This window comes from Aquila chrysaetos, chromosome 4, assembly GCF_900496995.4.
Source record: "Aquila chrysaetos chrysaetos chromosome 4, bAquChr1.4, whole genome shotgun sequence".
NCBI lineage: Eukaryota > Metazoa > Chordata > Aves > Accipitriformes > Accipitridae > Aquila > Aquila chrysaetos.
This window is the reverse complement of record NC_044007.1, coordinates 30,031,777-30,169,480: the sequence shown is the minus strand read 5'-3', so window position 1 is coordinate 30,169,480 and position 137,704 is coordinate 30,031,777. Positions and strand designations below refer to the sequence as shown.

General features: G+C 40.0%; 5 protein-coding genes and 1 long non-coding RNA gene across 12 annotated transcripts; 3 read left to right on the top strand and 3 right to left on the bottom strand.

Annotated features, from left to right (window-relative positions):
* Nucleotides 1–10,968: 10,968 nt before the first annotated feature.
* On the bottom strand, nt 10,969–17,641 carry SLC7A13 (solute carrier family 7 member 13). The gene is made up of 4 exons (XM_030012563.2): nt 16,815–17,641; nt 14,113–14,244; nt 12,046–12,410; nt 10,969–11,297 (listed from the first exon to the last, which is right to left on the bottom strand). Exons 1-4 carry the CDS (start codon nt 17,536–17,538, stop codon nt 11,052–11,054), a joined length of 1,467 nt encoding a protein of 488 aa, XP_029868423.1. The 5' UTR covers nt 17,539–17,641; the 3' UTR covers nt 10,969–11,051.
* A 5,502-nt stretch (nt 17,642–23,143) lies between these two features.
* On the top strand, nt 23,144–43,832 carry LRRCC1 (leucine rich repeat and coiled-coil centrosomal protein 1). Of its 2 annotated transcripts, none has more exons than XM_030011088.2 (19): nt 23,144–23,301; nt 23,467–23,672; nt 24,008–24,073; nt 24,857–25,024; nt 26,606–26,775; nt 26,873–27,082; nt 27,861–28,024; nt 28,829–29,015; nt 29,344–29,492; nt 30,675–30,879; nt 33,996–34,135; nt 35,423–35,624; nt 36,656–36,841; nt 38,084–38,258; nt 39,016–39,179; nt 40,053–40,261; nt 40,455–40,592; nt 42,438–42,573; nt 43,191–43,832. In XM_030011088.2, the coding sequence occupies exons 1-19, from the start codon at nt 23,243–23,245 to the stop codon at nt 43,311–43,313; spliced, it is 3,057 nt and encodes a 1,018-aa protein (XP_029866948.1). In that variant the 5' UTR covers nt 23,144–23,242; the 3' UTR covers nt 43,314–43,832. The 2 variants fall into 2 exon arrangements, with proteins under 2 accessions (XP_029866948.1, XP_029866947.1); XM_030011087.2 differs by having other exon boundaries at nt 27,861–28,063.
* Nucleotides 43,833–44,585: 753 nt separating this feature from the next.
* E2F5 (E2F transcription factor 5) lies at nt 44,586–63,117 on the top strand. Of its 4 annotated transcripts, XM_030011091.2 has the most exons (10): nt 46,634–46,719; nt 49,420–49,557; nt 52,683–52,792; nt 53,453–53,614; nt 54,869–54,912; nt 57,689–57,753; nt 59,422–59,689; nt 60,397–60,600; nt 60,998–61,042; nt 62,379–63,117. In XM_030011091.2, the coding sequence occupies exons 2-10, from the start codon at nt 49,543–49,545 to the stop codon at nt 62,486–62,488; spliced, it is 1,023 nt and encodes a 340-aa protein (XP_029866951.1). In that variant the 5' UTR covers nt 46,634–46,719; nt 49,420–49,542; the 3' UTR covers nt 62,489–63,117. The 4 variants fall into 4 exon arrangements, with proteins under 4 accessions (XP_029866952.1, XP_029866950.1, XP_029866951.1 ...); XM_030011092.2 differs by lacking the exons at nt 46,634–46,719; nt 49,420–49,557 and adding an exon at nt 44,586–44,794; XM_030011090.2 differs by lacking the exon at nt 49,420–49,557 and having other exon boundaries at nt 46,485–46,719.
* Nucleotides 63,079–69,570, bottom strand: RBIS (ribosomal biogenesis factor). The gene is made up of 3 exons (XM_030011093.2): nt 69,409–69,570; nt 64,598–64,714; nt 63,079–63,241 (listed from the first exon to the last, which is right to left on the bottom strand). The coding sequence occupies exons 1-3, from the start codon at nt 69,526–69,528 to the stop codon at nt 63,173–63,175; spliced, it is 306 nt and encodes a 101-aa protein (XP_029866953.1). The 5' UTR covers nt 69,529–69,570; the 3' UTR covers nt 63,079–63,172.
* On the bottom strand, nt 66,006–69,393 carry LOC121233234. The gene is made up of 3 exons (XR_005932165.1): nt 68,922–69,393; nt 68,098–68,419; nt 66,006–66,044 (listed from the first exon to the last, which is right to left on the bottom strand). It is a non-coding gene; the product is annotated as an uncharacterized LOC121233234 (long non-coding RNA).
* Nucleotides 69,571–70,352: 782 nt separating the features above from the next.
* On the top strand, nt 70,353–91,015 carry CA13 (carbonic anhydrase 13). 3 transcript variants are annotated; one of them, XM_030010996.2, is made up of 9 exons: nt 70,358–70,515; nt 76,629–76,826; nt 77,187–77,235; nt 77,948–77,973; nt 80,715–80,833; nt 84,078–84,173; nt 85,328–85,390; nt 86,305–86,460; nt 88,797–91,015. In XM_030010996.2, exons 1-9 carry the CDS (start codon nt 70,485–70,487, stop codon nt 88,908–88,910), a joined length of 852 nt encoding a protein of 283 aa, XP_029866856.1. In that variant the 5' UTR covers nt 70,358–70,484; the 3' UTR covers nt 88,911–91,015. The 3 variants fall into 3 exon arrangements, with proteins under 3 accessions (XP_040978856.1, XP_029866856.1, XP_029866853.1); XM_041122922.1 differs by lacking the exons at nt 77,187–77,235; nt 77,948–77,973 and having other exon boundaries at nt 70,353–70,413; nt 70,444–70,515; XM_030010993.2 differs by lacking the exon at nt 70,358–70,515 and adding an exon at nt 78,520–78,584 and having other exon boundaries at nt 77,187–77,973.
* Nucleotides 91,016–137,704: the final 46,689 nt, after the last annotated feature.

Sequence of the window (137,704 nt, the reverse complement as noted above, 5' to 3'; positions counted from 1 at the left end):
GGTCCTTTCTCCACCTCCTCCATCCCTTAAAAAAACTCATTCTCTTCAGAGGCATCAGTTACCACTGACACAAATCAAGCCTGGCCCCTTTTACAGGACAGGATCATGTCTTCAAGGGTGACACTGATGATGGAGATGGGGACAAAGGCTAGGAAAGCCTTGGCAAATGTGTTGCAAGTGTTTCTGGAACAGCAATTGCAGAACAGAAAAGCGGGTGCAGGCTGGAGGCCGAGGGACCGTAAACGGAGAGCGCCGGTGTCAGGCACGCCCAGGGCAGCAGCCTTGGGACCGACCTAGGAGCGTGTATCAGAGCCACGCCAAAGCTTTCAGCTCCGTTCTCTCCTCCAAAATACCCTGTACACAGAGACAGGGAGTGGATGATGCAAAACTAGTGAAGCTGTTTTTTTTCACCAGAGGCTCCCCATATGTCAGTAGAAGTGGCAGCCCCCTTAGCAGCAGAGTTCCAGCAATGAAGCGGTGCGATGCACCCGCAATGGACGCTTAAGGGACTAAAGGGACAACACCACATTCTGGGAGAAAGGAAAGCTCAGTTAAAGCTGCTGCTCCAACTCCAACTCCGGCTGCTGAAACAGTAAGAAAGGCCCTAGGAAAAAAAGGTTCATTCTTACTTTTTAGTTGTGTCGATCAGTGTGTTCGTGTCACTGGCTTTCAGTTTGTCCTTCTGAGAATCCTACACTGTCATGCAGTCCCCTTGTTTTGGGAACACATGCAGAATGTTTGAAAACTCCCATTATTTATCCAGAAGAGCAGATTACAGTAGCTATTGATTGCATGAGGATATGCAAGAACAGTGATGGAGTACTAAATACTGCGGCAGTTACTGCGGGTCTTCAGAGCATAAAGGGACAGGAAAGAAGAGGTGTTACATGCAAGTACATTAAGAGGAAAAAAGTTGAAAAGTCTCAGAAAAATACACTACGGAAAAATTTCAAAAGACAAATTCTGGTGTCAAAAGAGACTACTGCAGTAGATTAATTTTAAACAATGTAATTTGGATTACTACAGTACGAAGGGACAAATGCTCCCTCTTAATATGTGAAAATGTTCCAAGAGATGCATTTTAATAAAATTAACGAGAATGTTTTAGAAACTTAAGAAAAACACCCTCAAAGGATCTTCAAGGAGTTAAAATGTAGGCAGGGTGTTCTTAAATGCATTAACATTTATGTGGAATGAAAGTTCAAACAAGACCCTTCCAATCCTATATATGATTCAAGCCAATAAAGAAATAAAACCCTGCTGTGTTAATGGGAGCCTATCCATTGGTTTCACTGGGATCTCACTCCAGCAAGCCTCAGATATAGTGCTACTTTAATTTAAAGTTGGATTTGCAAACTCAAATCAGTACTTTTTATTTGAGGAAGATTTCTTAAGCTGTATTGAAACCCAGCAGACAAAAAGAAATGCTGCTTTCCTGCCCATCTCCCAGTTTCTTGCTTTTTACATGCTTCAGATCAGCTCAGAGACAGCTGCTCACTGAACAGCATCACTGCGCTTACCTGCAGGTTTATTTCTGCCTGTTCCTCTGCCAGATCACTGATCTGTTTTGTAGTGTTAGCTTACACTAAATTCGCCTTACCCCATCTTGGGTCTGGAGCAGAAAAGCCTTCTGGCTCTGAGGGAGTTAACCTTTCATTTGTCAACCTTTTTGACCACCTCAGCTGATGTGAGATCAGGACCAGGGAAATTACACTTCTTATAATAAATGCACAGAGGATGGGGTCAGACACTGCGGCTGTGGTGGTTTACCTAGGGCTGCTGGCTCCTGACACCTCCACCGATGCCAGGAAACCTCCTCTTGGAGGGCTTCACTGCCATGTCAGTGCAGATGAAGGCTGCCTGGCCCTCACACAAAGTCCCAGACAAGGAAGATGCAAGTACCAATACCCACCTGGCCTGCAGCTGAAGTGGTTGTAAAGGTATGGGGACATTGGAGAAGTAGTAAGTTTGTCCTTTACACCTATATTAAGTAAATTCATTGGCTTTAAGGATTTTTTTTTTTTTTCTAGATTACCATCCAGAGCACTTGGAAAGCACAGCTAAAGGCTGCAAGACAAATACAGAAATCAGTGAGCTTTCCAACCAGTCAAGTAAAAGGGATCAGAGAGGGAGAGAGGCTTCTCTGTCTGCAGTGCTGCTTAAAAGGAAGAGTGACTTTCTTTTCCACCCTCACCTTGCTGTTGATGGATTTCACTGATGAAAGACCTTCAGCATTTAATTGAAGACTGTTACATTAACCATGGGTGAAGGGAGATGCTTCCACTAGATCAGACACAAAAGGAGCTCTGATCTGAGACATACCCTTGTCTCTGAGGGTTGCTGCTGACACCCCCTACCTGAAGGTGCTCATTTATGCAGCTCTCAGTTGAAGGTGGCTAAGTTGCACCATTGACCATGCAGAAATCATGGTGGCAGGTCATTTGAAACTTTTTCAGACATCTCTACGTGATGCTGAAATCTCAACATACCTTTCTGAAAACCTACTCCCAAGTCTGCATTACTTGATCAAGATTTTCAGAAGAAATATTGTGACATGATCAAGGATGAGATGCACTTCAGTTAGTTCCGAGTTAAGGTTATGAACCTGATACCAGCTTTATAGTCGCTCTGCCACTTACTTGAGCATAGGAATAATTTTGTATAACTTAGTGAGATATCTGGCCAGTATTGTTATGCATGCAAGTTCTGAAAAAAAAGAGCAAAACCAAAATGAGTCCTTAATTTAGACCTCAAATTACATGTCTGATTTTGAATAGTTGAGTAAGAATGACATGTTGCCAAGCATTTTAGGAAATGAGGATTTCTGAGACTAAAAAATCAATTAAAAAGCTGATCTTTAGGTTCTTTTTTATTCCTTAAGGAAAAGCCTTGTCTCTAGGGGTTAATGTTGATATTGATTATATATAAAATCCCAAAGATTAATTATGCTCATAGTGATGATGCCCTAAATATTGATTCTTCCAATTGTGCAGATTTTTAAATGGCTGTAAGGTTAAAGTCAGTAAGGATGAAGTTAGTACTAAGCAGGGAATCTGTCAGTGGGCTTCAGCTCCAGAGAATATTTAGTGTTTCTTCCAACTAAAACATAGGCATTATCTTGATTACAGGAAAAAGGCCAAAAAAAAAGCCCATATCAAAATTTCTGGATGACACTAAGAGAATCAAGAAGCAGCAGAGTTTTTCTCTGATATATATCAAGTCAAATTATTGCAAGCATGATCAGCTACCACAAATGCAATGTACTCTTTTATTGCAATGGGAAAGTGATTATGAACTATGTATGGGATCCCCCAAGTTAAATATAATAATGACAATGCAATAAGGTTATAATTTTTTAAGGTATTTGGCTTAGCCTTACTTTATATTTAAATTCCAAAACTGGGAGTTACACAAAACTACCACACCATATGCTAAATGGATTAAAAGCCAGTAAATCACTAAATGTAATTGTGAACAAGAATGCATCCTCCAACAGATGTATTCCTAGTTGAGTCCCTCATGTATGACCTTTTGGCCTCAGGTTCCTTAAAACATTTTATCTAACCTGGAGAAAAAAAACCAAAGCTATCCCTGACAAACTTTGGGTCTGACAAAGCTGAGGGAAATCACAGGTAATGAAATGGCAAGCTGCTGCTACAAGGCATGCCGAATAATTGGACAGAGACACTGAAATACGAATTTCTGTATCACCGATCCAACACAAGAAATACAAGTCACGTTTCCAGGACGTGGGAGCCTCTCCTGGGAATCGCTGCTTTGGAGCAGGTGTTAGAAGCCTTGGCAAATAACTAGCTAAGAATAACTCCTTAGAGTGACACTGTGGCCAGACTTGGAATGTAATTTATGCAGTCCAAGTAAAAATTCCTCTGTTTCACCCCACAAGAACTCTACATTACATCATTTGTGTGACTGCTTTTCGGATACTAAGCCCAGTTTTAGTGTCCTCAGAGGATGCTGACTGAGCTTACTTAAGAAAAAATTAAGAAAGAATCACTTAATCAATCTATCTCATTAAATAAACTGAAAAAACCCCACCTAATTTTAGTGAATATTTCCCACTGTGAACAGAGAAAGTTCTGTAATGACTCAGTCAGTCTAACAAAATCTATACAATGAACAGAAATTCACTAACAACAAACAAAGAAAGAGCTAAAACCAAACCCGAAAGTCAAAGGAGACAAATTCAGAAGGGAAATACTTTTAGCAATGCATTTTTTACACATCAGGACAATTACTCAGGCTTGAGTATTAATGTAAACAAAAACTTACTCAACCAGCAAGTGTAAGGTAACAGGCAGTAAACTTGCATGGGAATGAACACAGAGAGGAGATGCCATTTCTGACAGCAAATTTAAAAACTTCTTATGCTGGAGACAAAACTGAAGACCACAATCCAGTGCCCTGCATGTTTTCACGTTTGGGTTACTTTTTGAGTATTTCACATGCACTGGCCGCAGCAGTGCTGCCAAGCTAGTCCAACCACTGTCTGCAACGAGGATAAACTGCAGATCAGAAAGGCATCTTTTACAAAGACTGAAATACATTATGATCAAACTCAACTGACACATTTTGGCAGATGTCGTGTTTATCCTCAGCAGCTTTTGAAAGTAAATTCAAAATGATGCCATAACCTTTTTGGCTTAGAATGAGCTCAAGACCACAAAGTGAAATGATTAGACAATTTTGGAAAAAAAATAGAGCTGTCAAAATGTGCTGCATAAGAGAAACTTTTAAACATTCCTAGGAATGGCTTTGACAGAGTTTTCTGCTGGAAAGTATGTCAAAGGCTGCAACTTACTTGTTGCAAAAAGGGATTAAGAAACAATGAGAGAACTAAAAGTTATTCTCATGTTTCCTGATTATATTCTTATTTTTAACAAGTTCTGAATGAACATATTGAGCCTAGCAAAATAATTTATATGTGTACTTCAGATTTAGTCTGAATTGCTTCAACATTCAGGTCCAGGATCTTGCTGTATCTTTATCTGGTAAATTAAAAAGACGATTAGTAATATTTTGCTCTGCATCAAGTCAAACAACTTCCATTTGGCTAAGCTAAAATATCCAAGTTACAGCTATCATTCATGGTTGATTTTGCATCATTAACTCTGCTGTTAGAAAGGATTCAGGGAGAAATCACAGCCACTTCTCCCATTGTGGAGAGAGAACTGAAACCAGGTCTTCAGAGGAGGCCTAAGCATCACTGCCAATGCGCCACAGAGAAGCAGGACCTCACTGAAGCTCAGTTCAGTTGACCTTTCATGACAACTGTGGACCACTTCTCATAGTCACCGGCAACAAAACTGATCTAATAGTGTGCTACCACCAGAAAGGGGGCAGTGGTTTTGGCTATTACACATATGACCATAACTTTTGCAGAGCACATAGTTTGCTTCTGCCCAGCTGATCACAGAATCCTGATATTTTCAGGCTCTGTGCTCTGTCATCTTAATTTTGTTTTGCCATTTTCCATTTTAGTCATGTATAAATTTTTTCAGCAATAGCTCCATTTTTACAGACCATTGACAGGCACATGAAAGAGGGTAGAATCAAGGTCTGATCTCTGTGGGGCTGCTTTGGAGACTCCTTTTCACAGGTTAAACTGAGATCTCATTTGCCAGTTTCTAAAGCATTTAATGTGTGTCATGTTGATTTTGTCATCTTAAGGATATTTCATAAGACTTTTCTCATCTCGTTTCAAGTAAAGAAGTTTGAGTATTATTATGCATCAACATTATTATCCTTTAATCAACCAAAATTACAGAAAATATAATGTGAAGCTGGTTTGATAGGATTATTTTCCATAAACACAAATGAACTGGAATTAATTATGCTACTCTCTTTTAACTCTTTATTAATTCAGTTTTGTATTAGCTGTTCCATTATTTTTCCAAGGATTTATGTCACACTGACAAGCCTACAATTATTCGGGTCACCTCTTTTATTCTCTTTAAATATTGGCATGTTAACTTTCTTTTGCTCTTCCCAAACTTCCCCTGTGCTGCAAGAGTTATTGAAAATCAACATTCATTGTCAAGCTCCTCAACGGTGCCTTTAAACCTGTCAGATACAGCTTATCCAAAACTGCTAATTGAAAAATGTTTAATTTCCTGTTCCAAACCAGAATAGAAACAGCTTCAAAGTTCCTGAAGCACATACAGCTCTTCCCCCTCCAAATCAAGCCAGTAAGAACTGGGAATGCTCAGGGTCCCCCATCACTTGGAATAAGTCATAGAAGGCAATGACAAGAATAATTTCTGACTGCAATCCAGAAGAGAAGGTGACAAGCGAATACTCTTTGACCCGTAAGTTGTTAAAACACAATTGTTTCTGTTTTAGCAGATGTGGAAACTGAGATGTGGGGAACCTTACCAATGCCCACAGTGCACATATCAAACCTAAGATGAGAAGTCAGAACGTCTGAGTTCCTCCATGCCTAACAGCTATAGGCAGCTCCTCACATATCCTCCCCTGTGTAAACCAGAGGTTCCAACCAAAAATCACCACACTGAAGCACAAACAAAAATGTACAACTGTTTATTATTAGTCAATTATCTTTTTATTGGAATCACAGTTAACAATAAGTATGAAAAAAGAAGTAAATCAATTAATTGCTGATTTTTTAATTTCTTCTGTACAATTGCTGGTTTTTGCCGAGTGAGAAAATTTCACTTTTGCAGAGTGAAATTTGTTTGTAAAGCAGTTAGCACACATGGAGTTACCATGATGTATAACTACAAGTAATTTTTAAAATAAGACTGATTATCATTTTTTTCATGTTGTATTTTTATGGAGATAATGGCAAAAAAATAAAGTAATGCAGACATACATACAAATATTGTGTTAGGAACCCAGAAAAACAGCTAGGGACTTTACATGCCAAACTGCGCCAGTACAGTATCAAAAAACAAATATCCACATTTTAAGTTTATTTGTTGTAAGGTTGAACTTCTGCAATATGCAAGTATGCATGAGCTTAAAAGAACTATGAAGTCAAAGGTAAAAACATAAATTAAGAATTTAAATAAATGTCTGATATAGTCTAGTACTAAAACAGTCACACTTCTATATAGCATCTTCTGAGATATGTTCAAGTAGGAAAGCAGCTGAGACCAACTAGTGTCACTGAAAACAAGCTATAATGTTAAAATATGGAATTGCTCTTGGCCAGAGTAGCTAATACGAATTATAAATTTGAATTCTGTTCCTTTATGCTTAGTGCTGGGAAATGTGGAATGATCCAGCAACAATAAGAAATCTATATAAATTGAATACTGTATTTGCTTCTTTGTGATTTAGCATTCTAAAACACTCAGGCAAAAGAAAGGCTGCATTAAGAGAACATCAAGTGACTCATATTCAGAAGATAGGCAATACCATATCTGAGATTGCTTTTATAATGTTAATTTAGCTCAGCTGTGTGAGTCCCTTTCCAAACAGTGGGTCATTTAATGAGAGCATTCTTTCTCAGAAGACCTCTATCTCACTCAGATGTGGGAATACGTCAACAGCTTGTGTTGAAGAAGACGCTAAATGTGAGGTAGCCAATCCCTCATTTGCTGTAGAAATGGAATTTGATGTAGTGAATGAGGTGGCACTTGCAGAACGGTTGCTAGATTAAGGAATTTGAATATTGCCCAGAAGAATTCAAACTTCTCTTTCCCTATAAAATTCCAAGGTCATACTGGAATCATTTAAACCAACATTTTTTAAAATTTTCATTAATTCTCTTTTCCTCATTATCTAAATCCCATCTTAAATCCTCATGGCTTGATTTGGTGGAATTTTAAACTCTCATAGTTGTAATTTAACATTTCATAGACTATAGGTCTTAAAGGAATTGCAGCTACCCACAGTTAGTCAGAAGTTGAGTTACAGGATACCTGCTATTCATGTAAACCAAAATGACTGTGGTGATTTGTACTTCTTTGGTTTTTACTATTCTTGGAACTTAATTCCAGGAGACTATAGGCACTCTGAACTTATTAATTACTATGAAAAATCAGGTCCAAGGTAACTCAGCTTAGGCATCCAAACTTAGTGAACAATTTTGGGCATACTTCTTTTGTTTCCATCTAAGAGATGCGGAAGAACTGAAATCTGTATATAGTGGCTGCATATCCATACAAGGTGTATGTTCACCAGTTCTCCAGCTCTTTGCCCTGCTTCCTAAGTTAAAGAAGCATCCATAGTTGGACCTGAATCTCCATCAATGGTTCTCCATTGAGGTGCTTGATCTGAATTGAAGGATCTCAGGGAACATCACAAAATACATTTGTTGTGCAACCTACACATCAGCGTAATTCACTTTCCAGAAAGCAAAGATGATACCACTGATTCAGCTCATGAGAGTAAAGACAAATTAATGGTTGTTTGTGAAGTGCTCAGATGCTGACATGAGGAACACCATAGAAAAGTCTGTAAGAAATTAATAATGTCTATCAAAAACAGCATCTGAGCAGAGAGTGATAAAAAAAGTGCAAGGCCACACGCTGAAACTGGAAGAAAATAGTGAATTATCTGGGCACCATCCATTCTATCCAATAAATGAGGTAAGGGTATATTGAAAGAATAGTTTATGATCTGATAATCAAAGGCCATTGTAAGGTGCCTTCACAAAGGGAGCAGGTTAAGTTTGCATGGGCAGTTTTAATTCTGACCTCTTCTAACTGTTCTTGTCTTTGCTGATCCTTTGGCAATAACCATTGAAACTGTGGGGTATCTGCGTGCGTTTATGTGCCACTTCCTAGATTTTTGTTAAAAGAAAAACTATCTACTTCATATTACAAAAAGATACACAGATGCAATTTATTTCATATTACATTTCATTGGGACTTTTGAGTTCCCTAATTTGTTGAAACTGCTAAACCTCTAAATTCAAAGTTTGTATGATTAACAGATATATGCTCCAATTACCCAAACATACCCTGATGTATGTCTTCACTAGGTACCCAACTCCTTATGGAATTCAAGTGTATAAACAAGCTCAAGTAGATCTACTAACAAGAAATTACATAGGAATTACACATCCAGTTGAGCAACATCCCCCGATGTCTGCTTTTTCTAACCATGTGGTCTACAACACAGTATTATTGTCCCATATGCTTTTTTTTTCTTATGACTTCCATTTTTATTTACATATTAAAACATGGGTTTAAATAACTGACTCAAGGTCAGTTGAAAATCTGTGGCACTGCCAGGCACCATACCTGCATTTACAAATCCCTGGTTGGTGCTTTAGTCTCAGTAAAATCCTTCCTTCCTTTTAATACTCACTCGAATTCAGTTCTTAAAATATTACTCCTATAACATTTTGTTGAGTCTTGTGATTTTTTAAATTTATATAGCGAGAGAAATGTTTTTGCGATGGCACTATTGAGTGAAATTAAACATTGATTCCTGCCTTGCTTTCAGCAGGATCCAGTCTCCAGCTCAGCTGTATTCACTTCACTCCTCGCCTGCATGGACAGCATTTTAAGAGGTCTAATTTTTACTTCAAATTTTCATTCCGTGTACATCACCAGCTGTCAGAAAAGCCACTTTCTTTATGTACTTGCTTTCATTTGAGGGCTTGTTCCAGTGCAAAGTCAAATCCTCCTAAACCTTCAATTGGTTCCCAGCACTGTCGGTGGGTACCCTATACTTTGGGTAGCTATGTATAAAGTATCTATCATTCTGACCTCTAAATTTTTGATACGTCAGAGAATTGAATCTTCTAGCAAGAATTTTTTTCATTCTACTGTACGTGTTATAATACAATGCTCTGTAAAACTATTTCTCTCCCCAATACAACATCCAGCAACCCAGAATATCACGGTGTAAGAGAGATGTTAGTCTGGAGCCATCTACTGGTTGTGTTGCCAAGCTTTAACAGATTTGAAAAACCACTTTACACATGTAATTTGACTGTAATTGTAAAAATAACACCATATATTAATAGATTAATCATTTAAGTATGTGATGTTTCTTGTGTACTGGTTCATTGTTTTTAAGTTTAAATACTCAGTGAACTTAATATGGCCCAATTAGCAAAATAAAAAAGAATTTATTTATCTTGCTTTCACAAACAAAATAAAAATGGAGGAGAGGGGGCCTAAAAAAGCCCTTATTTCTCAATAACACGGAAAAGAAACCAGGGAATAAGGTAATATTAATGCTAAGATGTCAACAATTGAGTAAGATAATCCACACATCTTTAGTTTTATTGCTGTGACAAAGAGGACAAACAATTCTTATTGCCTTATTTGATGTTTTGTAAGATTTCACCCTCAATTGGTATGTGTTGTTCTAAAGTAGCTAAGATGCACCATGTACAGTTCTCTTGGGATTAAGAAAGGTCTCAGTCAATTTTATGATGTTCTTCAAAGGTTTTTATTAAAAATAAATTCAGACAAAAAAGGTAGCAGATGAACAGAAGTATATAGCCTTTAAAACCAGAAGTTCTAATAAAACAGCTACTATGAACTAAAAATAATCCAGACAATTTAGTTTGGAGACCAAAAGTATACTTACATAATAATGCTATTAAGTATGTATTTACTCATTTATTATATTATAATATTGATAATTATTTGTGCTGTAATTTAGTCTTATTTCTATTATTGCAAAAATATATGCAACTTTTAACTGTCTTCAGGAGCAAGAGAGAGTGTTTTACAGATTCTACCAGATTAAGAGAGATTCTTTGCGCCTATTAAAAAAGTATACATATACATCTACGTATATGTACGTATACACACAGACACACAAACATACATACATATTAACTCATTATGCTAATGTCTATAGATACATATGCATATATGTATCTATACATGCATGTATATATATAAATGCATATGTGTATATACATGTATATATGTATTCAATACATGTATATTCATCTATATATGTATATACATACACACACATGCACGCACATGCATACACACCTATATATCACACCTAACATCTAAATTGTATCTTCTACAATCTTGGTTAAACAAAATCCTCTGTTGGCTGTTAGTTGTACTGGGATTAAACATTTGCCATTATTCACATTTGCCCTCAGCAGATCCATCAGCAGGACAGACTTCCAGCAGGAGCTGTAAGTGGCAAGTAATTTTATCAAGAAATGCAAAATGCAATTTAAAATGTATAAAAGGCAGATAAACAATAAGACTTCCCAGCATAAACAGGAAAGCATAAACATACTGCAAGTTTGGAGACCAGACTATGGGAGCTAAAACTAAGAAGAAAGACACTGCCACCATCACAAACGGAACTGGTAGAAACACCTGCAAGAGAAAGAAAAAAACTGGTTTAGGAAATAAATTGACAACTGTGATTTTATGCCTCATTCGTAACAGTAATAATGTGTTCTTTGCCACACTAGAGTACCATTTCTCATGCTGCTGCAATCTCACCCAGGACGAGATTCATCTGACCTCAAATTGCCTACAAGATAGGCATCTTTTCTAAAATACTTGTTCAGGCTAGCATCAAGGGGGAGAGATAGGCAGTAACTGAAAAGCATTTGTCCACATATGATATTATGGGCTCCTATAAGAAACTCAGGGTTGGGTGCCTAGAAGAAGCCCTCACAGTAAGCATATGCTTCTAACCCAGCTTTCTGACAGCTAGATTGAGAGGAAATTAAACCTATCCTTAATGTGTGTGGTTGTGTCAGGAAAGATGACAGTAGATCAAGGTTTAATTAACTGTGAATCGCCAGCCCGGATCCCACACTGTTGTGGTTACTGCTCCACACTAGTATGGTTTCACATGGTTTGCACATCTCCCCCATTCTGCATATATCCACCTCTTGTTTTCAAGTGCAAGCTCTCTGGGGCAGAGACCATCTGTTTGTTTCTTTTCCTTCTACAGTGAAGCAAAGTTTTTGAATAAGGCTCTAAACATGGTGATTATTATTTGTATTTTTGTGCTGACTATCCACTTTTGACTTGCACTTTTTCTGTAACTTTTGCATGCTACCCACAACTCAAAAAAAACTGGAAAAATATTTTGTAACTTATTTCCATTTACTTTGTATGGTCGATGTAGTTGAGGTTCCCGGTATCGAAGTACAATCAGGCTTGCACAAGTCAATCCAATCATAAGCCAGGCAGAAAATCCAAAGTAATTTGTTAACGTAATAAGGTCAGAGGGGATGATAAAAATGGATGCAATGGTGGTTGAAAAAATCATGGCTGGTGCTGGAGTACAGGAGTGGACGTTAAGCATGGATATTAAAACAGGTAAATGTCCTGACTGACTTCCAGCATAGCTTAATCGACCTAGTGTGAACATGCTGCTGTTGAGGGCACCAAATATTGAGACAGCAACAGAGAGAGGAATGATCCAGGCAACAGAGGGGATCACTCGATCAGCCCAAGTGACTGCCACAGCAACTGCAAGAAAGCAAAGCATTAGTGTAGTGTAGGTACCATGTCCTGAATTACTGACAGACTCAACAGAAATGAAACTTAAAATACAAGAAACACCTATTATTTACCAGCAATGCCTGGTTTTTTGTTACAGTAGTCAAACATGACTAATCTAATCTTAAGGGTATTTAATTCAGGAGCTAAAAATTTCCGGGGGGGGTGGGGGATGACAGCAAGAAGGAGTGCTGCCTGCCACAGCAAGCCGGGTAAACCTGCTGGGGCCAATACCACGGTAATGGACTGCCCAGCGGGAGCAAGCTGCATCTCACCGCCATGAATCACAAACATACACGCATGGGCAAGGCCATGCGGGGAAAGAAAATGAACGCATTGGTCCCCGGCGTGACCACAGTAGTGACATGATCTACTGTTATGAGGAAACTGCCAACATGAGTGCATGTACATGCGGAGACGGGTCAGCGAGCGTGTTATTAATGAGGTTTTGCTTTGGGTGGAACTGGGAAATGTGAAAGATTATTTCTGAACAAGAGATATTCAACACTGCTTGGAAATTATCTATATCCCATATTGTATCGAGGACTAATATTTAGTGGGTCTATAACCAACTGCCATGAGGAATATAGGTCTTGCAGTGACCTGCACAGCATAGGAAGTTATTAGAGATGGGGAAAACATCCCCCCCCCCCCCCAAAAAAAAAAAAGTAATGAAAGAACAAGAACTGCAGCAATGCAATGTTTGAAACAAGAGCTGTAATTTTAAGGCTATCTCCTCAGCTGACATAGATAAGCACAGCTTCCCTGGTACGTTTGGAGCTGGTCATGCCAGCTGGCCAGCTGCTATTCACGAATACTCTGGTATTCTCTGCCTTTCATTGTAGGATGGGTCTGCAAATGTATGTATGCATCTCTCCCAGCAGATAGCCTGACAATGGCTGAGCGCTAATATAAGGTGCTGAGTGATAGCTACACTGCTCCCATTTATGTTATTGAGCTGTTTTCACAGGAAAAAAAATAATTGATCTATCCAAATGAGGTATGTTTTTTGCCACTCCTGGAGTCAAGGTCTGACAGCTCAGTCTCATTACAGTGGTATTTAAAAGGTGCTGTTTGGACAATCAGGGAGAAATACAGCTCCTCTTGGACCTTTTCATGGATAGCTTATTGGTACAGGATTTGAGAGAAGCTTCACATACTTTGGACTTTTGTATAGGCTCTTCTAAGGAATCACCATATTTATCATGAATAACCCATACAAACGGGCTACATTTTTGTGTCCATGGTCTTTTCTATATTACTTATCACAGTAGACTTGTCCACCTCCTAAACAGTAATGGCTTTAGCCTGAGACACCATGAGGTAGGTAAGGAAGGAGGAGAGAGGATTAAAACTACAGGAAAACAAAGTCCTTCTCTATACTCAAGAGAGACCTGATCTTCACCTGATTTTCCAGGTTTTAATACACTTCTGATTTCTTTTTAGACAGTGCAGGTGTAAGCCAACATTTTCAACACCTAGTAACATCTGTCTGCATTCACTCCAACTCGTGCCATCCAGTAATATTAAACAAGAATTCTCTGTTAAAACTTAGAATGAAACCCAAACTTCCTGACTGTGAAGTTAGATGAGCAGAAGTAATCCAGTAAATTGACATCAGATGGGTATGATAATGGACCACACCTTTTTATTAAAAAATTCAAATCCATACCTGAAGAGACAATTTCCTTAGGTGTGAGGACAGTCAGATATGAGATGTTCACCAGTAAATAAAAAACAATTACTGCAGGAACAGCAGTCATCACAGTTAAGGGGATATTTCTGCTAGGGTTTTTCATCTCTTCTGAAAAATACAATTTAAAAAGACTAATAAAGCAAGCAGTGTAGCTTCTGCAAGTGTGTTTCAGTAGTGAATCTGCACAGAGCTTGACAAGACTGATACCGAAGTCCTGCCCCAACCCCTAATCATGGCTGCTAAGCTACGCTGGTTGTGAGGTCCTACAGTGGTTCTCAAACAGTTTATTATCAAAGAAGCCTAATCAATTTTTGTTTTTTCTTTTTTTTTTTTTAATCCCTGTTTAGAATCTATTTTTTTAACTATCTTGGAAGTAGGGATGGATGGAGGTCTGATAGACTGATAAAAAAATGACAAAAGGACTGCTAACTTTCATTTGATTAAACACAGGTTTGACTTACATTAGAAAATTGATTTGGTAAGAAATATTCAAGTAGCCATACTTTCAAATCACTAGCTTAAACATGAGACTCTAAAGTCAGATTAGTTATTCTTACATCACCTCATGAGTCCTGGCCTGAAACTTTCTGAGTGTATTTTCCTATTCCTGCACAAAACCTTTCTCTTTGCCGTTATATCGGGAAATACAGAAAAAGTAACAGGAGAGACTGAAGGTATTGTCAGAAGAGCAGTAATCCAGTGGCTTTAAAAGGGGGGCATTCTCAGCTGGATTCTGCTGTTGATTATCTTTTCGAGGGCAAAGCTGGTGGAGGAAAACTGTTTAGTGCTAAGCCTGCCATCTTAGCTTAAACCTACTCTTATCAAATAAGAAAAAACTCCAAATTTTGCAGCTGAACAGCTGAGGTACTGGCACACATTCTTGACCATGTGTCCCAGCAAAAGATGGGGCTGGCTTCCAGAACCCTAATAATTCATCCTCATCTCAGTCAAAAAGGGTCTTTTTTGTCTCTTTCACTCCTTCATCCCTTCCCTCTCGCTCCCTCTCCGCTCCTCGCTTCCCTTCAGCATTTACAGAAGCCTTCCTGAGTATTGCCAACCAATAACTCACAAGGGGGAAGAAGTGAAAAGTCAAATGTGCAGCTTACTTAAGCTCTTTTTAGGAGACAGAAATCCCTTTCCTCCCTCAAATATAATTTCTGTCTGCTGCCCAGAACTTCAGCTTTGAGCTTGCCCCTGCGCCGGCTGTAGTGCACAGAGCCAGAGGGACTGAATGAGCACAACAGCAGAATTCAGATACGGATTATCAGAGAATGTGGGATTTATTTCAAATGTAAGAAATACACTTGGTAATTTTGAGCCCAGAAGAGGACAATCACCAAAACTGCCAATTTAAATTTATCTTTCCACTTGTTTTGTTGTTCGTTACAGTCCTGCTGTCCAGCTGGCACCTGATGCTTTAGCTGAAGCTCACAGGAATTAAGTTATTGCTGAAGAATAGGAAATTCAGTTCAGAAGGGGACTATTGCATAGGTTGCATCTGTCTAAACAGCTGTGCTGCGCAGTGTATGGTATTTATTACTACTGCTAACTGATCAGAAAATAAATTAATATTTTACCAATAATTTTGTATTTTCTCAGGTTTACAAAGCTAAATGCTTGCCTCTAAGGAAATCCTAAGATTTCAAAATTATACTTTGCTGATCTATATCACCTTTTTTATTGCAGCATATTGTTAACACTGGAATAGCTGGATTGAAATAATAACAGTCATTTTTTTAAACATTAACCCAATTTTCACACTGTTCTCACCATTGAACTTTGTGTTATGCATTTCACACATTCAGTTTATTTAATGTTTTACATGTGATAGAGGTCAGTGGATAAATAGGGTTAAAGATATAAAAGCAACATCCACTTGCTTACAACTTAATTCTATAAATCTGATGATACTATAAAACACTATTAATTTAACTTGTGACATGCATGACTAACATTATGAACGTTATCTCTGCAGCTTTCATGAAAAACTGCTCTACTTATTACTGCCACGTGTGTCATCAGATACAGAATAGGATAAGTAAATGGATATTCAAAAAGGTTTTGAATGTTTAAAATTGAGCACAAGTTATATGAAAGGATTTATACCACTTTCTTTAGATTCTTCCTCACCTTCTGTGCAAAACTATTTTTCCAGGGAAGTGACTAGTGATCATCCTGTATATCCCATAAAATTACTGTATTTTAACACAATTCGAAATGAATTTGTCCATGTACAAACCAGCCACATAACCTCAGAGAAGGTACAGATATTTAAGTACAAATTAATCAATTATCTTTTTTATTTGGTCCTTACTGTGCACATAGTTTGGCACAGATATCCAAATCCTTTCCTAAAAATGCACTGACACTGACATTGAGAAAGACAAAATGCAACTTTTTAAGGTATGAAAAAATTCGTTTATGCATGAGATTTTAAATTAACTATTTTGATTTCTCTTGTACTCCCCTGGAAATGTCAGCCTCATTCTGGAGATTGCACAAGAAGCAAGAAACTTCCCTGGGGAGGAACAACACCTCTTCTGCCAGCTCCAACAAACACAGTACTCACATAAAACGTGAGAGACCCTATGGTCTTGAAGGAGAGACAAGTTCTACCAAGATGAGCTGACACACATAAGAACGGTGACTGCAGAACAAAATCTAAAGGAGTGACATACCTGCCATATAATTGAGGGACCACCAGCCACCGTACGCGTACAGTCCTTGGAAGAAGGCTTCAGCAACCTGTGACACGTTGGGAATCTCTGAGCTGAATGCGTCCTCAAACCTCGCCAGACTCTCCTTTCTCTTGCCAACGAGGAGAACTATGCCACCGATGGCGATTACAGACAAGGCCATCATCTTCAGCAGAGTGAAAACTGTCTGCACCCACGCAGCCATTTTGACGCTGCGGCCATTCAAAATCCCCAGGGACCAGAGAACGGCCAAGGCCAAGCATTTCTTCAGCACTTCTGGTGCAGGGCAAATGCCGTAGAAGGGCTGGGTGGCGTATTCGGCAAACAGCAAGGCTCGAGCAGCATTTGATGCTGGCTTGGTAAACGTTGACGTCCAGATAAACACAAAGGCAGGTAGGGATCCAAGACCTCTTTTAATATGGCTGTATTCTCCTCCGGAGAAGGGCAGAGCGGTTCCCAGCTCCGCATAGCACAGGGAACCCATCAGAGAAACCAGCCCAGACGCAGTCCAGATAATTAGTGCAACGCCGATGTTGAGTAAGGAATGCTTTAACACCCCTGTGGGAGACACAAAGATCCCTGCCCCAACAATTGATCCTATAATAAAACTTACCCCATCAAAATAACCTATATTTCTTTTGAGTTGCATCTTGGCCTTTTCTTTTCTTTTTACATCTTTGGGATCATCGCTTTTTCCTTTTCCCATTTTTATCTGTTTTTTTCACAGCAGATTATATGACTTCGGAGGCTGGATTACATGTATTTCCCTTTCACTTTGTTGTTAGCAGACTGTCACTTGCTAGTGAAATGTTATGGGAAGCCTGGCTTAATCATTCAGAAAAGAGAGCATACTTTGGGTTTTGATGTCTTCTGTGTGAAGATGATTAACCAAATACTTCAAGAAACACTGGCAAATCATGTACATGTGGGTTTAATATGTACTTCAGAAATTATTTAGGTCTGGAGGCATTTTTAAAGAAAATGACATAACAAATAATGCACAGTAAATGCTCATTTCTCGGCTGATTTTCATCAACAGATTTCAATTTTTTTTATGTATGTCTTCAGGGACAGCTGCGAGAGGTGGGTAAATGTGACCTCTGCATCAGACCTAGGGAAAGGGGAAGCGTATGGCAGCATGAAGAAAGAAATCAGCCCTCCTTATGTTATTGAGAGTGGCATGGGCATTAGTTGAACAGCCTGGTACTATTCTTCCACCGTCAATACATGAAATGGACAGTGATAAGCAGCAATCACCAGTATGTTTTGCCAAATCCTCATCAGTCACCAGGTATACTGGAGTTTGTTTATACTTCACTCATTAAACACTGCCCTAGAAAGAAAATTACCAGTTTATTCCCAGTTTTTCTTGAGCACTCATCATTATAGTAGTACCTAAGCACTTCCTTAGCAGGTATTAATCTTCAGACACTGCTGTGAGGGGAAGGGGCTGTATCATCATTTCCATTGTCTGTCTGGGGGCTGTGGAACAGAAAGATGAAGGCTGAAAGTTCCCACCAGTTTGATGTGTGCCCTTTAAGGTGCAGCCACTGATTTTTCTACGTATTTAACAATCTGTGGTATATTTTATGTTCAAAATATGGAAAAGGAGCTTCTCCTCAATCACATGTGGATATACCATTGCCATAGACTTTTGCCCCAAGAAAAATGTATTTATTCTTTTTAAGGGATGTAGAGAAAAATGGGCAGAAAGCTGGAAACTAACTAAAAAAGAAGCTCAGTATATACCTTAGGGGTTGTTAAGCACCCAAACTAGTAGCTGTAAAGTTCTTACTTTTTGGCAGTCAAATTGAGGACTCAGTTCTGTCCCAAAGGTCAAAGCTCAGTAACACAGCAAACAAAACTCACTGCTTTTACAGGGCCCAACTTGGAAGACACAGTGGTTCAGATCAGTGCTGAACAGCAGGATTTTCACTCAAGTACAAAAAAAATTTGTCTGAAAAATTTGGTTTATGTAATACGCTATCATGTAAAAGAGCTTTAGTTAAAATACGCATGTGCACAGACTGTTAGGTTTTAATTTTTTCAATGACTCGGTTAAAGTGGGTTTCCATCACCACACAGAAACTATGCAGCATGGTCAGTGACAGAACAGAGTTCTGCTCCAGAGCAGCTTTTAACCATAAGACAATTCTTCCATCTTCTGCAAATCACTGCAGCGCTCACTATATACATAAAACACCAAGTCCTACGACTACAAAAATTTTAGTTCTACACCAAACACACCTCTATTTATAAAAATTAGCATGCATTTTAAATTGCATTTATTCACTTTATAAATTGCAATATGTATTTAAGTTCAAGTATGCATTTGCCATGTATTATGAATGATTCATAATAATTCAAATATTTATTCACCACTATTCGTGAATTGGAAATTAAGTGTTTTAAATTGTTTTAAATGTTTTAAATTGTTAAAATATGTAGTTTCCTGTTTTATTTCAGTGCCTTTTCTGAGTCTCCTTCTCTGTGAAAGAGTTTTTTGATATCCAGCAATCATCCAACTCTTTATTTTGGCTGTTCAACCATGTACAGCTGGATTTGGATTATTATTTTAAAACAAATCAATATTACACTAAATGGTGGCTTAAAGTACAGATGCAATTGATTTTGTTTCACTGTTCACTCTAAAGTACGTTAATTTCCAGTATAACAAAGGCACTTCCAAAATCTCCCAAGCAGCAGATTAATAAGGATTTTTTACTTCTGACAAAGCTGCCTGATTTCAGAAAACTGCACTGAGATTATTACTTTCTTGTGTGTGCTTTCTGCCTACCTCAGATAAATGTGTCTAGACTTTCAGTGAAATGCTTTGGAGATTTATGTAAAGTATGCTTTTCATTTTGGTGTGTTGTTGCCAGAGTAGGAGGAGGCAAGAGCAGAGATAATGACAACATTCCTACAAATCAAACAAAACCTGACATTCTGGAAACAGTACACTAACATGAGCATTACCGGGGCAGAACTCAGTAAAACACAGCTAGTTACACAACAACAGGTAGTTTTCAGCCAGACTGCTTTCTTTTTCAATAGGTAAGTGCGGAGGCACAGGACAGCACACACAGACCAATGTGATCAGGTGAAGTCCACTTTACTAGAGCATCAGACATCATTTTATACATTAGTTACATCTGTACATGCGTTTAGCTATTTTACTATTGGTTGCACACATTATTCACGCACTGTCCACGCGCCCAGTTACACTTAATGATTGGTTATATCAACACTGTACACGCGCATAAACATAAAACATAATTGGTTATACTAACTAAAACATACAAGACTTGTCTCAGTCTAATTGGTCAAGATAAACTGCCGAAGTGAGGTTGTTTGTGCCAAGTTCTCTTTATCGTGGAATGCGCACCTGTGTTTTTCTAATTGGTATCTTTCTTATTTTTGTCTTCTGTTTATTCTGTTCAAGGCCTTCTAAAGGCGTCTGGAATGCTCTTGTGATCATTAGCTAAAAATGTTCCACAACAGGTAAGGACAGAGTCTTCTGAAGCACATCATAAATATTCACTTCCCAGGTTTTCTGTAAGATGTCCAACTTCTCCCTCTGGCTGAGAGGATAAATTGCCACAGTCTATATGATTATCTCAAGGTCTCATATGTCAATGTCTCCTGCCTCACACCCAACTACATACTGAATACCTGGTCACATTCACTTTGATGACATTATCCATAGACTCAATCGCTGAATACAGGGCAAAGATAAATGATTAAAATAACCTAGACACGTTTGTAAGACAAGCCTAAGATTCCCCTGATACGTGGAGTAGACAGAAAGGTTATATCATCATCAAAATAAAATGCCAAAGTACTGTAATTTTTATAGTTAACAGGGAATTACGACATTTCTTTTGAGTGCCAACTACTGAGTTCTCTTTGACAGTAAAATGAGGTCAAGAGAGTGCTATATAACAGCTATATAACAGAGTTGAAAGCTGAAACTTCAGCTGATCATTTCTAGTTCTCCTACCGTTTAGGATTTTCCCTTTTAACTTCCTTTCAAAATTCTTTTACCCTTCAATGTCAAGTTTTTCATTATCAGCTATCTAATGCTTATCATGACTGATACTTTCAGTCACTGTAGCTTCTCTAGATTTAAGAGAGAAACCAATACAGAAAAGTAATAGAAGAATATTTTTGTGGCCTAAAATGTATATGTATTATCTTCTAATTGTAATTAACTGAATCTCAATGTACTTGGATAAGGAGTCTCGATTTCAGTCTTGTCAAGTTCTTACTGTACTCACTAGGTCTTTCCTATGATCCACTCATTGATTAGGTGGACTAGAAAGCAGCCCATATGTCTAAACAAAGTCAGATTTTAAAACATTTATTTAGTTCCTTTTCAGTTAACTACATAGTGTTTCAAGCATGGTATTGACTTCTCTCGGCATCATCCCAAATCCTTTAAGGGGAGAAGATGTAGCAAAAATTAGAACCTAATCTGACTTGCAAAGTTTCAATAAATACTTCTCTGTGTTGTCTCTGAAGAAGCTACCTACTGCTGACATTCACCAAGGATAAAAAAGCAGAGGAACAAAGTAAAAACCTGAAGAGACCTTCCAGGAAAAAAACAGTCACAGTTAATCTTCCATGGCATATGTCAAGGGACATACTGTATTTAATATGACTGACAAATTTTATTTATAATCCTCCTTTTTTATCTCCTCTTCTTTAGCTCACCTTTTGTTGGGAATATGACATTTCAAAGTACTTTTCTTTGTCTTGCCTTCTGAAAGGAGCTCAACAGCTATTCAAGGATTTCCATAAGTCCCATTAGATAGAAGTCAGTTTACCATCTGCCACACCGGACCCCACGATGTATTCACAAACTTTTATTTAGCAAATGAGTCTGCACATAGAGGCACATGACAATCTACTGCCTTGGCAATGTTCTTTTTTTCCTGGTACCCTGCCAAACTTATTATCCATCTGCCTTTTACTAAAAGTCTTACAGATCTATTTGTTTCCTTGGCAGATACATCATTCTACTTTTGCTATTGATCAAGAAACAGAGCCCACATAGTAGTCAGCTAATGGCAAACCAAAAAACATGGGGAAAGTCACTGTTTTGTGACATGCTATGATGTTTGCACTTGCATCCTATACAGCTGTTCATATTAGCCATAGAGTTCACTTCTCCTAAGTATTTCTCTTTGATAAAATATCAATGTAAGTGTATTTGCATGAGCTGCTGTATACATTCTTTGTTGGATTGTAATGTGTAAAGTCTGATTGATTTTTTGCAGTAACAGATATTAATAATCAGTGGCTGGTGAGCACGTCCAACAATAGCACCCATCTGTGTAAATGCAGACATTTAAAAGCTAAGTGTCTGGACTTTGTTAGGCTTCCCCTGTAGTAAATAGCAAAAGACAGGCTGAGACTCATCCAATCCCAGCAATAGCTGTATGAACTGCCCACTGGAAATGATTCCGCTTCTACTTTTAGATGGTTAGATGAATCTACCCCTCCTCATATCGGGACAGGCTTGCATTTTCCACACCAAATGCTCAGTGTTGCACTCTAGGGTTATACAGTGCTGCTGTAGTGCCCTGGAAAATAAAGCCGTTCATGAAGAAATTGTCAATATGGTACTATTAAAGGGGTACTACAATAGCACTGATATTAAATAGCATGTAGAGTGCCCAGTCCAAGGAAGAAGTCTATTAGGACATAGAGTCCAGCCTCACTGAAACTGTTTAACCAAAATTCACCTTTAGCTACATCTCTCTTCCAAATCCTAGTTGTATTGTAACAGCCAGTGCCTTGTCACTAGTTATAGTCACTTGGAGGCCCTCCCTGGCTGTGCAAGCAGGCCATGCTGAGCAAGATCCCCCAGTCGTGGCCAGCAGAAACCCCCCAGTAGCTCAACACAGACCTGGGATCTCCCTGCTCTTCAAAATCCGGTGGGAGCCCCAGATTTCACCAAACAGACCCTGAGCTGGCAGGCCCATGGGCAAGTACTGAACGAATGCTCGAAGCGCTGCCAGGGCTTCCGTGCGTTAGATAATCCCTCTTCTACACAGTGACTCCGTGGCCCCTGCCGAGGCGAGGCAAGGCAAGGCCAGGCCAGGCCAGGCCAGGCCTACCTGAGCCCGTGGCAAGCTCTGAGCCGCGACTGCATCGGCCCTAAAAGCAGTCCAGGGCCCCCAAACATCTCCCTGAGGAGAAAGCAACGCCGCCTCGCGCGCCCTCTTCTGCGCGTGCGCCAGGCGAGGGAGCGGGGGGGCGGGAATCAAAGCCGGGAGGCGCCGCTTTGCGGCGGGGTTGTCGTGAGGGCTTTGTGCCGCAGCCGTAAAGCGCGGCGCGCCGCCCCGCCGTTGGGAAGCGAGGGAAGTTTGAAGTGAAGTGGCGGCCCGTGTGGGTGAGGCGGCGGTATGGCGGGGGACCGTGCCATCCCCGGCGAGCTCAGCCTCATGGATAAGGGCGTTAAGAGGTGAGGAGCTTGCCGGAGGGGCAGGTGCCCCACTGCAGCCGGCGCGGGGGGCTGGGCCCTCGGGGTGAGGGGAAGCCGCGGCTGTGGCGGGGTGCGGGGCGGGGGCGGGTAGAGCGGCCCGGGAATGAAGCTGCCCGGCTTATGGCAGGTGCCTTTCCTTCGCAGCTTGCTGGAGGTCTCGCTGAGCTCGGACCTGCACACGCTCAACGTGCACTGTAACCGTATCGCCAGAATCGAAGGGCTCGGCCACCTCTGGAATCTGCAGCATTTAGATCTGTCGTCAAACCAAATCCGCCGGATCGAGGGGCTGAGTTCCCTGGCTAATCTGCACACCCTAAGCTTATCCTGTAACCTGATAACAAAAGTGGAGGGTCTGCAATCTTTGTTTCTGTCCGTTTAGCGACTCATGAAGCTTTTCTAAGAGTTGTGTTAGAGCTTGCTTATAATTAAGGTTATATGAAGTTAGTATGAGCTACTGAGAGTATTATTATTTAAATTTTTGAAAGAGTATATAGTCTCTGTAAGCTTTATCATAGCAAAATGCCTTCATTTAGAAGGAAAACCTGATTTTTATATTATGATTATAGTTTATTGTCATAATTTGTAGTTATAATTTTTAAAGGCTTATTCTGCAAGTTTTGATTTGATGAAAGTAGAGCATTCTTCTGCAAATCTTACTGTTTCTTTTTTTCCTCATTTTGTTCAGGACTGGAAAAACTCTTCAATTTAACTGTACTGAATTTGTCATATAATCGCATACATGATCTCTCTGGTAAGTGACTTTGGCATGTGCGGTGGAATAAAAAGCATTTGCCTCACTTTTAATTTTGAAAAACTTGACCAAGTGTATTTTTAGAAGTTTCTAGTAGTTCACCCAATTGACTGAGTAATGCTAGTAAAGGTGGTAATTGCTGCTACTCTCAGCTTTCAAGTTTCTAACATCAAGGGTTGTTCTGAACTGGAATTTATTCTCCTGTATTTGACAAGGCCAACCTTGTTCACAAAGTAGCATAGTAAACATTTCAAACTTATTTCCAAAGTGAAAAATGCAATAGTCTCAGAAGATATTTCCAAAAGATTCATATCTTTCCGTTTTATAGGACAAAAATGCAAATTTTGATGTGGTATGGAAGTTCTCTTCTAAATCAGTGTGTTGAAATGGTCAGTTGTTGCTTCTGACTAAGATTTTAAGCTACAGAATCAAGGGAGTTTGTGGCAGAATATTAAAAAGAACATTGGTAACAATTTTGTTAATGAACTAAGTTTTAAAAAGGAACTCCAAGCAAAATGTTTATTTTTACGTGCTTGTTAACAGTGAGAAAATAATCTCTTTCTTTGAAGTTAGCTCTCATAACTAGCTTAAGTGTTGTGCTGTGCAGTAGTGTACCATAGCTAATTAACATACGTAGACAACGATATCGAGCAAAAGTTGTTGCATCAGTTCCAGTTATGATGTATTATTTACTGAATATTTTTCAACAAGATGCCACTTGTTCTAAACCCTACAGTCTAGGATTGTAGCAGAAATCATTCTTTTGTTTTCTTAAATTTTCAGGATTTCAGTCCCTTCATGGAACCAGTCATAAGATTAGCCATATTGACCTTCACAGCAACTGTGTAAACAATATTAATCACTTACTCCAGTGCACAAAGGGGCTGCGCTGTTTGACGAGTCTGACACTGGAAAAAAATGGAAAAGCCAATCCAGTTTGTCACACAGCAGGTATGGCTCTCATGTTGGGTAGATACTTTGTGCTCATTAAGTCAGTGACTTCCCTTAAGCTGTGAGCCAGGTTCTGAAACTTGCAAATTCATTCATAAACTGGCCAGCCTGCAGAAATCTAAATTCTGTCAAAATTAATTTGTTTTCCATAATTTTTTTTTTTCCCCCCTCTGGGAATATTCTCAAAACGTAACTTCTCCTATGCTTTGATAAGGCTCAACTTTTCACATATTTTAGGTTAAGGTGGGAGATAGACAAAGAGTCATGGGAGGAGAAAGTATTGCAGAAATAGGAGGGAAGGCATATTAATATTATAAAGTGGGTGGAGAATTTGAAGAATGTACATAGAGATATTGACTATATAGAAAGAGGGCATGCTTGGGAAGTAGATGGTTTTGTATTGATAGAGACTACAAGAGGAAGATCAGTAGTGAGCACTATTAGCCTTTCCTCCTTTTCCCACAGCCTCTGTAAGCAGTGACAGACTCTAAGATGCTCTGCAGTAATTAGCATTTTCATCAAAAAGTAGGCAGGGGTTTCACTAGACAGCATGGAGACAAATTAGAGGAATGCATGTGAATACATCACTTTCAGTTGCGTTGCCTAGAGCTTCTGATTTGGGGGTAGGTTTCTTGTGCTGTTTAAATGTTACACCCTGTGTTCAAACAAGTTAAATTGTAGCATCCTGGTTTGGTGCAGGTTTTGTTTGTTTTCTTTGTTTGTGTATAAGAGGGGAAAATCACCTACAGGAAGGTAGAAGTGGAGGATTGATACTTTTGGGACAGCTCAAAGATAATTTCATTACAAGGAGTAGAACAGTTGGAATTACGATAATACAAAATAACAGCCATATCATGAGCATATAACTGATACGGGTGTAATATGTGTACAGTTCTTACAAAAAAACTCAGAGATAACTGAGGGAAGCCAAATAAGGTCTTGGGTAGTGTTTTCAAAAGCACCCATGAACAAGTTCTACAAATGCATTCAGGTACAACGGAAGCAGTAACAGGACTATTAAAGTTATCTGGATAACTTTGAAAATTCCACTAGTTTTCTTCTGTAAGTGTTTACATGCCTCTTCCTATCTACCTCTTTGGTGGCGTTTACTTTTGAAACTGCAATGTTCATGAAGCCCAAATTCTATTAAAGACATTTAACTTCAATGAGTTAGAGTTTCATAATGCCTTATTTAATTCACTGAAAAAGGATGAAGTTCTCTAAGACTGTTCAGAACCTGCCTTTCCATTATGTTTGTGTATCCTTGCACTTGATACAACTGTTTTGGTGCAGTACACTGATACTAAAACATTGTCTGTGCAACTGCAGTGTGCTGATGGTGGTGGGGAAATCTCCGTGTAGACAAGGACTAGGCAGGCAGCTTCCCAGTTAATTTGTTTTGTAATGTTGTCTGTTGAAAGCCTTACATGCGGGGAAAGGCGAGACGCTTGTAGATATCTCGCTACTTATTTTTCTTCTATTAAAAATGCAACAAATAATTTAAGATGACAGGGTACCTAAAATATACTACACACCTCCTTCGGAGATTAAATTCAATTTACATGTGGTCTTTTCTGCAAGGTTATAGAGAAACTGTTCTTCAGACATTGCCCCAGCTAACAGCTCTAGATGGAAGAGATATTTCTGGTGATCCAGTGGACCCAGCAGAAGAAAACTGTTCAGATTTCCAGTGTTTAGAAGATATTTTGGGCTGTTTGGTTTCATCTGGGTGCCCCTCATCCAAAGATCAGGTGCTGTAGTTTGTGTGTACTGATTTTAAAATTGATACATTTTATTTTTATATTGCATACAACTCAATGTTACAAGGATTGTCTTTCCTTTTGATAGAACTATGTAACCTTACCAGTGGTGACACCACATATCGACCAGGCGTTAGCTCATTTTCATCAACGTACAAGAATACCAGTACAAAGTGCCATCAGCTCCTCTACAGAGATTGTCTCGTCTTCAGAACCAGAGAAGGCCGAACTTGATAAAATATACAGTGAGATAAGGATTAAAAAAATAGAAGATCAAATTTCACAGATACTGCAAAAGGTGAATTTTTTTCTGTGATTGCACAGAAAGTTTTGTTTGTAAAAGGGGGTGTACCTTTTGATAATGCAAAAGTTTGCTGGGATAGACTGGAGCATTTCTACTTCTATGTATGTGCTGACTTCATGCTAATATGTTCTTAATAATTTTGAGAAACTGGGAATAATATAAAGACAAGTCTTTAAAACTGAAGATTGCACTCCGAATCACAAAAACTTTCATACTGAATAAAAATCATAGTGTACAGGACTAGGAGAACTATCTGATCATATTATATTAGAAAATTATTTTCTGTTTTTTTACCCTGAAGCTATCAATATAGTAACTGAACCAGAGTAAAATATGAAATGCAGCAAAATATCTGATTATAGAGTTGGTAAAAATTAATTTTGCTAATAGCTGGTCTGATGTGTTTGTCGGGTATGTTTTTGTAACAGTTTGTGGTGTACCTTGCATGTTTGCAAGGCTTTTTTGGTTTTAAGAGCTGTATTTGTTTTACATTTTGCACCAAGTGTCTGCACCTAAGGATTTTGCCAAACTTCAGGTATTTCAGGAAGATACAACTATACATTCTCAAGCATGCTGTTCTGCTGGGTTTATTTTATCTTTAAAACAACAAAATGTTTTAGCAAGGAGGGAAGGGGTTGTTTGGAAGCAGTTATTTACTTTTCTAACAAAATTATTTTGTGTGAACTTTTTAAAAATAGCACCCAAATAAGTGTTAGAAATTAGTCAATTAGAAATTGTAAAATGTATAGATAAAACTTCGATCTGTTCTTAGGTATCTGATGCCTCAAGAAGGGAAGCTCCTCCAAATGTTCTCAAAGCTAAGAGAGACACAGATCCAACTTCTGAGAGTGAAAATGAGAGTGGGAAAGAGAACAACAGAAAGATTGTGAAAAGAAGCAAGATACCTACTTACCGTAAAACTACCTTATCTACTAGGTATCATGCAAATCATCTTAAGAACAAAGTAACTGACAGGTATCCCAGTGTTTGCCACATAAAGCCAAAATGAATTAAGCTGAATATTGTCAGAGTGAATGTAGTTTGACTTGAAACATTTTGCTGAAAGTGGTTGGGTAAACTAGCTCTGTTAATGCTCTAAAAATTATTAGCTACTGAAGCTTCACTCAGTCATTTCCCTATATGAGCATTTTCTGTCTTTAGGGGAAAAGGAAATTGAACTGAAGATTCCAAAACAAACACTTTCAGAATTCTAACAGCTTATATTTTCATCTTTGTTTTAAATTGTGGTGACAGAATTATTCTCTACAGACAGAAGAATTGAGTCATTAAGAAGTAAAAATTTCATGGTGTCAGAACGATGGTCAAGAATATAACTGTCCATATTTTGTGATGAAACTGAGGATGCCATAGTAATTTGTTTGATTTATATAGTAAATATCAGAAGTGATGAATAGAAGATTATATAAATTGGAATATATTAGTTTAGTCAGCCACTACAGCTGCTGTGCTTCTCTAACATTGTTTCATATCTATGTGATCATAAGATGTTTTTAAGGTAGCATCTACTAGTACTACATTATTTTTTACAGCTGAAGATTTGAATTCACTTGTTTGTTTTATGATCTGATTGCAAATTATTTTCTACGTGGTTTTGAACTCTCTACAACTCAGCTTCTACACAGAACTGTAAAACTTTGTCCCTTAAAAGGTGTCTGAATCCCCTGTTATTGTTTAAACTCTGCATATTCATAAATACACCTTGATGTCCTGCTATTATAGGGAAGAGAAGAAGAGTTCCTCGACATGTCCACGCTCCAGTCAGAGAGACTGTCATCTCAATTCATCATCAGATACTCGAGACTTGGAAATAGTGGGAAGAAAAGCTGAAATATTAACTGGAAGACAGAGCAATATAGAAAAAGTAGAAGAAATTAATTCAAATGCCACAGAAGAATCTACATACCGAGTATGTTTTGCATCATTTCAAGTTAAATATGTCTTCACCTGAAGCCAAGCATATGTCTCCTGGTGAAACTTTAAAATTGGAGGTGACAAAAATAACTGCATGTAGATAGTATCAAAAAATAGTGGAGTTCTTGTAGTGTCAGCTGGAAGAGAATTTATTTTCACTTTTATGGGGGTTTTTGACCTGGTTGCTTGCACTTTCCTCTGTCATCCATGAATTCTAGAAAGACAAAAAAAAATCTTGTTCTACAATTATGAATATTGTTTGTCATTTTTGGCTACATTTGAATGTTTCCTAGTAAGTTGATGCTTACCGTGTTCTTGCTAAGGCGCTGATTCAGGAACTGGATCAGGAGAAAGAAAGGAGATGGAAAGCAGAGCAAGCAGAGAAGAAATTAATAGAGCATGTCAGAGAGCTACAGAAACATGCAAAAGAAGAAAAGAATATTCAAAGTATGGCTGTATACACTACAAACAGGTAGGGAGAATGCTGTAGTATAAGAGTTTGTTTTGTTTTTTTAATTTAAGAGAATTCAACTTACAGGCTTAAGAAATGAGAACAGCTTTAAACAATGTACTTGGAAAATAACACATCAAGCAGTAGTGCTAGAATTTCTTTCACTATTACCTAAAATTCCTTTCTGCAGCTCTATAGCTTTCTTCCTGTTCTTTTCTCAGAACAGTATCAGTGTCGCTTACCTTCATTTCTAGCCATTACTTTCCAAGCAATCTGTGTAATTGTACTTTCTCTTTCAGCTCAAGCTCTAGTAGCTGTCTGTTATCATACTTTCAGCTTCCAATTCCCAATCTCCCTTTCCACCTATACACACAGCGTTCTTTTTTTTCCTGCACGGTGCACTTGAACAAAGATGTTTCTGGCAGACCAGAGTTAGCCAATAAGCAATATGTTGTGTAGGTCAGGCCTAGCATGCCTTCCTATAGACTGCTATTGCCATCCTTGTAAGTTCTGAGCAGCATCCTTCCCCTGCCCGCCCCCCCCAAAAAAAAGTTCTCCCTTCTAACAAAGCATTGTTTATTGTCAGCTATGATTGGAGATGTCTGCTTTATTTGTCTCTCTTAACTGCATTGTATTTATCAAAGACACACTTCCTTTCTCATAAGGAAGAAACAAGACAAGTGCTTCCTGAGTTACTATCCATGACTGACTGTGATTATTTCCCCTTTTTTTTTTCTTTTTGTTCTAGGTTTACTTCCCACCTTTATTTGCTACCACCTTGGATAAGAGGCTTATTATGTTTCTTTTCTTTTGAGATAGATGTTATATCAAAAATTATTAGAATATTTATGGATATTTCAAAGTTTTCTGAAGAAAATTATTAAATTCCAAATTTATGAATTGTTCAACTTCTATGTAAAGCAAAATGATTCTGGAATGTCATTTCCTTAAAGACCTACCTATCAGGTTGTCTCCAGCTTAGTTGCTCTTAAAATGAAGCTCCATATAGTAATGCTACACATGACTTCAGTAGTATTTTATGTATTTTTAAACAGTTTTACATGACAGTGCTGTAAATAGTAAGACCCAGCGAAGAACAAGATACTGTGCTACAATGCTTACTAATGTCTTTTTCTCAAGGTGTTTGGCATCAAACTAAATACTAAAATGTTTGTAATACAACTTTATTTTATTTATTCTCAGGTTAAAGGAATTGATATTGAAAGAGAGAGATGTTAAAACAAGACTGCAAGCAGATGTCCAACAGTTGAAGGGTGAAACTGAAAGACTTACTAATGAGTTAAATCAGTCAAGAAATAAAGAAGCAGAACATCAGAAGGCCATCCAAGCTTTAGAAGAAACACTATCCAAGATGGAGACACAGAGATTGCAACAACGAACAATAGAGGTAACTATCTTTCATGAGTAAATCCTACAATGGCAACAGGATGACTACTATAGTCCTAGATATTAAGAAACACTAGATTTTACAAGCCTTAAGCCTGAGTTTTCCACAATAAAAGCTGGGGCTTTTTTTCTACATAGTAGTAGTTAATAACAAGTATCCTTTTTAATTGTCTATGAATGTCTTTTATAAATAGAAGTATGTAATGCGATTTGGCATTAAGATAAAGGAGAACAAGTCCTATGTACTTAACACTGAGAGTTGATATTTTCTGAAAATGTACAGTAACAAAGACAATTTTTCTGAAATGTTGCTGAAATCAAGGATTTTACTAGCGAGATGGAAATCTGCTGTTTCTGTTTGTTTTGCTGATCTGAAGAATTAGATGCTTTTAATTGCAACGAGAACAAAACAGTAATTGCTGAGAACTTATTTTAAAGATTCTGGTTGGTTGTGGGTTGTTTGCTTGGGATTTTTTTGGTTTTGTTTTTACAGCTGGAGAAGATGATGCTTTTGTTGTCAGAGGCACTTTGTTCTGTATACAAATACATAATATCAAGATGCTGGACCAGATACTGCCACTGTTTCTGACAATAATTGGTGAATTTTCAGTGGCCAACTGCTGCATCCTCCAATATCTATTCCTATTGTTTGATTATATTCCTATCAGCCCATTTCTGTGTCACTGAACACATCCACTTACAGAAACTGAATCCAAATATATGCATCCTGAAAAGTCTGAACTGCTAGTATGGTGCTTTAGGGTATGTCGTCACTCGGATACTCTAAAAGGAAACACAGTTGGGGAGTGTACTGACAGCCTAACTGCAAGTGCCATTTAAGTTATGGATTAACCACCCTCCACTTTAGGCTCCTATTGAGGCACCTGAGTGGCTCTTCCATTTTTTTTCCTTACCTCTAAATACCCTGGAGCTATTATGGATCCAGAAGTGACCTTCAGTTTACATCGTGTGTCTGCTTGTCACCTTGAAAAGCACTAAATTTAGTGATTTACAGAAGTGGTTGGGTTTTTTGTTTTTTTCTTTTCCTATAAGAAAGGAAATACTTATTGGTGTATGAGGTTTTTATTTTTCCTTTAATGAGTTTATAGAAATAAGTAATCTCTCTTGATAGTAGTAGCATCATTTTTATCCACTGCAAAACTTAAGGGAGGGTCTTTGCTCCTGACTTTAAGATCCTGTAGCAAATACTCTTTAATAATTATGTTTCAAAGAATAATCATCATGCTGTAGAAACTAAATGCTCTTTTTGAATGTTCAGATTTAATATACCTTTGGCCTATTATCAACTCAAAGATTAACAAATTCTAGCATATTTTATAGAGCTTTCTCATAGTACATATTGGCAATTACCTTCAGTGGTAAATTATGGCTACTCTAGGTAGTAACTTTAAGGATTTCAGTCAACATTACTAGATTACTTTAAGGGATTCAAGATAAGTTACTATGCAAATAAGTTAAGTTACTATGCATCTAAATGTGTACCCTATTTTCTGGCAGTCTTTACATTTGCATGTGTTCTCACTTGAAATTTTTGGGTTTAAGTGCTTCAATTTAGGAGAGAATTGCTTCACTTCATCCACAAAACAACAGGAATACAGTGAGGTGCATCCAAATGTTACTCATGAAGAGGCTTAACATGTAGAACATAAGAACTTAGCTTCATACTCAAGCCTCACAACTATTTTCATACAACTGAAGTTACTGTATGAACTACTGTATGGCATACTCAAGCTGGAACTCGTAACATGCAGCAGCACTTATGTATCTTAAGTGACACTGCAGGAGATGATAAACATTGGAATGTTTTATTTCTCAGTGCATGACATTCCATACAGCTGTTTCTTAACTTTTTATTTTTTGTTTTGATTGATTGTTCAAAAATCAAGTTGAGGGGATAGTTGTGATGGAATTCTGAAATAAAACAGGCTTGGGAAATTTTTTTTTGGTCTTTTGTTTTGTGGGGTTTGGGGGTTTTTTGTTTGTTTTCTTGTGAGAGTTAGAAAGTAAACTGGTTTGTCTCTGTGTTCTAGCTCTGCCATTAGATAACTGACACTTAGAGTAATCTTGAGTACTCCATTAACCATTCACAGATTTGATACTCTGGAAAGCAAAGAGATTAGAATTGTGTTAGTACAGAATGTGGAGACCCTTTCCTTTGCTTAGGAGGACAGATTGACAAGATAAGTTGTTGCTGCTCACTGATTGAGCACAAAAGGCAATCCTTGATGAATGCTACAAATAATGATTAGGAGTAAGAATATCTCCATTAACATTGCCTCTGCTATTTCTATTGCATGTTCTAACCTGCACCCTTCTGAAGTGTCTTGATTCTGAATTACCATTTCATGAGTAATTAAAACCTTTTTTCATATAATTTTTTTCCTACTTGTTGAGTCAGAAAAGACAGCTTTGTTTGTAAAAGGCTTAAGATTATAAAATGGAATTACGCATAAAAGCTTGCATCGAGTATGCCACCTGGTGTTTATATTGATTCTCCATTTTTTGTAAAATCATTAGAAAGCAGCTCTGTTCAGCAACTTTAAACTGTAAAACTCTGAAAGATACATTTTTTTGTAACTGGAGTGTTGAAACAAGAAAGTTATATTGAATACCTCTAAAAATGTTTTGCTTGAAACTAATACAAGTATTACAATACAAGAGTTTGTAATTGAGAAAATCGTTCTGCCAATATATTTTTTTGACTTCTGCAGGACTCTTTCAAGTTCTTTATAGATTAAGTAAATGTCCTTGGTTCTTCATGAAAGTTGCTTTGTGTTGTAAGTTAAGCTAAAACTTAATTTTAAACATCTTGTCTTAAATTTCTGCAAGTGTAACAAAATATATTAAGTTTAAAAAAAAAAATAAATAAAAACACCAAAAAAACCTTCCTTTGTCTTGGGCTAGGTAACATAATAAAATTCCATAAAATTTTGTGAAAAATACTGAGAATTGTGGAGCTTGCTGTAAACATAATGGCCCACATGGACATGTATAAAACTGTATTAAAGCACCTGTTCCTTTGTATTCTAGTGTAAGACATGAAGAATAAGTTACAGTTTCAAGAAAATCTTATTCCTCTTTATGAATTCTACACAGATGAAACAGGTGCAAGAAGCAGAGCTTAGAGCATCAGCAAATGAAAGAGAAGTACAGTTACTTCGAATATCCTTCCGACAACAGAAGGAGAAGGTAAAACAACTACATGAACTTCTTATATTAAGAGAGCAAGAGCAAAGGTATGGGGTTTTCTATTTTCTTTTCACAAGTTAATAGAGATGCTAGTGTTGCAAACATTTTTTTGTTTAAATGTGTTCTGCAAAGCGTGTGTGTGTTTGTTTTTAATGGGAGAGATGGTCTTTGTAAAAATGTAGACATCTTCTCACCCATTTTCTTGCTCATTTAAGAATATCTTCGTATCTTGTGGATTCCTGACTCATCAGTTCATGAAGGCAACTGTGTTCTTCTGGCCTTTCATTTGATAGGTTCTTGTCTTATTATATGGCTGAACTCTTTATTTTAAATACTTGATCTTTAATCCAGGAAATAATCACATAGAAATAAAATTGCATTCAAATTATTGCCTGAAGATCTGTATATACTACGATAACACAAAGTGTTCCAAAAAAAGTCAGCTTCTACAGTATCTTTCTTCAGGGTGTGTGGGTGGCTTGCCTGCATGTTTTCCTCTTTTTGGAGAATACTTGAACATAAGTTCTATACTGTTTAGCTAATAAAATCAAATGTGTGTATAAACTAAAGCAACAAGTGGTGTGTGGCATACTAGTATGTGAGGGAGGTTATTAATAAAATAAACTGATTACATTTGCTAAATTTTACAAGGATAAATGTATTGAGATACTGAGATAACTGCAGGTTTAGATGGGAAGAATCTGATAGCTGTGTCTTGAGAACTTCCAATTATTATCTCATAAATTTCCAACAGATGTAATGAAAGACAGGTGATACATTTTGTGTTTGTGTTTTAAAGAAGATGAACAGAGTAGTCTTAAAGTACAGGGTGCTTTTGCTTCAACATTCTCCTATAGAGATGCTTCCAGACAGGAAGGAGGCTTAGCCTGGAACCCTGTAGGTCTCCATTGCTGCTGCTTTTCAGGTTTTGGGTCTGAGTGAGAAGTAACAGGTGTTCAGTGAGGGTGAAGAGAATTACTGCCAAAGAGGGTATCTGGCTATACAGTGCTTTTCCCCAACTCCAATGTCCTTTCCAGATCTTTAGTAGCAAAGCAAATAAATGCTAATTAACGGCAAAAAAGCAATTGAATAATTTCTACAAAAGTTTGAATTAAAAAGTAAGGTTGATCCTTTGGGTGTTTTAACAGTAGTCGACACACTCTTCCTCATCCCAGAGCCATTGTCATAGAAGACTGCAATCTGTCTGTGAAACTAAGGAATTTATCCCATTTATTATGTAATTTATCCTTTTTAAGAAATACTAAGGAAATGAATTGAAACAGTTTTGAGAGATACTTCAGTTCTTGTCTCAAGTATATGTTTGGTAACTTCAGGAAAGAACTTGAAACCCGAGTTGCTTTAAATGGACCTGAATTTCAAGATGCTTTGTCAAAAGAAGTGGCTAAAGAGGAACAAAGGCATGAACAGCGTGTTAAAGAATTTCAGGAGAAAATTAATATGTTAAACCAGAAGTACAAAGAGTTAGAAGATGAATTTCGTTTAGCTTTAACTATTGAAGCAAAAAGATTTAAAGAGGTAAGACTAAGAGAACATTTCATCTCAAAGTAGGTGGAGTTGTAGTTCTCTTAAACCAAACCCCAAACCAACACATTTTTTTGTTTGTTTGTTTTGTGGGTTTTTTGATCCTTAAGGTCTGTGGTCCAAGGAGTCATCTAAAAATTCTGGTAGTAAGCTTTGAAATATCAATGATGAGAACATAGACACCAAATGCCAAGTCAGCACTCAAAAAACGCAGCATTTTTGTTCATAAGTAAAAGTTAATCAAAAGAAATTAGAAAAACTTCTACCTGGTGGTATTAATATCTTCTAAAAGATGTTGAGTTCCATTAGAATATATTCAATTATTGTAAAAACTCTTTGTGGTGCTTTGATAAGGTTATGGTTACATGTATACCAGTGTATTTAATAATAAAGTTCCCTATTGTTTAGCTTTTCAAAACTAAATTTTGGATATGCATTTTAAAATTCAAATTCAAAACTTGATTACTAAATTCCTTAGATAACTTATTTCTATGGCTAGTGTTCACATTATTTCATATGTTAAATGAAATAAGATTTTAAATGCTTCACCTTCACTTAAACTTGGTTTTCTTCATTTTAAATCAGTTGGATATATGGAAGAAGGGAAAGAAAAGACTGGTTTTTTCACCCTTCAAATCTTTCCCTTGCAAGGAAAAAAAATAGAATTAATTTTAAGTTATTCTTTCCAGATTTTAATGTTAATCTTAACAATGAGATTAAACCAAGACATTGTTTTCATTTCCCAAGCTATGGTTTTTCTGCTCTGCTTCCCATCTACCCATGAATTTTTTTTTTTTATTTATTTTTTTTTTTTACAAATCCGTATGTGAGCAGAACCAGTTTTTTGAGTTGAATTATCACCAACAAACTGGTAGAAAACCAATTTCAGGTATTCACTAATTTCACATCCTGTTGATGAACTTCTATTTCTTCCTTTATTTGAAATTCAAATGTCATTTGCGTGTATGTATACACACTTCTTCGAAATGTTAGCATTTTTCAAGTCTTATCTTATAAAACTTCAGGTAAAACAGGGTTTTGAAAATGTTGCTGCTGATCTAGTTGAACATAAACGAGCCCTGTCTGAGTTTGAACAAAAGGAAAAAGAGATGGCAAGTCTGATCCAAGACCTGACAAGTATAGTGAAAGAACAGAAAGCAAAGATTGCAGAATTAACAAAATCAAATGAAGAAGCTACAGCAAACCTAAAGGTATTTGTTTCAAAACATTTAAACATGTATATATGGGGTTTTGGTAATATTTTATCTATAAAAGTAATAATTTCATACAAGTTAGATTGTTTCAGAGCAGCGGGAAACGCGTGTCTTTCAGTCAGAGTATTCCACATCAGCCTTTATTCTTGAATCTTGCACTTCTATTTCTCACTAACACTGCTCCCCATATAGCAAAATCTAGACCATTCATGTCTTCAGAAGTGCACTTCTTGCCTTGTGAGCTCTAGCAGTTTGTATATTGTCAAGTGGTCACTCTAAACTGAGATTTAAAAACCTACATTAATAGCCCTCACCCTTTGTAAATTCAAAGTAATTGGAATATGGTTCTGCAGTGGTCCCTGTATGTGAAGTAAAAATGAAATTGAACAAATAATCAAGTGTAGTTATTAGCAGCTTATTATCTGAGGGTTGCATAAAATTAGCAGTTTTAGTCATTATCTACTAATTGTCTAATTTTAATGTTAAATACCGTGGGCTCAGTTGCTTTGCCTTACACTGCTGATCACTGTACGGTAACATATTATAGTACTACATTGTCTGTAAATAATTCTTTAAAATCTTAGGAACGTAACTTTCAAACTGTTGTGTGATCCAGTCCATGTATGTATCCAGTCCATCTTTATGTTAAAACTTCTGTGCAGTACAACCCCTACACAGCTGTTTCTGATCTCCTCTGCACATGTTGCTGTTGGGGTGTCCAAACATTGTGCTGCGATATAGAATAGGATTCTGCAAGTCAGTGATGCTGCTAAAAACAAAATTTAAAAATAGCTATGCTAAACAGCTGTAATCTGTAAAACAAAGTAGCCCGCATAACTGAAGATAAAACTTTATCATGGGAAATGGAAGTTCATCCCAGCTTCTGTCTGTTTTCTTTTGATTTGGTTTTTAAGATCTTAACTTGACTTTGTTTCTCTTTTTTTGACTTGTGCATTTATAATTCTAAACAGGTGTTTATAATGGCATTGATAAGGTGGCTATTTAGAAATCAGCCTTACAGTTTTCTGGGATTGAAGTATGTCTATTTGAAGCAAACATTTGTGTTTCATTATTGGGAAGAGATGCAGATAGAACACTGTATGCAAGCAGAATATTCCTCAGTTAACTTAATTTGCTGTGTATAACTATTACTTTCCTAGCCGCTTAGTATTGATTTGGAATTCTGAGTACTTGTTTTAAAGGATCTTAATTGTCTTTTTTCAATGTTCATTCATACAGTGTCGAACAGAAGAACTTGAAACTCTGATTGAGGAGAACAAACAGAAGGCTGTTCAAGTTGAACTTCTGAAAAAGGAAAATGGAAAACTTATTTCTCAAATGACAGCCCAGGAGTCTGTGATTGATGGGTTAAAAATGGAAAGAAAAATATGGGGGCAGGAGTTGGCACAACAGGGTAAAATAACTTTTTTTTTTTTTTTTTCATTTTGCAGAAAAAATGGTGGCGTTCAATGTCATACCTTTCAAATAAACACTCCAATATAGTTGTAATCATGACAGGGTCTCTGGATGCCTTGTTGATCTTATCCAGTCATAAAGATGATGTGCAAAAACAGATCTTTTGTAGTACACAGGCCATTATAGGAACTATAACAGCAGTTGGGGTACTTGGTTGCAAATATAGTTTATGTATTTCCCCAAAATGTCAAAACACCATAATGTTATACAAAGAACTTTTAAATATGAAACTAGGAAAACAAGGATTTGTAGATAGTGTTATGTGATGTTACTTGTCTATCAGATAAGTTTAATGTGAAAATTTCAGTATATATCTTAAAAAAAAAAAAAAAAATTTGTTAAATACTGGGTGAAAAAAAGCTTGGGCTTTTTTCATTTTTCCCTTATTCGTGTGACTCAGCACCACCTTGTGGGTTCTTTGAGACTGACTGGGTCTGTAAGAATTACTGTTGACTTTTATCAGAGAAGTTTTCAAAGGGTAAAATACAGACCTTCAGTTCTGCATTTCATGTTAAGTGTTACCTACCTACAGATTAAAGCCCTACAGTGTTTCCAGTGGGTAAAATGGTCAGTCATGTTAGGTTTTTAAGGTGGTTCTTACCTTCACCTCCCCCCCCACCCCCACCCTGGACATTATACATCTTGAAGTCATCTGTAAAATGGGTGCTGTAGTGTGACTATCCTGTTTTATCTAGGAGCTCATCTTGCTCAAGATCGGGGAAAACTGGAGGCAAAAATTGAAGTTTTAACGAATGAGATTGAGATGTTAAAAAAGCAAAAGGAACAGGACAGTGATACTATAAGAATTAAAAACAAAATAGTGGATGATCAGACAGAAACAATTAGGAGATTAAAAGAAGTAAGTGCCATGTCTGACAAGTTGTGTGCTTAGCTAAAATTAAGACTTGCAGTGAAAGTTATTGTAAAGGCTGTAATGAAATTTGGCTCTGCTCTCCTAGTTTACTAACTCAGAAAGCACAGTCAGGTTGCCAGTGGCAACTGATTTCACTGAGAGCGGAAGAGGGCCTTGCATTAACTTGATGTACAGAGATGCTACTTCAGATCTCTCATTGAACCATATTTATGTAAAGACCTTTTTCTTTGCCTTGCTTCAAGTTATTCTTGATAATGACTTTGAGAGAGGAAAACCGAGGACAGCATAATTCTTCCTGTTTGTTTAAAAGAAAAGGAAAAAAAATATATTAAAGTTTGTTTTAGGTTTATTTTACAATGTAAGTATTTTTTTGCTTGTAAATCTTGTAAATCAGTATTTTAACAGCAGAGCTACTATGTTTTATTCTATTAATTCCATTCATCTCATCTAGAGACTTAAGACTTTAGCTTATTCGTCAGACCAAAGTTTTATAGCATGCTATGTCAGTTAAGGTTAGACGTGTTACTCATGAAACTATATAGCCACATAACAATGTGAGCTCAGTGATTTGTATATGTAGAATAAGTTGTTGTATTAGAGTTCTAAACTTTTTCTTGCTTTCAATTTCAGATTCATGTTTTCATGATTTATTTTTTTTAATTCTGACTTCTTGTAGATGATGATTATTTAACTGGCTGTTGCTTTACTAAGTGTTTTTCATATAGTATGTTTGGAAGAATAAACCTTCACATGTCCCTCTCTGCTTTATTCCAGCATAGACTAAACAGATACTCTTAAAGGGTAACAATAAAGTTAAAATGAAGGGAGTTTGTGTTCTAAAATATTTCTCTTCTAAAGGGCTTACAAGAAAAAGATAAACAAATCAGAAAACTGCAGGAAGAAAATCTGGAAGCTCAGAAATTTTTTCAAGTACAACTGGATGAAAAAGCTGCTGAATTTGAAGAACTAATGGAAAAATTAGAAAGGCAAAATGAAAGAAAAGAGGAATTAAAGCAACTGCTAGAAGAAAAAGAAGTAGAACTCGATGACATTAAGAATGCACACAGGTGATACAAGTGGCAATAATTCTTTGGGATCATAATAATATGCAACACTGCTCTGAAGTTACTCTATGTTCAGAGAGTACTTCCTTGCTGTTAAAACCCACAAAAATGTGGAAAAATGGAAGCATGGAAAACTTTCTGCTCTCCTAAGAAGTGGTATCTACATTCATTGTAAATATGTGCATTTTATTTTCAGCACACTGAAAAAGAAGTGGCAAGGTAAAGGAGAGCTATTAAGCCAGCTGGAGGTGCAGGTTAAACAAATGAAGGAAAGCTTTGATGTCAAAGAGAAGAAGCTGATTGAAGAGAGAAATAAAAGTCTTCAAACTCAGAGGTGAACACCTTAATAGCTTATTTTGTGACTGCTTGTATAGAGTTTCGCTGTTAATATATATACAAAAATGTCTGATTATATGGTGAAAGAATGCATAATACTTTTAAGTACTTGGTGAGCCCAGTTGCTGCAAACTCTTGTGTGCATAGAAGTAATTCTTGCTATACAGGTGACTGACTTTGTGGAACTAGCATTCAGTTATAGCATTCGTCCTTGAAACGTCTTAGCTATATTCCCGTTTTCTTTGAAAATAATGGGAGCCTACACTCATTCCTCCCTAGTATGCCCATTCCACCACAATGCTTTTGGTTTACCTCTGTGAGGAAATGCCATGTCATGCTTACATGATAGGGACTCTTCTACAGTCATCACACATGCTGGCTGGAGTCATGCAGTAAAGATGCTTGTGCATGTGAGGCACAGTCTCACAGTCTGCAGCAGGGTTTCTTTGAGCATGAGCCTGTCAACCTTCTAGCTTGTGACCAGGGTGCGTGGGACAAACTGACCGCAAATCACAGGTCAAGCCAAGCAACTGTGGCTGGCATTTGGGCTTATGAGGAGAGGCCACAGTGCTTCACAAACATCTGTGTAGGATGATGAAAATACCTTGTGCACCGTGTAGGAAATTGAGGACAGATCCTCAATACTTATCACAACAATACTAATAAGTATGTCAGTCTGTGACAGACTGTTTAGAAGTTACCTCTCATTTTCTTCCCATACAAGTAGCAACAGGTTTTTAATTTCTTTTGTTTTTCCTCTTGTACTGTCAATATTTGAGCAGTTAATAGTAAATATGAGATGATACTGAAACATAGTCATAACCCAGAAAATAGTCAGGGACTTAGGTGATGCTTAGTTATTTCATATGCTTCTGGCATTATGGAGAAGTATGGTAGACTGCTGCCTGTCATGAGCTTAGATTGTTAGTGTGATTTTTACCTTATTCTTTGGCCCCTTTGTCTTATTTTTCTTCCTTCCTCCCAATTATTCTTAAGAAAAGATTAGCTAGTTAATAAGACTGCATATTTATCTAGCAGTGATAACCACACTGTTACTGAAGGAATAAGCTAGTATGACTAAAGTATTTGGCTTTACACTTTTAAATTAAACACTTTGATTAATTATACTTTTGCTGTTATTTTAAGGAAGGTCATCTGATTAATAAATGAAAGAAAATATCTTGATGGTCAAGTTTGATTCAAACAAACCCCAAACAACAAGCAAAAAAACAAAAATCAACCACCTCAAGTAGTCAGTAGTACTAGGTTTTGGAATTGTTGGAAGATCAGTGGTGAAACTGAAATTTTGTACCAAATAATTCTGTTTTCTCTCAAAATCGGTGTAAATTAATTGTATAGTGGAATAATTTGCCTTGCTTTCTGTTGCTAGATAGTTTAGAATTATCCCCTAAAAGGAGAATTTGCTTGAAGGAAATGCTTCACTACTGTGAAGCAGATGCTTTTCTATTTCTGTGAGACAGAGGCTTACAGGCTGTTTACAGAATCACGTAGTTCAGTTATTGACTTCTCAGGAAGCAAAAAGCATAATAAGTAGATGTTTGAAAACAGGTGGAGTTCTTATCCACATTGACAGTAACAAGCCCGAATCTTCATATTCTTTGCTAGTGATTAAATGCTTCTGCTAAGAGGAATGCCAGAAACCCTAAACATGGTGCATAAAACTAGAACACGTACTTGAGAAAACAGGACATCTTCTGATGCTAGATATTGAAATAATTGTCTTCATGTCTGTTATTAAAACCTTATCGAAGGCAGAACTGGGCAAAGCGAAATACTTCAGTTGTTTGCAGGAGTGTGATTTATTGTTTTTATCACTTTTTAGGATTGCTGTGGAAAAGCTTCATGAAATGGATGATGCTTTTAGAAAACAACTGGAGTCAATGTTGGCAGCTCATCAGGAAGAACTATTGCAGCTGGCAAACGAAAAGGAAAAACAAATTGAAGCAGCAAATGAAAAAGTAATGTTAATACTAAATTTATGTTTACTGTATTTGCATTTTTCTTCTATAGCTGCTACAACAGTGGCGCTTGGAAGTCACGTGTCTGTTATCTATCTGGCTAATCTCTGGACGAGAACAGCCCTGTTTTAGTACTCAATCTTTGCGCAGCAAGAAAATCTCTAGCGCTGTACCATCATGAGGTTCTGTATTCAAGCAAAGTAAAGTTGCATGCTATGTAGCTGTTATGAGTCGATAGCTAAACATTTCCTTATCTGTACAGGCAAGAATAATGATGATTGTGCCAGATAATCCATTTAACTCACCTATGCCAGTGTTAACAGTTACTCTTCCTGTCATATACTGCATTCTTCCTTAGTGTGACAACTGGTGCTTTTTCTGCGTAGCAGGTATTTTGGTTTTTGATACATTACTCACTATTTCCTAGCAAATTAATACTTCTTTTTTAAAGCAAAATTCTGCTACTGCATCCAATGTCCAAAGTAGTGCATTGGTTATTTACCATAAGTGTATAACTCCTGCATTGCTTCTCGGTGTTAAGAATTGCCAAGATTATATAGTTTTAGGTATATTAGAGATCAAATAGAATTCTTATTTTTCCTTATGTGCTCTTTCAGGTTTACTATGTTGAAGAAGAAATGCGGCAGCTTCTGCAGGAAACGGCAAACAATAAAAAAGCCATGGAAAATAAAATAAGACGACTTACACATGCACTGAATGATATTCAACAAGATCTTTGAAGATTATTAATATCTACACTAAGAATGTGTATTACACAAACTTAAGCAAATTCATACACTACAATGCACTTTTCCTTGTTTTCTAGAGAATAAATTCTTTGTGATATATTTTGATGGTTCAGGAATCAGACAGATATTTTTACGTTACTTATATAACAGTTATTTTTAACCTTTGGTTATTTTTAACTTTTGTCAAAATGGGTCAAAACACATATATAGATGAAAAGCATCATCTGAAGTTAGGAATTAGTATGTTTAATAAGAGAAAAGAAGGTTGGGCCTTTGCTGCTAAGACAAGAGCTTGAAACTCTGCTTCACTGGGGTAAAGATTCTTGTAATGAGATCCAAGAATTTACCTGAAACTATGTTTAATCTGCCACTCCTGATGAAGAATGCATGACTGCTGCAACTTAGAGTGGCTTTTTTGGCAGTGTGTTTTGGTTCTCTGAAGGAATAGGCTTCCTACTAGGCTTTTGAAAAATAGGAGATAATAAACTAACAGCTTCTTATGGAAGCTAATCATAAGCCTTATGTTAATATAATTTTTATACTTCTTTCATGATGGAGACTTTACCATCTCCACATAATCGGGCATTTATTTCATTTGCTTGTTCTCAGATGATTCTAAAATGTTATTGTACTATACCATGCTCTGAAGTGTTTAATGCTGTAGTAGTAAGTAAAATAGTAAGTAGTAAAATCAGTTATGTGGTACACCAGGTGGAGCTATTTCTTCCCACCTCATGGGAGCTAAAGCATAGTCCTGTTGCTCCAATGAGATAGAAGCCGCTAAGCCGACTTTACCATCAGCTTGTTCGGAAGAACCCAGGCATAAGCGCACTGATACAGCATAACTGTATATGCATTTTTGTGCCCAGCAGCCCAGTAAAAGCGCTAGTGCCAGCAAAAGGCCCTGGCCTTTGGCTAACTGTGCAAGGGCTGTTGGGCTTGTTATCAACTTGTTATGAGAACTTGCTGTGTGAACCAGAGCTTCATACCAGCTGCCTCTTGTTATGAAGAGCAGCTTAAGTGTGGGATGTAACAAAGGCCTTGAAAACATGGGCACAAGTTGAAAGCAGAGGCCACGGCAGCAAAAACAACTCACTGATGGTCAGTGGCTGGTCCTTGAGAAAGCACAACCTTGAGAGCTGGGAACAGATTGCTTTTGCTTTAAGAAAGGAAGCAGCAGCAAAGCAAAATTTAAAAAAAAAACAGCCAACAACTGAATAAGGCACCTGCAGTGGCTGGGAAAACAACAGCCCCGCCCCACTTGGCACAGTAACATTGCCTTGAGATTGCACGGTCCTATAAAGTGGCAAGCTCCCAAATTTGTGGGAGGAGACAGAAAGCAGACACCCGCTTCAGTGCTGGCTCCCTGCATCCAGAGTTCCTGCACCTGGCCCCTGAGACCAGCAAGGACTGGAGTTGTCAGCGCTAATGAGGAGGCATCTGCTCTGTGCCACTGTACACCCCCAGCTAAGGTAGGATATAGCTGTTAAGGACTGACTGCTTTGAATGTGTGCTAAGAGTTGATAATATGCAAAAATTCATGGTAATGGTTAGCAAGGTGTAAGAACCAACTCAGCACAATGGGGTTAATGAATGCCAGTCTAGTAAGTTTTGCTGTGAAGTTTAAAATTAGCCTAATCAATTGGTCTGCTGCCATCCCTCTTGATTCCCTGATACAAATATATCACTGTTACCTAAATGCAGAAGAAAATGACTTTTCATTCTCACCTTGTGTTCTACATGCTCCTGCTTCTTCAGAAGCCATGTTATGTGAGGAAATGCTCACCTGGAAAGCTGTTCTGTAGTATTTAAATGGATATTACTGGTGCAAAAAGGCTGCACCACTTCAGAGTGCTTTTCTGTTATGTTGATCAAGTGTTTCCTTGGGCACTTCTTTTTTCTTGGCTTATTATTTGACCAAGCTACACTTTGGGTGAAGTAATTGAATACCTGGAAAGCACCAGGAAGGTCAAAGAACTTACTCTTAACCCTGATTCCATTTATTAATATTGGCTCAGAGCTTTTCCTCCAAAGTTTTCATTCTGAAACTATTTTCTGATTTCAATAGATATTTAAGTGATTTCTATCTTCAAAATTATAAAATAATACGGTGTAGGTCAAAGCTGTGCCAAATTTACCTATTCACAGGGATAAATTTCAGCCTGACATTACTGAAAGGTATAAAATAAATAATTAAAAAAAATGAAATGTGAACTCTGAGCTTGTCAAATGCAAGGCACGTTCTCCTGCATTAATGGCAATTTAAAACCGATTCCGTTATTAGATTGTTTTGTTTTCATTTCCGGACAAGGTAATGGATCTGTTTAAATCAATACTGAATGTATAATCAGTCATGAAGTTCCTGCGTTACCCGAGACCAGGAGGGATGGAATTCAAGGACCTGTTTGCTCCTATGCATACATGTGTTACCCTGAACGTGCTGTTGGCTATGAAGGCGTACAGCTCCTGAGTGACACAGCACATTCTGTGTAATGTCCTGTCATAACATGCTCCACTGCCTCGTGTGATGGGGTACCCGAGGGTATTTTCCCCACAGCATTTCTTTCTTGAAGTGCATCTCTTGAACACTTATGCTGTGTGGACTTAAAAGCTTCTCTACTTCTGTCTGGTGGTAACTGAGGGAAAGAGGCGTACCTGAACGCGTACATTTGGACACCAGTGCAAGGGACCAGGAAAGCATCCTAAACCCCCGGTGACTCTCGCCAGACCAGCAGCGTGTCCCGCGTCCCCCTCGGGCCCTGTGAGAACACCGTTTATAATTAATCTAAGTGGGTTTTTATATCGAGTGCAAACGGTAAATCGAGCGACGAGGTGCTACCGTATTGCGGGGCGCATCAGGCGCTCGGGCCTGCGCCGCCCGCCCCGGGGCAGCCCCACCGAAAGCCGGGCCCGGCCCGCCGCAGCCACGCGTAATTCCTCTCCGTGCCGCGGGCTCGCCCCTCCCGCCCCGGCTCTGCCGGCCGGCGGCCTCCGCGGGGGGACGGGCCCTGGGCCGACCCCGTCACCCGCCCCGCGGCCGCAGCCGCAGCCCCGAGGGGCGGGCACGGCCCGTTCCCCGCGGGCAGCCCCCTCGCCCCCCGCGGCCGAAACATGCCGGTGTCCAGGCAACGGCGGCGGCGTCACTTCCTGCGGCGCCGCCCCTCCCGCCGCAGGCCTCGGGCCGGGGCTCCGTTCCGGGCTCGGGCCGTTGCAGCGGTCGCGACACGTGGCGCGGCGGGGCGGCCCCGCTGGCGGCATGGCCGCGGCGGCCGAGGCGGCGGCGGCGGGCGGCGGGGGCGGCAGCAGCAGCCGCCACGAGAAGAGCCTGGGGCTGCTGACCACCAAGTTCGTGTCGCTGCTGCAGGAGGCCAAGGACGGCGTGCTGGACCTCAAAGCGGTGCGAGGGCGGGGCGGGGCGGGGCGGCGGCGCCATGGCGGCGGCCTGGGGGCGGGGGGGGGGGTGGCACGGCGCCCGCGGCACCGCCGGGCACCGCCGGGCCTCGCCGGGCCTCGCCGGCGCGCACGGCCCCGCCGCGCTGCCGGGAGGGCGGTGCAGCGCGGGGGCCGGCCCGGGCCGCCCGCCTGCTCCCTCCCTCCCTCCCCGGGCGGCGGGGGGTGCCCCGGCCGCTGACGGGCTGCGGCTGCCCGGTGATGGCTGACAGCCGCCGCGGCCGGCTGAAGTACGCGCTCCGGCCCTTTTTGAAGAGGGTGGAATGGTTTCCGTGCATCGTAAAACGTAGTTCACTGGCGGGGGACTGTTTGTTTATTTTTTTATTCTGCTGCGTTGCTCTGCACGCTGACGGAGTGTACGGGCCGTTAGTTAAACTTGTTTCTCACCCGTCCCCCTCGACATCCTTTTAGCAAGGGAAAAACAGACCGCTGCCTTTTTAGTACTTTTTTTGCGTATATAAAAGACACTTAATTGGCGGGGTGGGTGGCAAATCATCGTCTCCCGCTTCAGCAGCCTGCCGCCCCTGAGGTGCGAAGGCGTCAGAGCGCAGCGGCTGGAGGCAGGACTCCCCCGGCGAGGCCCTGGGACTCTCCCGCCTTGCGCCAGGTCCGGGTGCTGGGAGGTCGCTCCGTCTCGGGAGGGACCCTTGGCGCGGCGTCCCACTTGCCGGTTCCCTGGAGCGTGCTGCCGCGCCGGCTGAGGGGCTGGGGCTCTGCTCGGGCCCGCCGGGCTGTCGGCGTGCGCGGTGCGTCGAGGCGAAGGTGAATTTTTTCCCGGCTGGTTAAGGTCCTTGGCAAACTGCTGAGGAGTTAAGCAAAGTGCAGTAAGAGGCTGTCTTGGTGCTTTGGTTACTTGAAGTCCTTTCTGGAACGTTGACCTTGTTGATTATTCTTAGTGGGCTACAGGAGGTGAGCGGTGCTCTCTGATTTGTGCATCTCTGTTCAGAGAACAAGCACTTCAGCGGTGTTACAGTGGCTAGTGAAACTTCAGGGTGAACTAGGAAGGATACTGGATTGGTTTCATACTCCTTTAGCTGTGTTGTGGTCTGTACACGTTGATGAACTTCTTTGTATTTAACTGCCTCTTTCTTCAGTAAAACGGAACTAAGCTGTCCACATCTTGCGGATTGTTGTGCAGCTTACTTTATTATCTGTCATGTGCTGCAACATCTTCCAGGTCAGTTTGAGAAGCAAAACGTACTCGGTTTGTAAGACAACAGGCCAAAAAGCTTAGCTTAAAGACCCAAAGAGGACGAATTTGCACAATAAAGTTGGGCTGTGTAGAGGGGTGGGATGATGTTTCTCATTCCCTTTTGTAAGAAGGGAACCACCCAGAGGGAGTGGAAGGGTTGATAAGCAGGGCAAGGTAAACGGGCATTGCAACAAGTCATAGACATTTCTGCTCAAGACCTTTATTGGAGACTGGTTTCTGAATTACAGGATACTGTTTGTTGGAAGTAAATACTAACTGAAGTGAATAAATCGTTGGTACTTTCATAAATAGTGAGTCAGAATGTACGTTCTGTAACCAGTATTTCTCATAAATAAGCCACGTATCTCAGGAAAAATGAAAACCAGCATGCGCGTTATGTCGATATGCTCAGGGAACTGAAGAACAGGATGGTCTTGAAACGGAACAGAGCGTTCCAAGAAATGATTAATGTAGTGAACATCTTCAGATGTCTCTCTACTGACAGATATTAACCGTCTGATGTCATGCTGCTGAACAGTATTTCTGTAGCAAAACCAGGAGCACACTGTGAAGAAAATACAACTTGGAAACATTAAGCATACTTGTAGCTTTGTGATTTAGCAATTGAGAATGAAAAGCTGTTCTATAGCTCATTTCCTGGTGATCTTTGGATACATCTGTAATTATAGTTAAGAGGATGCTTCGGGATGCGCGTGCTAACCCATCGTGAAGCAGAAGTGGTGCATCGTCTTATGTGTGGGCATGGTTCCTCACTCTCACGGTGCAGGGGGCCCTGGGAGTTCTGTATGCTGAAATTTTTTTGGAAATGTTTTAGTGCTAGACACTTCTCTGCTAATACCTGACAAATTGCAGGAGTAGAAGTGAGGGTTTTCTTTACTTGGAATTTTAAATCTGCAGTGCTTACTTTAAAATTAAACAGCTCTTCTCAAATAATTGCGTAATTGTCCCTGAATAACCCTGTATAAACAAATCTAGTTATGGAAATAAGCTTAAGATGTTAAGGGTTGAGATGGAAGGGAAAGAAAAGAAAGTTCCTATATGCAGCAACCCACGAATCGCAGGGAAGAAAGAAAAAGAGCAAGATGAGTGGATAAGGGATAACCCATCTGAAATGACTCCCAAAACAGCATGATTCTTTCTCTTCAGTAGCATACAATTGCTTCTGCCTTGATTTCTTAAATAGGCTTGGTTTCTAGCAGAATGCCATCCCTGCTGTACTCAAAGTTGAGCAGTGTTTCTGATAATCAGCGCAAAACATCAGGTACTCTAAAACCTACTTTTTTGTTGCTACCTTTAGAAATTTATTGATTAGGAGCAAAAAACAACTGGCTTATACTTGCCCTATTCCACAGAAGAAGAAAAAGCGTTATCTATTAAATTTTACATTCCTTTAACCTTTTTGCGTGCAGTGATGCTCAGTACTTTTACGTACAGGTTGCCAAGCACACCGTTCAGTTTAAAACCCCCACCGAACCGTTGACAGTCCTCTTGGGAAGAAGATGTTGTCATCTGCTACGGGCACAGTCCGGAAGATGCAGGACCTCTTTCCTTTGACACATGGAGAGCAAGCAGGTGTTGCTGGCCGTTCTGCTTTGTTAAGCCTCTCGGTTATGACTGTGCCACGGTGCTCTAGCGAATTCCTCTGCTCTTCAGTGCTAATGCAGTGAGTGTGCAGCTGATGATTCCCACTACCTTTTGTCAGCTCCCAGGGAGCAAAGAAGAAGTTGTGTGAGAATGCACCCAAACTCTAGATTACCCTTTTTCTGGTTGGTTGCTTTATTTCTGGGCAGGGTTTTGTGTGTGTGAGCATGCGTGCAGCTGAAACTGTGCTGAACAGCATGCCTTCTGTATTCCAGAAGTTGCATGATCTGCATGCACGTGGAACCGAAGCCCTGCACTTAGATGTTTTTCTTCTAGTTCTGAACTTGTTTTTGAGACACTCATACAGTGCTTGTCTTGGATATGTACTTAATCAAAGTATGAAGAGATACTAGGAGGAATGACTAGGGCGCAGCAGCTTTACATTAAAAAGATTTTATGAAGGAACTCCAAATGGTTCAGGGGAAGGAGTGTGGAAGCTACATCTGACCATGTTAGCAGGGCCATTGTGGTAGATGTCCCTTTCTTGTGCTGCTGGATCTGCTTCAACCATTTGACATAGGCTGAGAAATTATGAGTTTTAAAAGTGTTTTTTACAACAGGAGATTTATCTCAGGAGGCTCTTTTAATTCTTGAAGTCATTAGTGCGTGGTTTGTGTGGAGGAACTGAACGCCTGAGCTTAATTTCTGAGCCATGTGCCAACAAGAAGGTGTCATATCGGTAACTGCTAGAGTGTTGAGCAGGAACTTTTCAATTGTTTTTTAAAATATCTGTGGAACACCCCATAAAATTTTGAGAAGATAATTAGGTTACAAGACCAGCACCAGAAAGCTAGTGACTGTCTGGATTAAACTTCCCAGACTGGCCCGTTTGACTTCTTTGTTGGAATTCTTGTTGTAAGTAGTTGGACTTTGTAGCTGTGATTGAATTATATACAGGGCCAGTCAAGCCAAATGCATATGTAACTGTGTCATTCCTTTTCACAGTCTCTAACCTGGGGTGCTGGAGCCTGGTTTGCAGCAGTGGTGAATCTCCACTGCTGGTGTTAATGGGAGCTGTGCTTTGGGCATATGAAATACACTATATATTGAACAGACAGGCCTTTTGGAAAATCTCATGAGGTAATGAAATCTGTGTCCAGAGCAGTTTCTTCATCGTTCAAACCATGAGTGGTAGAATAAGTCCTAGGTCCATACATAGAGCAATGGGAAAAAAGCAGAATGTTGACTAGCAGCCGATTAAGTGTGTGCTGTCCATTCTTGCACTGAATAATGTGGGGAGCTTGTAGGAATTGTGCCTCTGAAGACTGTGAAATGTACAGGGTGTTGATTAAACATTGCACAGACAGCATCAATTTTGTCACTTCCTAGGTTTTGAAGTCTTCTCTCGCAGTCGGAAACAGCGTGTATGCAGGCAGCAAAAATAGCAGGTTAAGATAGCAGGCGCATGCCTGCTGATACAAGTGATTGAAGTGCCTGTTTCCTTGGAGAGAACTAAAGTGTGCACTGTATATGTATTTGTATGTATTCTGTTTTGTTAGATAGGAAAAGATTTTAACAGACTGCTACAGAAGACCATACAAAAGATAAATGTTGATAACCGTATCAGTAGAAACAGTGTTTAGTAGGTACATCACTGTCAAGGAGAGAGAGCAGTGTTTATACTTCATGGCTATTAAGAGTATTATTTTTAATCTCCATTCTTTCATTTTTTCCTTTTAATATTACTTCACTAGCAGAAAAAAAACTGTACTACTGAGTTCTAGTAATTAACTTTCTAGTAGGAAAATGTCATTTCTTTGGAAGATTAGTGAGGTTTTTTATGGTTCAGAAAATACTGTTAAAGGAGTTATACGGACTTTGCTGTAAAATGGATTTGGTTTTCCTTCCTATTTGTGGTTGTGTCAGGTTGTACTCTTCATACAGGCAACTTTACTAAAAGCATCAATTTAATAGATTGGACAAACTGAAATAAATCATTATGTGCCTATAGTGGAAATCCGTTGGCTTTACCCATTAGTTCAAATTTGGGATGCAGAAGTCTTTGCCAGCTATCCTTCTCTTTATTTTTCTTCCTTTTTTCTTTTAATCGATTTAATACGTATAATCCCTTGTAATCGTTGTATCTTGAGTGTCCTGAGTAGTTACAGAATCGGACTCCTCTTTGCTTTCTCTCCTTTTGGTTAATATTCTTTGAACTTGAGCCACTTTACAGCATCAAAGAGGTGAGAGTGTGGAAGGCACAACTCGCTCAACTTTGCTTATTTTATCTTAAGTCTTTGCATCAGGTACGTAAAAGTCACCATGGAGAGAATTACGACATGAAGCAGACTGTTTCCTCTGCCTGACGCTCTGCTTTGCTTTGAGTGCTGAGCTGTGACAGCACACAGACACACAGCATAGCCAGTTGTAATGTAAAAGTGATAGCGTGACAGAAGCGAGCCTCCCTGTGAGCTGTACCTGGGTCCTGGTGGCTGTGAAACGGCTCTTGGTACTCCGCGTGACAGATTGAGCGAGCCCAGGTACGCTGTGAGGCAGATTCATGCCGTGAAGTGTTAGAGGATGATGCTGTCTTGAAGTATTGCAGCTCTCCTTCAGCCACTTTGTGAAATTACAGCCCTGTCATTTCGTATCCCGGCACAGTTTAATCCAAACAAAGACTGCAGTACCTCCAGTGTCAGCGGAAGGAATGATAAACTTAATACATCGTTAGCTTCAGAGGTTTGCTCCACTGCAGGCCATTGCTGTCTGCCTTCCCTTCTTTCTCCTACTTTCCAAAAAAAGCATTGCAAGCTCCTCCGTGCAGTTGAATAGCACATGCTCCAAATACCAAACACGGTCTTTGCAACACATGTGAACTCTCTTCTCTGATGAGGGTAGGCCTGCTGGCCTTCAGAGAGGTGACTCCTCTCAGCATGCTTCGTAGCACTACGTGCAGGTGCTGAGCTTTTGAATTCATGATTGAGCATCTGACTCTTGAAGAGCTGAACCTTCTCCCTTCAGAATGATGTTAGCTGGCATTTTTCCAAGGGAATGGCTTAACTGTCTTTTGCCCTCAGCATGCAAGTTGCTGATACTTGTTGTTGTTCTCTTGACAGGCTGCTGATACCCTTGCTGTGAGGCAGAAGAGAAGGATCTATGATATCACCAATGTTTTGGAGGGGATTGATCTCATTGAGAAGAAGTCAAAAAACAGCATTCAGTGGAAGTAAGCCATGTCAATTCTGCAAATTTTCACGTGCTCAAGAGCAATAAAAATTGCCTCTTTCCACTTCTCCTGACTAGATGTGACACCGTAAAATTAACATTACGTTCATCAATGAGCAATACGACATTTTAGAATTACGGTAAAGTTGCAAATGAACTTTACTTGTCTTCCCTTTAACTTGCATCTTTGATACCTAAAATTAAGTTTAAAGCATACAGGAGAGAAACTTGCAGAAAACTTGTAGTGCTACTTTATAACTAGCACTTATAGTTGAAAATTTACTGTAGATTAATCTGGAGGAGTATTGGGACACACTGTCTTCACCCAGCTACACTCCTGTTGTCCATGCCTATTTTCTCTAGGGTCACTGGAGGTGGAAGCTCAAGCTAAGAGTTAGAGGGGAAAGAGGAAGGGCCTGCAAACCATCTCCAATGCAGAAAAAAAACTACATTCCAAAATAAAATAAATTTCAGTAGAGGGGAATTCTAAATTTGATCTGAAGTTAAGAATTTTCATTTTTCTGTTAAAACACTGTTGGGAGGGTAAACGCTCATTTCCTTCATATTGAATATTAGTAGATTTTCAAAATGTTGAAATGATCTTTGCGTGTTTGCTTTAGATTTTCACTTGTGGTTTCATGAATCCTTATGCCTTTTTAAGAGGAGTAGGTGCTGGGTGCAATACGAAAGAAGTCATAGACAGGCTGAGGTATCTGGAAGCTGAAATTGAAGATCTAGAACTTAAAGAAAAAGAATTGGATCAGCAGAAACTGTGGCTTCAGCAAAGTATCAAGAATGTCATGGATGATTCTACAAACCACCAATATCCTTTTAAATTAATTGTGTGCATCTTGGAACTAGAATTAAAGCAACAGTTAAAGTGTAGGTAACAGGTAAAGCATAATGTAGTCCCTTTTATCCAGAAGTGTGGAAAGGCAAGTATTTTTTCTGGTTTTGGTTCAAAAAGAAAGAAAATACAAGTCTTATTTACATGACTTTTTAACTTCTGTGACTGTATGATGGGTAACCTGAAAATAATTTAGCACATGTATATATATACACACACATATATGTATGGCAGTAATTTTAAAGTCCATAGTATAATCCTGGTGTCTTATTTTAAATTAATTGTATTGCTTTCTGGCACTTGAATATATACTTTCTTACCAGTGCTTTACATCAATCTTTTTTTGTGTTGCTTCCTTTTCTTGAAAAGATTAAGCTATCGCCCAAAGATAAATTGAGTTGACAAAGTCCTGAAGCTTGTTGGGTTTGAAACTGGAAAAAAATCCTGTGTGTAAATACCCCATGAGCAGAGGGTTCCAGCTACACTGCTCGTAACCATGTGTTTAGCTGTCTTGCAAGATATTGAGCAAATAGACACCTGGGATTGGGAGCAGGAAAGTGCCCTTCTTATCTATAGCACCAGTGATAAGTACTTAAAAATTACTTGAGTTGCTCTACAGAAACTGTTCTTGTAAAATGGATTTTGTAGCAAAGGAGATTGAAGTTAGATGTTAGGAGTAATTCTCCTTTAGGAGAGCTAGCACTGGAATTGACCCCCCCAGGGAGATGGTGGAATATCCATCACTGGAGGTTTTCCAGGAGAGGGGAGTCAGATGTCTGTCTGGAATGTCTTAACAGTTGATCCTACCTTGAGGCAGGGGAATGGGATGGCACATGAACTCTCAAGTCCCCTCTGGCAATTTTTTTGAGTGATTCTGGGAAGTCCTGATACTTACTTGAGTCCTACAGTGTCAAGTTAGTGAGGTAAATGGTATTCTTCAAAACAAGATTTTACATGTTCTTTTTTAGAAGACTCTCTGCTCATTCAAGCTACACAACCTTTTTCTTTTTCGATTTTCTTCACAGATACAGATTTTTTTTTTCCTTTAAAAAACAGAACTCTGCTATTTTTAACTAGACATTCTGAAAGCCAAAAATCATGCCTTGATTACACCTCTGAGTAACAGCAATAAGTTTATAGTTTAGGCTCAGTTTGGACAAACTTCTTTTAAAGGGCAACAAATACCAGTTTCATGTTGCTTTAAGAAAAATGTTCCTTGACATAAATTACGTTTTCATATGTCACCCATGAAGATATCTGCAACTGCTTCAATGGTAAGTTGCTGCTAGGCTGTATTTCTTCCAGTGAGGGATTTCCTGATCTTCCGCTTGAAAACTAACTTGCTAATTATCCTGCTTTTCCCTGCAAGTATTTTGAATTTAGAAGTATTTTGAATTTAGAAGTATTTTGAATTTAGAAGTATTCAGTAGTGATCAGTACTAAGCAATAGTGATCAGTACTAAGTAGATGCCTCTCATAATGTTCATCACTAGCAAGTTCTGGCATTTTCTAGTTGTAGTCACAGATTGTGTAAAACGGAAGCTCAGCTGCTTTTGGAGTACTGGGTTTTGATGTCTTTTTCTGTATTCACACTTTGCAGCAGCTTGCCTTAGGCTGTTAATGGCACCAGGGACAGGACATGTTGGTCCAACCCACCAGAAAGACGAGGCAGGTCGAAACCTCATAACATTTTCTGGTGGCAGCTGTGGCCACAGGGAGCTCCTGATGATGCTATATATGAATGGAGCTAGCTGAAGTTGAAAGATGGGGCATTGCTGCTAAATCAAAAAGATTGCTTTTGCAGAGGAGGTTTGAAGAAATTGACAAAAATTGCAGATAGTATTATAGAATCATTTAGGTTGGAAAAGACCTTCAAGATCATCAAGTCCAACCATCATCCATGCCCACTAAACCATGTTCTGGAGTACCTTGTCCACTCGCTTTTTGAATACCTCCAGGGATGGTGACTCAACCACTTCCCTGGGCATCCCGTTCCAGTGCTTGACAACCCTTGTGGTGAAGAAATTTTTCCTTATGTCCAATCTAAACCTCCCCTGGTGCAACTTGAGGCCATTTGCTGTCATCCTATCACTAGTTACTTGATAGAAGAGACCAGCACCCACCTCGCTACAACTTCCTTTCAGGTAGTTCTAGAGAGCGATAAGGTCTCCCCTCAGCCTCCTTTTCTCCAGACTAAACAACCCCAGCTCCCACAGCCACTCCTCATAAGACTTGTGCTCCAGGCCCCTCACCAGCTTGGTTGCCCTTCTCTGGACACGCTCCAGCACCTCAATGTCTTTCCTGTAGTGAGGGGCCCAAAACTGAACACAGCACTCGAGGTGCGGCCTCACCAGTGCCCAGTACAGGGAGACCTCCGTGCTCCTGCTGCCCACACTATTTCTGATACAGGCCAGGATGCCATTGGCCTTCTTGGCCACGCGCGCACACTGCTGGCTCCTACTCAGCCGGCTGTCAGCCAGCACCCCCAGGTCCTTTTCTGCCAGGCAGCTTTCCAGCCACCCTTCCCCAAGCCTGTAGTGCTGCGTGGGGTTGCTGTGACCCAAGTGCAGGACCCGGCACTCGGCCTTGTTGAACCTCATACAGTTGGCCTTGGCCCATTGATCCAGCCTGTCCAGATCCCTCTGTAGAGCCTTCCTACCCTTGAGCAGATCAGCCCTCCCTCCCAACTTGGTGTCATCTGCAAACTTGCTGAGGGTGCGCTTGATCCCCTCATCCAGATCATTGATAAAGATACTAAACAGAACTGGCCCCAATACTGAGCCCTGGGGAACACCACTTGTGACCCGCCGCCAGCTGGATTTCACCCCATTCACCACAACCCTCTGGGCTCATCCAGCCAGCCAGTTTTTCACCCAGCAAAGAGTACACTTGTCTAAGCCATGAGTCGCCAGCTTCTCAAGGAGTATGCTGTGAGAGACAGTGTCAAAGGCCTTACTAAAGTCCAGGCAGACAACATCCACAGCCTTCCCCTCATCCACTAAGGCGGGTCACCTGGTCATAGAAGGAGATCAGGTTGGTCAAGCAGGACCTGCCTTTCATAAACGCATGCTGACTGGGCCTGATCCCCTGTTTGTCCTGCAAAGAAGTTACTTCCCTTGACATTCTCTCCTGATCCTGGGGTACCCAAGGGAAGACTTGTTCAGCCTCCAGCTAGGCTCAGAACCATCTCTTCTTTGCCACAAGGAAGGTTGGGTTTGTTTTTGCATAAAAATGCAAGATTGGACAACTACTGTGGAGTTCAACAAAACTAAGCTGTTACTGAAGAGTTAGTCATTACAAAATATGGAGGCATCTAGTATGCCAGTCACGTAGTAAATACTTCATGTAAGTGTCTCTTAGGAGGAGAGAAGGAAAAGCATTATTCCAAGTTATGGACAGAGGGGAAATGATGTGCAGGTAGGTGAGTGACCTGCAGTGTAAGGCAGGTTGTGCCAGTGCTGTTGATGTAATTGTGATCTTCTGACTTCAACCAATACGTTTTAGTGTCCATAGTAAGCTACAGGTGAGTTTGATAGTCAGCTGTTACACCCTAGTTGCATATGCTGCAGAAACTGTAAGCTTAGACACTTGGAAGTGCTGGCACTGAAGACGATCATTAATACCTTTTCTTCCTTCTGTTAAATCTTTCTGTACTGCCACCATTCTTCAAAGCCATAAAGTGAGCTGGACCGGAGAGCTGTTTTAGCTGAAAAAGAAACTAATTAAATTTTTTCACCTCACGTTAAGTATACAGCTAGGAGATCTGGGGACAGTAACAAACAGGTAAAGGAAGTGGTAAATCTGGTATCACTATGAGAAAAGGTTCTTGCAACTATGGTCTAAGTACTGGAATTCTGTGGTTTATATTATGCTATATACTTGGATCTTACAGGAACTCTGCAAGTCCCACCACAAGTTTATTTATGCTAGAATTATGCAGTATTTTAAGTGGCCTTAGAGAATTACCATATCTCATTTGAGTGGATACCTTGCAAGACTTAAGAAAAATATGCACACTTAACACTTTCTTAAAAATTGCTATTTAACCAGGAGACACACTTCTAGCAATTCAAGCACCTTGTGGTACACAGTTAGAAGTACCTATACCCGAAATGGTATGTACTGGTTTCTTGTTTACCTAAGTGTTCTAGAGGGACAGTGGAAAAGAAGAGCTACATTAGAGCGAAGGGTTTATCTCTATCTGTGTGCAAGAGAGGAAAGAAATAAAAATTAAGATGGTTTCAGTTGAGAAAAGAGAGGCTGGGTGGGGAAAAAGTGGGGTTTGTACACCTAGATAGACTAATGGTAACTCTGTCTTCTATTAAAAACAAGATATAGTAGTGAGTTTCTTTGCCCTCTCTTCTTCTGTCATGCTTTTAAATGTTGCAACTTTCCAAATTAGGCATAATTGTCATGAATTCCCTTTAGAACTTATTAGCAGTGACTTTTATGTGTCAGTTTCTCTGTTGTATTGTTAAAACAGATCTCTTACGAAAAAGCCCTTTAGATTTAGTTGCAGGTTTTGTTTAGATTTAGTTTATGTTTAGTCTCATGGTACTAGACTGGATAGAGAAACAGACTGCAGTCTTGCTTTAGCCAAAAGGCTTAAATGGGCAAGATTAAAGCAGGAGGCCAAATTACTTACCTCTGTCCCTCTTTGATTTTTTTTTTTTTGTTGCAGTGCTCTGTTTTAAATAGGGTTTACATAGTTGGGAGAGAGCATTGTATGAAGCGTGATAGCCACTATGCTTGTAGAAGGCTGAAATTCACCTGAGAAGTTTCACAAGCTATTTTTAGTGAGGCTAAGCACAGTCTAATATCGTAAGAGCATCCAAAGCTAGAACCATGAAGCTGATCAGTGGTACTATCTTTATCCGTCTCTGCTGAAATCAGTTCAGGCAATGGTAAGGTTCTCTGTGGGACCAAAGTTAGCAGCTGTGATATTGGGGTGGGGTTTTTGGCTTTTTGTCAAGGACTAAAACAGCTGATCTTAGTCTTCATCACCAAGCTCAAATTGGATGTTTTTGTTTTGGGTCCCCTTCCCCGAGGCTCCTTTCCCACTTTTCTCATCCTCATTTTTTCTATAACATACTTGCTGAAAACCTATTTGCTGAATTAGCCACTGCAGAGTCAGTGGTCTCACTGAGACTGGGCTAGGGGAAGTTAGTCCTAGCTGTATTGCTTAAGTAACTTGCCAAAAGAAGGCCTGGCAAGTCAGCTGAGAAATTGTTTCTACTGACTCATGATCCTGTGCTCACTCCGTCTGGGTGAGATATCCAACTGTTTTAGGATGCTTGGTCCCAAACAAGACCATTCTGAAGCTCCATTTAAAAGGAAGAGATGTAAATGTACAGAAATCATTATTTATCGTTGTTATTGATAAGATGTAGCCCTGCTATAAGTCTCATGTAACTTGAATTCAAGATTTAGTTAAGCACTTCAAAGAATTGTATATTTGTGTCCTCTGTAACTGTGTTCTGGTCAGGTAAATACATTACAGGTTTGTAATCTGGTTTGGGTTTGGTTTTTTTATTAGATCACACGTATTAGTTTAATTTTTTCTTTTTTCTTGAGTATGATTTGTTAAGTTTGTGCCAATTCTTAGCTCTTGCTAGCGATCTAACTAGAAGAGCGCTGTATTTATCTTCTGCATCAGTTTGAGAATTCTGTTCAAACATCTTCATTACTTTCTGTGGGAAATAAGGCTATGCAGTTACTGTTATGCTTTGTAAAGTTCCAAGTTCTCAAGGAACGGTAACTTTCAAAATATACCAACTTAACAGGGACAGAATGGACAGAAGAAATACCAGATAAATCTTAAAAGTAGTTCAGGACCTATCCATGTGCTGCTTATAAATAAAGAATCAAGCTCCTCCAAGCCCATGGTATTTCCAGTTCCTCCGCCCGATGACCTTGCACAGCCCCCATGTCAGCCTGCAGCTCCAGCGACTCCCCTTAAACCTGCTACAGCTCCTCAAAATCCACCAGAACAACATGATCTGAACCAAGGACAAGAGTTACCGCAAACATCAGTTGCGGACACGCCATCAGGTGGGTCCAGGGTTTTTCTTACTTCAGATGGGTGGGGGAGGTACGGAACTGGAGGGAAAGAAGAAACTGTTAGAAAAGATGGTAGATAAAGGAAAGATCAAGAATTTGCATAGCGTAGCATCTGTCTGTTAAGGAACTATCCCAAGGGCTTACCAACAGCTCTCAAGAGGTTAGAGAGAACCCTCTTCTTCTTCTTCTGTCTTCTGTCTGGTGAAACACATTCTTCCCTTGTAGCTTATCATCTTATACCAAACAGGTTTTGGATGTGATCCTGTTAATTATTCTGAGGTGCTTCTCCAGAAATGCAGTATGGAATGAAATTGCCAACCTCTAACGGAGGACATGATTTGAACATGTGCCTTTTAATGAGACAGATAATACAGGCACCAGTTCCAGCTTTTGTGCACAAGGTCACTTACCTTCTTCCACATAGCCACAATGAGAGACTGCCTGAATATCAGGTATTTTTTTTATTCATAATAATAGTAGGGTAATAGGAAAAGATTTTAGAAAATGCTGTCATTGTTACAGACTGCATTTCTGAGGGTCCTGATTAAATAGCGCCTGTGACTTTGGAAGGGGGAGACTCCTCTCACCTCTTCCCAGACACTGGCCACGTTCTCCTCAAAAGACAAAGTCGGGTGCAAGTGTTTTGTGTTGCCTTTTACTGTAACAGACGTTTTAATATGCCTTTCGTGTCTTTGTAGACGGCAGTGTGCAGCAGAACAGTACAACAACCCCAGCAGCTCCTTACTCCAGCCTTCCAGAGTCGGTGTTGTACCCCAGCCTTTCAGGAGATGTCACCCAAGCTACAGCTAGCTCAAGTGACTACCAGGGTTTGCTGCCCCTGGATGTTAACTGTATTCTAAAGCCAAACTCATTCGACATAGCAAAGATGGAAGAGCCCACAGGTAGGAAGCAGTAGTTACTGTTTAAATGTTTTTATTAGTTTCCTGAGCCCTTCTTTGTGACCAAGTTACTGATGAGTTACACAGAGGAAATGACGGGCCTCTGTTTATCTCCTAATGAAGCCACTGAGCCAGCTCTGAGTAGCAAACTCATTTTGAGTAAAATACCTTTCTCTGCCACCAGATAAGCTTCATATTGTACATGGCTCTAGGGTTATAAGGGATCAGTGGGAGAAATGTATCAGGAAAAACTGAGGGATACAAAGATGAATATATTTTACGTATACATGGTGTGCTATCTCCACAGCTCCTACACTGCATGAGCCATACTGTACTTTGCAGTTCTGTTTTAATGCGAATATTGTTGCCTTTCATAAACACATGCTCTTGTCTTTCACAGGAAATATCAGTGGGGATATCATTGATGAACTCATGTCTTCTGACGGTAAGTATTTAGCATCTTTACTTTTCTAATAATCACAAGTAGCAGCATGGGTTTTGTGTGAACAGCACTCTTAGTAGGTGTCTGTTAAATCTGATGCCAAGAGTCAGTATGAAACTACTTCTTTCCCCTGTACTGCCTCCTCTATCTTTGTCATTCTTGTCTTTGCTCCCCTTTCCATTCCCTGCAACAGTTTTATTTAACAATCGAAATATGAAAGCCTTAATCCAGCAAGCACTTACATGCATGAGTAACTCACCAGTCCTTAACTCAGGAACAAAGAAAGAACAGGCTGATGACTAGAGTGCTGCCTTAAAAAAAAAAAAAAAATCTGGTTTAATTCTGTTTTGCCTCAGGCTTCCTGCAGGAGCTTTGAGTAGACAGAACATATTTACATGCCTGCATGCAGACTGATACATGGCCAGCTGTGATGCACTAACAGAACAGACAAACGTCACCCACTTCTGCTCTTGCACCTTGGTGGCCATGAGTGCAGAACTGAACCACAGCTAGTAAGATCATATGCTCCCTGCCTCTCTGCTCTATCTCACTGAGGTGCAGGCAAAGAGGTGAACTCAGCTGGCATTGTTCCTCTTGCCCTGCGCTCTGTAAGCAGCCTGTACTACTATCTGCCCTCCAAGCAGACCTCAGGGCTTATCCAGAAAGAACCATGTAATTATAAGATCCGAGGGGCATGATGGGATTATGTGAATGTGCCAATACGCTGCTGAAATGGAAACAGTTTCCATTTTCAGAGCAGGTACAGCATGCCCAGCTCATCTGCACTAGGTTAGTGTTCCTGAGGTGCAGCATGAGGGCTGAGGCTTCTCTTCTTGCATTCCCTCCCCAAATGATGGCTTCAAGTCCATGCTTGAAATGCAGTGCACAGAGAAATTGCTAGCCTCCATTTTTCATCTGTAAAATAGGGACAATGGTAACTTCCTTAAAACGGTAAATATTTGAAGGCTGATACATGCAATACTGTAACAAGATGAAGGAATATAAATATAAATGGCTTTCTGATGAAAGTTTCAAAAGCTGTTCAGGAGCTCCTTTGCTGCAGAAGGAGAATTTAAGTCCATATTCCACAGCTATCACTCCGTTTCAGCAAATTCACTTAAACTACAAAGCAAAAAAATGTAGACATGTCACTTACTGCCTTAGTTTGAAGGCAATACAGGTATTCACAGTATGTATCCTAGCATGCTTGTCAGATTATCAAGACCATTTTAATTATTAAGACTAACCCTTATAGTGGATGACAAACATACTGAATTATGAGATAGGGCTGATATTCCAAAAGTGTTTTAATTTAAACTAAACTATTCCTGCTTTACAGTTTTTCCTCTCTTACGACTCTCTCCTACTCCCGGAGATGACTACAACTTTAACCTGGATGATAATGAAGGAGTCTGTGATCTCTTTGATGTGCAGATACTAAATTATTAGATATTGTGTCAACCAGACTACTTATCTACCTCTAACTATAACATTCTAGACTTCTTCATAACCTAAGTATTTGAATAATGAATGTATAACTTCTTAGTTCACTGACTCTGGGAGTATATTTCCTTTTGCTTCCTTTAACTACTTCACAAAACAAATTCAACAACTAGAAAAAAGGGCTTTTATCAAAAATTCTGGCAAGTTTTTTCACCTGAGTGCCCTCTGTGTAATCCAGTTATTTGGAATTTTCTTTACTAAGAAAAGTGAAAATGCTTTATAGCCTTTTGATCATTTTTTTAAAAATGATTAGGCTTCTTGCTCACAGTTAACAGCATTTTCTTTGAAGCTTTACTGCCAAGAAGCTTACTATATTTTTTTTTTAACCTTTCAATCAATTTTGAAGCTTTCACTGCCAAGCTGAAAAGTGAAGGATATCAACTTGAGTTATGCTAAATTGTTTCAGTGAACCAATTTTGTGAAGTGCCTTCTGTTTTAGCACTTTAAGTTTCTCACACTGACTTCTGACATTCCACTTTCCTAGATGATAGGAAAGGTCTGTTTGTAGTTTGTATTAAAGTGTGCCAATACTTGTATATTAACAAGATTTTTTTTAATAAAATTGTACAAACAAAGCCATCAGTATTTGTGATCTTCATTTCTTGCAATCCCTTCATTGTCCATTATGCATTACAACTGAGATAACAGGCTTGTGGCAGCATCCACATTTGCGGGTTCCTCTTCCAGATTTGTGGAAACCTGAAAACAAAGGACTTTCAGTTTAAAGTAGAAAGCAATTTCTTTTTAGTCTGCTTGGAAGAAAAACACTAGTAAATACTTGTTGTCTAGAAGATTAGTTTGTCTTTACATACTTAATTTAGGCTAATTTTGCAGTCATCATTCAATAATTTGGGGGATTACAGGATTCACTAAACTTGACAGATAAGCAGCCAATACTTTATTCTGCAGGAGAAAGACAAAGCATCATGCCAGTAATGTAACATACATGACCAAACGGAAATAGGCTCAGCTTTTAGTTCGCAAGCGCTCTTGACAGCACTTTTGCAATTTTGGAGAAAATACTATTACAGCCTGAGGGATTCAACATTATGTCATGCGTAGCCCTACTAGCAGAGGACCAGTGGTATAGTCTGAATTCCTGGCTGTCTGAAATAACAAACCAGCAGAGGCAGGGCCGCTGGCACCAACTGCCTTGAAACCCTTGCTCGGCCTCATCCTGTGCTGGCAGCACTGTCATCTACATTTCATTTTTCCCTCAGCCTCTCCTTAAGGCATTTGACACTTGTATTGCTCCCAGCGATACAGAAACTTGATCACCCCAGGCACAGTAAATAACACTCAACTTGTGTCCACTTCTCCCAACTCCCTCTACTTCCCCCAACAGCCAGGATGGATTCATCTGTACCTCATCCTGGCCCACTACTTTCTCTCTTCCCCAAACCACGTCCAGAGGACCAGAAAGAGTCAGCATAAAGAGTTAATAGAGGAACTTGTCAGCAATTAAATTTTGTGAATTATTTCTTGCGCAAGGCTGCACGTACCCCTGTTTAAGAGACTAGACAAAGGAAGACAAGTGAAACACTGTCTTGAACCTTAAGTGCTACAGAAGAGCTCTAGTACAGAAATTGCAATTTCAGGTGTTAGTAGATCTGGTGAGGGAATAGGAAGGCTTGGGGATCGGAACAGAAAGAGGCAGAGCTGTTTGGTTCAAAGCACTATCAGGTTCTTCAGGTAGGGAATGGCAAGGTTCTTCCTTACTTTGTGTCTATCCATGTTGAGACATAAGTCTCAAATCAAGCGGCTGCAGCTGGAATTAACTTTAAATAAATAAATTAAAAAACAGCTACAACATAATTTTAAAATACGTTTTGGGAGCATGCTCCAGCTTGGCTGCCCACCCTCTTCTCTTTTTACTTTAGTAGTTATGTAGCACTTGAATATTCAACATTACAACACAACTGAAATTAATAAAGCTAGTTTTATAGCTTTAAAGCAACTGCATGAATTGCCTGCAGTCTTAGAGCCAGAATATAAGGCTTTGAACATGTATAGTCCTTTCATTTCCCTCCTCAGATTTTTACAAAGGGAAATTACCTTATGACTCTTCTGAGGTTCTGCTGTAGTGCCTTTTGATAGATGCTGTACTTCTTTCTGAACTTCAGCAAATGCTTTATTTATTGTGCTAACTTTCTCAGCATTTCTAATGTTTATCTGGGAGAAAAGAAAAAACACACATTAGTATTTTTAATAGCAATTCCAATGGCATGTGAAATTGCACCATTTTTGTACAACTTACACAGCCAGCATTACGTGCATATTAGTAGGTTTATCTGTTAATTATATGATCTAGTCATGTACTACTAATGTTCTAATAAACTGAAAATTATGAAAGCAGTTAAACTTGCTCTATTGGAAAGGGAGCCCATAGTGATCCAGAAACAGAACACAGAGAAAACAAAAGCTAGGCTGTAGACAGGCCCTGCTATACTGCCCTCAGCTCCTCTTAGCTGGAGTCAAGTTCCAGGAAGGGTTCCTTCCTTGATTTGTGTAGTGGGTTGACCCTGGCTGGGCACCAGGTGCCCACCAAACCTGCTCTATCACTCCCCCTCCTCAGCTGGATGGGGGTGAGAAAATACAATGAAAGGCTCCTGGATCAAGATAAGGACAGGAAGAGATCACTCGCCAATTACCATCATGGGCAAAACAGACTCAACTTGGGGAAAATTAATTTATTGCCAATCAAATCAGAGTAGGGTAATGAGAAAATAAAAACAAATCTTAAAAGACCTTTCCCCTACCCTTCCCTTCTTCCCAGGCTCAACTTTGCTCCCAATTTTCTCTACCTCCTCCCCCAGAGCAGTGCAGGGGGACAGGGAACAGGGGTGGCGGTCAGTTCATCATACATTGTCTCTGCCGTTCCTTCCTCCTCAGGGGGAGGACTCCTCACTCTTCCCCTGCTCCAGCATGGGGTCCCTCCCACAGGAGACAGTCCTCCACGAACTTCTCCAACATGAGTCCTTCCCACAGGCTGCAGTTCCTCACAAGCTGCTCCAGCGTGGGTCCCTTCCATGGGCTGCAGTCCTTCAGGCACAGACTGCTCCAGCGTGGGTCCCCCACGGGGTCGCAAGTCCTGCCAGCAAATCTGCTCCAGCACAGACTTCCCACGGGGTCACAGCCTCCCTCAGGCACCCACCTGCTCCAGTGTGGGGTCTTCCACGGGCTGCAGGTGGATATCTGCTCCACCGTGGACCTCCATGGGCTGCAGGGGGACAGCCTGCCTCACCATGGTCTTCCCCATGGGCTGCAAGGGAATCTCTGCTCCAGCGCCTGGAGCACCTCCTCCCCCTCCTTCTTCACTGACCTGGGGGTCTGCATGGTTGTTTCTCTCAACGTATTCTCACTCCTCTCTCTGGCTGCAGTTTCAGTTCCACAGCAACTTTTCCCCTTCTTAAATCTGTTATCCCAGAGGTGCTACCACCGTCGCTGATGGGCTCAGCCTTGGCCAGCAGCGGGTCCGCCTTGGAGCCGGCTGGCATTGGCTCTGTCAGACATAGGGGAAGCTCCTAGCAGCTTCTCACAGAAGCCACCCCCTGTAGGCTCCCACTACCAAAACCTTGCCAAGCTGTCTTGGATTTGGCTGGGGTAGAGTTAATTTTCTTTCTAGTAGCTGGTATAGTGTTATGCTTTGGATTCAGTATGAGAAGAATGTTGATAACACTGATGTTTTCAGTTGTTGCTAAGTAGTGTTTAGACTAAGTCAAGGATTTTTCAGCTTCTCATGCCCAGCCAGCAAGAAGGCTGGAGGGGCACGAGAAGTTGGGAGGGGACAAAGCCAGGGCAGCTGACCCAAACTGGCCAAAGGGGTATTCCATACTATGAGATGTCATGTTCTACTATATAAACTGGGGGGAAGTGGCCTGGGTGGGGGGCATGGATCACTGCTTGAGAACTAACTGGTCATTGTATGGGGAGTGCTGAGCAATAGCATTGTGCGTCACTTGTTTTTTATATTCCAATTCTTTTATTATTATTGTCATTTTATTATTATTATTATTATTATTATTATTATCATCATCATTATTATTTTCTTCCTTTCTGTCCTATTAAACTGTTCTTATCTCAACCCACGAGTTTTACTTTTTTTCTTTCCTGATTCTCTCCCCCATCCCACTGGGTGCAGGAGGAAGTGAGTGAGCAGCTGCGTGGTGCTTAGTTGCTGGCTGGGGTTAAACCACGACACACGCAAACCCAATACAATTTGTAAATGATCTTACCATTTTTAATTTCGTCCAGTAGTTTGCCTTTCAACATCACACCTTGCGTTCCTACGTGTTCATACTATAGATCTGGCCAACAATGTCTACCAGATTTTGCTATGGCATTTAAAGAATCTTCTATGGCTGCAGCAGACCAGGATGTGTATGTAGTCCCTGGACACCTCAGCCTCACTTACTAGCCCAAGTCTGCCTTCATAAGTTATTTCACCAAAGATCCTTGCTTTCAAAGGGGAAAATTTCACCGTTGCAGCAAAGTAAGGTTCAGCTAATCTCAGCTATAGCACATGTTGCTTCTGAAGCACCAAGTCTGGAACAGGATCGTAGCCAAATAATGGCCTATTACATTGCAAATGTTCCAGAAGCACACCGATACATCTTCAGGCAACCCCAAATTTCAGGATACCTACTGCTGTTACAAAGCCTACCCCTGTAATTCACCTCTCGGCAATTTACACAGGCAGAAGCAAACCACGAACAGTGACACGTATTCATTTTGCTTTCAAAGCTTCCAGAATTTCAGAGCGTGTATACATTAACAACAATTCCATTTATTCTAAGTGAGCAAGAGAATCAGTAGTAAAAAAGCAGTGGCAAGAGGCTGATAAAATAAGCCTACTCAGATTAGCACTTTAACTCATAATAAACTGGATTGTGACTCGAGAAATACAGACTCGGCTCCTAACTCAAATAAAGAGTGGATGGGACTGTGGACAATGCAGTTTTCAAAGATCTTAGGTTTCCCATCAGGGCTTGTTACCATTTTCCAGCTTCACAGGGGTGCTGAAAGGATCCAGTCAGTTTTAATACCTGGTATCCTCAGCTACTCTGGCAGGACTCCTCCATAGAAAGAGGCCCTATAGCTAGCATGTGTATCTATATCAAAAGTTGTTTGAATAGTTACAATGGGCTTTTCTCTATTAAAGAATAAACCTATTTTAACAAATTTTTCTGAGCATCTTCCTATACTGCTTAATGATAAGTAAATCCCCAAAGGCTTACTGAATTAAAGAATACAGCTTCAAACGCACAGAATAAAATTTTACTCCTAATAAGCTACTGACTTTTCCTGAATATGTTTTTTTAAACCTGTTTCTCCCTTTATTATACAGAACCCTCTAGACTAAGTGGAGATGTGACGCCAGCAACATGAAGTTGTTTATTTCCAAAGTTTGTTACATTCCTGTCTGTCTACCAGATTAACTTGTCAAGTGGCTTTAGCCTGCAGGAGAAAATTTGAAAGGGCCTTTTTTTAGAGCTGCTGTTTAACTCTGCCCAGCAGACTACAACTAAATCTAATGAGAACAATAAGCCACTAACCTTCTGCTTTTTTTCTCAGATGCCTTCCTAGAGGGACCAGCTGAACTCTCAGCAGATCACACATCTCAGGCTGGAGGCAGGGTTTGAGAAGGAGATACCGTATAACAACTTGCTGCTACCAAGAGGAAAACTCTTGCTTAGATCAACCCCATCCCTCTTCCCCTGCATCGCTCCCAGCCACGCGACCCAATCCCTGCCTCCTCTGGGCTGTGGTGCTCTCTCGACACAAAAAGGGCAGAATCATTTTTGCTTGTTTACTTTTCCATTGCTTTAGTGTGTTGAATCAGCTCACAGGAAGGGTCTGCAGAGCATCACAGCCCATCTAAGGTGCAAGAAGGGGGAAAAGAGGAATTAAGAGTAAAACATATGGCAGTGTGCGCTCTTAGATCTGTTCACTGTATCTCACTGACATGGTTTTACCTGACAGCTGAGACAAAGAGCTACTGGATCAGAAAAGGCTCCATCCTTTCTGGTTATTCACCCAAAAAATGTTTCTCTTTGCACTCATTCATAATTAAGTTTGTTCAACTCACCAGCCCAGCACAGAAAAATGCAAAATGCATTTTTAATTGCTTTTTCTGCTGATTTAGCAAGTTGAATCACCTGGTATGCAATGAGTTCCCAAGCCAGCATCAAGGAGAGCTGTGGGAACAGAGGCCGGAGCCTGCTAAAGGGGGCTGGGGTCGGGAAGGTGACGGGAAGGAGCAGGACCTCCCCTTGCAGTATCTGTGCCTCACAGTTTGGATCAAGCCATTTTGTTAAACCGTACCCTGAATTACACCATCAGTGACGCTGCAAGTGTGGTCTTGTAAACGTAAACTCACTGAACTACTGATGTTGTCTTTAGCATCGCATTCCCTAGGACAGACATCCTGAGATGCTACTAGATACTCTCTAAATGACCCCCCGCAAGGCGACCAGCTCGAAGTCGTATGTGGCAGATGCCTGCAGGAGATCAGCCAAATAAACTTTTCGTGCTTCTCTTATTGAACACGATGTCATCCACATATAAGCCCAATTTTCAGGTGGAAATCGTGTACTTTGCAAGGTTGTGCCCAGAAGGGTTCTGTCCATAAAGCAGCCCTGCTTAGTCGGTCACGAGCGCCTCCTCCGCCCCGCAGAAGAGGCCCAACAGGAGGAAAGGCCGCGCCAGCCCGGCCCGGAGGAAACGCCGCGGGAGCGGCCGGGCCCGCCAGGCCGAAGCCTCGCGCGGGGCCTACGGGCGACGCGGCGGGACGGAGGCCCGCCGGTGGGAAGCCACCGCGCCGACCCCCCGGCAGGCCGTCGTCGTCCCCCCCCCGCGCCACTCACCTGCTTCAGCCCGGAGGTGACGGGCCGCGCCTTGCCCTTCGCCTTGGCCTTGACGGCGCCGCTGCGGGCGATGCGGAAGACGTTCGCCGCCTTCGCCGACCGAGCCCGGCTCTTCCCCATGGCGGCGGCTCCGCGACGACAGCCGCCCGGCTGACGTCACAGCCGCGCGCCGCGGAAGCCGCCAATCCTCCCCCCCCCCTCCCCGCCGCCAGCACCGCCATTGGGCGGCGCCGGCAGGGGGCGCTGTGCCTCCCCATTCCCCGTCCCCGTCCCCGTCCCCGTCCCCGTCCCCGTCCGCCGCGCCTGCTCCCGCTCTTCGCAGCCCGGTTCCCGCACGGGAGAGCTGGGCTTTCTGCGCCCCTCACTGCGGGCCGCCGAGTTAAACGCCACGGTGCCGAAGCACGTGCGTGACAGCCCCTGAAACACAGGGTTTGCAAGGGAAAGGAAAAAATAAAAAAAAAAAAAAGAATTTCGAGTGGGTTGCGGGAAACCCTTCTGTCTCAGGGGCCCCGCCGGTAAAACGTGGATGTCTCTGCGGCCAGTTCCAAAGGGAATTGGCTTCACCCCCCTGGGAGCAAGGCGGGAGGGGAACACCGGGGCCCGCCGCCGGGCCGGGCAGCCATCCGCGCTTTGCTTTAGTTTGGGGGTGGGGGGGTAGCCCCAGGAACGGACACTGACTTCCCCGTCCTTCCTTGCCGCACAACTCGTGCCACTTGCGGGAAGGTGGCTGGCGGAGAGGCAGCACCTCTGCCCGGTCGGAGCCGTCCCTTGCGAGGTGGCACGGCAGCTGCCAGCCGCCCGCTGCCCCCCGGGCCGCCCCGACGGCACCGCGCTGCGCTGCGGGAACGCGGGGCGGCGGAGGGCTCGGGGCGAGAACCGGCACGGACGGGCCGGGGCCGGGCTGCGCGGGCGCGGAGCGCTGCCGGCTCCTTATCGGCGCCCGAGCATCGGGGCGTCGCCGCCCGCCGCCTTCAAAGCGGGCGGCGGTGACGGCGCGGCCGCCTCTCTCGTCCCGTCCCGTCCCGTCCCGTCCCGTCCCGTCCCGTCCCGGCAGGTCCCGGCAGGAGACCAGAGCCATGCTGCACTGGGGATACGACGAGCACAACGGTAGGGCGGCGGGGAGCGGCGAGCGATGGGCCGGGGGCGGCGGCGGCGCTTCCCGCGGGGCCGTCCGTCGGGGCGGCCGCGGCCGGCGGGGCACCCCCGAGGGCACCTCCCGCAGCTGGCTTCGGCAGCTTCCGAGCCCACGGGAAAGCCGCTGTCGAGGCTGTGCAACGTGAGGCCGAGGAGGTTTTGTCTCGGACTGCTGCGGGGCTGGCTGCTGCGAGAGGGGTTCCGTGCTTGCAGCATCCCCTGCGAGTGCCGGGTTGGGGGTGGCTCTGAGCCGGGTCTGTCTCTCGCTCCCTGTAGGGGTTTGGTTTGCGCGTCTAGCGGATCAGTTGCGTGTACGTATCGAGTATTAGTGTTAGACGGCCACGATGATCGGAGCTGCTGTATCGGCAGCGTCTTTCCGATGGCGGGGGGTGTTCTGCTTCTGTTATACGGTGGGAAATACTAGGTACTGGAATTGGTCATTTGAATGTATAACTATGTACCTAAGAGGAGGTGCTTTTGGATTTTAGTTGTTTCATGGTTTCCTTAATCTCGTCGGTCTTTGAAGTCCCAAGATGCGCTCATCAGCAGGCTTAAAGACTTTCCTCTGTTTTGCATTGTAAGTCATGCAAACGCTGCTCCTGCGTGCAGACAGGCTCACAGGTCATGCAAGTAGAAATGAAAATGCTTTTGTAAATTGGAGACTCAGCTCTGATAAAATAAATGGAATAACTTGTGTTGTCTGTTATAATACACAGAGAAATAAAACACCGTCATAGTAAAAGGAGAAAGCTATATATTTGCACATACTAATGCCTATAGGAGTATGCTTCTTGTATATTATTACTTCAAGTTTGGAATACTGTTTGCGTGAGTGCTACCTTTCCTTCCTGGTCCTTTTGTTCCATCTTTTCTGGGTGGATATACTTTTCCTGAAAAACTGGGTGGTGGTGGATCGCAGTGATGTTGCAATGATTAGGCACGTTATCTGCTGTTGTGCAGTCTACTCTACCCCTCCCCTGAAGACGTAAATGGGTCTTGTTTTTCAAATTTGTTTCTCCATATGTTTTCCAAGAGTGCTGTGGACTTCACCTGCACCGTCCAGATAAGCAGCCCACTTTCCCTCCCTTATCCTATCCCTCCTCCTTTGCTATTCTCAACTTCTAGGAAGGGGAGGGCACCAGAATTTCTATCAGGGTGGCCCTGGACCTTGCTTGAGGCCCCATTTCTCCTATAAAACTCTGCTTACTGGCTGGTAACGTATCTGGGGTGGAGTTTCGCTTTCTCTCTCTCCTTTCTTGGAGCCCCCAGCAGCTGCAGGGTGGGTAGTTCCTCATCAGTCCATCCCCTCCCCCCCACCTTTCCCAGGAGACTAAAGGAGAGAGGCATGGATATCCAACACTTCACTGCTCTTCCCTAGCATCAGTTTTGTTTCTCAGCTTTTTCTCTTTTTATGCATTTATTTTATTAGGTTTGCTTGCTTCTTGTTTGGCTGAATAGCAGATGTGGGAGATTGCTCTGATTCTTGAAAAATTTTGTTGCCCTGCATGACCTTGAGAATAGTTTCCCTGAAACTAAGATTAACTTTTGCAACTAATGAGGCAGAAACAAAATGAAATTAATTAAATCTGGTGCAGTCATATATTAAAGTTGACTTCCTGAAGAGTTGGAAAGACATCTGCATTCACTCCGAGTTCTGCATTTGTTACCTGCAGTGATAAAAGCGCTGTTTTTTTAACCAGAGGGAAACTCATTTGCCCCTTAGCAATAATAACAGCAACATAAATCATCATGTGCATAAACTGTAAGATATTACACATACATGTCTGCATATATGGTATATCTATGTATAAGGACATGGGCTGAGTGTTACACACAGAATTAAATGTTCTCCCCTGCTTTGATGCACGTATTTCTGAAATGCAAAGAGGCATTATTTTATTTCTATGCAAACCATGGCCTTTGCTTTCATCCCACTGTTCTTACCTCACAGTTTTTATGGTGCTTATGTATGGAGGCATAATACTGAGATCTTGAAAAATGGCTTCACTGTGGCATCATGCATGCATTTCTTTGCTGCTCAAGGTTCCTGTGAAGAGGGGAATGTTCTCGCCCCTTCACAGAAACAGTCCTTTCAGTTAGCTGAGGAATTGCCTTAGAAGACAAATCAACTGCCTTCAGTTTACTATTTGTTTAATAAAATGTATGGAAAGTACTTACATGCATTATGTTTTACTGCAAAAATGTCTCTTGATTCAGTTACTGCTATTAACACTGAGGCATTTTATAAATAAAAAGGGGATATGAATTCGTAGAATCATAGAATCATTTAGGTTGGAAAAGACCTTTAAGATCATCGACTCCAACCGTAATTCCTTATACTATTTTTTTCTCCCTGACAATAATTACATAATTTTGATGTCTGCTTTAAAAAACAGCACTTAATTTTACCCATTGTGAATTTCCAACTGGTTTTATTTGAGCTAATCTTATTGTAACGCAATATGGAACTAAATTACTGGCAAACCTAACTTTATAAGTTTAAGCATTTTGTATATGGTAAACTGGGCAATGAATTCTCTTTAGGAATAAATGAGGACGTGATCCTGCAAAGGTCAGACCATGCCAAACTAATGACCTTTCTGCATATAATAGCAAACTGTCCAAAAAAAGAATCCACTTTTTCACCTGTACATGCTCTATTTATGCAAGTTTAGAGGCTCACTGCAACTGAACCGTATCCTGCGATGTCTCCACTAGGCTTGTTTCAAGTTAGTCTATACATTTGATGAAACTCATCATCTTTAACTCCAGCTGCATTAAAAAAAAAGTTAGGTGCTATAGGGAGTTTTATTTCCTGACAAATTTGTAACTGCCTTCCTTATGAGATCTATTTCATGAAATGAATGTGTGCAGTGCTAGTGGGTACGATAAGTAGCAATAGTCTGATCTAAAAGTGACAGAGGTATGCATCGCATATGATAATTCTGTGTCCAAAATAAAGGCATGCAATCTTGAGAGCAGATGGTTTGGGTTTTTTGTCCTAACTCTTGGTCACAATGGCTTTGACTGTAATGTCCTCTAGCAACAGAACATTTTCCCATCAACAGAATGGGATTTCATAAGTTCAAAAATTGGTATATTTAATCATGTTCCTACAGTAAATTAAAAAATGAAGGGATGTGAACCCGTGAGTTACACTTTCCTGGGTATGTCTTAAAGTACATATCTGGAAAATTGAAGTGTACACTATGTTGAGATGCAGGCATGTAATTCAGGTCCAAATTCAGAAGAAATTTTCACCCTGGAGAAATTTTCACCATTGGCTTGAATCTGATTGTATGACATGCATTTGAGCATCTCTTCCAACTGTAATGACTTATTTTCCAACAGGCGTACACAAAGTTTGCTTTGGGGTGGGGTCTGTTGTAATGAATTGAGTCATAATTTTCCCAGAGTGGCAAGAGTATGATAATTGTATTAGATTGCTGGTAGATAATCTAGTAAGGAATACCACTTGATATAACCTAGTGGTACAAAATGAGCTGAAGTTTCGTGATATTTTCCTGTGTATTTTGAACGGTCAGATTTCTGGCAGTCTTGTGTTACTGATAGATGTTTAATCACCATAGCAAAACATGATTTTGGTCATCCAAGCTAAGGACAAGTACCAAAGCAGGTACAATGTCTTTCTAGAACTGAAGTTTATTGTTGAATAATTAGCTAATGACAGAATCACAGCCTTGGGTCCTCTTTTTGGCACATTCATATTATTTCCAAATGCAAATAATTCATATTATTTAATGTACAATAACTATAGGTATTTCTGAGATGGAGCAATAGGACCAAGTAGTTAAGCACGTAAATATATTTTGCCTTTCCTCAGTTATGGAATGTCTGAAACATTAAAATTAAGTAGCAATAAGTTTTTTCTGAGCATCCCAAACCACAGTAGTTAGGTATAAATGATGGAGTGGTGCTTCTTATGAATAAAATTGTGCATTGCATCTCTAACTACAAGGTACTAGGATCTAAACACAATTAAAATTATATAAATTAAAATTACTATATGTAATTAAAATATTGAATAGCTTTGATGACCATTTGTGAAGTGGGAAGAATTAAGTTTAAACAGCTTTATATTTCAAACCAGTAGGATTTTTATCGTCTGCTTAGAAGCGGTTTCCTTAATGAGTTTAGTTAATGAAGTCATTAACAAAAGGACTTTTTAACAAACTCAAGACTGAAGGCCCTTGCCTTTGTGCTACCTGAGGTTTAAGTCTTAGTCTGGTCTTTACAAGCTACTCCTTCCCTCTTCCGTTTTTCGGTGCTGCTCAGAGGAGCATCAGTCTCTGCCCAGGTGGCCGTGCAAGCTGCTTCCCCAGGGCGCCGTGGGGCACTTCCCTCCCTGATTTACTGCCGGGGTGCTTGGGTTTTTTTAGCACCTGTGAGTTTCTGAGCTATGTTCACTTTGATTGAAGTCGAGGAGAGAAAACTATCTGACAACTTTTGATGTTAGGCTATTAATCACAGCATAATATAGTTTTATCCTTTTTTTTCTCGTGTTTATTTAAGTGATAAGCCATCCAGAAAGACCCAAACCAACAAGCTGATTTTTAGATGGAGATCAGTTACCTTCATAGGTAGGAGTTCATAGGGAGTTATGAGGATTTCCACTGATGCAGATTTTACAAGATCAGTTTCGATGATCATTTTTAAGTTTTTCTTACATCCAGTCTTTCTCAGTTGATTTATTATGCTTCTTACCCATGATAAGCCTGGAGGAAAAACAAGTGCTATGCTCTTTATAATATTATTTATAATAGCCCTGAAGACTTTTCCATTTTTCCTTTTCCCTTTTCCATTTTCCCTTACCTTACCCTCTTTTCCATCCTAAACCTTGTTTGCTATCTTTACCTTATAGAATACATTCCCCAAGCAACTTATTATTCCTATTTGTCTTCTATGGCCTCTTTCCACATTGTTTATTATTCAATTATGGTTCAACAGTGGCACATATATTCTTAGCGAGGTCCCTCTGATGTTTAGTAGATAAGAACAGACACCTCACATGTCTCATCTGTGAAACATTTCTTACTATTTTAGAATGACATTTGCCATTTTTCTAATATCCATATTGTTGATTTACAGAGACAATGCTTTTCAGCTGACTTTTGGCTTAGCTTGCATGGAGAGAGGAAGGTTAACTCGAGATCACTAGTATTGATTAACAGCTTCTTTAGTGTTTTAATTTCTAGCTAACTCTGGTGAATGGTGGTGCAAGTCTGTGCCTGGAATATCTGCTCTCATTTATCAGCAGGAGGTGGTAGAAATCCAAACCTTGTGCAGGCACCACTGTCCTGAGTATTCCTGCTCTTTGCTGATGTTGTCAGCACTATACTAGTGTGTGTGTATGTGTGCGTGGGGGTGTCTGTGTAGACTTTATGGTTAGAGGGTGACAGTCTCTCTTGTGTTGTGACAGCTGGTTTGCAGCGTTGATGCACTGGGAGGAGGTGATCAGTTGTGCAGCGATGCTTAGGTTACAGGCACTGCCATCAGGCCCCAGGAGAGCCCATGCACCACTCAGCCTTGTTATCTTTTTTGACATCTTCCCTTCTCATTCAGCATAGTCAGTAGAAGATGTGTTCTCAGGTCTTTTGCAGCCAATGACTAAGGTATAAAAAAACCTTTACTGCAGGGATTTCGGATAGGTAAAAGGTAATCCTTAAACACATAATAAGACATGGTATTAGACAAAAATGGCATGTAAAAAATCTATTGGGGCACAGTGCCTGTTGGATACAGGATGCTTGATTTGAATGAGCATTTGTTCGATATGTCTTGTGCATAGTTGAGTCTTAACTGTAAATAGTTAAATATCTACCTACTGCATGTGGCCTTGTTCAAAGGCCAAATACAGTTAGATACACCATGCAAGGTAGATAAAGGGGTCCTGAGAACTGCTGTTGCAATGTGGTGCAGCAAAAGTAGCTGAATATTTTGATCTGTGTTTTTCTGATGCACCCTTTCTGAATTTAAAAGATGCAAACACGAACAATTCAAGCAGAGTTTTCTTTCATATGAAGCAGGGCACTGCCATCAATTTAGGCTTCTTCAATGCATTGCAGGGCCCGCCCACTGGAAGGAGGTTTTTCCTGTCGCTAATGGAGACCGTCAGTCACCCATCGACATCAAAACTGAGGAAACCAAGTATGATCCCTCTCTCCGTCCTCTAAACCCCAATTACGATCCGGCTTCTGCTAAAATCATCCTTAACAATGGGCACTCCACCAGTGTTGAGTTTGATGACACCGTCAACAAATCAGGTTTGTTCCTTTCCTGTTGCACTGTGTCTTCTTCCACCATTTCCTGAATAGATCACATACAGCCTGGGCATGTCTCACTACTGGGTATGAACTCCTCATAAACAATAAGGCTTTGCTCCTCCAGATGAGAGATTCCTTTTTTCCCTGTCTTTCAGCATGATACAATGTGGGAACATATGTGGACACGAGTTTGAGGTTGCGTTTCTCCGAAAGTGCTAGGATTCCCTTTTCACAGGGTTGGTTTGATCCACCCCAACCAGCTAGATAGCACCAGCCCCCCTGTTTGAACAGTGTTGTGTACAATTTTTCAAATGCTGCTCTCTCTCTCACTGCAGATGAATCCTTTGTGTCTCATTACAGGTTCATTCCAACCGAATCGCTCAAGTCTCTTATCTGACTTTAGCTGCAGGTTTGGTTATATATTTTTTCCCTTTTTACAATCCATACTTGGACTTCTCATGTTAGGAAGGAGCCAATACAGAACAAATGAAATATATCCTAAGTGATCCCTTTTCTTCTCTGAAAAGTGTTACTGTCCCAGTCTTTTCTGGGAGTATGTAGCTTCCCTTTTTGCAAGCAATAATTCTTATTTAGAAGTTCTCTGGTTTACCATAGTCTTTGTAATGTTAGTGCCTTCATCTTCAAAACCTTCTCTTGGATGGTAGGCAAGCTAGCACACCTCCCCTTGAAACTGTAGGAGCACAGATTCTTCAAGCAATAAAATCCTCTTGTGGTTGTGTAAGGCTTAGCTGAGGATCCAGGCCCATATGATGCTTTCACAAGGATCAAAGCCAGAGAAATACTAATTTGTGATCACCTGTCCATTAGTCCTGAGGACCAGTTAGCTTATAGTGGCAACAGGGAGAGACACAGGTGGAGAGAGCATCATACTTTGCTTTTCTGGACAGTCTTAGTTTAATTCTTAAATTTCCTGTCGATACAAGCAACATTGGATGTTGCCTGAAAGCCATCAGCTGACCGTCAGTGATCTGGTCTGACCTCGAGTGTGTCAGATGCCATGGGACTTCCCAGAATTAATCTCTGCTTCAAGCCTAGTAGGCGTGGGTGAACTAAAGCACATCTCTTAGAAAAACATACAATCTTGATTTCAAAATTTCCAGCGATGATGAAACTACCACAGCCTTTGGTAAGTTGTTCTAATTGTTAATTACCCTCACAATTTAAAAATTGAAATCACACTTTATTTCTGGTATGATTTAGATCAACTCAGCCTTTAAACTCCTTTTCTTTTTTTTTTTAAAAAAGTAAAAAATATGAACATGAATACACGAAGAGCCTCTTCCACTTTCTAACTCCGTCCATGAAGTGACAGGGCCTGAACGTAGTATTTCTGTAGGCTTTACACTGATACCAAAGCAGTGGTAATGTGATCCTCTTCTTACTGCTTTCCTCAGGCCGTATCTCCAAGGATATAGTTCATGTCATGGCAAAGCAATGACAGATGTTGATCAGATAACAAATATAATCCCCAGTCTCCTTCAGAAGACTCTGCATCTTCTATGTATGGACTAGATTCTTCAGGCCACATACATGGCTTTACATTTTGGCCATTATCATGCCTTACTTATCAAAGAATTCAAATCCTTCTGTGTCCATAAACTGAGTTATTCACTATTTTCCCTAATATTTGTCACTGACAAACTTTATCAGTAATGTTTTTGTTTTCTTTCAGGTCATTGATCAAAAAATACTGAATTTTCTAGGGCCAAAATTTGGTCTCTGGGGCACCCCTGTGAAGTAAGCACTCCTGCCATATGTTGGTTTTATGGAAAAAAAAAATCAAATTAATTGGTACTAAATACATTAGCATCTTTCAGTGCATTATTAACTGACTTCCATATGAACTATTTCTTCACTTTGGCTGGCATTGAAACTGGGCTGTCAAGTCTGTAACTGTTTGTGTGATTCTGTTTATCCTCTTTGGTACCACATTAGCTCCATTCTCTGAAATTGATCTACTGATGTTCCAAAGACCTCTTCTTCCAGCTCTTTTCAAACTTTGAGATACTGGTATTTGCCTTAAATGGCTTCTGCCTAACCTCTTCCTTAATTGGAGTGGAAGGGTTTTACCATCACTGTATGTGGCACAAATACACCATCAGGCCATTTTCCACATTTTTCAGCAGAAGTATTTCATTGAACACTGATGCATTTCAATGTAATTGATTTCCCTCAGCCAGTTAGAAGACTGATTTTTACACATTTCCAGGTTCATTTGCCTCCAAGTTTTCAGTCCTTGAAAGAAGGAATTTGTTTTAGGAGTGCCACTTCCCCATCCCCTTTGTTCACTAGGTTTATAGGCTCTGTAAAAGCATGGTTTTGAGTTGAATTTTTAAGGAGGTCAAATATTTTTCCCCAGAGATAAACAGTTCCAGTTCCTTTTCATTAGCCAGGCTACTTGTGTTAGCAGATAGGCAACTTAAGAAATTCTTCTTTTATCTTTATTTGGTGTATTTTGTTCCTAATGTAGTTAGGTTTTGGAGTAAACCTAGAAGAGAGAAAAAATCACTATTGTCCTCCCCAGTGCTCTTAATTTAAAAACCATCTGTTTAAAGCTCCCATCCTTTCCCCTTAAAATCTCTATAATGAGCCAGTAAACCAGCTCAGACCAATTCCCAAACCATCAGAGGAGATACAGAGCTGGGAGAGTGGGGTGATTTGTTTTGCAGTGAATAGGGAATCTTTCTGAATGTGATTCACATTCAAGTCTGTGCAGAGATGGTTTGGTTCCAACTCTGATTAGCAAGAGGCACAAGCACTTGCGAAAGCAAAACAGCGAAAAGCCCACCCATATGCGTGTTAAGTTGAATAGGATAGAATAGAACAGAACAGAACAGAACAGACTATTTCAGTTGGAAGGGACCTACACCGATCATCTAGTCCAACTGCCTGACCAATTCAGGGCTGACCAAAAGGTAAAGCATGGCTTTAAGGGCATTGTCTAAACGCCTCTTAAATGCTGACAGGCATGGGGCATCGACCACCTCTGAAGGAAGCCTGTTCCAGTGTTTGACCACACTCTTGGTAAAGAAATGCTTCCTCAGGTCCAGTCTAAACCTCCCCTGGTGCAGCTTTGAACCATTCCTATGTGTCCTATCACTGGATACCCTGGAGAAGAGATCAGCACCTCCCTCTCCACATCTTCTCCTCAGGAAGCTGTAGAGAGCACTGAGGTCACCCCTCAGCCTCCTTTTCTCCAAACTAGACAAGCCCAAAGTCCTTAGCCACTCCTCATAGGACATTCCTTCCAGCCCTGGCTAATTAAGTGTCAGTAATACTGCAGTTGTACAATACATATGTAGTGTTGGCTTCATTTTATTTATGTTAGTATATGCTCCTTTTTCTCAGACTTCAATCTGATGTCACTGGCTCTAGTTGCAAATGAAGGAAAGAACCTCGAAAAATTTTTTAAGCTCCACCTACTTTCCTCCAACTTTCAAAAAGGAGAGGAAATTATGTTTACATTATATTTTTCTGATCCTCCCCTTTGTTCATAAAACCTGTATTTTAAGCTTAATTTCTCAGTGATTCTTTTAAATAAATTCAGGAGAGGAAACCACTTGCAAAATAGAAACATTTTCCCATCTACTGAGAAATATCCAACCCATAGCAAGACAAACCTGTGACAACAACATACCCTTTAGTGGACCATAACCCACTAATCTACACATAAATGCAATTTCGAAAGTCATATCCTGGACAAGTGAGGGTTTCTGTAGTACTTCAAAGAAATGGGAAGCCATCTGAGACAGCTTGTGAGAAGGAGTAGGGGACTGTCCGAAGACTGAAGTCTGGTGTGAGGTTAGAGGATGTGCGTAGCGGCTCCCGTTCCTGCAGTGAAGCCTTTTCCTCTGCTTGGGTTTCCAGTGCTGACCGGGGGGCCGCTCAGCGGGACCTACAGGCTGCGCCAGATTCACTTCCATTGGGGGTCCAACGACGAAGCCGGCTCTGAGCACGCGGTGGATGGGATGAAGTACGCGGCAGAGGTAAGGCTTTACATGGAGTCATCTGTACCTCAGCTTGTGACTAGTTTTGCCTTGTAAGAATAATGTTGCCCCTCCTCCTCCCGCTTTTCATTCTCCCCCCATTTTATTGAAATACAAGCGGTCTTCCTGAAGTGTTGCATGTTTGGTCCTTTCTCAAAGGAGAACCTATTTGAAAGCTTTGGAGAGGATTAAAAAAGGAGTACAGAAGACAAGAGCTTGATAAGAGCAAGATTTAATGTGCAAGAGTTATTTTAAACGTTGTCTTTCACTGTCTCTCCCTTGGAGAATATTTTCAAAGTCACCTGCAGTTAAAAAACACAGAATTATTTGATTTGGGGCCTGTGCAGTGTAAAGTTTATGCAGTGCTTAGGAGCGTTGCATTTTGTGGTGCATTTAGCAATGTGATGGTTATGACTTTGAGAACCACACCTTAATATCTGTGGGGTGCCTGCTGTCTGTGGAGGTACTGCATTTCAGTGGAGGCAGCGTGCCACAGGGAGAAATGCACCGTCTGCTCTGGCATGGAGAGTTCGCTCCTGCTCTGTCTCCTTCGGTGCGTTTGAGTAGTCTACAGTAAAAAGTATTCAGTATCCGCTTCCTCTTTGCAAATGGAAGTAACATGGAGTACTTTCAAATAAATGGTAATGGACAAATAAAAGACATAATATAAAGAAGAAAAAAAATGAAATGTATGTGCAGTGGTGTGGTCAGATTTTACTTGAAATGCTGTAAGAGACAGTGGTCAGAAAAAAAGTCAGTTTTCTAACACTAATGGGGAAAAGTGACATTTGCAGTGTTTAAAGGCTTATGTTTTCCACAGGAACCAGGTGAGATGGAATATAAAGAATTAATAGAGGTGCTTTAAAACCATTAAGTACCAAAACCAAATTTCTAGCTGAGAAAATATATATATGTTTCCCATCTAAGAAACCAAATGGAAGGAGAAAATATCTCTGAATTGCTAGCCAGTCTAAAAACCTTTCCGTTACCTGTTCGTTGGGTAGCCCTCCACAAGAAGCTCTCTAGATGTCACTTTGGCTTTGGGATAAGAAACCCAGAATTAAGATCAAGGCTTCTGAGCACTGTTCACACAAAAGAAAATACCTCAGAAGGAGACATGAGGATGGTTTCAGTGCTCACCTTCGTAAGGAAGATGTGTAAGATTTCAAGAAAAAGCATCGACTGAGTCGAAGAAAGAATTAGTATACAGGTAAAGACGACTGCAAGGTTCGGCCCCTAAGCCCACCAGGAAGCAGAAGGGATCCATGGCTCCATTCTTTGTGACAACGTATGGTCTGATCAAGGTCTCTTCACAAGCTGCAGTGACAGAGCGGTGGTAAGACGGCATATATTCCTTAAAGAGAAGTCACAAGCCATTGAGAATGGGGCTGTACCCAAAAGTGTTTCACAGCTCTGTTTGTTTGGGGGTTTTGGTTTTTGGAGGGGTTGGTTTGGGGTTTTTTTTGGCAAAGCTATGAGGGAATAAGAGTGGGCTTTATTTAGTTGCGGGAATTTTCCTTTTTGTTCTTTGTTGGTTTTTTTCTTTTTTTAAAATCCACAATAAAAGTCAATTCTGACTGAGAGTATCTGTTTCCTTTTTGTGTATGTAAAAATGTAATTGTTTAAAAGTTGTTTAATGTAGCTTCTGTGAACTTGTAATAGTGAGTGGTGCAGGCACTATAAGCTCCAGGATATTAATGCACCTGAGAATGGCTTAGTGGACTATGTTCTCTTGCCAGTTTAATTTATAATATTCTTGACAACTTTCCTTCAAGGATCTCTGCAGCTCTGAGCCAGCATGTGTTTCATCATGAGCATACATGCCTTATTATTGATTTCAGTGGGATTCCTTACTTGCCGAAGTAATGTTTCAGCACTTTAGAGCCCAAGTGCTTAAAAAACATTATTTATACTCTGTAACACCAAGTAAGAGCTCCATTTTACAGATATGGAAAATTGAAACTCATAGAGGTTAGGCAAGGACTGAGATATAGAGTCAAAATCTTCACACTTCTAGATCCCTATTTCAACCACGCAGCTATGTTGCTTCCCATAGACAACCTTTAAAGCAAGTTCCAGCTTTCCTAAATTGCTCTTACTTTAGAGGTCTTGAAGTGCTGTGTTCGAAAAGGAAGCCTCTTTTTTCGGGGTTTCATCCCAGTTTAAGTCATTCAGTGGAGTTGCTTTTCAGCACTCCTAAAGAGTAAAGTTCAAAGTCTGAAAAGATGGGCACCGATTTTAGAAAAGCTAGTCCCATGCCCTGCTTCTGAGCCTCTCTTGCCATATCTAAAAACTATGGGTAATAAGATTTACTAATCCACTGAGGATTTGCGAGAGTAATTAATGTTTGTGAAGTACTTAGTCTTAAGTGCTGTGCGAGTGTTTGTGCTCTCTCCAGTTTGGCAGTCGGACCATTGCTCAAGGCTGGGACATCCTGGCACTTCCCGGGAACCAGGAGCTCCCGCCATGGAGCGTGGCCAGGATTTAGGAAACCTGGCTTAGCAGGAGGGACTGAGGTGGTATGGGGGTAGACGTCATGGGCTTTTCCTTTCCCCACCTGCCTCGGTGGTGTCTTTAAGCTGCTTAAGCAACTACCACAGGATGGTTCCAGAATAATGCATGTTGGAAATGCAAATGCTCAAACCTGAGATAATCAAGCTGCTTGTAAGTGCCTAACTACAGGTAATAATAGAAAATGACAATTGGAAGGTATCAAAAATGAAATTTTGAAGTTCAGCTTAAACTAAACGAGGGAAAAGGGGTCAGTGCAAGTTTAATGTGTGTTTCTCTGCCTGTTTCTAGCTATTTATGTGGCTGATTAATGTTACTGAAAGCTTGATTAAAGAAAAAGAGGAGCAAAATACTAGTGACGTCCTCATGATTTTCAATCACTTTTTAAAATCAGCTGTACTAAAAATGGATTTAAAAGCTTTAGTTATGTAACCATGGGATATCTTGCCTTAGCTTCTCTGTTCGAAATCTGGGGACCCAACAGCAGTTTGCCAGGCATTGTCGTGTGCTGATTGCTGCTAAATTTTTAATAAACCCAGCCACTGGAAATGCTTTTGCCATTTGTGTGAACTACCTATTTACCAATCTCATGAAATATTTCCATTTAGAAAACTGAATGGCTCTGAATACAAAAGAGTGAAGTAGAATATCAAAACCAGTAAAGTTGTAGTATTAATTTGTGACTATTTGAGTTCAGCGGGAGTTGATGCTGTCTGTGTCTCTTGCTTTTCAGCTTCATGTGGTCCATTGGAACTCAGAGAAGTATTCCAGTTTTGTTGAGGCAGCTCGTCAGTCAGATGGATTAGCAGTCATGGCTGTATTTCTGAAGGTAAGAAAAGAATGCCTCAGCCCTTCTAATAAATCTGCATTATGAACCCAAAGGAATAATGGTGATGGTTGGTATAATTATTGCTAAAGAGATACTTGTTTTATATGGGCATTAAATTACACTGTTTCCTTCATACTACTTACTTACCAATATAGAAATCTGTGCTTCCTTGAAGATTAAAAATATCAGATTAAGAGATTTTCAAGACAGTGAGACTCTTCACTTTGCCTAGTCTGCACTCCCGTACAATGTAAGATGTGGAACTTAATTCAGCTGCCCCTATATGGATCCCAATAACTTGTACTTGACTAACAGGTTTCTTTAGGAGGGCAATCTGAATTGATTCGAGTACTTCTTTAATGGTTTGTTTCTGAGCTGGTGGTTTCTTCTGAAAAATAATAATGAAAAAAACCCAAAACCAGAAACTGGAGAATTTCCTTACAATTACTATATACCTCTTTGCACTCTGTACCTGTTCTAGGATGAAATTAAACTCTTGCAACAGCTTCATTGACTTCTGTATGAAGAAGCAGGTGGAGAATTCACACAATCCATGACAAAGGATAGGGCTTTGGGCAAATCTGTGGTTTCTGCCTGGCTGCCACAGCTTCCTGAGCACAGCTGGGGCTGGTGCTGGCACAGTCAGGGAGCCATTACATGCAGCAGTTGCAAAGAACTGCTTCAGTAATTCAGTCTCTTTCCAGTTTACATTATAACGATTCAAGGAAAGTTTCACTGGATTTCTTAGCACACAAATTCTGCTTGGGATACCTAAGAACAAAGTTTTCACTCTTTTAAGCAATTTAAATTTCAGATGTAAGCCTGCAACTTTTAATATCCTGCATATAAAACATGAAAAATAAATTGCTTTTATTCCCCTGCAGTGCAAAGATTGTGGGTCCTTTGTAGCTGAAATAATTACTGTGTGTAGCCAGAATAAATACTGTCAGTGAGGGAGTGGATCTTCTTTACAATGAGTACTATTTCTAAGGACCAGCTAGTCACAGGCTTGTACTCACAAAATCCATCAGATCTCACAGTGACTTAAGTAAAGTTATATAAAACAGTTTCATTATCCATTTGCTTTTTGATTCTTTTATTTTTGCTATTTTTCTCTGGAGCTCAAGTATTTCTATTTTTGCTGGTGTTAATAGATTGGTGAATGCAACCCTCAGCTGAAGAAGATTACTGACCGCTTGGACACCATCAGAATCAAGGTGATGCTTCTAAAAGAATACTAATATTGGTGGTTGCTTTTGTTGTTTTGGTTTTTTTGGTAATCTGGCTGCTACTCCCTTCACCTTCAAGTTTCCTAGTCCCTAGTTTCATAGCTATCCATACCTAACTCTGATTTGGGACAGTTTAGGAGCGTTCTTGTTAGGTGAAGTTGAAAACTAAGCAGAGAAAGAATAATTTATATACAATAGGAGATCAGAGGAAAAGGCCAATTCTTCACAGAACCTAGTCTCTGACAAATCTGTTGCTGTGAGAATAGTAACAGGGGAATAACATGCTTTGTGGAAAGTTGTGAAAAAGAAGAGGGAAAGGTTTCCTCCCGTTCTGCTGAGCTACAGGGTGAGAAATAAGGTATTGTTTGTGTGAGAGAAATCAGCCAGCCTTACAACATCATGTTTCATACAGGCATCTCTGGCCTGGTAGCCGGAACAGGGAGAAGAAGTAGTAACCGGTGGGCCTGGGAGGAGTGAATGGGGAGGGGAGCAGGTGGCAGTAACCTGTGGGGTTACTCTGCCAGCCTCATAGAGACCATGTTGAAAGTCCAACATCTTCTCACCTCTCTCTTCAACTTCCATCTCATTTTTAACTATGGGGAGCCTATGCTAACACACCTTGGATGGTGTCCTGCTGGCATCAAGGATAGCAGCAGCAAAGCTGCCGCAGAGGTAGGACCTCATCAGAAGGGCACTGGCTCACCTGCTGTGATCATCCAGGATGCTGCCAGCCTGCCCTGTAGTGGAACAAGCTGTACCTCCTTTGGCATGATTTATCTTGGCCTCTTGCTTTTAAATAATATTGCCCTGCTTTTTATTTTTTTTTTAAGCTTCATGTAAGAAATAAATTTCTAAATATATTTAATCTAGAATCACAATGAGCTATTTTTTTTCCTTTCCAGGGTAAAAGAGCACTATTCACAAACTTTGATCCTAGCTGTCTGCTTCCCAAGTCCCTGGACTACTGGACTTACTTTGGCTCTCTCACTGTTCCACCTCTTCTTGAGAGTGTCATCTGGATTGTTCTGAGAGAGCCCATAAGTGTTTGTTCTGAACAGGTATTTTTTTGACTTTTCACTGCTCTAGAAACGTTACTTTTGTAAGACTTGAAATTGTAAATGTGACCCAAAAATACTTTTTTTGCGGAACTTGGCATTGCATACCTTATCAAATTTTCAAAGGACAAAATATGTCTATCAAATCCTGACTTCTTGTTGCCTTTCTTTGCGTAACAGCTATTTATTATCCGTTTTTAAAAAAGAATGTGCATACTCTAAAAATTAACAATCAAAAATAACCCACAAGGAACTTACAGAAAAAAGGGTTCTGGTGATGCTTAGAAATCCTGGTATTCCATTCAATTCGATTATTTGCATATCCAGCTCAAACCTCTTCTCTGGCATCTTTATTTGGCAGATGAATAATAAATTTCTTCTTGCATTCCAGACATGTAAAACTTGGTGAATTTACTAGAATAATGAAAAGCAAATACAATTGTAATAAGTTGGGGTTTATCTTAGACTATCTTAGGAAAAGTGTGATACCACATAGTGTGATACCACATAAAAGAGTCTACTTAGATCTCTTATTAAATGAAGCTTCATGCTATATATTAATGTTGTAACAGTGACACCCAGTGGGCTGATCATCTTAGGTCTAAAGAGTTTCTCCCACTGGAGAGACACTGAAGTGCGTCAGATCATAGCTTCCAATATTGGATGTTGATAAGTACGTCACCTGCAATATGTTATCAATATTCTGGGCATACTGTAACCCTTACGATTTTTGTACCACAGTGTTTGTCTCATTCATGGTCAATATTACGAACACCTCAGAAAATTCAATACCCTAGGCTGCATACTCAGCAGAAATGGTGACTTCAGTTTTGCGTGAAATGTTAAGACAGTTCACTGAATGGGGTGCTTGTTAGTCAGGAGACCTCAGATTCTGTTTGTAACTGATTTGAAGTCATGTATTTGCTCAGTGTGTGCATTTTTCTCATCTGTATCTCTTACTCCCCTTAATCTGGCTTTGTAAGACTCGCTGCAGTGTGTACAGATCTAGGATTGAAAATTTGTGTTAACATATCAACTTCCCAAAGACAAGCCATTGTTCAGGTTAAAAGGTTCTTATTTGGGCTAATCTATAATTAATGCATTCTAAAATGTGAAATACTGTATACAAACACCCATGTGTAACAAGTTCAGAGGACATGATGTCAGAAACAATGTCAAATATGTTGATTCTTCACTAGTCATTTTTCAGACTGTAGCTATACCTTACATATTAAAGTATAAATGTGCTATATTCTTATACATACAAGCATGCATGTAGCCAAAAGTGTTTGTTTCCAGTAATGTCCACCATTGTGATCAAGCAGTCATCACCGTGACTGATACTATTTCGCCATTTAATCTTATTCCTCAAGTTTGTATTTCTTCAGGGTTTCACAGTTTACTACCTCCTTTTGGTGCGGTTTTCAGGTTGAAAGAAATTAAAGATAAATTTCAAGATTTTAGAAACTCACAGGGAGCCTGAATTAGCTTTAGAATGGTGTGAAGTAAGATAGTATTGACTTTTTTCGCTCTTAATGCAATTAAGATGCAATGTGCTGTACAACTAAATGCTCTATTATAATGGAATGATTTTTGTGCTGTCCTAGCTTTGGTAACCTAGAAGGGAAGTAAGGTGGTATAAAGAAATAGTAAATATTAGAAATATTATATATTAGACAAAATACTAAACTTCAGGTCAGAAATCAGACTCGGATTTCATGAGGTTTAGACATGGAGCTCTGATCTGGGTTTCTGCTGAGATCAGCTTTAAGCAGAGAAGCTCAGGCTGAGATATGAATAACTGCTTGTTCTGTGTCTTCACAAGGGAAGAATTTGGAATCTTTCCTGGTCTGAGTACATGTTTAATATATGAAAACTGTTAATTACGGAAGCTTTCTATAGCACCACACCTACTATTCCAGGTTAATTGTGAATATACTCTTTGAACAAGAAGACATACATAGGTGCACAAAAGAAATTTAATTTTTGGCATGAAACATTCCAGAATCTCCAAACTATAAAATCAAACTAAAAAAATATAAAAAAACCCTGGTTTAGATCAGGTTATGGAAGACAAAGTGTGAATATAGGAGACAAATAATCCTTATGCACAGTTTCATTCTGATGTGTATTTTGGGAGGTCTTCTTGGTAGTCATCGTTTTTCATTTGCGAGGACAGTAATGGTGAAATTGCCATTCCCCACATGCCATAGAAAAATACAGTTGCATTCTTCCTGGCGGAAAAAAGGTGACAAGTGTCTTTAATATTTACTACATGCTTTTTCATTAGTACGAGCATGAGGGTTTTCTGCTGAACCTTGTGTCTCTTTTGATTGCAGCTCGCCAAATTCCGCAGCCTCCTGAGCACTGCTGAGGATGAGGTCGCCTGCTGTTTGCTGAGAAACTACCGGCCTCCCCAGCCTTTAAAGGGACGAGAAGTCAGAAGGAATTAAAGGAGTAAAGCCAGAGTAGTCTCCCTCTGAAACCAAAGGCTGAATTCATTTTAATAGTTAATATACTTTGTGATTTTTAATTTTTTTTTGTGATTTGTTTTAACAAGTAGGTGTTGTTTTATTACTGGTTACCATGCAGTCATTTCTCACAGACAAGTATACCCTGAGCTGTTGCAGGTTCATTAATGTTAACAGGTCTGACTGTGTTTGAGTGCATTGGTTTGGGAGCACTGAGGTGTTAGTGTTGCATGCACAGAGGGCAGTGCTAATCATAAGGGTCAGATGTGGTGAAGGAGGTGTCCAGAATTTGCTACCAAATTACTGAACAGGATCCCTGATACTAATGGCAGTAAAGGATGTTCTGGGATTGTTCTTCTGGTCTCTAACAAAACTTTTAGCTTATATATAAGACTTCACACTGTAAGTCTCAAGAAAAAAATATTTTAAGGCTGATATGATTTCATTGCTGACTTCTGCTATACCGTGCTTACCTTCCTACAAAAAGCAGTAATGACTAACAGCATTTAAGTAAAACAGATATTTAGATCATCCTGTTATTCTGACTGCTTCATAGCAGTAATGATGTACTGATTTTTTATTTTTTTTAAAGCAAATAATAAGGATTTTGTATATTGCAGGATCATTTCAGGTGGATTAGGTGTTCCTGAATTCCACCACATATAGTGATGAAATTGTCCTGAAACCTGAAAACTGCAAGGTGGAAGGGCATAGAGGGAACTGTTCATTCCTAAATCCAGTCTGTTGCATTTGGTGAACAATAGGGACTGTAACACTATATCCATGTAGCATCAGACTCCTACCACTTAAAATCAGGAGGCAGGGGTAGCTGTTGCTCCAGACTGTTTCATACTAGACAGTGTTGCATGCTGCAGCATGAAACACATGCTGCATACCTCACATCTTGCTGTGGAGCACACCACTACTCAGGTATGTAACATCTCCTAGGTACTGGCTGATGTTCTGCTGTCATAGCTGAACTTGGGTGGTTGCACTTATATTCCAAGACCAAAGATAGCAGCTAGAGCAGGCCAAAGAAATCAGATTCAAGTTAATATCTAATAAAAGAGCAACCCTCAATAGCAATGAAATGTCTGTCTTTATGAACTGACTTGAGCCTGTGTTCCTCTCAGGAGCTTTTGTTATCTGAATATAATTGTTTGTTTTACGCCAAATTTATTTTTATTATTTTTAATGAACTTGCCATAGGATATAGCTTAGTATAGGATTAGATTTACCCTCAGACTGTGAGAACTACATAGTGAAAACCAGTGATACCTGAAAGAGGCAGCTACAAGTTTCATGGGCAGCAACTACCACCAATCTCTGTAGTACTTCTGACCAACTCATCTTCCATGACTGCTCTCTATTAATTTGGTTTTTTATAGGTTTTGTAGGGTGTGCCTTTTACCTCAACAGGTCTTTTGATCTTATATAGACAAACATGAGGGAAATCACAATCAGGATTGACTTTATATACCTTCTTATAACTGAGTAAATTAGACATAGAGACATAGATATTTTAGCTTAGTTTAAAATAGGTGGACTTTTTTGTTTTCTCCCCCCCAGAATGTAGCTACTATTGCTGCAAGGCCTCTCCGTGCCTTCTGAATGTTTTCTGAAGGAAAGAACACAAATAGAGCATGGGAAAAATAAAAGGCATTTGGCAGCAGCAGCAGATACAAGTGTGAACCAAAGGGGAAAAACCTGCAGGCACTTTTTCTTTTCTGGTATAGGGAGAAGAATGCAGCTGAAAAGACGTCAGGTTGGTTCTTTCTGAATGAGGACGTCTGGAAAGTGTGCATGGAGAGAGCGGGAGTGTGTTGCGTGTTTTCACACCCTTTTTTAGACTTAGTGTTGGATCTGATATGTTTCCCTGTCATGTAAGTAGCTGCAGAACATGAACAAAATGTTTACAAATTGCACGAAGGTGATAAAGTTTGTTTGCCTCAGAAGAGAAAGTAATAAGGCTACTGCTTCATATCAGAACCAAAAGTTTTACATGTTTTTTATGTATTGAAAACAGTGGAGTTGATCCAGTGCTTTGATATTTGTAAGGATTTCATCAAAATAAAAAATGGATTTTATGAATGTGTCTTGTATTTTCTATTGAAGAGATTAAAGTTTTATAGAGAAGGCTGCAGTTTTATAACTAGCATCTGCAGCTTTAGTTTTGGAAAAAATTGTCACCCCTCATATGAAGTCTATCTCTGGGCAATGTAGTATTAGGTGTCTTTTTTATGTTCAAAGTAAAATGTCTTTGGCAGTGGTAAGACATGCAATCAATTGTACATAAAAGTTTCTGATAGCGCTTTTTTGAACTATTGACTTTTTATAGTGTTATGCAAATAAGTTTTAGAAGACATCATTCACAGTAATTCTCACAATGTGGAGATGCTGTGTTCATGTTAGATTGACCTAGCATGGTATTGCATCTGGGCTGAAAGCTAGTGGTGGCATCTGAAAAAGACTAGAAATGCTTAGTTGCCTGAAATCCTTTGGGAACAGCTTCCCAGGTTATCCATCTGCTGCAACTGTAAGGTGAGAGCATGGACCCAGTCTCAGCACTGAGCACTTGGTTGCATCCTCAGTCACTAACTTGCTCTATGCCCAAGCTGCACTGAATCTCAACCAGACTACATGATGTGCTCCCAGGGAATTAAATCTCAAGTGTGGGCTCCATACTGTGCTAAGATGACTCTAGAGCAAACAAGGCTAAAATATTGATGGAGCCTTTGTACTAAGAAGAATGAAAAGCTCAGTGATCAAAAAACATATAGGGTATTTGCTGAAAATAGTAGCTGTCAAGAATTGTACACGGCTGGATAGTTGATCACTCATAAGCTTACTCTCAGAATTAAATAAACTGCAGTAGAGCCTTGGGGTCAGCTCTGCTGGTTTTGGCACAGGAGGGAAGCAGTGTGCTCTGCTGTGCTTATAGCCTTTGCCAGTCATGCTCATTATGTCTTTCACGTTGCAAAGACAGAGTTTAACATCAGCTGGGAATTTTCTTTATGTCAAAGAAAAAACCTGGGAAGTAGCTGTCTTTCCTTCTGGAGTACAGGGGACTGAAGATCAGGCAGACATCTGTTTGCTGCCATGCACCCACTTGCTACGTACCTGTGCTTTGTCTGCTCCTACAGAGATTTGTCTGCTGAAGCAACAGGACTTTGCTGGCCTTCCAGACATGAACTGGGACCTAAAAGAATTCAAGGAATCAATTCCAGGAGAAAAAACCCAAGTCTTCCAAATAATCAATTTCAAAATAACTTTACTGAAAAAAGTAGAATATGGCATATGAATAAAGTAACATAATAGAAAGAAATATGTAATACATTTTTTATAAACTTAATGGAAAGGAAATTTGGGATTTAGTTTCTTGTAGCTTTAGGTTGGCAAGGAGCAGATTGCTAGAGATAAACCTTGCCTAGCCTTCACATGTTAAAAGCTGCAAATAATTGAGAGACTTAGAGCACATTCAGGTTGCAGCCTCAGCATGAAGGTACAAATGCCAGAGAAATGCTGCTCCAGAGATGTTTTTTTTCTTTTATTATCTATTAACTAGTATAAAAAAGCATTGTAACTATCTCATCATTGTGGTTTAACCCCAGCCAGCAACTAAGCACCACATAGCCGCTCACTCACTCCCCCCCCCCCGCAGTGGGATGGGGGAGAAAATCGGGAAAAGAAGCAAAACCCGTGGATTGAGATAAGAACAGTTTAATAGAACAGAAAAGAAGAAACTAATAATGATAATGATAACACTAATAAAATGACAACAGTAATAATGAAAGGATTGGAATGTACAAATGATGCACAGTGCAATTGCTCACCACCCGCTGACCGACACCCAGCTAGTCCCTGAGCTGCGATTCCCCCCCCCCCCCCCCCCCCCCCCCCCCCCCCCCAGTTCCTATACTAGATGTGACGTCCCATGGTATGGAATACCCCGTTGGCCATTTTGGGTCAGGTGCCCTGGCTGTGTCCTGTGCCAACTTCTTGTGCCCCTCCAGCTTTCTCGCTGGCTGGGCATGAGAAGCTGAAAAATCCTTGACTTTACTCTAAACACTACTTAGCAACAACTGAAAACATCAGTGTTATCAACATTCTTCTCATACTGAACTCAAAACACAGCACCGTACCAGCTACTAGGAAGACAGTTAACTCTATCCCAGCTGAAACCAGGACGCTCGTTTATCACTGTGCTGCTAGATAGACTACATCTAACTTCTGACCTAACTCTTATATTTTGTTGGTCCCCCCACAGTCTGATCTTGCTTTGTAGTTGTAGCTGTGGAGTAAAGAGTTCGTTCCATTTTCATTTTTAATTAGCATTGCTTGCCTATGCTAATTTTTCTTTGATGCTTCTTCCCTGGCATCTCTTTAGGACTTAGGATAAAAACCTTAACTTATAAAGCATCCTACAAAAATACAGTAGTGTTACGTTTCCACCAATGTTCTTGCACATATAGATAGCCTGCTTGTTTTTCATATTAAGTCTTGCTATTGTTCGTTTATACAGATCTAGCCTAATAGAGATTTGGTCAGTGACTTAATCTCTTAGATACTGTTATTTCCATACCTTCTATTCGTGAAGTACTTTATGGACAGATGGCCTTTTCTGGGTGTCTGCTGCCTTTGTGAGACAGGAGATAATGCCGAAGTGCTTAAACAAAAATGTTTGTAAATTAATGTTGTTTCCTATTTCTGTCAACCTCTCCGTCATTCATGCCAAGTACAAGTTTTCACTGTGGTGAAAGATTTGCATGTGTGATGTGTGTTGGTTTCTCTTGTGCAGCAGAAGTTGAGGACAGGGAATGTCTCTGACAGGAGAGTACTGGATTGTCATGTGAAAACAAAGGTTCTCTGCCTCCACTTAACAGAACTGATGTGCTGCACAGTCAAATCCTGTGTCACTTCTATTTTATCAAATTTCATCCACATACTTGGGTACATAAATTTGAATAATTTGTAGATGCTTCTGACAGTTTCGTTTTTCAGATACATACAGGTTGCATGCAACAGATAGATGAAATGTATTTTTTATGAAGATCTGATTTAGGTTTTTTTCCATCTTTGATTTGAAAATATTTTGAATAAAGCATCAGCCATTTGAATGTCAACATTTTGTTCCCAGTTCTTCTGTTTTCTACAGTTGTATGAACACCAGACAGAAATGTGCTTTCAATAAAATAAAATTTTTAAAAAAACAGCACTTTGGCAATTTTGAGGAAAAAAAGGAACCCCTTCATCCTTGGTGTTTTTCAGAGAGTTTGTTCTTGACTTCTGTTTCCCCTTTGCCGTCTTTAAACTCCAGTTTCTTATGTAGTTTATGATTTCATGAATAAACAGTTTACCTGGAAACTAAGAATCTCGGCATCCAAACTTATATTCCAAAATTGTTTTAAAATTCTTATGGTTATGTAGAAAGCATAGGTACCTATGTACGAATAGCTGAAAGAACACTGTGCCCCCAGGTGTGCAGATGGCAGTGGCAATCCGAAAATTGCTGAAGATTATTTAAATAGTATTTGTTACCTATTTCATTGCAAATACAGTTATAAATAAGAGCAATATCTTACTGTTGTATCAAACTAAATAATACAAGAGTCATGGTACATACTATTCAGCAACATATTAATTTTGAAGTCTGTTAAAAATGTCCGCAGAGACTAGCAAAAGAACTTCCAGCCTGTTGGCCCAATGCCCAAAAGAAACCTTGAATCTCTCAAAATAGTTTAGCTCATCTTCATGAATAGTTCAGGGGGCCTTCGTAAGAAGAGCAAAGCCCAGAACAAAGCCCTTCACGAATGTCTGCTACAGCAAACCTGTTTGACTGAATTAGTTTTGAACTGGTTGATACATAGCAATAACTATATATGACAAAACAAAAGCAAAGCACTATTTATTAATTAACATTATTTGAGTAGCTGTAACATGGTCTGTAGTATTTTCAGCAGGTGTCCTGAGCAAATCCTTGAAATACTCTTCTGTACTCACAGTCTGATGGTGTTAATGTAATTACCGTTCCTACATATTGTTCCTAAAATGTTTAGCAACTATACTAAACTATCTCTCTATATTCTTTCTGTTTATATGTTTATCAGTAGATACATGATATGCTATATACGTGTTATGTATATGTATATATACACACAGAGAATATACAGGAAGAGCTGGGGGATGACTCTAGAGCACAGGGGATTCTGTTGAGTACTATGGAACTGAGCTGACACTGGACTCCACCAGCCTCCTGAAGTCTGCAGACAAGGTCCCGTGCCCAGAAAGGCTTCAGTTTTGGTGTGCGGATGGTGTCAGTGATAGCGACATATAATAGGTAGGTATGTGAGAATGCTCAATATACAATGTTGAGGCGATGTTACCTCAACAGAAGCCGTGTCTCCTGCATGTTGGAGATGCCCAGTAGTCTTACATGCACCAGCAAACAGTGCTGACGATACAAAATCTTCTGTTTTGACATATACTCTGGAGATAGATGGATGATTGATAGAGGACAGGGATATTGGTTTTGAAAAGATGATAACAGACTAAACTATATTCAATAATCTAAAACGTTGAACTGACTGTGAACTCCTGACAGGTGAGATGTGAAGAAGATGAAGAAAAAAATGCCAAAGATGGGAGAATGAACACCGGAAAAAACCCTTCTTATATAAAAAGGGGTCCTTTGCAGATTGCTTTTGCCGGTAGATGTCACTGTAAATAAGGCAATGGTCTGGGTGTCACCTTCACACCGATACAACATCCCGAATAACACCCACGGTGTCCTGGAGTCGCAGCTTGTGGAAGAAGATTATGCAGTATAACTCACGTATTAAGGATGTGCTGTTGATTGTGACTTACCCCCTTTCTTAAAAGTGAAACAAGGATTATGAAAAAAAGGATTACTTTCAGATACATAACAAAAGATGTTCAGATTTAAAAGATCATATTAGGTGAATCAGTGTATTTAAATGCTCCCCTATTTTCCATAAGCAATTACCATCACGTAGTTCTACACATGCCTAAAAGCCACATGACAGAAACAACCACGATAGGAGCAAGGTTAAGTTTTTCTGTGTTTTCTTCTAGCTGGAAGTTTCCCCAGGCATTAAAAAAAAAGTAAGTCATTTGTGTACAGGGTGCCTTTGTGTACTGTGCATGGCCATGTCAGCACTACCAAGCAGGGTCTGTATGTCCAGCATGTTCTGGCTTAGCTGGACTTTCCTGAGCATGTGGAAAGCTGCCGGGCAGAGCATGGGCAGACTGTGCCAGCGCCTGAAGCTCTGGGAGCAAACTCCATCCAAGGAAAAATTCACACATGCAGTAAATACAACTGAGCATAGGTGATCATCATTGAGCAGGGGTTTTGCAAAGGGAACAGTAAAGATTCATATAGAAAATCTGACCAGTTATTTGGAACCGGTTTCTGCTTCAGTTTCCTGACTGATTCAGATGAATGGTGGTGCTTATTTCAGCCATGGCACCACTATCGCCTCACTCTCTGTGTGAGGTTCCAGAAAGCGTTTGCCTACCTGTCTCTCTCAGTTATGAGATATCCAAATATCACTGCTAGGATTCAAGGCAGGTTTCTTGGTTCACACAAGCACACTCAATATGTGTTAATTGGAAAAAGATCTTCGTGATTACAGAAAGATGGGAGTTGTAATTATGGACAGGAAAATGCACTACCAAAATGTTCTTTTCTGGCCTGCTGCTTTTTTTCTTTTTTTTTTTTTTTTTTTTTTTTTTAATTAATTTATTGGATAGCTGTCATTTTTACTGATCTGGATTTCACCCTCTGTGTTAGCGTACAGAGGGTATATACAACCTACACTGCCTGCACCTCTGGGTTACAGCAATCAGGAAGTAATCTAGTAACCTAGCCCTGCAGCGCAGCCATCTAATAGCAGAGTGGGAACACCCAGGATATCGGATCTGAACAGGACTCGGGTATACACACTGCTTAGGTGTGATATTGCTTAAGAAGTCTTATGATTGTGCTTCACTTTTCCCTAGTAACTGGCGCTGGTGTGTTGCATCATGACAACGTGTTCAAGGGTGTTTGTAGAGCCACTTGCACTAAGCTCCTACTAAAACAGGTTGAGATTTTAAAAAAAAGACTAAAGAATTTTCTCTTGCATCTTGCATCCAGTAATTCATGCAAGAGGAAAACATGACTGACTGAACTGCTTTGTATTGAAACAGAGAAAGCTCCATTTCATTTTCTGAAAAGTGTGTATTGCTGTTTAGTTGTGCTTTACATGTTGTGACTTTATATGTCTGTACTGGACTACTTTTCTATTTTTCTACTTTTCTATTATAGCTTAAGGCTATATTCAGCCTCTTCAGAGTCAGTAGTCATCGCAGTCTGGCACTGGGTCAACTATTCAGCATGCAGGTCTTTGAGTGCCGAGATGTGCTTCACTTCTAGTACTTAGCACTCTTGTATTGGTAGGCACTGTACAAACATTAGCTAATGCTTCTTACTGGCACTATGAATTACCTTTCTCATCTGGCAGGGAAAAAGCTACCCAGCCAAGGTATAAAACCACTAACCAATTTAATGGCTAGATAGTTAAAAAGAAATAATTTAGTTGCATATTTTTGTTGCTGTCACTTTATTTTTTAGTTTACAGAGAGGCATAATATCACACCCACAATGTAAGTACTAGCCAGTTACAGCAGTGAAGAATTCATGTTAAAACCCAGTGTAGCTGGTTCAAAGCCTGCCTATCAGGGCACTTGCAGAGGCAGCAGGGATCCCTCAGGCTGAGCAGGGAAAAGCCACCTACTTCTTGAATGAGTGTGCTAACTACCAACACCCCCTGCTTTTCCAGAGGGAAATGGAGCATATCTGCTGTGCTCTGCAGTGAACTTAACAGCTGTGCCTATTGAGGTAAATAAAACAAGCCAGGGCCCACTTTCTGGTCCTGGAACAAGGGCCATAACATGTCCTGAGTCTGTACAGCTGAACTTTCCTGTGTATCTTCCTCCATATGGTCTATTGGGAACCATCATTTCACCTGGTCTGGGCCCTCTCGGAGAAAGCTCTAGCTGACATTTGCCAAAACCACTCTGAGGAGCTTCCACTTGACCATGGCCAAGTCCTGTCCCTCTCCTGTTGCTAGTATGAGCACAGCTGACACTTCTGGTGTGTGCTAGGAGTGCCACATGCAGCAGTGTGACCCAGGGCTTCACTATCACCTCTCCTTTCTGAATTCAACTGGAGTGGCTGCGTGACATCTTGTCCCCACTCAGTCTGGACACTTAAGTCTCCGTAAGCTGGCTGCTGCGTGGGCACCACTGCACACAGCGTTCCTGCATGACAGTGGTATTTAGATGTCTCGTAAATGAGAGGCAGGCTGGCATCCACTTTCTGGAGTTCTCTACTGAATTTAACCACTGGCATTCATCCTAAGTTTCATTATAGGTGCCAAAATGCATCTTCTGAATCCTTTTGTAAGCCTTTCTTGTGCCACTCCTTATTTGCAAAACGGGTGCATTAATGCTTGTTCTGTTCATTAGTTTGTTGTCTTTCAGCAGAAATTCAAGATTTTTGTGACTTTTGTGTCACAGAAGCTAGCACAAAAGTGACTGCTGATTTAACTATGGAAACAGCCATCGTCTTTGTTAGGTATGTGGTCAGACTGGAACCAACTGGTCCTGTGGTCAAAGCCAGGAGCATGCGGGTGACATTAAGGAGGATAGGAGCAACTAGAAATTGAGCCTCCTCTTCTTTCTCTATGAGGAAAGAGGGGCCTTCTGGTTTGCAGCCTGGAAAACTGGATGTGTAGAAGGAGTTGACTTTAGGTCAGGGGCAGGTCACATATCTGTCTCAGGGAGACCAGCGGAAGGTGTTTTTGGAAAGCTGTGTTTTAATGGTAGGTCTGTTCTAGGGGACTGAGCCACCTTAGCATGGGAGCCCTGCACAGAAACTCTTCTGTTCCTAATTTTGCACCACTTTTCTTTGTGGCTTTGCAGTAGTCACATTACATCAGTATTTTCAAACTGGTACTTAACTCCTTTGTTTAGCCATTTAGAAAGAAGATTTTTATTTCCTTGAAGTACTGACTACCTGAGAGATCTCCTAGTTAATGGAAGGTCCAGCCCTGTGGCAAGCTAGGTCACTTCTGTTGTGATGTTTAGAGATTTCAAAGCATAACCTTTGGGAATAAGGGCTTAGGAGTAGCTGCTGAATCTTATCATTAGTCTAACCATCCCATTGGAATAACTATATCCCTGTATGCTTGCAGATCTACAGAACATGAGTATGAACGCTGTATATGTCACAGCCTTGAACACAATTAAGTTTTAATATATACACCTTTATACTTACAATATTGTTCTTTTGAATCATTTATTTCAATTCAGTCTATGCTTCTTTCACAACTGGCCCAACTTGCCATAGTATCACAGAAATAAGATTTCAGAAACAGATCTAGAGCTTGATCTCCTGTACCTAAGTGTCTGTTCTGGCAATTGCTTGAGCCAACTATCTGTTCTCCACCTCCCTCTCATCAATCAGATGTGCTCAAATGAGTTAAAATGTCAGCTGAAGAAAGAAATATGCATACAACAAATACTTGGAAGGAGGGCTAAAGGATCACAGGATAGCTCAGCAATGTTCATACCAGGGAAACCTAGGAGGCCAGAAGCTGGGTAAAATGAGCGAAATAGGAAACAATTCTGTAGGTCTTGGCAGAACTTTCCTTTGCAATAATTGTCTAAAGCTGTCTGGAGGCTTTTCCTGGAGCCTTTCTCTCCCTTGACCCAATAACAAAAAAAAATCCATGTTACAAACTTTGCTGTGGGATATATAATGGAAATGCAAAAGGCAACATCGTTAGCTGGCAGCCTTGTAAAATCCTGCCTAATGTTAATCCTACAGGACTTGTTCGAGGGCTGAAAGCACTCTGAATAGTTGGAGTCTGACCATTTCAGGCATTCCTCTTGCATATATGCATTTTCACAGACAGAAGACACAATGTCTCCATTGGACTGTGCCGTCAAAGTGTGTTGCCATTGCAGAAATGGCCTGTATGGTTTCATGTAGATAATTAAGAAATAAGGTTCTGTGAAAGGATATTAGACCACACTTCACAACAGTGCAAATCAATGGAAGAGCACACAGTTTGGTGAGGAAAGGAGGGGAACGTGCAGATCTGGCCTCTCCCAGAGGACTGCAGGGAAGCCCAATTGCTTGCACAGAAGCGGCTGTGGATGTCCCCCTCCTTGCTCTTCCTCATGGGGAACCTCCCGATAAGGCAGGGGTGGTCCTATTGCATCAGTTGCTGACAGCTTTTTGTGCCATTACTACCAAATCTGTCTTAACACATTTTTCAAGGGTAAATCTAAACGTTTCCTCACAGCATCTTGTTGGTGTGCTAAGGGTTAGTGTCTCTTTATCATCAGGAAGCAGTTTGGTTTCAAGGGGTGGCCCAGATGACCAGATTGCCCTGGCCCTCAGCTCTCTCCTGATTAACACCCCTCCAGCTGAAGAAGTGAGCTTACAGCAGGGCAGGAGAGGGTATGTTCAGAGGTACCATTTATAAAAGTATTGGCACTGCATGACTTGGTCTTATATATTGGTTCATGTTACTACATTGCTCTGGTAACCGAATGTCCCAGATAGAGATGAGGTTTTATTGCATTAGATTTTGTCATGCCAGACACTTTTTTTTTTTTTCAGTCTTTCAGCCTCATTCACTGCTTTACTCTGTTCAACTTCAGTCAACGGGCAGTTTGCTAAAGATTTCAGTGAGAATAAGAGCAGGCCAAATCATTACCACAAATCAAATTTGTGTGGTCTCAAAAAAGCACATCCCCATGTCGCCAGGATTCCTTTGCAGATCTGATGCTTTTGTGACCAAAAAGTCAAAAAATGCTGCTTAGGAAACTGTCTTACCCAACACTGACAAAGTCAGTGCTCATCTACGTAGGGGTGAGCCTGGTGGCCAGCGACCTCAGCGGGGGCTGAATTCAGGTACACAGCTGCAGCTGGGGCCTGGTGTAGGTCGCGCACAGCCGAGCCGCAGGCCTGTCCCCCGGCCATGGCGGACACAGGCCGCCCCCTTGCCCTGCCGTATCCGGTTACTGAGGGTGTCATCGCCCTGGCAGCCATCGTCCCGCCGAGGGACAGGCGCCAAGGGCCGCTGGGCATGCGACACGCTCGGTCGCCCCTCAGCCATCCTCGGGTTTCTCTTGCTTGGGTGGGATGGATTTAAGCTCACGGGTGTCCTGAGAAGAGGTAAATGCAGTTCCAAGGATATGTGAGGAACGAAGCTGATTCTCCCCCCAGGGTGGGAAGAGAGAGGGAAGCTCAGGGCTTTGCCCAGATCACTCTTAAATTCCCACCCTGGAGTGTGTGTGTGTGTGTATATTTATGAGAAAATGAAGCAGAGGCTACACCTGGCCCAATACAGTTGATGTTAGGGATAAGATATTCCAGCCTCTTGATTTCACAGATTTATCCAAATGTGAGCAGTAGCTCTCCACAGACAAAATAGGAAGTGAACGTAATGGATATCTAAAAGGGGATCATCAGGTGGCAATAGTTTGGTGGTGAGAGAAGTGCTTGTTTCAGGCTGCAGTAACAGAAAGTGCTGCTGCTGTCACCGCTCCCAAAATGGCACAGCTTGGTCCCGCATCCGCTTGGATCCGCGGGCCCCAGCAGGCCAGCGCCCCACGGCAGCACCACCCTTTGCTCGCCTGCTGGAAGCTGCCAGGACGCCTTGGGGACAAAGGGCACTTGGTCCCTCAGGGGAGCAGGTGACTTCTTGTCACCTGGGCTGCTTTAGCACCCTTCTGAGAGGAACCTTACACCTTTGGTTCACTTAGCGCTGCAATGGAGAGCCCTTAAAGAAATCAGTCACAGTATACTCAACTGACGTAAACACAGTCTCATAGGTGTCTTTTTCCTACACGTACACTATTTAAGCTGTCTTAGCTCTAGCTACACTATGGTGACTTTTGTGGCACAATTTAGTTTGTTGATTTTAAAGTTTTTATGGTGTGATCTCTTGGTTACCTCCGAGCATTGCAAAAGACTTAATGACTGAAGCAGTCAAAAAATAAATGCATTTTATTTGAGCTCTGTGCTAATGCAGAAAAACTTGAATAAGGCATGTAAAGACGCTATAATGCATTACTATAACATAGGCAGCAGTACACTATTCATCCTGGTGGGATTTTTTCAGCAATTTATTTCTTTTGTTTTCTTTGATAAATAATGCAATCAAGAAATTCAGAATAGCTAGCGAATGTGTTGGTTTTGACAAGCAGTTTTGCTTGAAAAACAATTTTAAAAGTTTCAAGATGTAGTATTACATCTGGACATTTTCTAAGTAAGTGGTCTACTGCAACTGACTTCAGTTTTAAGTGGTTTATTCCACTGCCCAGCGCTGTTGCTAGCTGCTTCCAAGCCCTGCATTTCCCATCCTGTGCCGCTGGGCTTGCTCAGCACTGCAGCTCTGCATTGCTGTGCCTGTTATAGATGGGATTAAAGATGCAGAAGATTCCTAGCGAGTCCTATGAAAGAAGTGAGACTTCTTGTACAAGGTCTTTCCTTCTCCAAAAGATCTACAGACCCTACAGTAAAATCCTGGGCATCCTCAAAGCACACTTATCAGTTGACACCTTTGTGGTTATAACAGTACACATGAGGAAAAAGTTGAATTAGGAAGGATTTTCTAAAGAAAAAAATAATGTTGAACATTAACCAACCCAATTTTGTCTTATAACCCCAACGAAGGAGTCCTGGTTAATGTGCCCAGCAGATCAAGATGGAAGGGTTTGCTGGAGCCTGACTGGAAGCCCATTCTGCTGATCAGACACTAAATGCTGAGTGTTAACTACTTTTTCACAGCTGTGGAGCTACACAAGAGAACTTTATTTTGGCAGAGTTACTGTATTTTGAAAGTCTTTGAAAGATGAGGAGAAGCTTAGCAGAAGTTCTCTAGACGAGTTGTGACTGTGGTAGCTTGCATTTGCCTGTTTCTCTGTCATTTTGGACTGAAGATGAGTTACTGTGGGGTTTGCCTATTGATGCACAGCACACAGATACCAATATTTTTATGTACAAATAAAATATGGAGTAGCAAATGAGAAAACAGTTCATTCTAGTAAAAGGCAGAAATTGTATTCTTAAAATAAGACTTAAAATATTTATGCTTTTCTGTGTAATTTCCTCAAGTCTTTGGCATTGAGAAACCACCCATTCAAACTACTGCACTGGGTAATTTTCCTTTCCATCTCTTTTATATTGCCAGCAACTACCATTAGATGTCAATATAGTGATAGTTTTATGTCCTAAAATAAAATCCTGTTTATATTTTGTTCTCTTTCTTTGCTATAAAGATAAGAAAGCTCTCCTTCGCTGGTAGTCAAAATCTAGAGAGACTATGAAATGAGCTTGCCTTTCCTTGATCAAGGACATTTCCTTTGCCTTACCGTTTCCTAGACTATGGATTGCTTATTCATTTTCTTGGTTGTCATAATCATTTGATTTTCACAGGTGTTCCTACTTGATGTTTTCACTTGTATTTTATTAAAGTAATTTTCCAAAGGAGTTACACAAAAAGAAGTAGGATAAAGTCATTTATGTTGGAGACAAACTTGAGACGAATCAGTAGATCCAGCTGCCCACTTCCTGTCACCCTTGTGCACACATGCAAAGGTCTCCAACTGATTGAATCCACAGCTCTGCAGCTCAGGCCCACTTTAAATCTAAGAAATTACAAGATCTAGTTCAGGACACTAGTTAGAGAGCTTTTTAAAGAGACTCTGAATGAAAAAGCTTTGTATAGGAAGCTATTGTTCTGCCTCACAGATTTGTTCCCATTTCTCATATGTGTGCCCATTGTGATCTCTTTGGAAGTTTAATTTTTTTGCCATCAGAAGGAAGATACCTCCTCTGAAACCAGTTGAACTGATATAGCTGTGTCTCTGTTCTCGCTTTTCCCACAAGCACCATCATATTTTTTTTTTGAGAACTGAGAGGAGTGAAAACTATCATTTTCCTGTTCACGGCAGTTAAAGGGATGATGCAGTTGTTGCACTAAGGCAGAGAAAAGTGGTATGGTTTGGAGATCACTCATTAAGAAGGTATCAGTTACCTTTGTAATTTGTAAGCTTATGAACAGAAAAAGGCATTTTACTAGTTTTGCTTAATAACGTAATAAGAATAGGTATTGCTGATGAGGATGGCAGGAATATCTGACAGAACGTTGCTTTTTCTGCTTTTTAATTAGCACAGAAGTGGAGCCTGCTTTTGAATACTGAGCTCCTCATTCCCATGCTCATGGGTGAGCTCCCATTTTGTTCGTGATTCTGCATCAGGGATTGATATTATTAGGAAAAGAAGCTTTCCTGACAAAAGGGAGTTTCTTGTTCATAAAGTGAAGGTCTAAGACTAAGCTGAAGTATTACATTTTAGCTGCCATGTGCTTATCTGCAGTTTGTGCTCACTCTTCTGCACTTTCAATTAACAATTTTTCCTTTAATTTCAAGCTAGGAAAATAAGATTAAATGACATCTCCTTTTTTTCAGGTGTAAATTGCTTGTGATATCTCAAAACCTATTTCATATGGAAAGTTAGCCATAAATGTGGCATCTGTTTTGGAGCGGAATAAAGAAAGGTCTTGGTATGATTTTATTGTGTTTCTTACAAATACATTGCATCAAATCAAGTCTTGACTTCTATCATTGTGCTTAACAGGCTAATGGCACAAGGCGGCAAGGGTACATAAGGCAATCAGGTATAAGATAATCAGATTGGGGCAAGTAATTAGTTATTCATTTCACATGTTCTGGTATGATAATTGTTGCCATTCCATCAGGGTGGCAGGTCACAGACCAAAGCCTTATTGATCCTGTTGCTGGATACACACACTGGTTAGCTGAAAAGGTGGACCTAGGTATATGTCCCACTGAATGCAGCTGACTGCAGCAGAGGTGATATTTTGCACTTAAAGCAAATCAGCGTTTGAATTTGTTGGGAACATGCATTTGAAAATTTTCTGTATTTTATAGAGGAAGTGTGAGGAACCGTAAATATTTACAGCACTGCTTTTAATGTTTAGTCAAAAGCATGCAAATGTTAAAGAAGAAACTATATCTGTAGCAACATGTGCTGCAAAACCCCAACAGATAATAGTCACTTATGTAATTTAATGAAGGTACTTCATCATTTCAGTCAAATAACATTTAGGTTACATAATAGGGTCAACTGGAAACCTAGTTTCTGTTCTAATGCTTTATGTTGTTCCTTGTAGAGTATGACTTTATCTACTTCAGACCTTTGCCACTGCCGGCTGTTACATAATTTAGTTGTCACTGCTGAAGCCATTTGCAAAGCTGAGTACTGCTCTGCTTGAGAAATAGTGAAACTGGTGCCCTAAGTGTGTGACTTAAACATACAGCCAGACCAAGGTGCTTTATTTTTCCATGGACGTACGTCTATTAATTCTTTATTAGATCTTCAAGTGAAATAAAACAGCAATTATCACACAATTTCTTTTAAAACACTGATAGCGTAGCACTGTTACAATACTGTTTAATTTCAAAAAGTCCTTTATTAATTTAATTTTAATCAGGCATATATCAGCTAAACTAGAATAAGAAACCATTTTTATTAGCCAAATCAACAATAACCCATTAGTAATTGCCATTAACAGTAGCAATTTCATTGCAAAAACCAACAGACGTCTCATACAATTGCATAAACTCTCCTTGTGGGAAGCTGAGTACTGATTAAGTTCACTCTGAACTATTACTTTGCTTCTTATCACCACAGTTTACTTAGTACATCAGAAGAAATGTGAAGATTCATTAAAAATTTTAAAGTACATTTCACTGGTAAAAGTTATGCATTAAAACAGACTAGTTGCCTACCACAAAAAGAATATGGCTTAATTTCAGTAAAAGCACTAGCCCAATGCCACAGTGAATTACAAAAGCTTCTGGCAGGGCAGGAATATTGCAGCTAAGAACCCATGCACATTCTCATTTCTTTGGCAGATTTTTCTGTAGTCTTTGTTTGGATGTGTTGCTCTTGATGAGCAGACTGAGCTCCACATTTGCCTTGGTTGTCTGGAATTAGCCTCTCACCACTCTGCCTTTCAGTGGGTGGGGTTGCTGGTGATTGCTCAGTATGGGACAAGGTGCTTCCTCTTCAGCAGAAGAGAGGATTGCACAGAATTGAGCCAGCTAAATAGGGCAAGGAAAAAGGGGATATATTTAACTTTTCACTTTTATATTGAATGTCAGTAAGAAATTGTTATACTTCCCAACTAACTTTCTATTTTTTTTTTAAATTAAGCTTCATAATCTTGGATTAATCAAGTGGTCAGTCAGGATTTACGGTACCACAGAAGTACTGGAACAACCAACCATCTTTGAATATCCTATTCACCCCTATATCCAACTGTCACAGAAACTTTCAGACACTGGTACCACTGTGCTATCACCTACGTAAAAAAACTGGGATTTGATAAATTAAAAATATCACCAACTGTGAAAGTAAAAACCAATGCCTTAGAACTAACTCAACTTTGCTTTAAACATTGCTTTTTATGGCAAACTGTTTGTACTTAATTTCTGTCCCCTATCCATTGAACAGCCCAGTTAATAACACCTTGAACCAATATTAAGGATCTTCATAATACCCAATTTGTTTCTACATGCATGCTTTTTATTTTCAAAGATTCAAAGTACTTAACTAGCCTTATCTGGAAAGGTATCAATTCAAACACCTTTGGAAGGACAGGTGGCAATAATTTAACTGCATAAGACAGTTTCATAAGAGTTTAGAACAGAAAGAATACTTACCTTGATAAGGCCAGTGAGGGATATTTAGCTTGTCCTACAGACATTGTTAGGAAATAATGCAATAATAAAGCAATTGGTACAGCTCCTATCCACTCTCTGATAGCACTGAATGGAGAACTATACTCTGGCTATTTGATCTTGTGGCACATCATCAAACTCCCGGCTCAGGCAGGTTTTTGGCTGAGATTTGATGAGAATATGAATTTCTTTGGGGGACTCTTGTAGGAATGAAGATGGGAAGAATTCAGCTTTCTCCCTGGCTTCTGCTTTGGGAGACACAGCACTGCAAGGAAGCTTAAATAAGCAAATCGCCTTTCCTGGAGCAATGGAAGCAACTCCACCAGTCTGAAGTCATCTTATCTCAATTCCCACAAGACTTTGTAAGACATGACTAGCCTAACCCAGCTGAGGCAGAATTGTGTTTATTAAGAGCAATAATGTGGTGTAAAGGTAGTACTCATTTTACAGTAAAAATGAGATAAATAAACCTAATAAAATGCAGCAATACGATGTAAAGTGATAATGTCCCTGAAGCTAAAAGACAAGAAGGGTCTTGTTCCTTGTAACACTGTACCTGCTCTGAGCTGATAGTAATTGGCTCTTTAACGATAATCCAGATGACACTCCTATGGAGGGCAGGATAAATCAGAGAGCCATTGTAGGTCCAGTAATCCATGGATTTAGGCAGTAGGCTTGAAGGATCAAAATCAGAGAAGGGACCTTACTTACCCTGTGGAAGATATGCTGGGTTGATGAAACCCTTGAGTAAGGTAGGATTTACATCTCAGGCTACAAGGGAGTGTATTCCTAAATCAGAGGAGGTAGTTTCAAAACACTAATGTTTTCTCATAGCATCAGAGGTGAGTTGCTTGCCCTTTGAGTTTGACACTGAGATACATCTAGGCTGGCACCACTGACAATGAGGAGTGTTACTCAAAAAAATAAACAAAAAACAACTTCCTCCTCAAATGGTATCAGATACTAAAGAGTTCAGTGATCACTAACTAACGGGCTGTGGGTGGGTTTTCTTTTCAAAATACTGAACTCTGTGCTCCTGAACAAGCAAAACACTTCAGCATATTATTAATTTTCAGCTGTCTGTAGAGACTAAAGGGAGGATTCACACATGTTGATAATGTTTGCATGTCCAGTGCCAAAGTCTACATTCCTTTTTAAAATCCTGTGGGAGATGCTGTAGTGTATTTTTAACATGCTTCACTAAAATTCAGATATTCAGATTCTATCTGTGCTTATTTTGTGCCTTTATGAGAGGCTTAGTGGGAATAGTCATTGCTCTACAAGACAGCTTAAGAAAAGTGCAGTTCTGGTGTTACTTCTTCTCCCTTTTTTCCTTCCTTTAACAGGGCAAGACTTCAGTTTGGTTATTGTGAGGCTATGGTGGTGATGGGCACCAAGGGTAATTTTAAATAGACAGATAGATGGAAATGTAGGATTAGGTAGGAATTAGGAACTGTATACTCTTACTCTTATACAAAGAGCCCATAACTGTCTACAGAGTGGAGCCCCAACAATACAAAATATTTTATGGGATCCCATAAACTCATGTCCAGAATCATGCTTTCAGCTCCCATATCTCAACAGCCTCCTTCATCTGAACCCCTGCATTATTCTGAAGTCTTCAAAAAGGCAGATGAAAGAATGTGTAGATTTTAATTTAACTACTCTCTATATTATCATGATCAGGCTGTGATAATGTTTATCTCAGTCTTTACTGAATCCAAGGCTTTCAGGTTTTCATTGCATAAGCCAAGCTGTAAATAAAAAAAAATACTTTAAAATCCTAAATATGTAACAACAGTTTTATTCTAACAGAATCAAGAATAAGAATGTACTTTATAAATGTTGATTAGTTTAGCTTTGCAAACCACTATGAATGAGACAAAATTTAGACTTTTGAGGAAATAACAGGAAGTTTTGCTTCTGCTTTGCAGATTAATGCAAACAGTAGTGCGAAAATAATCTGTGATTCAGAAGTATATGATTGCTTTGATCATATATGCTTATCCTTGAAATTCACTTTGAAAGCATTCAGAGAGATGGTTTTGCTAGTATCTTTTTTACAGTGTGAACTATGAGTGATTATATTTCAACAGTATATAGTCATATATAATATTATTTTATGATATTTCCTTAATATAACAAAGTCCTTAATAATAAGAAGTTCTTTTTCCTGCTGCAGTTGCTTTTGAAAAGCTAAATATGCATAGATTCGAGATTTCTTGGAGTTCCAATTTAGAATTTTCTTTTCTGATTGATAGACAGTAATAGCACATATGACTCAAACCGTCTTTCTGTGAAAGTTCACATCTCTGCAAATGGAGTGGAAAGCAAACACAAAAGGTGTGAGCAGTCCCAAAGGTGGACGAAACACCACAAGCTCACTAGCACCCATGCTTTAAAGTACAGCTCTTCTTGAATGGGTTTATGGATGAACTGGGGATTTGGGTAAAACATCCATGTAGAAGCATGGGCAAAGTTGGCAGTGTGGGCTAAATCAGGATAAGAGACAGTCATCTCCACCGATTTAACACAAAGGCGTGTCCTAAGCACTGACTGCAGTTTTCATAAGGAACGGGAAGAGACACGTGTTTTCAGTATGTCAGTAACTGACCTTCAGGAAAACACTGACAATTGCCAAGCCATCCAGCTTGTCAAAAGCCTCAGTTACAGCCAAATACTTGTCCGCGTTCCAGTGAATGAGATGAAGCTAAAAAGCGATTGACAGGATCATTTTTGCTGGTTCTATTATAAAGAAATGCCGCAATTAGAGTAAAATAGTTAGAAACGCCACTCTGCACTCTTCGGGTCTGACCATGAAACTGAGAACACGCTTGTGAACACCTGCAGATTTAGGGTGTTCTGCTGATTTGCCCTGGCATTGTCAGGACTCATACCCAGGCTTTATCTTGGGGTAGGCAGAACTGCACATAGTCCTGAAAGCAATTTAGGGGTAAGTACACAGAGATGTAGAAAATCACAACTTAAAAGGGACATATATTTTTCTAACTCTATTGCTAACAGTCTCCTGTGCAATGCCTTTATTTCCATACCTTGAAAAATTTAAGACATTAAATAGCATTTTCAGGAGTGTAACCACTTTGTTACACATGGCGCAATATTTATTCGCAATAGTCCCATTTACTGCAAAAGATTGATGGTATGGCCATGAACATCATGGCTGTGGATAGTTTATATTCAACATAGAACATTCAACAAGTATTTGACAGTATTTGCTTTAATAGAGTTTTAAGGAACTTTTGTTCAGCCTGGTATGTTGCATATTATATCTTAAGCTATTTTTTGTGAAATATAAATTTCCAAAACTTACAGAACTTGGAAATCATAAGAATTTCTTTAAATGCCTTCTCACCTATGAATATGCTTAGAGATTCCTGAACAACTATGTAACTCTATGGCAATAGTCGAGTCCTTGATTATTTGTGTAATGTTTCAGCAACATGGTCACAAAAATATCAAAATTTCTTAAAATACAAAGAGAAGATTCTAAATATAGAAACAGAACATGGAAATTATCATATAATGCACGCAATCTTAAAATTCTGATTTAAATCAGATTTTTTAAAAATTTCTGGTGTTTTTTAAAGCTGAATTGCTGTCTTTTCAACTTAACATCTTTATTGTTTCAACATATTTTAAACTATTGATTCAAAGCAAACTAATAAACACATAATCATGTGCTGCTTAAACACAGCTTAAGTGCCTATCTCTTTACAGCAGAAAGCAATTCTAAAGGGACACCCCTTTCTTATCTTGGCTGTATCAAATGCAATAGGTTTAGCACTTTCAACAGCGGAAAATTTCCTATTAGGAACACACTTATGGCTGTGTGTTCCTAATGCCTAAATTAAAAAAGTATAATCCATCTCATTAGTTTGTCATGTTGTAATGTTCCTAAAATCTAAAAAGCTGCCAAAGATAACATTACATGGATTGAACTTGAATTGTTTGTTGGCATGCTGATGACTATTAGCAGAACACTAAGGCACTGGAAAACGTATAAAATCTGTTACTTTAGAGGTGGTTTTAAATTTTTGCAAAACGGACCTTGTTTCATTATCTGGAGACATTTAATGTACTTGACAGCTGCTGGGGCCCTTACTAGATAACTTTTTTACCTTTTTGCTTCATTAATCTCTTCTGGGTTTCCTTCTTATTCGCTGTTCTTGAAAAGCCAGGAAAAAAACCACCTTACAGTGATCAGTGTGCTTGTAGCTTTGAGGAGCTCCAGCTACAATTATAATGGGGCATTGGAGTCAGACTCTCTAAAAAGCAGCTGATTTAATATTAAGCTGAATGTACTTGTACAGCTGATCTTTTTAACATTTAGCAGATGTTACTCACTTTTATACCTGTACCTTTCAACCCTATTTCATTATTTAAATATGGATTTAGATTATCTAAATTTAGGTTAATATGTACTGGCCACAAAACCCAATTTGCTCTTGCAAAGTCAACTTTGCATGCACAGAGATGCTATTGCTTTTGCAAAATAAAATAACTATCAAAGCTATCTACATTTTTTTTTTCCCCTATGGATGGTATATGTGACCAGACTTTGAAAATTTGACTTTGACTTTTCTTTGGTTGACTCTACCTGAGGCATATTTCCTTCCATCGACTGTGTGCTCCAAGCCTTGCTCATCAGTTTGGCCCCAATGGAAATGACACTGCCACAATCTATATGTTCCAGTGAGAGGTTTGCCATTCAGCACTGCAAATGCATGAAGTATGGTAAAAACATCAATCAATCAATCAAGTCTTCCTGACAAATTATAGATTTCAAAGATTTTATAACATGAAGGCAGTTTTCTCCGTGTTAACATGTTAACATGTTTTGATATTTGATTATTTTTAAACATCTGGAGAAAAAAAACCCAACAGTTTGTGCAGTTAGGCCAAAGTTATTGAAAGTTTTAATTCTAATGCATTGGTTATAGTAAATCTGCATGTCTCCTTGATACAGTTCCAAAATTCAGGTGAAATATATTCGAATACACCTTCTACTCCAGAGGGAAAACAAAAGGAAAAATAATGCAGAAACAGTGCTTGGATTTTAATAACTGCAGAACAAACCATCCTACTTCATGGAATTCACTTCCCACTAATATTTGTATTATTTATGACAATATTTTAAAGGTCTCTTTCTTCACAGAAGTAACGGTTATAGGTACTTGATATTTTCTGAATTTAGATTATGAGATGCCACAGGTGTACTCGGATTTTATTGACAGCGTTTATTGGTCATTAATTCCTTCCTTACAAGCACATAAATGTGTATTGATTCCCACTGTGGTGATAGGCACCTGTATTTGTGCATGATGCTTAGAAATATGTGCCTGGAGTTCTTGCATCACTTGCAGTATTCTACATCAGCACAAAGAAATCTCCTCCTTTGCTATCAAGGCAATAAGACTTTCTGAGGAAAAAAAACTAGTCCAGAGTGATTCCATATGGAGGTATACTGTGAGTAACTTTTACATATGTATAACTAACTCTCCCACTGCATTTTGATTTAAAAAAAAAGCACAATAGAGTAACTGTGTTTAGAAACTCTCCTCCTACCTTCCCCTGCCCAAATCAGTGATTATCCTGGAGGTTTCCTGCTGGAAAATTGCCAGTGCTTTTGCCATTAACACAAGAACACCTGCCAACAAGTCCTAATTTTAAAGAACAAAATTTGGATCTTCTATGACTCTTAAAGGGTGTTGCCAAATAGTGTAACAAAATTAGCAAGCATACCCTAATCTATATAAATACTCCCGAAAGGCAACTAGTCTTGGTTTTTATTATAAATTAGAGAAAAAGAGAATGAAAAAAGAAAATGTCTCACATCCCCCTCTCCACATCTCCTTTTTACTAACCTGATTGATTGTCCTTATCCTCAAAATTCACGTGGAATGAATATCCAGCATTGAGGATCTCTTTGCAAATGGAAGGTTTCTAAGTGATCCGGAGAAGCTCCAGAGATGCATCTTTTTTTGACTTGGGTTTAATATCAATAGGAGATTGGTGGTCTCCATTGGCAGTAGAGTATAACTTGTGCCAGTGGTCAGGTCCTAGGCAAAATAAATAAATAATTGAAGTTTTCTACTTCTAATTCTGTACTAATACTGAATTCATGACACTTTCCTTTGGAACCAATTGTATACATAATACAGATACTTGACATGTTAATAATCCATGTAATTCTGAAGAACTTTTGAAAAAGAAAAAGAAATAAATATTCAATATATTATAAATAAATCTGATTTTCTATTAAAGATAGCTTTTACCATTGTTGCCTTGATAACTCCAGTTCAAATATGCCTTTTTTTTCTCCTTGCAACGTACTGTCTTCTTTAAAAAAAATCTACTGGTGCTGATGAAAGCTGTTAAGACAAGATCTCTGCTTTGATTTTCTTCTGAATTTCAAACCTACACCTGGGCTTTTATATGCCTGCCTAAACAGTAAAGACAGTAATATTTTCTAACCAACCTTTATTGATTTCTTATGATTTCAGAATGGTATGAGAAACTGTGATAAGAGAAAGGATTGTAATAAGGAAACAGTGTGGTTTGCAATCTGTTTACTTTTTGATATTGATTTTGATATTAAGACAGATATGAGTTAGATGCCACATTAAAATATACATCATTCTAACTGTTCAAATGTGGTCCAAAGACCTTTACACTAAATCTTCACAATCCAAAGGATAATTATGGTATAAAAGTGCAGACTACACAGAAAGCAATAGATGCTCAGCCTTTTTGAAAATCCATGTCAATGATTTAAGATATCTATGTGTGAATTTTAGAACATTAATTTTGACAATCACTAAAAAATAGTCAATCTCAGTAGCTTTTAGTGGTGGAAAACAAATAACAACATCAGTGTGCAACAAAATGGTCAACATATTATTAAATATTCCATTAATATGACTAGCAATGCTCTCATTAATAAAAGAGGAAGTCCAAAGCCTACTCAGTCCGAGCAGCTTCAGATGTTTTGGGAATGATCTCAAGCCATTTCTGTACTGCTGGGAATCTTCAAGACAATCTCTTGGGGACTGATACCTAATTAAGTAAGTGCATGATTGAAATGCAACTTCCAAAGTTTTGTCCTGAACTAGGTCCTGTCTTGTAGTTCAAGAATATTTACACACAGTCACTTATTTCTTCAGTAACAAGTTACCATGTCCTCACTCTTTGTTTTAAAGTTAAGTTTTAGTAACACATGGGATTTTGCCTGGCTTAAACTCTGTTTCACACGTGCTTAAAAGCAGGATTGTATTTTTAGGACCATATGCTTGACAAGTACTGCAGCATGGTTAAATAGTTGTGGTATTATCTATATTTGTAACAATTTGAACTGAGTGTATGGAGTAATTATTTCTATATAAAATAAGGTTTATCATAGACTATGTAAGCATTGCCTTGTCATCCTGCATTGCAAAAATGGAACCTGTTGACGTTTTCCTGTTTTTCTTACAGACTATTCTCAGTAATAGGAAACTACTGATATCTGCCTTTGCAGATGTCCACAGCTGACGTCAGGAATTTCAGATACTATTGTGCAAGTAATGTTACAACCTGTAAAACTTCTGGCATCGATGCCTAGGAATGTGACAGCTTTTAGGTATGTCTCAGTTACAGGTGGATTGCAATTTTCTGTTAATTTTTTGTTGTTGTTCAGAAATTATGTTTTACCAGAATGGAAAATGTTCAAAGGAAAATTACTACCACAAACTTCTGCTGAAAGAGAGATAGCTTCACCTGCTTAGTCCCTGACCAATTTCCTAGTGAGATTATTAAGATGATATCAGTGTTTCACTACATCATGAAATTTCTGCTTGAAGTGAAAGGTGCACAATTTATGGCCCTTGGGCAACCTTGCTATGGGCGCTATGTGAGAAACAAAGATAGCAAAACTAATAGATCAGCTGGAAATATTAAGTATGCTGGACCTGGCCAGTTACTAACTTGTAGTTCTCCAGCAGGGAGCCTGAAGACCTCAGTAACCAAGCTCGTGTCAAGCCTTCAGCACCCTGTTGGGGTGAGGGGAACCAGGAGGCCTGCTGCTGTCTTGGCTGCTACGGTCTGGAATGGCTCTGATAAATTACTGCCATGTTTAGTGCTGAAACAGACTCAGGCTGGTGTCAGTGACTATGTTTTGAGGCTTCAGAAACAAAACCTGGCACCAGACACTAAAAAGATTCAATCCACTGCTCTGGAGAACCGAGCCATAGAGCAGGCAGCCCAGGAGCCCCCCAAAGGCCACCTTCATCCTGGGCACTCAGGACTTGGAGACTTTCTCCTGCTGCAGGAGAAGATTTGGGGTTTGAGTCCAAGTTACAAGGTTATTACTGACATGTAAGCCTCCCCAGCTTCCTACCTGTCCTCTAGGACAGAGTCCTGAAGGGACAGATAAGCCTGGTACATTGGGGCAAAGGTCTTCATAGCTCAAAAGTTTTTCATTTTGACAGTAAGAACTCTTGAATGTATTTGGGGGGGATTTAGCAGCCATCAGTAAAATTTAGAAATTCTTTAAAGAACTGTTTTGAAACAGAATGTGTTTCTTGCAGAACAGAAATCCTGACTTTTGACCAGATCTGATGTCAATTATTATCGCTCCTTTAGAATAATGTAGGACAAGTTCCTTCACTCCTATGAGAGCCACAGCACCAAATCGACTGCAGTTGTTCACCCTCACAGCATGGTTAAAGAGACAGAGACATCTCAGTTCCTTGTCTGCTATCAGTCATCTGTAGACAGTGTTGGTCACTGTGAGTTAGTTATATAGATAATATCAAAGACCTTCTGTCAGTGGTCAAGAACTCTCAGCTGGACCACTAAAAAAAACCAAGTGACTAGTTAGATAGGACTAATCCAGTAAGATCTGAAATTGTGTTTATGGTTTGAGTGAAACAGATGGTGTGTTCCTGCATGATGTGGGGACAATATAATATAAAGAAACTCAGTGACATAGAATGCAGAAGAGTGGTGCAAGATAATTTTGAATTTTCTAACAAAGAAAGGAACAAAGTTTTAGGAATAATAGCCAAAGGAAATATAAATCTTGTCTTGTTAGACAGATGTAATGGGAATATAATGTGGAAAAATTGCCATAGTATCTTATGCTTGATCAGATAATCAATGTCAATTTTCTGACTATGAGAAATATTCTTTCTGTGCGAGGTGAGCATGGCAGAGATTCAGTAAAATGATCTCTTGGAAGAGGAGCCAAGATTTCAGAATTGTGACCTTTTTACTGCCTCATCAGCCAGGCTCTAAAGTAATTCTAGACCTCCAATTTAAATGCAGCAGAGTGTGTGTGACTGACACAACAACTGGTTTGCTTCTTGAAACCTAACACAACTGGCTTATGATTTCTCCCGTTACACCCTTTTATACCTCCCTAAGTGCACTTCACCTTTTAACTATGACCCTATCACTGTTTCTAAAATATTTAATTACTAGTATTTCTTAATTAAAGTCTAAGCTGCTGGTTCTTACAACTTTAAATAAAACCTGCCAAAAACAGATGTTTTTTTTCTGTATGAATGTAGAGAGTAAGGTTAATGTCATGAAGGAGCTCTTGAAGAGCTCATGAACCAGGATTCAAAGGAAAAGAATCCAGTATTCTTTGAAAAGACTTACCACTTTTTTTAATTCCTGAAGTTACAATGTGGCTGTACAATCAGCCTTTCTCCAGATGACAAAGAAATTAGGTTTGACTTGAAACAAACTCCTAGGAACTAAGGTGATACAACTTAGGAAGGGTGGCTGATATCTTACTGCTTGTTGCACAGCACTTGCCATTTGGGCGACTTCTTCTGACAAAAACCATTTCAAGGCTTTTTACAACAACTTCATGCAAGGAGGAAAGACTTCTGCACTCAAAGAGCACTGAGCTATTTTCCAAAATAAAAGCTTTTTACAAATCACAATAGGGATTGAAGTAAATTATCTAGGAATGTAAGTTAAAATAATATGATTTAAAGCATTTTATAGTTATTTTTGTGGCTCTCATGCATTCCTCAGAGTACTTGTAGTCCAGACGTTGTCACATTACACTAATGCATTAGAACTATGGGACTAAATTGCTGAGACAGCAACCACAAAAAAATGTCCCAGCAGCACAGGGCATAAGAAAGCTGAGGATCATGGATGGTAATAAGCTTCTTAAAACACAAGCCTATATTCCATCAACTACCAATTATTGCCTCCACATTTTAGGCCATCCACACTCTGCAGGGAAAGTGTTAGCACCTTTCCAGGAAACTGGGATTAAAGAAATGTGATATCCTTGGCAAAACCTTCACAGTATAAATAGAAGTAGATCCCTGGCTTTCCAGATGAGTGTGGACAAAGTCTTAATGTCTAAAGCTCTGAACCTGCAAACCACTATAGATGTGTCTAACTTTATGTATAGCAGGATACCTATCTGTGAGTAAGAAATTAAAAATTAACATAGTATAGGAATGAATGTGAAATAGTCTTATTTTAAGGACACTGGCCAGAAAAAAAAAGAAAACTCTTCCAAAAAATACTAAATTACAAGAATGTTCAAAGGAATTTTTTCATTTTTTTAAGTGCCAAATACTACATATCTTGATAGTGAATTGATTTGTGAAAAAAATCCTACAAAATTTTCAAAAAAATTTCACCAGCTCTCATAGTGATCCTTTTTAATGTTTACAGAGAATCAAGATATTGTTATTTGTAATGCTCTGGTCAAATTAAATAAGTTGTATTAGATGATCTTCCCTTGTAGCTATTGTAAGTAAACTAGTGAGAGGGGAGTTGCAAAGTTATGAAAGTTTTGGAGTGAACTAGAAGGAGGTCGCTTCCAAGCCATCAGGCATCACTTGATCTGAGGAAGTTCTGGCCATCATTATGCAAAGTATTGCATAGGGTGCAAGAGATAAGGATCACAAAAAAAAATAAAATAAGACATAGTGAATATTTGCCTGTGGCATAAAGGCGGGAGGTAATAGGGCCCCAATGGTTGTGAAAGAGCTATTGTCTCATATTACCTTGCGCCTGCTTCCTGCACCAGGCTTTGCTAAAGGGAGAGACACAGCTCAGTTTGTCTATACACAGCTGGTTATTGTGGATAGGATCAAACCTGGCCCCTCTTTGTTAAGGGAAAAGTGTCAGCCTAACAGGGGAGTTTTATCTGCTATGGGCTACAGTTTTAGGCTTTTAATACTAACTAAGCATTTATTTTAAGTGGTGAAAGATAATCCATCTCTCTATTTTTATGTGCAGACAGCCCTATAAAATATAAAACTGCCTGTCCTATAACTCCCTGTCCCAGTTATGAGAACACCCAGAGACTGAAGCAAGGAAAAACGTTGTGTCCAGATAATGAAGTATTCATAATCTTTTCTTGTTACCAGGTGTTCTGTGAGCTTATGTAGTCCATATTTTCTAACAAATATTAACAAAACTTTATAAATGTAATTATGCACCTCATATTCAGGGAATATATTGAATTGCAACTAATACCTTTAGATAATAGAACAGATTTGTAGGTCGACATGGCATGGTAATAAATACAAATTTTATTATTTGCAGTTAGGCTGATACAACATTAAACAATCTGTATCAGAAATGATGGGGTAGTTCTATGGGGGTTTTTTCCTTTTAATTCTGTACCTTCAAATGAAAGCAGCATATATAGCTGCAACAGACTTAATCTGGTTTATAGATATAACATATGAAAGAGAAAGACAGACTGCTATGATGGTATGTTTTACTTGCATTACCCCAACATTAAGGGTTTTCAGCCCTTTGACTTCCAGATGTTTAAACATTTACCAGCAAAGATACAGAAAATCAAAGCCTACTGAAAGCGGGCTTGCTCTTCTTGGTTGTCTTTCACCTTGAAAAGAAACCACAGACCTCAGAGTTTGGGGCCAGAAGTTGAAATCACATTTGTGTGCCATGGGACTGCTGAAAATTGTTACCTGCATGATGCATTTGCAAGATTTGGACCCTTCAGTTGGAGCTGCTGATCAATTTGAATATGGCTTTGCCAAGTATTACTGCTATTGTTTGTGAACAAATTTGAGCTCTACATATGGAGCAGATGTTTCTCCAAGGTAACCAAACATATTCAATTTTTGGAGTTCTGTACAAAACAGTATATAAATAATTACTTCAGTGGTCTGTGATAACACCTGTATTCTGGAAGTTGCATTAGGCATAACTAAATCTCATGATTTTGTACAGAATTGACAGTTGCATAAATAGTAAAAGAGAAATGCCTTCTTTCAGAGGCATTACTCACTGTGGAAACTGCAGTGGTTTAATCAAAACATCACTCCTGAGGGACAGAAAACATTTTAAGCAGAATGAGGCATAGACATACAACCTGCTCCTTGGAAGGCTTTCAGCAGAGAGCTGTGCCCTCTGCTGCTTGCTTGAGCACAGTGAAGAAATAGCAGTAAGAAACTTAGCCTGTATACCTTTCACCTGAAACATGGATGAAATGGGACAATTCAAAGACATCTTCTAACATAACTATTTTTATAGGGTAAGGTTGTTGTCCAAAAGCAATTTCTGATATTAGAATTTTTGTCAAAATGCTACAGAAAATTTAATCTATGTTTGATTGTAAGCTGCATTGGGTGGGTGAGAATATTTTTTTGTTTCCAGTCTCTTGAAAGACTAAGCAGTGAAAAACAGGAGCAGTAAAACTTTTGACAAGGTTGGGTTTTTTTTCCTTTTGTCAGTGACAAAGCATTAAAATATATGCTTTTTTCAGGAAGAGTGGGTAAAAAAGCACTAACTCTTCTATCAAAACAGCAGTAGAAAAACAAATGGTATGTGGCTACTGAAATGGTTGTTGTTCTTTTTACTATTTTTTTCATCAAATGCTGCTAAAAACTCGATTCAAGGCTTATTTGGCTATATTTCTGGCTGACTATTCTGACTTTAATTTGTCATACCTTTTAATTTTACTGTCCACATCGGTGATAGTCACAAAGAATAATTTCTGTAAGCCAGTTAGGGATGCAGTGCTTCTGTCACAGTTTCTCAAAAAGAGTTCTTAATGACAAAGGGGCAGGAAAAAAACCATAATTTCAGTGTCAGCTGTTTTGCAAAAGTATTTCTCTTTTTGAGCTACTGAACGGCTGAAAAAACACCCGCACAAGTAACACATGCAAGTTTTGTTACCAATGTAAAATGCAAATATGTACCCATGCAAATAAGCATATTTATGTACCATAGATGTAGTTTTACTGATTTCCATTCTAAAGATATTATTATGCTAGCAGTAGTCTCTCTTTTTATGCTTCACGTTAAATTCCACAAGCATAGTGCAAGTTGTAGAAGTATCCAAACATATCCAGCTGCTTGATGGCACGTGGGCAGCCTGGCTGCTGCACAGTGCGACTTGTCGGTACCTTTCCTTTTTCACTGGGGCATGTTTGAAAACTACCACAACTAACAATTGCAATCTAAGAATCATATTTGTTAAGAAACAGAAATATTTTCAGGAAAGCCACAGAATTCACAAGTACCCCAGAGCCATTAGACCAACTCTGCCACCTACAGACACGTCATTTCTGTAGCTGCACTAAAAAAAACTCCACCTTAGCCCTGTGTAGAGTTCTTACAGAAGTGAAACTAACAGGCATCCCAATTGGGACATCCCAGCATGTAAACCAGAAGTACAGGAATGTGAGGAATGATCAAGATTTAATGCAAATTCTACAGAAATTGAGCAAGGTTTTTGCAAGAAACTGCAGATGTTTATTCCATAACCATCTTTGCTACTGAGCCCCATGATGTTAAACAGGACTAAGAGGAATTAGTTGTTTTTAATAAATAAATAATGATATCTTTTCTATTTTTAAATGAACAGCAGCTTTCCCAAATTTCTGATAAAAGCCTGATGTGCCTGAAAATGTCAAAAATAGACCTTGCCCTTTTTCCCCTGGTTTCTGTTGCAGTTTAGATTAACTGCATGTTCCATGCTCCCTGCCACCATGAAATCACATGTCGTACTGCCTAGTTATCCTATTCCTCTCACAGAGGCAACAAAAAAATAAACTCTGGTGTACTGGCAAAGGATCAGAGAGAATTGTGTGAGTCCCAGGTCAGCAGAGCAGACTGCAGGTCTCCTCTCAGTTTAAAAAAAGAAGTTTTCCAGCCCTTTTCTGTGCAGAGATGGCCTTGAAAACGTGAAACAATGTAAACAGACTCAAATGGAGCCAGTGAGATGATGTCACCGTGACAACAGACAGAGAGCAAGAGTATCACTGAAGGGAGACAAGTGCATGGTGGCACACCCACTCCTTCATGCTCTTACCTCTTCAGAGAAGTTAAGAAGAAATCCTGAAAAAATCTCCCTATCCCTTACCATCTCCCTGGCCATTGCCCATCCCATTGCATGCTGACATAGCAGGGATGTGGGAGACCATGAAAGAGTCTTCCAGCTATTTCATTTCAGTTCTGAAGAATATCTTTACCTGGCAGGATAGATAGTAAAAAATCAGAATTATTATTTTTGTGAAGAATTCACATTCTGTGTGTTTCTTTGCAGTTTTCCCCAATTTTGCACCTCCCAGTAGCAGGGTCTTAAAAAATGCCTGCTCTTACTCAGAATGACTACGCCCTTGTGTTGCTTCAGTGGAAGATTAAAACCACTCAAATGATCTCAATAACAGCACTCTTTGACAGCTTTCTGAAGTGACAAGAAAACAGTTCTAAATAAAGATATTTTGGGTTCTGTGTTTTAGAAACTGAACAAGAAATTGTGAAGAGTCTGGGGGGAGGCTGTAAAATGCCAGCAGGAAATGGAGGACCTGCAGAAGTATTAGGGATGCAAAAACAATCTGAGACCTGCAGAATAACATGGGGCCAGACTGGAACTGAAGACGTGGGAAGATGGAAAGGAAATATATGTGTAGGAGCACCTGGTGGGATAAGAGTTCTAGCCTGTGGCTCCCTCACTTACACACCTTGAGTACCTCTAACGCAGATACATAGAAGAAAGCTGTCTTAGTACTGCTTGATATTAGTAGTAAAATATTTCTGGCCTTTATAATAGTCATTCTGTACTTTGACGGAGGTACTAATGTTAAGGGAAGGTTAGTCCTTCTTTTTCTCATCTTTGTATTGCTCTCTGCCACACAGAGCAACCACAGAATTTCTGTTCACTGTTTTTCTTACAGAAGTAGTGCTCTGGATGTTTTCTTAATTGTCCATGTGATGCTGTTGTTGCCTTTGTACTAAAACCTGCTGTCTTTGTAGGAAGGTTAACCTCATCTAATGCGAGATCGTGGACTTCAGATATATTATTTTCCCTTATTGTTTCACTATTATCTTATTGAACATCAGCATACGGTGTAACCGGATGGTTCTGGTACATTAACCCTACACATTTCTTTTTACACAGCCAACCATTCTGGAAGTACATTTATTTCATTCAGAGACTACTGAGACCACTAGTTCTTCTACTTCTTTCCAAAATTTTTATCAGTAACTGAAATAAAATTTTAGCAGCCATTTTAAGAATAAATTCTGCAAGCAGGTCATATGCTAGTGAAACTAATATATGTCATTTTAATATATGTTCTGAAACATACGTGAGATATTTTGGCATTGTTATTTGTGCAAGAGGTTGGACTAGATGACTGCCTGAGGTCCCTTCCTACCTAAGTGTTTTTATGGTCCTGTGACTGGAATGTTATAAAACATTTCCCTGTCAGTATGAAAAATATTGGAACACTAGATAAGAATTATACTGAGTTTCAGCAAAGCTGGCTTATTTTCTGTTTATTTTCTGTGATCAGATAGAGGAATCAAAGAATGTGTTGTATAGAGAATATGTCCAGAGTTAAAGAGAAGAAGAATGAGTCAGAGATGTGGGCATTGCCTAGGGAATTTTGAACATTGTTGTGCAACGATTTTTATAATTCATTACATATGGATTAAGACAAACATTGATAATGGCTGTTCTCTGAATTTTTATCTGTGGTGAAATCAATCATAAGAATAATGTAAAACAGCAAACAGACCAGAATCTATCTCTTTGTTAAGATGAACTAACAGAATTGAGAGTTCAGAGATGCATATTTGTAGAAAAAACAGGGTATCCAGCAAGTGGCCGTGTGGGATGTTGCAAGATGGGGATGATTTCAGCTATTACAAACAGGAGACTAGTTCTAAATGAAGGGGATTATAAAAGCTATAATTAGCTAATGCTTCCTAAAAGCCTGACTAAACTGTCGGGTTTTTTCCATTCCAAAGTGCAATACCATAGTGAGATCAAGTATCATGTAGTAAGTGCAGACAGAGAACAAATCTTATAAACACAATATTGTCTGCCATTATTTCAGGACAATCTTGTAAACTCTGAAACAGATACTTTTCCTTTAATGATGCTGTGATTGCTGAATGACTGTTTACTTATTATATTGGAATATAATAAGCACATCACAATTAATTGTCACCAACTTATGGTATTTTTATTTACATGTCCATAGGTGATGCTTCTTTAATCTCTAATCTGTGCTGTAAATTCTGAAGAAAGCAGATGGATTGCTGAAGACAACAGAATCCCTTGTCTCTTAAAAGCAAGCTTACTTTTCTCAGAAGTGGTTTCATTGCTGTTTTATTTACTGTTCACAAGTATTCATGGTATTAACATAATAACCTTATGAAGGATGACTGTGTCTGTTCTGCATGTATCTTACTCTCTGTTCCCAGAGAGTTTTCAAAGTACACATATATGCAACAGTTCAAACTCTGATGGAGAATAAGCAAAAGAGCATGGGAGATCCTTCCTCCCGTAGAGGACCAGCAAATGTGGCTTGGCCTTTGCCATTGACATGTGGGTAACAGAAGGAAGCACCAGAGAAGAAGCAGGACTACTAGCAATGTGAAGGCTTTTCAGGAGTGTGGTTAATGCTGTCTTAGAAAGGACAGGCAGTTTGTACCATCTGCTAGAGATGCAAAAGAACACAAATAAAGTGCTTTGCTGAGACATGCATTGACTAAATAGGGAAGCACAGGCTTGATTCTCCCAAGTCCACCCCAGCACACCCAAAGAACATCTGGTAAGCTAATTCCATAACAAGATCAAGTTACATTAATTTTTGAAACAAATTCATAGTTTCTTCAAAACTGAAATTTTACGTGACTAAAAAGAGACCACTGTTATTTAAAATAAAGCTCCAATATCTGTGTCGGAAAATGTTACTCACCTGAACTGTGTCTGTAAAGTGTACAAGCATCTTTAAAGTGTGAGCACTCCAAATGAAATCAAAAGAACTGGTTATAAACTTAAAATTCTGCACATGCTTAAATTCTCTCCTAGGTTGGGCTTGCTTGTCAGATGGCTTAGCCGGCCAGCAGCAGTCCTTTTCTCTAATTTTGGGGGCAGAGGAAGGTCTGAGACTATCTTGCAAGCATCTTGTCCTTCATAGCACAAATGTGTCACTGTGACAGTGTATCGGTGGTCCATTGAATTCCTGTTTTCTTCCTCACTGTATTAAATAAATGAAAGCTTTAGTTATTAGGTCATAGAAGCAAATGACTGACTGAATATTTAAGTGACTGTCTAGTAACAGCAAATCTTAGTCTTTCTGAGTCAATGCTAACAGTTATCATCGGTTTGGATGATAGATGATAATTATATCTTATGTGATCCATAAGGAGGTTTTCCCTGCAGGGAATGTGACTTGCCTTCACTGAGGCACTGGAGCTACAATGGTGACTGTTGAAGGAGAGACATCAGTTTCTAATGCATCTTCTCTTCAAAAATCAGCAGAACTCTTGTAATACCAAATGACTCATGTTTAGCATGACTCCTGCAGTTGGGTTCTGTATATAAGCATGACTGAGTATTAAAATATAAACCTGTGGTGGAGAAACACTTTTGTATGTGACCTTGGGCTTCCTAAACCACAGCTTGAGGTAAGTATGTTCGTATGAGGAGGACCATCAACACCAATAGCCTGCTAAGTTGACCGTGCAATTAGAAAACCCTTGGGCAGCAGGGTAAGGAGACAATTAATGCTTCCCTAGGCAATTGTACCCATTCCACGTATGAAGGATTTTAAGAAGTCATTCCTAAAAACAACCAGCCCCTGTCCCCAGACAAAACAAATATCCAGTGGGTCAGGAGTCAGTCTAGTACAGCCATGCGATGTGCTCCCATTGCCTCTGTGCAGTGCGTAGGAAGTAAATGCAGAATGTGTCAAACCTACTGCACGCATACTGCACTACTGATCCGCATGTGCATGCTCAACTCGCTGTACATCCAACACAGCAGAGAGATCAAACGCGTGCAGAATGACAGGACATTGTGTGGGTATCAAATTACTCTGCATATCCAGAATGTCCACTTTCCGGTATTTCAGGATGCTTAGTAGCCAGTGCTATTAGATGTGAGTCGGTAGACCACCACCCAAAAAAGGAAAGCCATATATTATTACTAGAAGCAAAAGACCACTGTCAAAGCTGATAAATTCAGCAGTACTTAATGAATGTGGTGTCCCATGCATAATGAAACAAGAAGACTTAAGATACCTTGTGTCTTAAAAAATTTTGGGATTAGAGCACTGCTAGTCGATATGAGATGACTTAAGCCCTCAGCTTTAGAGATTGTGTTAGGTAAGGGTTACTTGAATTCATAAACTATGCATCCAGTTATTTAAATGGAATTCTTTGAATTTGCTTCTGTGGTTTGGGTAGATTATCTATTATTTTACCACACTAAATACTTTTTTTTTTTACAAGATTACAATTTATTATTTTGTTATACTCAAAGACATAGTTAAACACAGACCTTTATTAAACTCAGAGAAGTAGAAATAAAAACTTAAGAACAATGTATTGGATACTCAGATGATGGCATTATTTAAACTTTTTCTTTGTTGAGCACAGGACAATGTAGAGTACTGCAGCAAAATAGCTGAGTAAAACAGAACTTATTAATAAAACTGAAATACTGCCCTCCTCACTGCTTCCAACAGCAGGCAATCTTTTGGTAGTTGTGTTTACAGTATCCCCCAACACTCCAGTTACCAGCCCAAGGTCCAGGGTAACAACCTATTGAACAAAAGATGCAAGACTGGGGCTTTTTTAATGCAAGACAAGGGTGATCTTATGCTTTTTTGTGACAAGGTAACTTTATCAGGTTTGGTTTATTGTCCTTTCACATTGGGAAGCTTATTTTGCTGGAATTCAGAATAAAATATCAGCATTAGAACATATCATAACTAGCTCTTTTACTGAAAAAAACTGTTGTTAATATTCTGCAGGCTTATCTGGGCATCAAATTTTCTATCGATATTATAAAACTCTCTGCTGTTACTCTTTTCTGCCCTGGGTTCTCTGATTCTTTGCAAACTGAGAAACTTGTTCAGAACATAAACTTTTTGAAAAGATGGGTGGCACTACAGGATGAGGATTTTCTTCACCCTTGTGAGACATGTTTTTAAGAAACTCTCAGAAGCACTCCATGAAAGCCTGTGCGAGGATTAATTGTTCGTTTACAGTTGCACTGGCTTGCAGTTGTACCAGCTGTACTGTTTGCCTTTCAGCTGATATAAACAGCTGATCAGAAATTCTTCTTTTTGACTTTCAACAAAGAAAAATCCCTTTTAAAAAGCATTAACAAGTTGCTGAAGTGAGTACTGTTTGGCTGATAGCGGAAAACCCTTATCTGCCTTTCCTTCCCACATCATCATAGGTGAAGGCATATGAAAACAAGTCACTGGACTTTGCAGTTGAGAAAGGGAGTTATCTATGGGTAACAGGATGATTTGGATAAAAGTTAGGAGCCTTATCACTGAAATCTTGCCTTTGACAGCAGGTAGTTGAGTTTAAAGACCCTCATTCATTTGCTGTATCTAGAATGATAAGTCAGTTTGGAATCGCACACAGTTCCCTGGGTTTTGTCGTAATACAACTGAGAGCAGAGCTGAACAAATTTTTTTAGGCAGGCAGGTTATGCAGTTTCTCATCAGGGGATTAAGATGAACCTGGTGATAGGGATTGTTGAAAGAAATGGGAGAAATATTAGAAAATAAAACATTTTGTTTTGACACATTCATTATGCTGAGCAACACTGTATTTTCAAATTAAATTTGTTTTTAAAAATTCAAAATAAACCAAATGATGAAAATTATGTCAGTGATAGAAGTTGATTTAAAAATAGTTTTAACTCAAAATACCTTTTTTCTTACCTTGTTTTTGTTTTTAATTTTCTGTTTAGCAACTGACATCTGACATTAATTCAGGGAATTTGACTTATCATACTACTTCTGGTGCCACTAATGTTTATTTGAAATTTGATACTGTTCATTACTCAGGATCTAGTATTAAGAAGTTACTTGTATACATTTGCAAACATATTTTGGTTACACAAGTATGTGTTCTCTGTGTACGAAAATTTGTTACCAGAAAATGAAGATATATGCACATTTAAAGATAGACTGGCTCTACCTTTACAGGTTCAAATCATAGCATAGATAAAAAATTATAAAAAGATAAAAGCTAGAGGCAGAAATTTCATACAGTTCTAGCCTCCTGAGAAACTCAAGATGCATCTTGTACTTTACTCTTGTTTTGTCCAAATTAATACTAGACATTCCAGGTGAGAGAAGGAAAAGACATACGTTGCATGACTGTAATGTTCCTCTCACATAATCTCTACCTTTCTTTTTACATAGTAGTAAGACATCTGGAAGACAAATAATGAGAGCAGTAGCATATGCTGCCTCTTGATGACTCATCAGAAATACCTTATTTTATTACATTTTATTAGGTTTTAGTCTCTGGAGTTTAATTGGAAAGTGATTAATTAGGTTAAACTGTTTTGAGAAAGGGCTTAATCATGGCATGTATTCTCCCAGTCCTGATAGAAGATCATAACCTACACCATCTCTGAATTTATAGCTAAACAAATGCTACTGGTCCTGGAATACACAGATGAAAATTGTTGGCTTGTTGCCCAATTGTGTAAGACCTATAATTGAAACACTAGGTTCATTGCCTCCGTCAAAAAAGGTATAGTGATGCAAGGTTAGAAAAATATTTTCCATGTCTAATGCCTTAAAATACTTTGCTATCATTTCTGTAGAGAACCTTTGCAAAAAGCACGTAGTTAAAGCTGGGAAAATGCCCAGCCAGAAGCACACAGAAGACGACTGAATAGTGAAACTAGCTTTACAAACACTAATGTTTAGGGATGCAAACTCAGAAATACTAACATAAATTTCAGGTTGCTGTGGGTGATCAATCTGCTGTTCTTTCCACCCAGCATGCTACTTGCAGACCGTAACTCTACAAGAAAATAATGAAATAGATTAGTGATGCTGTGCAGTGCGGACACCCAGAACAGATCAGATTTCTCCCCTTCAGTGAAGGTGTTCCTGTAAAAAGTAGGTAGCTAACATTTAGCATTTGTGTGGCTGTTCTGATAAATAAAAGAGTTTGCAGTAATCATATTATTCATCTTTAACACAGTCTTGTGAGATAGGGAGTAGGGTGTTGTACTCTGCATGATTAGAGTAACATGAACGCTGGCCAGGGAGTGACACCCACAGGTCCTCAGAGGACATCAGTGTTAGAGACAGGACTAGATTTAATGGCTTCTCGTTTCTTGTCATATCCCTTTCACTACAGTTGTGCTGTCCTGGAGGAATTTGCTTTCTGAATAGCTGGGAAATCTTTGCTGTGTCCTTGTGGGATGTTTGAGAAATTGGCAGATACTGCTTGGTTATATAAACCGCTAATATTGACTGGCTTGAGACTTCTTATAGGTATTTCCTGAACTGTGATTCTTCATTATCATATATTTAATCCTCATTTCTCCATTTCAGCCAAGCATATTTCTTAAAACTAACCAATAAGATCTACTAAGGAATGAGGTCAATTGCATTTTGTATCCAGGCTGTGCAGTAGTGAACTGGTGCATCATTCATGTCCTCAGAGAATGCACCTCAGTGTGCATCCTGAACACAAAGGTTTCATTGATCTTAAATCTGAGCAAAAGAAAAGCATTTCTAAAGTCTACAATGATTGCTTGGCTACATAGAAAGGAGTTTCTTGAAATCACTAGAATTGAGGGAAAGACAGCAACCTAGCACCAAGCAAATGTGAAGAATTGAAGAGAATTATTTGTGTTGTCAACCGCTTTCCGCAGTCAAAATTGTGTTCTCCTACAATGACAGTGATGAGGATCTGTGCCTGTGACAATCTAGGGAGGATATACAATCACTGCTGTTGGGAGGGCCCAAGTCTGTAGTTCCAGATCACACATGTGGCTACCAGCAGCCAGTGCTTGCATGCTCTAGGATAACAAAAAGTGTTTCAGTGTTCACTATTACTGAGCTCTTTATGTGTTGATTATAAGGCGTGACCATTGTTATAGTGGCAGAAGCAGCAAATACCAGAGGGTACCCCCCCAGTGTCGCTCCTTGGTATGATGCTATTACTGCTTCCAAAAAAGCCTGAAGTGCAGCACAATATAACAGTAGACACTGTCTTCACTGCAAGCATGAAGCACAGTTTCCTTATTTACCTCTAGCTTATCACATCAAGGCCCTTACTAGTCTTCTTTGCATACAAGTTAGGAAAATGTGGAGTGTTTGTGCCAGAAAATATTCTGTGCTTGTCTAGGAAGAACAGTTCCACAATGACATAAAGGTTTACTAATAAAAACCCCTCAATTAAAATATCCAAAAGGTAAGTATTGATACATTGATACTTTTTACTGCTTTTAAGGTAGCACAGAAGCACCCTTAAGGTCAAGAGTCAAGAGCTTAGTTCTGAAAGGGTCTGAGTACTTTGGCTCCATACTTCAAATGTATTTCTGTACCTCAGCACTACTGTGGGGATGTGAGTAAGGTCGCTGAAATGACTACAAGATTTGAATGGCAGAGGTTGACTGGATCACATAAAATATGTCTAGCATCAATCTCAAAACCAACCATGAAGTCTTGGCATCCATTCAGGAGAAAAAAGAGTAGACATTTTTTTTCAAAATACGTAATGTAAAGATGCATTGGGCAACCAACACATTTGTAGAGATTGGAGAGTAAAACCACAGAGAAAGTTAAAGAAATTTGAAGAAAGAGGCTGAGGAACAGAAAGACACAGAAAAGTAGGAATCAAGGGAGAGAAACTAGCAAAGTCTTTTGTGCTGGACAGGCCACTGTACTGAGTCATGCTGAACTGTCAGACCAACAGCATTTCAGTTTGTTGTACTGGCAATTTTAAAGAGCAGTCATGTTTTAGAACCCATAGCCCAAGCTTGTGATCATGTTAGACAAAGCTGAAAATTGCAGAGGAGCCCATGGAGATGCATCAGTATAAATTCATAGAAATGAGACTTAGAATGCAGAGGATGGCATCTGAGGATTTTGTCCATAAGACTGTAATGTACTACCAACTGTAAAACTAGGTACTGCTCTATTACTGTATCCTCAGACAGCTTTTTAAAGATTTCATTTTAGGATCACTGCATATCATTCTTTTATTCTGCTTCTGTGGGATTGGTTAAAAAAAAAAATGCTTTTGTGTGGTGGATTGACCCTGCCTGGATGCCAGGTGCCCACCAAAGCTGCTCTATCACTCTCCCCCCCTCAGCTGGACAGGGGAGGGAAAATATAACAAAGGGCTTGTGGGTTGAGGTAAGGACAGGGAGAAATCACTCAACCAATTATCGTCACAGGCAAAACAGACTTGACTTCGGGAAAATTAACTTAATTTATTGCCAGTCAACCAGAGTAGGGTAATGAGAATCTTAATCTTAAAATCTTAAAATACCTTCCCCTCACCCCTCCCTTCTTCCCGGGCTCAGCTTCACTCCCAGATTGTCTACCTAATCCCCAGCGGTGCAGGGGGATGGGGAATGGGGGTCGGGGTCAGTTCATCACACGTTGTCTCTGCCGCTTCATCCTCTTCAGGGGCAGGACTCATCACAGTCTTCCTCTGCTCCAGCGTGGGGTCCCTCCCACAGGAGACAGTCCTCCATGAACTTCTCCAGTGTGAGTCCTTCCTACAGGCTGCAGTCCTTCACGAACTGCTCCAGCGGGGGTCCCTTCCATGGGGTGCAGTCCTTCAGGCACAGACTGCTCCAGCATGGGTCCCCCGTGGGGTCACAAGTCCTGCCAGAAAACCTGCTCCAGCATGGGCTCCTCTCTCCATGGGGCCACAGGTCCTGCCAGGAGCCTGCTCTAGCACGGGCTTCCCACGGGGTCACAGCCTCCTTCGGGCATCCACCTGCTCTGGCATGGGGTCCTCCAGGGGCTGCAGGTGGATACGTGCTCCACCGTGGACCTCCCTGGGCTGCTGGGGGACAGCCTGCCTCACCATGGTCTTCCCCACGGGCTGCAGGGGAATCTCTGCTCTGGTGCCTGGAGTATGTCCTCCCCCTCCTTCTTCACTGACCTGGATGTCTGCACCAAGGGTTGTTTCTCTTATATGTTCTCACTTCTCTCTCCAGCTGCAGTTTCTGTGCCTGCCGAAACTTTTTTTCCTTCTTAAATCTGTTATCCCAGAGGCACTACCACCGTCGCTGGTTGGCTCAGTCTTGGCCGGTGGCAGGTCCGTCTTGGAGCCTGCTGGCATTGGCTCTGTCAGATCTAGGGGAAGCTTCTAGCAGCTTCTCACAGAAGCCACCCCTGTAACCCCCCTCTACCAAAACCTTGCCACACAAACCCAATACATTTAGATATATTGTTAATTTCTTAAACTGTTCTTCTGCGAAGAACATTAACATTTCCAGCAAATATTGTTTCTCAGATACTGAAGGCTTTTTATTATGTATTTTTTTCCCTCTGTTCTGATACCTGCTCTTCAATATGTGTTGCTGATACATGTGTATTTGACAAGCATAGGGTTCCTTACACTGACTCCTTTTTAATTACATAGTCCTTACACTTGCTATACACATATAAATGTTTATACTTCCACACATCAAGTTATCTTTTTATGACCTACAGATGATGCTTTCAAAGTTGTTTTGTGGTCTCAGAGTGAAATTAAAGTGAAGAGAAGCACAGGTGTTGATAAAAATGGGATGCTATGCTCTGACCTTTTGAAGTGCACAAATGGTATGGATTCATAAGGAGTGACTTTCTCAGGGCCTTGGGAGGCAGGCATCTCAAGGGATTTCTGGAAGATGATTAAGAGCTGAAAACTCTGCTGCCTGCAGAGGGCATATTGCAAGGGCTGGAAACATCCAATGGTTTTCTTATAAAATTCTCTTTTAGGAATATGTGTCTCACTGGAAAATATGTATGAAGTATTTCTGATTTGTGGCATCATTAACTATGTGACATATATCATTGAGGTGTCTTTTGTAAAACTCTTATGAACTCCTTCAGCCTCATCTTAGCATTTCTGTGGTCTGGTTAGGACTGTTCCCAGGTAGATGTTACTGCCAGAGTATCACGCAAGATGAAGGTCATACATAAAACTCTACCTTGATATAGAAGAGTTGCCAATCTGCTGGAATTTCCAAACAGACACGTCCAGATCTCATAAAAGCAAACAGTATAGGTCAGATTCTCATACTTGGATTATTTCAAGTCAGACTGTGCCAGTGTGTATAAAAGTAGACAGCCCAGCTCAGATTTGGATTTCAGTGTGAGTGCCACACAAGCAAATCCCCATGGGAAAAAGAGAGGAGTCATCTTCCTGCAGTTTATCATTTTAGTTTTTCAGATCTGGAAGACATGTCTTAAACAGGCAGTATACTGGTGTATCAGATCTGTATGTGCTATTTAGTAAATTTACTTTTTTTTCTTTTTTTTTTTTTTTGCTAGTGATAGTCTTTTAAGTCTATGCTCATTTTAATAGATTGCCACAAGGAAAACTTGTTCACTCTTTAGTTCCTTTTGCTAAATCTGAAGTCTGGCTTATTGTTTCCATGTTTATTATACCTCATGGACTAAATATTGAGTTCTGCAAATGGTAATGTAGGTTCTGAGCCACAACAGGAGAATGATGGGATTTTGCAAGCAAGGTCCTAGAATCTGAACTGCAGACTGCTGAGTTATATGCCTTTTGAAATGGAAAGGTGCATTAAAAGTCTGCCTAATGTTTGTCTAAATATGCTACATTCTGCTTTTCATTAAATAAAGTTAATGTAGCTAAAGAACTCACCATGTATAAAAACAACAAAATTGACCCAATATGCTTCTCATTTTCCTTTGGCAGATCTTCCAGCATAGATCTGGCCGTCAATGGGGGTTTCCATTCATGCCTACAATGTTTTCCATAGAATGGCATCTCAGTGAAGTGGAAGGCATATGACAATTTGGCTTTTTGGCTATGGCATGCCACCATGGCATCCCTCAATCAAAAGCACTGAGTGACATGCCTTTCTTGCACTGCCTGGCATGCAATGTGCAATATGTCAAAAAACATTGCTGCCCCTTCCATATTGTGTATTATCAGATTCCTTTCTGTTGTATTGTTTTCTTCCACAAGCTATTAAATATAGTGGAAGATATTTTATATTTAGATTGGCCACAGGCATTGAGTAAATGCTTTTGCTCATTTAACAATGTGCTCATTGTGGGCACGTTCTGTGCTCCGGTAAAGCCCTTTGCATGAAATCACTCATGGGAAATAGCCCTGAGCATGGTGGGACCTGGAAAACTTAGCTTTGAGCAGGGGAATTCTTGAATTACATCCTGCTGGCATATTTACTTCTATGTGTCCCCTTACAGTCAGCCTTTCCTAGCTGTCACGCTGTCCCCTGGAGACTGCTGGAAATTGGCATGCTGAGGAGGAGCAGCACTTTGGTTGTTCTAGTTATGTCAAGGTATTGGCCAAGCCAGTCATGGCTGGCAGAGCCCAAAGCTGCTGTAAGTCACTTTTCCATGCATCATTCTTCTATACGTGTTTTGTGTGCTCTGGGTAAAGCCATGGCTCTGAGCCATTTTCCAGACTCCACTTATTCCTGCTTTCCATTCTCAAAGAAAGTGTCTATGATTTCAGGTAAGGTATTTTCATAAGTGAGATGAGCATGATTGTGCCTTTTGTTTATTTAGAAGAAGCAAATACTCCATCTGAACTGCAAGTCCAACAGACAGTGTCCCATAGCTATAGCATGTTAATTAGTACTGGTCCCTGTTTTGATCTTTCATTTAGGTGACAAATGTACAAAACCCTCTTTTGGATGAAGAGTACCGTATTGGTTAGGTATCCAACAGGACCTCTATGTTTTATTTATTCTCATAAGCTTTTGAAGTAAACTGTTGTCACCAAGTGCCCAGGTGTGATCCTGTGATTGGGTACCAGTTTCAGACAAAAGCATGGCTGCAATTACTCTGTAGGCTAAAACCTCTCACTTTCGGTCTCATTTCATCCCACTGCATTTCTCTTCAGTTACAGGATGTATGATGCATGCACTTGTCTACTTTACATGGGTGGTTTTACTACCGTAACAGAGCAGCAGTTTAGTGTGAAGATTGCTGGTTTATATCTACTGGAACTGGATTATACTACTATTTGATATTACATTTTTACAGATACAGCAGTGATAGGAAGCTGTCTGGCAGGCATCTTTCAAAGCTGAAACATCAGCTGTGTCCTTTAGTGACATCACTTTCCATGCTACGTCGCTTGCTTTTTGCTTAAGTCCGTACATTGTATGTGCTGTATTGTTGGATCATTCTAAAAGGACAGTCTGAGAGAAGCCAGATTTTGTATTTTTTCAGCCTGCACTTCACCTAGCAGTTGACGCTCAGATCACTTCTACCTTTACGGACAAAATCTGAACACTATGAACAGATACACAGCTTTCCTTCTGCAACTAAAATCACAGATAAGGACTTCACTAATACTTTTTAGCCCCAGCCATTAAAGATGCTGCTAAAATTTGCCATTTGCTTTGGTCAGTTTGTTTCAATTCCCCAGTTTTCCTCTTACATTTACTTCCCTGATTTCTCAAACCTTATCTTTCTGATGAAACAGATGTCAACTTGCTATGTCTTCCAGCGCTACCGATTATTATTGCATGCAGTTATGTTCCTGCGCAAGTGTGACCTGACTAAAGCATAGGGGAAGGAGGGCTGTACTGGATTCCCTGCTGTTTTACAGTCTTCTTGCCTACTCACAGGTAAGCAATTTCAGCCAGGATTTTTTAAAGTGTGTAAGAGATGTAGGACAACTTTTATGAAAGCCCTCCTTAAAAATGTTGTACCTCAATTCTCCACCTGAACAACGGGTATAATATCATTTCTTTTCAGAAGATATTGTGAAGATGCTTTTATTAGTGGCATACTGCGGTACTGTGGGTGAAGGTACTGCAGCTGGGCTTGCAGAAATCATGAGTTTTTAATGAATGGTATAGATTGATCTTGTTATGCTCTCGCCTTCGCTATTTCATATGGCTGCTGGCTTTCTAAACATGTCAGAGGTTTAGAAAATAGAAACAAATCACTGCAATGCAGCTGCGAATGCACTAGGTAACACCACTCTTCTCAAATGTTTAAAACTGTGGCCTTTTCTTATTTATAATGGCTTTTCCATGACAGAAGTATTTACTTCCTAGAGAAAGCGATGTTATGCAAGTTAGATGATAATGAATTTCTGAGCCAGTATCAGAAGAAAACGATAAATGTGAAGGTAGGTCCTAAGGGATGCAAAAATAATTTTCTTGTGATTATCTCTTAATGCAGATAAATCTACTACGTTTTCTTTTTGCTCTACCATTGATGATGAAAGCAACAGGAAAAGAATACCACCACCACCAAGTCAGTGAGACACTGCGATATGACTCAGTGCCTGGGGCTGACTCCAAGTACCTACACTGTTGATCCTAGCATTTGTCGCTTACGCGTGAGGCAGTGTCTAGAAGCCGCAATGTGCAGAAGCTGACAGATCTGCTCCTCTGGGTGCAACAGGACCAGCTCACTGGAAAGCTAAAATATGAAGAGTTTTGCTGTAGGCATGGGGCTCCTTAACAGAAAAGATTGTGTAAGTTCTCACATAGAGCAATGAATTGAAATACTAGGGTAAGAACTGACTTGCACCTTTTTCTGTGCAATACAAATCATGTCCCTTACCTCCATAAATGGCTCCAATAAGCATTCCTTGTATAGATGAAGTTGATTAAAAGTATCTCTGAGCCTTCAGTAAACAAGCCCACTAAAGTTGTCTGTTTATACAGACAGAAAATGAGCTGCTCCAATTAGAATTTCATGAGCTCACAAATGTTTCTCTCTAGGAAGATGAGGTAGAAACCATTTCAAAAGGATTAATGTCTAAGCTTTCCAAATTAAAATTGCAACAGGTGTCAATTTTACATGCCTGTCTTTGCAACAAACGTGGCATTATCCATTTGATTGATGACAGAGTAAAAGATTGTATTTTCTTTTATTTCAGAGTTCTCTTTTGAAAGTAAAAAGATGTCATTTTCCATACCATTGTACTTAAATCACCTCCTAGTGTTTTCTTAATTTAATTCTGCCTAAGGAAGACATAAGAAACTACATTTTTTGAAGGACGCTTTGATAATGAGGACATCTTTGTACCTTTAAAGATAGTAAGAGGCCTCTTATGATATCGTATAAGTTGCTAAGATTTAGTGAGTTTCAATCTGACATTTCTTCTCTACGTAAAGATACTATATACATCTGTATATAAATCTTCTCAGATGCAGATTCCTAAGTGAGAGATCCTGTCCTACCTTTCTCTCAAAGGGGGGCTGTCTATTTATGATCAACCTCAGAGCTAGAAGAATTTACTAAACATGTTTAAAGAAATCATTGTACTTACCCTAAACAAAGTCCATATTTAGTTATTTATTAGCCTAGCTATACTGGTAAGCTAGAAGGGGAACCTTTATCCTCCAGCTCATTTTGGGACATGAAATATACCAAATTAATCTTAGGTTCTGTATATTGCAGCTTCTCAACCTTTTCCCTGTACCTTACCAATACAAGGGGTTTGCAACCTTTCAAAGCTGCAGATTTCTTTCCATGCTACTTTCCAGTGCTGACGGGTACAAGGAGCATTTTAGCAAGTTTGCTGCAACTATGATGGAAATCTCTGTGGTTCACAGTGCTTCTTGGCTGACTCCCAAATATTTAGCTTGGGATATTATTTAGCTTGAGGTATGTAGTTTGAGGTATTATTTAGCTGGAGGTAGATACAGTTGCAGCAGTGATAACATGGACTGACAAAGCCAGGGGAGACTGCAGCGAAGCTGGCATTTGAAAGAAAAGCTTTGAGTATTCAACACAGAGGCAGAGACAAAGCCAACAAACACAACCATACCTATCACTAACTCTCCATCACCTGAAAAACAGCTGTTTTCCTGGCCAAAATATTAACTGCAAAGTTGCCTAACATGAGAAAACGCATTTGGTGTAAAGCTCCCTGCGCGAAGGAGAATCGACTGGACGTCAAACACGAATTTGACCAAAGAGCCAGGAACGGCCTCACTTGGGGCTGGCAGAGGCTAGCTTGGCGTAAGGGTGTGGTTTTGCAGGCCGCGAGGTACCCTTTCAGGCAGACACGGTGTCTTTCGGAGCTGTTAAGCGGGAGCATTTGTGAGAACAGTGAAGCCAGAGCTCCCAAGCCTGCCCACCCCGGGAGCTCGCCCGAAATCATCCGGGCGGACTTCACGCCCGCAACGCTGCCTGCAAACGGGGGAGAAACCGCGCAGGCTGGGCCCGGCTGGGGTTCTGTGTTGCCTTCTGGCTGGCTCCCCGAGTTTGCGCAGCAGCTTCGCTCTCCACGCAGCCGCTCCTCCACCCGAGCCCGGCCCCACGACCCTTCGTGGGGGCTGCGGGGCGCTCCCGCCGTTTCTGCCGCAGGTTCAGCACCAGTACCTGCCCGCCCGCTCTCCTCGGGCCCTCGGGGCGGCGCAGCCCCTCTTTCCCGCTGCCGGGACAGGGCGGGCTGAGGCGTGCCCCGCGGGAGGGGGATGAAGGGAG

Bases quoted from the DNA above. Each gene is read 5' to 3' on its own strand.
- SLC7A13 (XM_030012563.2), bottom strand. From the start codon at position 17,538: ATGGGAAAAGGAAAAAGCGATGATCCCAAAGATGTAAAAAGAAAAGAA. The intron at 12,411-14,112 runs GTATGGATTTGA...GCTTTCTTGCAG, and splicing joins TAAGGAAATTGTCTCTTCAG to TTGCTGTGGCAGTCACTTGG. The intron at 11,298-12,045 runs GTAAATGGAAAT...TTTCTCTTGCAG, and splicing joins AACTACATCGACCATACAAA to GTGTTTCTACCAGTTCCGTT.
- LRRCC1 (XM_030011087.2), top strand. From the start codon at position 23,243: ATGGCGGGGGACCGTGCCATCCCCGGCGAGCTCAGCCTCATGGATAAG. The intron at 28,064-28,828 runs GTATCCCAGTGT...CTGCTATTATAG, and splicing joins AAGAACAAAGTAACTGACAG to GGAAGAGAAGAAGAGTTCCT. The intron at 39,180-40,052 runs GTAAGTGCCATG...TCTCTTCTAAAG, and splicing joins CAATTAGGAGATTAAAAGAA to GGCTTACAAGAAAAAGATAA.
- E2F5 (XM_030011090.2), top strand. From the start codon at position 46,579: ATGGCCGCGGCGGCCGAGGCGGCGGCGGCGGGCGGCGGGGGCGGCAGC. The intron at 54,913-57,688 runs GTAAGTTGCTGC...CTATTTAACCAG, and splicing joins TATCTGCAACTGCTTCAATG to GAGACACACTTCTAGCAATT. The intron at 60,601-60,997 runs GTAGGAAGCAGT...TGTCTTTCACAG, and splicing joins AAAGATGGAAGAGCCCACAG to GAAATATCAGTGGGGATATC.
- RBIS (XM_030011093.2), bottom strand. From the start codon at position 69,528: ATGGGGAAGAGCCGGGCTCGGTCGGCGAAGGCGGCGAACGTCTTCCGC. The intron at 64,715-69,408 runs GTGAGTGGCGCG...CTTTTCTCCCAG, and splicing joins TCACCTCCGGGCTGAAGCAG to ATAAACATTAGAAATGCTGA. The intron at 63,242-64,597 runs GTAATTTCCCTT...CTTTGTTTTCAG, and splicing joins AACCTCAGAAGAGTCATAAG to GTTTCCACAAATCTGGAAGA.
- CA13 (XM_030010996.2), top strand. From the start codon at position 70,485: ATGCTGCACTGGGGATACGACGAGCACAACG. The intron at 77,236-77,947 runs GTTTGGTTATAT...CAAAATTTCCAG, and splicing joins TTATCTGACTTTAGCTGCAG to CGATGATGAAACTACCACAG. The intron at 77,974-80,714 runs GTAAGTTGTTCT...TTGGGTTTCCAG, and splicing joins TGAAACTACCACAGCCTTTG to TGCTGACCGGGGGGCCGCTC.